Raw genomic sequence first — 144,179 nt, 5'->3', positions numbered from 1 at the left:
ACGTACTGTCAAGAGACTAATCATTCCGACAAGAAATATATTTGATCAAGATATAGAAATGATTTGACAGTCGCAGTCAATGATAACAGTCCAAGGTAAAAGAATAGTGAATTAGTGATGCCAAAGGTTTTGAGATCATTAGAGAAGATCAAAGGTCAGGGCGAGTAAAAAGTCAGCCTAATTAATCGGATCGGGTCAGATCGGATCAAGATTTGGGTCAAAATAATACTTGTTGGGAAATGATTTTGGCACACCCCCAATTGATTTTGGCACACCCCTATGTGAGAGCACAGTTTTCTATGCTCTTCTCACATAGGGGTGTGCCAAAATCAATAAAGGGTGTGCCAAAATCAATTCCCCTTGTTGAAACTCGTAAATGGATTGGGTTTTTGGCCTTTTGTAGGGCCAAAAAATAGCTTAAAATTTTTGTTAGTGACATGTATGAAAATAAAAAAAAATAATTCATGTCGGGCCGGATTTTGGGCTTGTTTGGTAAATGACTTTTCACTAGCTTTTTGATAGGATTTTGGCTTTTTCATTTGGTCAAACATCCAATATTTATGTTTGGTAAATGGCTTTTTCAGCTAGCTACAAAGCTAGCTTTTAAGCCAAAATGAAAAAGCTACTTTTGCTTTTGACTTTTGGCTACCTAATTTACTAATAACAACCAATTTTACCAAATATGTTTTTAGACTAATTAAAAAGTCAATACAAACTGCTAGTTAAACCAGCCAATCAAACCACTGACAGCCAACAACCAGCATCCAATTGCCAAACAAGGCCTTTATGTCTATAGCTCACTCAAAATCATGTTGGGGTCATCTTGACCACCTCTAAGGGCCTGTTCTGATTTACTAAACTAATTTGAATAAAGATGAAATAAATTGTTTATGAGAGAAAAGAATTAGAAAATGAACTAAACTAGTTGGAGCTGAAATGAAATGAACTGAATTGAAATTAAGCTGAACAGAACATGCTCTAAGATAATTGAGAGAGGGGGAGTAATTGTTGAGTGTACATGGCGGGTCGACATCATAGCCAATTAGGTACATCAAGAAAATTTAGGTCCAAAACCAAGCCATCATAAGTCCGACATAACCCGAGAGCAAGGCACGCCAGTGGGCTATTGCTTGTCGGTTGCATAATTAAAATCTTTATTTATGTTTGGCACGAGCTCTACATGAGTACAATGGGCGAGTTTGCTTACCATCGTGTTTTTTTTTTTTTTTGATTTACATACGATAAATTTACTCCGTAATTCATAAAATTTTTGTAGGGGCCGGGCTCGTTGGTAGCCGAAGTGCCTAACACAACACTTCACTAGGACTTTGTTACAAAAAGACTTGCACGTGCTTGTGAATTTGGTTAAGTAATTCGATCCAGAAGGAATATTCATGGATAGTAGTTTCATACACCCGGGTGTACGGTACACCTAAGGGTATTAGTTTGTTCATTCGATGACAGATGAGTTTTCTTTAGCAAGTAATAGTTGATATGTTAAGATTTATACGTGCTTAATGTTAATTACTTTTGTTCAATAAAAGTTGAAATGTTCGTTGAATCTGAAAGTTTGTTGCATTCTAGAACTAAATAACATAAGGATTAGTTCGTATCTCCTAAACTAAAAGTTATATTATCCATCTTCTTCTCCAATGTAGGAAACGCACAACACGCATTTTCTACGCACAACACGCATTTTCTTATGAGGCCAGCTCACGCAAGTCAATATCAATCCACATTATTATCTTCTTAGCAAATCAGCCAAAAAAGTAGTCTTTCATACTTTACTGTTAAGCTTGTAATAATACCAGAATTCATTGCTGTATAAATATAAATAAATTTAAAAAAAAAAAAAAAAAATAGTATTGCCATCGTTAATAATTTACGTACATATTTATTTTCTGATTTTTCCTGCAAATTATTGTAAATGGGTAGTCAAATTTGTCTCTTTATAAAAAAAAGAGTGGACAATAACACGGTAAATTGCCGGTTGTTGGGTTGGGCTGGCAGACTGACCAAGACAAACACCGCCACATCCCTAAGACTATACTTGTATAATATGCTTCTTGCTTCTATGATCCAAAATTAGCCTACTAGATATTACCAACAAGTTTGACCATTAATCAAAAGGAAAATTTGCCAATAATAATACCACCTTTCGCTGATCTTCCAATAATAGAACCACCTTTGGATTATCTCAAAATAACACGACCTTTGACACAAATCAGCTCAAAATAGAACGTGACCTGTTGGTAACCTGTATAATAGGTTACTTGTGACACGTGTCACAATGTGATTGGCCATTTTTTTAAAAAAATCAATTTTCTTTTTTTAAAGCCCCCTCAACCACCAGCGTATTATTTCCGGCAACCGGCCCCCTGTCTCGTCCTCGTCCCCATCCCTGTTTCTGGCCCCCTCTCCTCCCCGTCCTCGATTTTGTCCCCCCTCCCTACCCCGTCCCCGATTTCGACCCCCCTCCCTTCCCCATCCCAGATTTCGGCACCTCCCTTCCCCTTCACGCAAGCTTTCTCTTTCTTTTCAGGTTGGTAGGGGATAGGGTTTCAATCTCTCTCTTTTTCGGCAGGTGGTGGAAAGGGTTTTGATCTATCTCTCTATTTTCCGGCAAGTGAGGAAAATGGTTTTGGAGGCGATTTCGAGGGCGGGGCGATGGTTTTGGGGCTGTTTCGACAGCAGGTCAGTGATTTTGAGGCGGTTTCGAGAGCAGGTCTGTGATTTTGAGGCGGTTTCGAGGGCGGAGTGCTGAGGCGGTTTCGAGGGTGGTGGGTGGGGATACGTGGCTGTTCAACTGGTTCGAGTGTGGGGGTGAGAGGGTGGGCGGTTTCGAGAGTAGTGATGGGGAGGGGGGTTGTTTCCAGTGAGTGGTTGGCTGACAGGGGAGGATCTGGACGGGGAGGGGGAGGTGGAGGTGGAGGTGGAGGGGGGCTGCTGAATGGGAAGAGTTTTTTTTTTTAAATTTATAAAAACAATAAAAAATTAACAAATTACAACGCGACACGTGTCCAATATAACCTCTAAAACAGGTTACCGGTTTTTTGTTCTATTTATAGAAGATGTGTGTTAAAGGTCGTGTTATTTTGAGATAATCCAAAGGTGGTTCTATTATTGGAAGACCGATGAAAGGTGGTATTATTCTTGGCAAATTTTCCTAATCAAAATTCTCCCATGTTTTGGTAGCCATTCATATTACTAAAAAAAAAAAAAAAAAAAAAAAAAAAAAAAAAAAAAAAAAAACGGAGGAACTATTTTGCGAAATATCAGTGCACTTACTCTTTTTTTTTTATTATTGGATTAATCGCATCACCAGGTGTTATACTAAGCTTGAAATGAGATAGTCTGTGTACCAAAAGTTAAAATTTTAAACAATTAATATTTTGTGAAGAGAGTAAAATTTCATACCGTCATAAGAATCAATTCAACCAAAATTTTAAGTTTATGATGTTGGAGTCTTAAGATTGATTTTAAATTCTACTATGTATCATACTTTTAAAGTATCAATTCAATCAAAAGCCTAAATTGATGGTTTTGGATTCCTAAGACTAGTTCTAAATTATGTTATAAAAGAATATATAAAATTAATCGTGTAACTCCAGCCATCAACTTTAGCTATTAGTTGAGTGGGTTCTTGACACTTTCTCAATCATCATTCCATATTATATTCTCTAGAATTGCATCCAAATATTTGATTATTCAAGCGAAAACAAACAATTTACTACTTTTGAGCTTTTAATTTTATTTAATCATAGATAGATGACCTTCCAATCTTAGCTAGCTTCCATACACCTCGAACATGTGAGGGTCGTATATTCATGCACATTACGACATACAACCAAGTTGTGTAATCAGAACTTGTGATTAACATATATATGTTCCTTCGCCAATTAAGTGTATGACCAATTATTGTACAAAGTATATATACACTCATATGTTTTAAAATTTTAAGTCGTCTTATATTAGAGACAAGATCAAGATAGGATCGATAGAGGACTAAAAATAGACATGGCCAAGTTTTTTTTATAAAATTTGCTTATTTTGAGCTTAGTATATATAATCATAAATGGAAGACCTTCCAAACTCATCTTAGCTTCAATTCCACATATACTCTTCCAACATGTGACTGTCGTATATTCATTTACATAGAGACCACATACAAGTATACAACTCGTGCAAGATCGAGCGAGCTTTTGATTAACATATATATGTTCCTCTACCAATCAAGGGCTTGTGTTTAATTGACCGATCTGAGCTGAATTGGACTGAAATGAACTGAACCGAATATTTTATGAGAGAAGGAAATTAAGAACTGAAATGAACTGAACTTATTGAAACTGAAGTGAACTGAAAATAATCTGAAAACAATAGGCCCTAAGTGTGTCTTCCTTTAAGGCCGCCGGATACACCAATACACAAGTATATCATTTCTTCATTCTACATTCATATGCTTTAAAATCGATCTTAAAGTCTTCTATTATTAGAGACAAGATCAATTGTAGATCTTTAATTTCTTCTCATACCAAAATGTATGGTCATAGAGCTAATAAATAAACATGGCCAAGTTTAATATAAACCAAGTGATGAATACAATTGTATAAACATTGTCTCAATTAATTACTTAGGTTTGCACCAATAAAAATAAACATTTTGGTCCACAAAAATACACTTATTTGTGGCTCCTAGCTTCATAGACAATCTTAAGTATCTTGCCTATTAATTAAGGAGGTTGACCCAAATTTATAAGCTTTGTTGGAAGCTAGGTTGTATAATGGATATGATACAAACATTGCCTTTCCTACTTGCAAATGTAGATGGCCAATTATCAGCCATGAATAATTATATTTGTGACACTATATATGTGAGGTTGTTGGTCTTATAGAGTACCCTAGGTTTTTTATTTGGTACCACCAGATCACGTCATAGCTAAGAGCTTGTTCGTTATTATTGTGAGTTAACGTTTGTAATACTTCGTATATTTTTTAGTTAGAAAACCGATTTGAAAAAAAAAAATCAAATATCTATGACTAATTTGATATATTATGTAATGACTAATTTTTAAGTTTATCTTGTGATTTGTGTTAAATGTCTTAAAGCCAAATGTTTTAAGTTATTAATATGCTTCTTTCGGATACATTTGTTATTAAGGTTTATTACAACTTCTAAATAAAAGAGATTAATCTTATTTTAGATCTGTAAAGACACTTTTATAAAAGATCCAATCATAAATTACCACTTTCTTCTTAATTCATTCAATCTCAAAGCATTAAAGTTGCACCAATAATATAACGTTATTGATTAAATTAACTTCGATTCTTCAATTCACCTTTATAAAAGTAATAAAAAATGCAAATTAGAACATTCTATCACAAGGTGTTAACTAGAGATAAGATCAAAATCCTAAAGTATGTAACTAATTCATGCATGTCATCATATAAAGGAGAAAAAGAAAGGCCACAAAACAAACATAAAATAAAAAGATTATAAAAAAAAAAACTTAAAGAAAAATTTGAAAGATACAACTCAAGTCATCATACACCTGAAAGTTATATAACATAACACAACACAACAATCACGTACTTCCATCGTAACAACTCTAACCAATAATTAAACTTACCACCAAGCTTTGCTTGATAGCTAGGTTGGTGGGGAATTTACCTTGTGATTCTGAGGTCACGAGTTTGAGCCTCACTAATTACAAAATGCTTGGGAGTAGGGGGATTCCCTTACCTACCCCTCTACTCTCAAGCGATGACCTACGGAATTGGGCTGACTAACCCTGTGAAAGTTGTCAGCTCGATAAGGTCATTCATCTTACCTTTTTAAAAAATAAACGTACCATAAAAGTTACAGTATTAAACTGTTTTGTTGATTCCAGAGCAGAGATCAACTATGAGTTGCTTCATATAAAGATGCCCCCTTCAAAGAAGTGTTTGCGGCCACAAGCTTCTCAAGGGCCTCAGTAGACAAATCACCAGGCTGTGGAACTTCTTGATGAGGAAGACCATGTATAGGTTCACCAATTTGTTTCATAGAATTATTGGTTGTAAACATTGGTACTTCTTCATTTTTACCCCTTATTACTTCATTATTTTTGTTTTCCACCTTTTTCTCCTTGTTGCTCATCCTAAATTAATTGCAAATAATGAATTTAATTTGATTTATTCGATTATTTTCCTCTTAATTTCTTCCTTTCTATGAAAATATGGATGAATTTCTTTGCATACTGTTGTTAATCTTGTTATGTTTATTTATTTTGTTCATAGTAAGAGGTGGCACTTAACTATGAAACTTGAGATTTGTTTCCTTGCGTGCGTGTATAATTGTTGAGGAATGAGGATAAGCCGGTCGATAAGGTCTTGAAATTAGGAACATACGGAGTAGTATTTTTTATTTGTTGAATTTTGGACGTAAATACGGGAAGTTGAATTTTCTAGGAAGTAGATGGATGTATGTGTGCGGTGTGCCCTTATTTGATCATTAGCGGACATGAGAAATGAAACTTTATTGAAAATTTTAAATTTCATAAATTGAAGATCCTGGTAAGTGAAAATTCTCTTTCTATATAAGTAAAATGTTTCATAAAATTAGACATTTCTACATTTAAGTATCTAACCAAACAAATCTTAACTTCTGTAAAGATAATTTGACACAGGCATTGGGAGCTTCGATCCTAAAAAAAAAACTTGTAAGTCCTACATTAACCAAATAACCAGTGAACCATCAAACAAAAGATGGAATTAAATTCAAAGTGTGTTTATAAAGATAGGTTAACTAATGAAATTGAATCTCATATTACTAGACTTAATACAACGACTAGGAGAATATATATGAACTTCCCTAAAGAGAATAATAATAAAAAAAAATATAAATAACTAATTATGGTTAAATATTTAAGTTGTGCATTGTGAAACGTAATGAACTAAACAAGTCAACTTATAAAGAATGGAGGAAATACAACAATTGTATGTGTAGCCTTTATCCTCATATGAAGTACGAAGTATTTCATTTGTTTTAGGGATATTAAACACTCCATATTATGTTGCATGTTACTTATGGGCTTAGCCTTACTCTGGCTAGCTAGATCGGCCCAAATGTAGTTCATTATATATGGGCTATTGGGCAGTCAAAATCTCTAGAAATCATGGGCCTTCAAGCCCTTTAGCTCTATAAAAGAGGCCTAAGTAATCATTATTACGCATTATGTTCAAAAGGCAACAAAAGATTGAGTACATCATAAAAAATTAATCCCTTGAATGATACGGTCCAAATATCATCACAACATCCTATAAAACCCTATGATTATACGTCCTTCGTTTTTTAATACCGAGAAACTTCAAATGAAAATCAAACCAAAAGAGAGATGGAAGCACCAATCAATGCTCCATAGCCTAATTCTCGTTTCTAAATTACTTAACACAAATAAATAAACACGTAAAATATACTATCATCCAAATAATACAAGTATCAAATGCTTTATAAATATTAAATGGCAAAAGCTAATGAGCGCCCCCGGGGCGTTAGATAAGAGAATTAAAGTGCAAATATTAGACTAAAATTAACATTAATTACACCGAACGACGCGTGATTTTGTCATGAATTCCTAACTTAATACCATTTCAACCAATATAATTTATCCTTAACTAACGCCCCGGGGCGCTCGTTAGCAAGATCGATATTAAATACCACTTCATTTATTCATTTAAGGCACTCATCCAAAACTTAAGGATGTATTGAAAATTTGGGAGTATTTATTAACCATTTCATATTTTCATGTACCAAATGACCATGAATTATAGCATAAAGTCATATTATTACGTACTCATTTATATCACGAGCCATGCATGAGGTTTAATGGTTTATGTACTATGGCTCAAGTGAAGGCATTCCTTACTCTTTCAAATTTTTGAGGTCTAAAGTCCATAACTACCAGATTGCCAGCCGAAGGAATTTTTGATATTTATAAAGGAAATCATGGTTGTACCTCTACTTGTTTTTCCGTTTACATTCGTTTTTTGTAAGTTCGACTCACTTTTACTTTATTTCTTTTCTGATAACATTATTTAATTTTTATCTTCAACACTATCCTACATTTTGAAACCAATATTGTATACTTTTTCCGTTTCAAATTAAATGACATCATTTTGACTTGGTGCACTGTTCACATAATATGTCATCTAATAAAACGAAGGAAGTAATAAATCTCACACTACTCTATATTTCTCCTCATTAAGTAAAAATGCTCACATAGGTACGTAGAATTCCCACTTTTACTTCTCTTTGATTTTTGTTGCGAAAACTAAGTTGACCTCGTTACAATGGACAATAAGCTCGAACTTATGACAACAAAGTCACAATGTGAATTCAACACTAACATCTCCATCAAGCATGCATGCTTGGTTAAGAATGCCTTAATTGGTTACTTTATTATGATTAACATTTCGTCCTTCATCTAAGTATGTTATATTATTTTTTATAACTTTAGTAAAAGAATATAAATTACGCTAGCAAAGTTCAAGATTCTTGGTTCATCACATAAAAGTAATTTAATGATGATTAGATTGGGCAACAAAAGCTTTCATTATTAGGATACAGTTGGATTTATCTGGCTTAATTATTTATAATTATCTGTGGTTATCCAAAATATGCAAGAAATTTTGCACCAAACTAGCTAGTGTTAATAACAATACTAATTAGTTAGGAACATGTGACAACCATTAAACGATGTAGCATATAGATTCACAAAATCGGCCAAACTATTAAAAGAATATAAAATAATTAAAGTTAGGAATTATGATTTAATTAGTAACTTTATAATATAAAATGTATAATCATAATTATTTGTATAATATCGTGTTAAATTTTAATTAGTTAATTGGGTGGTTACAAGAATCCAATCAAAACCTAAGCTAGCTAAGTATAATATATTATCATGCAGCTGGTTAGTCATAGGATGATACAGTCAAGTAAGTTGGTGATGTGCCTAGTCATGCTATCTACTCAAGACATTAGGGGTGAGCATGGGACGGGTACCCGTACCGTTAGTACTAACGGTTCGGGTACCCGATAACCAAAATCACTAAAAGTGATACCCATAACCGGAACCGATAAGTTCGGGTACCCGGACTTCGGGTACCCGGATTTTCGGATCGGTTATCGGGTACCCAATAAGATATCCAATAATGATAATTATACTTAATTATGTAGTTACTATGATATAATTTACAACTAATTAACAACAATACCATATGATCTTGACTAAATTATTAATAATATTACTAATCATTGATATAATAAAGTGATTATGAAGTAAAGTGAAAATTTAGATTTATATTAATAGATTTAAGTAGGGACAACAAGCAAAAAAAATGTTTATCGGATCGGATCGGGTAACCGTTAATTTTAAAATGATACCCATAACCATACCCGATAACAAATTATCGGAACGGGTACCCGAACCGTTATGGTTATTGGATCGGGTACCCTAATTTTCGGAACGGTTACGGATCGGTTTTTCGGGTTTTCGGTTTTTCGGGTAGTTTTGCTCAGCCCTACAAGACATGGTATAATTTGGCATACTTAAGATAATGTCAAACTACTTTATTGGTAGTTGGTTAATTATGTGGGGAAAAATTGTTATTATATCATAAAACAGTTTTTTAGACATTCCTAATCATAATTCATACGTCACATAACATTCTTTTTCTACAACACTAAATATAATGAAGTAAGAATGTTCAGTGGTCGTTAAGGATGTACAAACTTGATCATGAGTGCTTAAATTCCTTACAACTTGTTCTCTTCATCTTAAATTCAGTTCAGCTCAGTTTCTAATTTTCTTCTCTCATAAACAATTCAGTTCAGTAAATCAGAACAGATCCTTAGTGCATAAAGTATAACTATTATAATTGCTTTTCATGAGTATCATTTTATTTGGGGTACTAAATCGTATGTGCGTAATTATGATTTTTCATGATTTTTCTTTACGTGTATAATTCTGAATTTACTAGGTTTATTAATATCATGCTTCATTTTGTGAAATAAATAAAGGGAAAATACAAGTTTATCTGCCAGATAAACGAATTTCTGTTAATCTGGTGGCATTTCTGTAAATATATTGAAAAAGTTTGGTCATTTATTCAGTACTTTCGGCGAGTTGTCCAATTACTGTTTGCAACTTACTTTTACTGTTTGGTAAGGAAATTACACATGTACCCTCAATTATTACATAAAAAGACGCATGTACCCCTCAACTAATACTTAAAAAGACGATTATACCACCAAATAAACAAATTTTGTTTATTTAGAGGAATTAACTGGGCAACTGTCAAACATTCTCACACAAATATGAGTATAAATTGTATAATGGAATGAAGCAATGGTCAACTTTGGCCTTTGGGGTTGTCTCCCACTTGAAAACATAATTGGCACGGAATGAAAGGGTATTTTCAAAATCTTTATTTAAACATTGGCTGCAGATTCTTTATGAATCAGCAAGCAACATAGCCTAAACAAAAATCTAAATAAAAACATCAAAAGCAATCTTTAAAGTCATTCTTATCCTATCTAATCCATTAAATTGCTTAGCCTTGCATCACATTTGAGACTTGGACAAAATCAATCCAAGAGATGTAGATTTTGCACGATTGATGATTTACCTATTTGTGGTATTTCAATTATTAATGCAAGTTTTTTGGAATAATATTAAATTCATTTACCAAATTGGTGTTTTTTTTCCCTTTGAAACTAAATATTCAAGAGAGCGAATGTATTAGATAAAACACTAGTAGTGTTACTAAAGTAGCATATTTACCCATTATTAGCGGTTTGATTAATATAGAAAATCGATAGCGTAACACATTCCATCTCTTTATTACGATATAGATGATTTTTGGTGCAACTTTATTACCCTGTATAATAATTTGACAATACATATAGACTAATTGTAATAGAAAATCAGTATATTTACTTTTATTTTTTGTAGTAATTTTACTTAATAACCCGATGCTTAAGCTAATGATTAATTTGTTATTTTGTTTACTCTCTTAGGGCCTGTTCACTTTAGCTTAATTTCAGTTCACTTCAGTTTAGCTCCAATCAGTTCAGTTCAATTTAATTCAGCTCCAATAAGTTCTGTTCAGTTCAACTCTTAATTTCCTTCTCATAAAATATTCATTTCAGTTCAATTCAGTTTAGCTACAATTAGTTCAGTTCAAATCCAATCAGTTCAGTTCAGCTCATTTCATTAAATGTGAACAAACCCTTAATACACGTAAGGATTATTATTATTATTTTATTTTTATTTTTGGTTTTTGGATGAAGCCTAAGGATATACACTATGTGTAACTTTAAAAACAATTGATATAATTTGTAAAATCCCATCGAACAAACACGTCGCGTAGAAAACCTATTTAAAAAAGTCACAAACACTCTATGTTTTCAAACCAATTTATTTAAGGCAAAAGCTAATGAGCGCCCCGGGGACATTAGATAAGAGAATTAAAATGCAAATATTAGAGTAAAATTAACATTAATTACACCGAACGACGCGTGATTTTGTCATGAATTCCTAACTTAATACCATTTCAACCAATATAATTTATCCTTATCTAACGTCCCGGGGCGCTTGTTAGCAAGATCGTTTATTTAAACTTATATTAACTTGAACTTATGTACTTAGATCGCCAAAATTCTGAACTTATTCTTAATCTATGTTTAGACATAATGTTTCTTTTTTTTTTCGCATACTTTTTATTATTTATTTATTTATTTATAGTAGCATTCCCACACTTACTACGGAGTAGTTAATGGTGTATTCATTTGACCATTTATATTTTTATTTTACAGAGTATAATTTAAATTTATTTTTTTTAAATTTAAAGATAGGTACGGACTAAATATTAAATTGAAGGTGGACTTTTGAAAAAATACAAATACAAATCAAACTAGAGCCAGAAAGACAGTACATCCTTGAGAAAATCCAGGTGTTAAAATTGGAATAATTCAAAATTCCTCTGTTTTTCCTTTTCCACTCTCTCCTTCTTCATCACTTTCCTCCTTAAACCCCCCTATTTCTCTTTCAACACTCTTTCTTTTTTCTCTCTCTTCCCCACCAAATCTCCATTATCAAACTCCCATTTCTTCAAAGCAAAGCATCGAATTTTCCCACTCATTCATCGATTTCCAATCAACCCAGAAAAATTCAATCCAAAATAAGAAACCCCATTTCAATTAACCCAATTTCACTACCAAAAATCCCACAAAATAGAAAGATAAATTAATGGTAAATGAAATGGAAATTCTCTGGAGTCCAATTGGAGAATTGGGTGCTGGAATTACACAATCGGAGCTCCGAGAAACTGCGTATGAGATCTTAATCGGAGCTTGTCGGAGCTCTACTGGGTCAAAGCCCTTGACTTATATCCCTCAATCGGAGCGAAGTTCGTCAACGGAGAGAGATAGGAGTACGTCATCGTTGACGTCATCGCCGTCGTTGCAACGGTCACTGACGTCAGCTGCGGCGAGTAAAGTGAAGAAGGCACTTGGGATAAGTAGTAGCAGTAGTGGTAAGAAAAGAGGAGAGAGAAAATCTGGGGGAACTGTTGGAGAGTTGATTAGGGTTCAAATGAAGGTTTCTGAGCAGACTGATTCTAGGGTTCGTAGGGCTTTTCTTAGAATTGCTGCTGGTCAGGTATATTAATTAATTTGGAAACTTTGAATTTTGTTTTTTTTGTTATTGAATTTTTTTGATGGAATTTGAATTATGGTAGTGAGTTGTTTTAGATGTAGGGATGTTAATGAGTCGAGTTAAGTCGAGTATTAGTCTGTTCGAGTTAAGCTTGATAAGAATTGTTCGAGTTTGGGTTTACTATGATCAGAGTTTTGAAATATTTGCATTTAATTGTTTGTTTATTGGATTACACTATATTTGTAAAGAATTAATGTTTGAGATAATGTGTGAAAGTAGTAATATTTAGTTGAGTTATAGTAGTATAGTGTGCTGATTAGTGATGCAGTGACTGATTAGGTGTTTAATTATGATTTTCTCTCTTGGTATTGTTAATTGTATTGATCAGCTAGGAAGACGGTTAGAGTCAATTGTGGTGCCATTGGAGCTATTGCAGCAATTGAAACCGTCTGATTTTCCGAATCAGCAAGAGTTTGAGACATTTCAGAAGAGAAACTTGAAGTTACTTGAAGCCGGGCTTCTTCTGCATCCTTATGTTCCCTTGGATAAGTCAGACACTTCTGCACAGCGGCTGAGGCAGATAATCAGAGGGGCCTCGGAGAAGCCTTTAGAAACAGGAAAGAATAGCGAGTTTATGCAGGTACTTCGAAATGTTGTAATGACTCTTGCATGCAGATCCTTTGATGATCAGGCTTCAAATATGTGCCATTGGGCAGATGGATTTCCGTTGAATCTTCAGATATATCAGGTGCTTTTAGAGGCTTGTTTTGATGTAGATGATGAGACTTCTATTATTGAAGATGTAGACGAGGTTTTGGAACTGATCAAGAAGACTTGGGTGATTCTTGGCATGAATCAAGAGCTGCATAACATTTGCTTTTTGTGGGTTCTGTTTCATCGCTATGTGGAGACAGGTGAAATTGAGGATGACCTCTTGTTTGCGGCGAGCAATCTTTTAATAGAAGTTGAAAATGATGCCAAGAGTATGAAAGATCTCGACTATTCCAAGGTTTTGAGTTCTTCATTAAGTGCGATTTTGGGTTGGGCAGAGAAGCAGTTGCTGACTTACCATGATACTTTTGGAAGTAATAACATTGAGTTGATGCAAAGTGTTGCTACTTTGGCGGTAATTTCAGCTAAAATACTGGTAGAGGATATCTCTCATGAGTATCGCAAGAAGAAGAAGAAAGAAGTTAATGTGGCTCGTGATAGGGTTGAAACATACATCAGATCATCTATTCGGACTGCTTTCGCTCAGGTTAACCCTTAGAACTTTTTATATATATCTGACATAAAGTCAGCTTATCTGCATAAATTCTTGCCTGACCTAGTCAATTGCCGCCAACCAATAAGTCTGAGATATTGAGTTGTTGGGAAGCCTGGGCTTAAATTTAAACTGAACTATGTAAGTGAACATTTGTGATTACAATTTTTGAAGATGTAATTGTCTGCAGAAAAAATTCAACTTAATTTGTTTATTTTGCATCTCTCATCTGTTGGTGGTCTAAGTAATGAATTTCTCCTATGGTTTTTGTCTCGCATCAGGCGAGTCTTACCCTGTAGCTACCGGTACATTAAATACTTAAATCTTGCCATGTTTTAGGCTAGGTCTTTTAACTCTTCTATTTCTTTTCTTTATATATTTGCATTCCATTACACTCATAGAGTGTGTTATTCTGTGACACAGAAAATGGAGAAGATCAACTTGAGCAAGCAGTCATCTAAGAAAAACCAGCAAAATCCAATACCTGTTCTTTCACTCCTTGCACAAGAAGTCACTGATTTGGCACTAAATGAAAAGGAGATTTACAGCCCTATATTTAAAAGATGGAACCCTCTTTCAGCTGGTATAGCTGTTGCAACTCTTCATGGTTGCTTTGCCAATGAGCTAAAGCAATTTGTTGCTCGTATCAATGAGTTAACACCTGATGCTGTTCAAGTTCTCTTAGCTGCTGATAGGCTGGAAAAGCAACTTGTACAAGTTGCAGTGGAAGATGCTGTGGAAAGTGACGATGGTGGGAAGTCAATAATAAAGGAAATGCCTCCCTACGACACGGAAGCTGTTATAGGGACATTGGTTAAATCATGGATAAGGACCAGAGTTGACCGGCTGAAAGAATGGGTTGACAACTATCTTAAACAGGAGGTACATGACCCCCCCCCCCCCCCCTCTCTCTCTTTTTTTTTCTCCAAAAGTTCTCATTTTCAAATTCTCGTGTTAAATTGACCTTATTGGCTTATTCTTTTCTATAGGTGTGGAATGTACAAGCAAATAAGGATCGAGTTGCCCCCTCTGTTATTGAAGTTCTCCGTATTGTGGATGAAACTTTGGAAGCATTCTTCCTGTTACCCATACCTATGCAGCCTGCCCTGATTACTGACCTGACTATTAGTCTGGACAGATGCCTACAGCATTATATACTGAAGACCAAATCTGGTTGTGGTAAGTCATAAAGAATTATAGTCCTCTTATGCTTGTGTAGTGATCATTTTTATAACTATCTGCAACCCAGACTTCTTATTTCCATTTTCACCTGCAGGGACTCGGAAAAATTTCATGCCTACCTTGCCTGGCTTAACGAGGTGTTCAGCTGGTTCTAAGTTTTTCAAGAAGAAGGAAAAGTCCCAAATTTCCATGAGAAGAGCACAGGTTGGTAGTACAGATGTGGGAGATCTTTGTGGGGTATCACAGTTATGTGTCCGCATCAACTCAATGCAGTGTATCCGCTCTGGAGTTGATGCTTTGGAGAAAAAGACCATTACTTATCTAAAAAATTCAGGATCTACTGACTATAAAGGGTTAGGGACAAAGTTTGAACTTTCCATCGCTGCTTCTTTTGAAGCGATCCATCAGCTTTGCGAAATAACCAGCTACAAAATTGTTTTCCATGAGCTGAACCATGTTTTGTGGGACAGTTTATATGCTGGTGAGGCTTCATCTTCTAGAATCGAGCCTTTCCTTCAGGAACTCGAGCAGTACTTAGAAACTATTGCAACAACGGTGCATGATAGAGTAAGAACCCGTCTCATCACCGAGGTTATGAAAGCTTCATATGAAGGATTTTTGTTGGTTTTGCTTGCTGGAGGACCTTCTCGCGCTTTCACTCTACAAGACTCCGCCATAATTGAAGAGGATTTCAAGTCCCTCCGTGATTTGTTTTGGTCCAATGGGGATGGTTTGCCTTCTGAAGTGATCGACAGGTTTGCAACAACCTTGAAAACTACCCTTCCTCTCCTCCGCATGGACACTGAGTCCTTGATTGAGCAATTCAAGCAAGCAGTTGCAGAGACCTATGGCCCTTCTGCCAAATCCAGACTACCTATGCCCCCAACTACTGGGGAATGGGATGTAAGCGAGCCGAATACACTTCTAAGAATACTTTGTCACCGAGATGATGAAGTGGCAGCAAAGTTTCTCAAGAAAACCTATGGTTTGCCCACAAAACTGAGTTAAAGCGCTAATGACTGCAGAATCTGGGTTTGCCTTGTATATTTTTTCTATCGTTATGGGCAGAAGCTTAATTCTTACATTATACAAGTGATCCTGCATTGCTAATCAGAGCTTACAGTAAGTTGCCGAGGATACACAGTTGAGATAATTTTGTGCTAATAATGTTTGTTGATTATTTATTTTATTATTTATTGACACATGTAAATAATTATAGCTCTATTTTTTTCTTAAGTGGGGTGGCTTAAAATAAATGTTTGTATTCATGTATTTTTTTCCTGAAGATATTTGTTCAAGTGTAGTTTATGACATGATATATATACAAATTGTCATTTTTTGAGTTCCACTGCTTGAATAAATTGTTTCGATTCCCAGAGGTGAAACTAGAGTTGTCAATTCGGGTGAACGGGTTGGGTTTGGGTCGGGTAAACGGGCCGGGTCAGCTCGGGTCGGGTCAATTCAGGTTAATTCCATAACCTATGCGGGTCGAGTTTGGGATGGGTCATGCTTGTGTCGGGTCACGTCGGATCATACTTCTTATTGGGTTTGAATCGGGTTACATTCGGGTCGGGTGAACAATAGGTTGGGTTTAATACGGGTTTTCACGGGTTAAAATGGGCTAGGGTAATTCTCGGGTTCGAGTCGGGTTCGGTTCAAGTCAATAATTTGCGGGTTAGAATCAGGTCGGGTCATTCTTGGGTTTGAGTCGGGTTCAGTTTAAGTCAATAATTTGCGGGTTATAATCAGGTTGGGTCATTTTCAAGTCGGGTCATTCTCGGGTTCAAGTCGGGTTCGATTCAAGTCAATAATTTGCGGGTTATAATCAGGTTGGATCATTTCCAATTCGGGTCATTCTTGGATTCAAGTCGGGTTATGTTCAAATCAATAATTTGCTGGTTACAATCAGGTCGAGCCATTTCCAAGTCAGTTCATATTCGGTTCAACTAACTATAAATAAATAATTATCATTTTTATCAAGCTAATTATTTTCTTTGACTATAATATATATGATGGCAATATACTAGGGAACTATAGTCTGTAATTTAGGAAGATAATTATCTCCTTTGACCATACAACAAATATATACTATATTTAACTCTTAAATTTGTGGATGATGCTCCTTTTTTTTTGCTGGCCTGGACCGACTTGGTCTCCCTAGACAAAACGCTTTGATCAACAATAATAAGGTGGTCTAAATTACATTTAAGGTGATTTGAAATCGGGTCAGGAACAATTCGGGTTGAATTTAGGTCAGGTCAATAACAAGTCGTGTTAATTTTGAGTCGGGTTAGTAACAGATCGGGTTGAATTTTTGGGTTGGGTAAGTAATAGGTATGGTAAAATTCGGGTCGGGTCAATAACAAGTCGGGTTGAATTTGGGTCAGGTCAATAACAAGTCGGGTTAATCTCGGGTCGGGTTTGTAACAGGTTGGGTTAAATTCGGGTTGGGTTAGGAACAAGTTGGATTGAATTCAAGTCAGGTTAGTAACAAATCGGGTTAAATTCAGATTTTGACAGGTTAAAACGGGTTTAGGTCAATTTCAGTTCAAGTCGGGTTTGGTGCAAGTTAATTAAATTGGTCGTTGTAAACCGGTAAATCGGTGAAAGTTGTAAACCGGTAAATTGACCTTTAAAAGCAAATTGAATGGTTCCACACACCCAATTGGACTCCTGGAGGGTATTAGGGACCATGGTAAACATTTCGACAGTTTTTAATTCCGGGCGAAAATAAGTCAAAAAAATTTCAAAATTGAAGGCTAATATCCACGCTTTTTGAGAAATTTTGGAGGTTTCGGAGCCCGATGTCGAAAAGTCTTGAAATTCTATGGGATACATCTTGGGGTCATATAATGCCGTTTGGAACCATATATGATTATTATTTGTTGTCATAAATGTTCGTGGTAGACTTGAATTAATGAAATCGATGCAAGTTGTAAACCGGTAAATTGGTCGTTTAAAGGCAAATTGGATGGTTCCACCCACTCAATTGGACTCCTGAAGGGAATTAGGGACCATTGAAAACATTTCGGCAATTTTTAGTTCCGGACGAAAAAAAGTCAAAAAAATTCCAAAATGAAAGGCTAATATCCACGTTTTTTGAGAAATTTTGAGGGTTTCGGGGTCTGGTGTAGAAAAGTATTAATGTTTCAGGGGATACATCTCGGGGTCATATAATTCCGTTTGGAACTATATAAGATCATTATATGTTGTCATAAATGTTCGTAATAGGCTTGAGTTAATGAAATCCGTGCAAGTTGTAAACTGGTAATTAAATTGATCGTTTAAAGACAAATAGGATGGTTCTACCAACCCAATTGGACTCCTAGGGAATATTAGGGACCATGGTAAACATTTCGCCAATTTTTATTTCCGGGATAAAAAAAGTCAAAAAAATTCCAAAATTGAAGGCTAATATCCACGCTTTTGGAGAAATTTTAGAGGATTCGAGGTCCGGTGGAGAAAAGTCTTGAAATTATGAGGGATACATCTCGGGGTCATTTAATGCCGTTTGGAACCATATATGATCATTATTGTTTGTCATAAATGTTCGTGGTAGGCTCGAGTTAATGAAATCGGTGCAAGTTATAAATAGGCTGTTTAAAGGCAAATTGGATGATTCAACCCACCCAATTTGACTCCAGAAGGATATTAGGGACCGTGGTAAACATTTCGGAAATTTTTTATTTTCCGGCGAAAAAAAGTTGAAAATTTCCAAAATTGAAGGCTACACGTTTTTTAAGAAATTTTTGAAGTTTCGGGGCCTAATGTCGCAAAGTCTTGAGAATTTAGGGAATACATCTGGAGATTCATATAATGCCGTTGTGAACCATATATGATCGTTATATGTTGTCATAAATGTTAGTGGTAGGCTTGAGTTAATGAAATCGGTGCAAGTTGTAAACTAGTAAATTGGCTGTTTAAAGGCAAATTGGATGGTTCTACCCACCTAATTGGACTATCGGAGGGTATTAGGTACCATGGTAAACATTTCGGTAAATTTTATTTTCGAGCGAAAAAAGTCAAAAAATTCCAAAATCCATGCTTTTGGAGAAATTTTGGAGGTTTCGAGGCCCGGTGTCGAAAAGCCATGAATATTTAGGGGATACATGTCGGGGGTCATATAATGCCGTTTAAAACTATATATGATCATTATAATGTTGTCATAAATGTTTGTGGTAGGCTTGATTTAATGAAATCGGTGCAAGTTGTAAACCGGTAAATTGGTTGTTTAAATGCAAATTGGATGGATACACTCTCCCAATTGGACTCTCGGAGGGTATTAGGGAACTTGACAAAAATTTCGGCAATTTTTTTTTTCGGGCGAAAAAAAGTAAAAAAATTTCCAAAATTGAAGGTTTCGAGACTGGGTGTCGAAAAGTCTTGAAATTACAGAAAATACATCTTGGTGTCATGTAATGCCGTTTGGAACCATATATGATTATTATATGTTGTCATAAATGTTCGTGGTAGGCTTGAGTTAATGAAATCGGTGCAAGTTGTAAATCGGTAAATTTGTCGTTTAAAGACAAATTGGAAGATTCTACCACCCCAATGGGACTCCCGTAAGGTATTAGGGACAATGGTAAATATTTCGTCAATTTTTATTTCCAGGCGAAAAAAGTAAAAAAATTCCAAAATTAAAGGCTAATATCCACGCTTTTTGAGAAATTTTAGAAGTTTCAGGACCCATTGTCGTAAAGCCTTAAGACTTTAGGGGATACATTTCGGGGTCATATAATGCCGTTTGGAACCATATATGATCATTATATGTTGTCATAAATGTTCGTGGTAGGCTTAAGTTATTGAAATCGGTGCAAGTTGTAAATCAGTAAATTGTTCGTTTAAAGGCAAATTGGATGATTCCACCCACCCAATTGGACTCCCGGAGGGTATTTGATACCATGGTAAAAATTTCGGCAATTTTTATTTTCGGGCGAAAAAAGTAAAAAAATTCCAAAATTGAAGTGTAATATCCACGGTTTTTGAGAAATTATAGAGGTTTCACGGCCCGGTGTCGAAAAATTTGAAATTTTAGGGAATACATTTTGGGTTCATATAATGTCGTTTGGAACCATATATGATGATCATATTGGTGTCTTAAATGTTCGTTGTAGGGGAATAAATTTACCTGTTCGGTGTCGAACAGTTTTGAGATTTAGGGGATATATCTCAGGGTCATATAATTCCGGTTGGAACCATATAAGATCATTATATGTTGGCATAAATGTTTGTAGTAGACTTGAGTTAATTAAATTGGTGCAAAGTAAATCGGTAAATTGGCCGTTTAAAGGCGATTATGATGGTTCCACCCTCCCAATTGGTCTTCGAGAGGGTAATAGGGAACATGGTAAACATCTTGGCAATTTTTATTTCCGGGCGAAAAAAAGTAAAAAAATTGAAGGCTGCTATCCACGTTTTTTGAGAAATTTTGGAAGTTTCGGGTAGAGCTCTCAATTCGGTAACGGGTCATGTTTGGGTCGGTAAGAGTGGGTCGGGTCAACTCGGGTCGGGTCAATTCGGATTAATTCTATAACCTATGCGGGTCGGGTTAGAGTTGGGTCATGCTTGAGTCAGGCACGTCGGGTCATACTTCTTATCGAGTTTGGGTCGGGTTACATTCGGATCGGGTGAACAACAGGTCGGGTTTAATTCGGGTTTTCACTTGTTAAAACCGGTTAGGGTAATTCTCGGGTTCGAGTCGGGTTCGGTTAAAGTTAATAATTGGCGGGTTAGAATCAGGTTGGGTCATTCTCGGGTTTGATTCGGGTTCGGTTTAAATCAATAATTTGCAGGTTATAATCAGGTCGGGTCATTTCAAGTCGGGTTCGGTTCAAGTCAATAATTTGGGGGTTATAATCAGGTTGAGTCATTTCCAAGTCGGGTCATTCTCGGAGTCAAGTCGGGTTATGTTCAAGTCAATAATTTACAGGTAACAATCAGGTTGGGTCATTTGCAAGTCAGGTCATATTCGGGTTCAACTAAATATAATTAGATAATTATCATTTTTATCAAGCTAATTATTTTCTTTGACTATAATATATATGGCAATATACTAGGGAACTATAGTCTATAATTTAGGAAGATAATTATCTACTTTGACCATACAACAAATATATACTATATTTAACTCTTAAATTTGAGGATTATGCTCCTTTCTTTTGCTCGCCTGGACCGACTTGGTCTCCCTAGACAAAATGCTTTGATCAACAATAATAAGGTGGTCTAAATTGCATTTAAGGTGATTCGAAATCGGGTCAGGAACAATATGGGTTGAATTTAGGTAAAGTCAATAACAAGTCGTGTTAATTTCGAGTCGGGTTAGTAACAGATCGGGTTGAATTTTTGGGTCAAGTAAGTAATAGGTCTGGTAAAATTAGGGTCGTGTCAATAATAAGTCGGGTTGAATTTAGGTCAGGTCAATAACAAGTCGGGTTGATTTCGGGTTAGGTTTGTAACAGGTTTTGACGTGTTAAAAAGGGTTTGGGTCAATTTCGATTCAAGTCGGGTTCGGTTCAGGTCAATAATTTACGGGTTACATTCGGATTGGGTCATCTCCATGTCAGTTCATGTTCGGGTTCGGGACTCACATACTCGGGTCAACTCGGGTCTAAGGTTGGTTTCAGGTCGAGTCAGGTCAGGTCGGGTTTGGGTCACCATTTTTTCGGAATCAGACGGGTCAGTTGATAATCGGATTTAAGTCGATATTTCGAGTCGGGTCAATTTTTGACAGCTCTAGGTGAAACACAGCATTAGACTTAACCACACCATTGTTTCTGTAAAATGTGAAAATTTAAGTCAGATTGGACTATAATATGGGATAAAGTTTATCGTATTAGAATTGCAGTTTCTGAAATTCACTTTTGTACCATGGTTCTACAACTAAAATATACCCAAACAGCCTGACCGGATGCAAGTAAGTGGGTGAAGTTAAGGGAAATTAAGGACTCCAAGCCTTATCAATCTCGAATTTGATTTATTCAGCTGAAGCTCTGTAACTTGAAATAGAATAGAATTCTTGTCCTGCGTCAATGAGCTCATACAAAAGAGTGAAAATTAGCTGTGCAGCTGAAATTCAAAATTGGAGAATCATTTTGGCTGCAAAAAACAACTCTGTGTAAATTACTTAGAATATCTCTCAATGGTCTAATATTTAGTACAGGCTTACACATTTCCATTAACATGCCAAAAACACCACAATCACGCAACCAGAGTAGAAAATTGGAGCAGCCTTCTCTCCCCATGAAGTAAATAACTAACTGGTAAAAGTGAGGGGGGAGGACTAAGCGTCGTAGGTAACTATTTCTTTGATTCAATCAATGCTCTATGATTTCTCTCTAGAAGCCCTATGGGTTACAATTGAGTGACCTAAGACTTCCCTACTCTATAAATATGCAACAAGGAATGGAAGAAGAAGTTACTGCCATGGATTCCTTTTCACAGTGCTGCTTCTTTTTGAGCTAGCTGAGCTTGTTTTCTGACAAAAGCAAGAATACCGTTAGTGAGAACTAAATATTGGTTGGCCAGCAAGGTAAAAAGAAAGTAATGGTTGAATGAAATTACCGATTTTGATTTCTTGATCTTTCCTCTTAATCTGTTCTTTGGAGGCTTCAATTTATAAATCCTTACCATCCAGTGATGAGATGTAAATGCCTAGAGGACACAAAAAATACCCAGACAACATCCTCAGTTTTGAAGGATTGGACAATCAGAAATAATCGATAATATGGCCAGAAAAATCTGTTTTTATTGTATAATTCTTAATCTGTTTCTATTATGTAGCTTTTGTGGTTATGCGAGGGGGTAAGGGGCTATTTGGTACCCTAGTCACTGAATTACAGTAGTCCATAATATATACGATGTACAATAGCATAAGATTACAGTACCTCCTCAAAATGAGTAAGCTTGAAATGCTTCTTTCCAATTTCAGTCCTCCTAACTCTGTCATATCCTTTTCCATCTGTTTCTACAAATCTGAATCAGGCAAAATAAGTTTTAAGATTGTAGAAATGATATAGAAAAGGTTAGAGGCAACAGAGATATCAGAAAATTATTCCATATCAACTTCACCCTAACCTGTAGTATGAAAGCTTGTACATTAAACTATTAAGCATCGTTGGTGTTGCCTGAGAGTCAATCCGATACTGACCATCTCTCTGTACAGCAGCACAATTTATATATTTAGCGAGATGAGAAATGTTAATGACAAAAAAAGTAAGCAACAGCGAACAATAGAGCATCTGCATCTTACTCAGATAACAAGGATGGATGAATTACCCAAAAAGAGAGATCATCGTATAGAAGACAATATAGAGTTAAAGACTAGCTAGGTTAAACTTACTAATTGCTAGAAGTAATGTAAAGTTCTTACCAGATAATCAGGTTCCTTAATATGAGGAAATACACCACCTCCTATTCGAACCATCCACAAGAATTTATTGATATCGTCACTGGGGTAGCCCACAAGACCTATGCACAATAAAATCTCACTTCTACGTCCCACATTCTATTTTCAATGACCGAAAAAATATCATTAAAGAAACAGCAGTAAGTGGCAAACTAACCTCCAAATACAACGAGGACATATTTAACATCCAGAGAGTTATAAATTTCCCATGCTGCCTTTTCTGGAGAAGACATAGCTGTTCCAACGGTGGCAATGTGAGTATTATTCCAGGTGTTATTATCAACAATGACAGTACGGTTGGCCATGGCTGTTGTTTGGTATCCATAGTCCCACCAAGATGCCACCTGCAGAGAAATTTTTGTTAGGATTTTGTTTCTTCTAACAATTGGAATCCAAGATATGATATAATTTACATACTTCCCTCGTTAAATATTAATCAACTACAGAAGAGGAGGGATCATACATATGAGCAAACACAATCTCACAAATTTTGCTAACAAAATTCATGAAGTCTTCCAAGCACTACTGCAATCAATTTGAAACGTGTGAATAACAAACAATTGGTTGTGAATAATTGAGGGGTCGATAAGGATATGTCTATTAGGATTTTATCCCCATATCTAGAAAATGTACATGGGATTATTGAAATAACTAAAATACAGCAATGAATGGCCTCTCTTATATTTTAGTGATTACCAGCATTTGATTCAGATAAAAGACATTTGCATAAACTACTATTCATCTTCCACCAAAGGCTGACAAACTACTTGGAATATGTATGATGTAGGTTTCTAAGATAGTATTGTTTTGATCAAAGCTTAAAGTTATGAAGTAATAGACCACAGGAAGCTGATAAGAGACCATAAATCAATAACATCAGTATACCAAACTTTAACAAGCACATGCAAAAGATCAAACCAAATATCACATAGATCATATATGTTATAATAATTGAATTCCTTTCCATACAACACGAGTTTACAAGTGTAGAAGATGAAGGTAAAATCATAGTGATCAAAGATCATATGGATACAATACACCACTCACTTTATCATCCACCTCAGTGTTGTGGCTTAACCAAGCATATGCCTCCCTGAAATCATCAAAAACATGCAGACCATCATGTGTATGAGATGTCAAAACAATAGATGGCGCCGAGTATGCCTCTGCTGCTGCCCAAACACAGTGTACCTACAAAGCACTCAAACATTTAATCAGCAATACACTAGACCAACCCAAACAGATCAAAACAAAACAGAAAGATGCTGGAGAATGGGTAAAAATAATCATGATAAAGTCATCAGAGGTTGGTAAACGGAATAAAACTGAAATGCAATGCAGCAGATGCATCCATGACCATATGAGCCCATTTTTAAATTCCACAAACCTATTTGCAATGTCTGGTTCAGAATACAAAAGAATTTCATGCTAAACATCTCTCGTTCTGGAGACTCTCTAAAAAATTGCCTAAAAGCTAAAGCTAAACTCCCTAAATAAAAATTTACTGTAAGTTATGTGATGTGTTAAACTAATTTTCAGTTTTTCACAGCCACCAAAAAGTAATCAATAATTTTTATTATGGCAAGAGTTAGGGGAAAAGAAATAAGGTTCCTTTTATTAAGAATTCACTTGGATGGAAGGGTAATGATGAAACCCAAAATATAAGATTACCAAATGTGTCATTAATTTAGGTAATGAAGTCAGTGACACAAGTTGCAAACATATTTTCTGGCAGTAAAAAGAATTGTGATGAAGGTGCAGATGATAATCAATAGCATGGATAAGGAAAGTAACCATACCACATAAAAACCACCCAGCAAGACAGTTAAGAACAAGGCAATTAGAGATGCTTCAAAGGGTAAAACAAGAAGCCTTCTCCCAACACGGGACCTCACGGGAGCCCTCTCAGGAACTTCCTTTTCTTTTTCCTTTTCCTTTTCCTTCTTCTTTCCCTTTTTCGAAGGCCGCTCTTTTATGGCATCTTCATTTTTATCAGTTTTTGCCACAATTTTTTGTATCTCAGCATTGCCAGAACTCACTTCTCCTGCCTTGACAGTTAACACAAAACAATTAAGTTTAGCCTGCAGATGAATAAAAAGTAATTCAAATGGTTTGAATGTTTTAAAATTCTCATAGCCACCTCATCAGGGGGAGTTTCTAACAATGAGGGCAACTGAAATTTGATAGACCGAGCAAAAACATCAAAAGCTTCCGACAGAGCAATTCCAGACATTATGCACGCTGCCGGAGCAAGTACTAGCATAAGCCGCACCTATATCCAGATAAAAAATGTGAGCAATCAGGGATTAAACACAATTACCAATGAAAAAGCAGAGTCAAACTTCTTGCTAATTTTCTCACCATAACACCTGAAAAGTATACTGACATCACAATGTAGAGGACTACAAACGAGCTTGCATCAGACAGTGGTGAAAAACAAGCCTACAAGAAACATAGACCATTACAGAAAAGTGGATGATTTCACAATGATGAGTGAGAGAGAGAGCTAAAGGGGATCACTAAGAATTAACTGCAGAAAAAAAATAATACAAATACAACTTACGATAATTCCAGCGGGAACCAAGAATGCCAATACATTGATGTCCATGAAGTATGATGGCCATGTAGGCGGTTGATGTTCACTAACACTAGCAATGATCGGTATGTATTTGCTTGCGTAAGTTCTGTAGTATTCCGCCCAACCCCCAAGAACAAAGCAAAAACAGAAGGAATGTCATAATCAGCATTCATAACCAGAAAACTTAGAGAGAAGAAGCATTAAGTGAACAACTGTCTATGCTCAGAAGAAAATCTGGACTCCATTAAATGGAAACATCACAACATTAAAAAGCAATAGGCCATATTTGAGAGTGTCCAATATCTAAATACTTCATATGACATGTGGGTTCCACAGGTCATATATACTTCTTGTGATGTATATATTACCAATCATAAACGACAAATGATCATCCATAGAGCCATCATATGACAAGTATGTGGCCAATGTGGGTACAGGTTCATTCTATTATACGAGGAGAAGTGATAGAGCCATCATCCTAAGAGAATGATCATGCATAGATATGACTGACAAGAGTTAGTTCTCCACACTAAAAAAGACTTCAGACTTATGGAGGATTTAAAAGTGAAAAGATTTTTTATGGAAAGCTTCCTGATTTAATCCCTTGGGTGTATATATTACCAATCATAAAAGACAAAGGGTTTCCCTCCCTCCACTCCAGCAGTCTAGCATGTATAACTACCACACCATTAGGGGTTCAAGCTTCAGTGCAGACGTCATGTTAAAAGTTCAGCAGGAATAAGGCACTTTTTTAATATACAGGTTCAAGGATGGAGGAAAAGAGAAGAAGAATGTATCCCACAAATTAGTCCAAAATATCCTAAATCCATTATTATCCTTTTCATATTTAGGATGAAGAAACACGTCAAGAAAAGATACTCAATTTACCTACACACTCCTTTTTTTCATCCTTGTTTAGAACCTCTCTTTCTTTTATTTTTTTTTCCTTCACTAGCCCCCATTTAATTAATATTTTCTTCAGTTATTGGCTAATTACACAAACCATAACAAAAAGGTAGCAGAGAGAAAAACATCTGCATATAATGTTCAAGGAACTATCAGTTAAACTATAAAAGAATATAGCAGGGATAGTTGCATACGGATCAAGGAGACTAAGACTTCGCCCACTCCATCCCATCGTTGGGCTAGAAGCCACGAGCGCAATAAGTATAGCTGCTACAGCAAAACAAACTGCCCTGAAACAGCAAATAAACTTGTTCAATCAGTTAAAAGATAAAACAAAATAGCATAACGGGTTGAAAGTTTTATTAAAATGGGAAAAATATGCGTTACTTGGTACAATGACACCATCTGCGGGGCTTCCGTGTTACAGATGCAGGATGATGAGTGGAAAAGTATACTACTACTTGGTCATTAGAACATGCAAGGTTGTCACTAGCAATTTAGCACGTATTACATGTTGATACTAAAATAACTACCAGCTAATCTGTTCGTGTATATGAAGTGGTGGTTTGGTTTTCAAGTAATTACAGTGATGGGTAAACAAAGCTAAACAGGTCTACTCACTCTTTTACAACAAGCTTGACAAGTAGTTCAATCAATGCCAAGAAACGTTTTTTTTATTCAACAGTAAAGCTTGATCTTCCTGGGTAGCGCACAGGCCAAAGCTCCTACTGAATACATGAGGCGGGCCAACCCCCAAGAATACCCAATTTAATGCTGGCCAACTCCCTAAAATACCAGAGTTAAGGCTTAGTTGTTCCTAGAGAATATCGTGGTTGCTAGTGGTATATAAACTTATAATCATGGAATCGACTCGATCAACAGATTCTAAATTATAATTTCATAACTCTAGCCAATTCTCATTTGAGGCAGAACTGATCTACTAATTCTCTAATTCCAGTTGGTAAGAGGGATCTTGAACTAAGAAATAGACTCAAGAAGCTTAAAAAAAGGGTATATAATGATTATAATCGGATTCATTGAGGGGTTCCCTAGCTAGAGAGGGAGGAAAAATACACAAAGCAAGAACACCAGCAATTCAGCATGAATTTTTCGTGATTCAATCTAGAAGATTATGAAAAAAGAGGGTAATGGTTTCCCCTTAAGAAACCAACTAAAAAGAATTAACATAGCAGAGCTGAAACTTTATTGTGTCAGATCCCCTCTTTTCTGTGACTAAAACAAGTGTTCAAGGAAGCTCATAATTTAAGTTTATAACTTGGTGAACATAACAAGAAGCATAAAAAAAAAAAAAAAAGGATTGCTTACAGGCCACCAGTTACTACAAGAGTTACAGCAACTTTGAACATCTGAGGAGAAAGGATTCCCTTGATGTAATACACAAGTGCGACCACATGGATAATAATGAACACCTGCAGTCATCTTTCATGAATCAGACATCCCAAAAGAAAGTGGAGGCATGAGTCTAGAAGACTGGTTTTCTATGATAAATAAGCCTATGAATAACATCTCAACCCATACAGTCATACATATCAATTTTTTTTACCACTTCATACAATAATCTTAGATAATTGATGATTGATGCGTATGCATTAGAAATTATTGATAGCAAGAAATATCCTAGTTTCAACTTCATAGGAAATTAGGAACAATAATGCTTAATACTCAACCACTTAATGTCCTGTTTAGGTGAGACCTGTACTGAATTTGCATACAACTCAAACATCTCACATCCTGCTTAGGTGAGACCTGTACTAGGCGATATTGTCTTTTTTTTTTCTCCAATACCAAACTATATTAATAGTTATTCTAATTGACTGCTGTAGGTAGTACTTAGTTGTGCAATTTTCTTCATAGTTGGCAGTTCAAACTAAACGCGTCACAAGATAGAGCCTTGGGGTAGTTGCCTAGTTGGGTTCTGACTTCTGAGTAAGTCCTCACCTGCCCAACCATTATTCAAGTGGGTTCGACACAGGGGGAGTTTGTCAACATCGATAGGCAAAAGGAAGTCCCCAAAAATATAAACGAAAACCATATCACTTTCTGAAAGAAATAATTCATATAAACATCTGCTAATTGCTTGAAGTAATTATAGACCTGATGGAACTTCACTTGGTATGCTGTGCTGTATACCAGAAAAAGAAACAACAGAATAAGCATCAATATAAAGCTTACCAAAAATGATGCAAAATGTTCTGATGTCAAGACGGCATTGAAACCAACAACAGGAACCAATGCAGCTAACAATGTGCCCAACACAACCTGTATTCATGATGATTCAAACAACCAATTTAATCTAAAATAATACACACGAACAAAATTTAAGATAAAAAATGCAACATCAACCAAATGACTCAAAAGAGGCTCCCATCTTAATGAATTAAAGGGGTTAAATATACACAGCCTTAAAGGCTATTTCTAACTCACCCTTACTATGATATTAACAAGAATCTGCTACTTCACAACAAATTAAAAGCGCAGTCCTTTAAATAAGCTATTTTAATTAAGTTCATTTCATGGTCAAAATGTAGAGAATCATTTGCTCTGTTGGAGATGGACTTAAATTTAGACAGTAAGGAAATCTAATAAAATGGTTTTAGAGTATAAACTGATTGGCTTGGTTGATATGCTACTTGATGCTAAAAGAAAATTCAAGTTCTTCTCAGTTGTTTGTCACATGATTTGTGCAAAATAAATTATTTATGCAATTTTACAAGAACAACAAATAAAGAGTAATTAAATGCAAGTATACAGACAGAAACACAGTATGAACAAAACAAATGTCAGTCTATTAGCAAAGAAATGTAAATAGATAGAAGCAGCCTTCCTTATCCGTACAATGATGTTACAAGTCTTTTTCTTTCTACTCAAGTACCTTCTTCAATTCTCAGCAGGACCATAATAATACTTCATACAAAATCAACATTATTTCTTTTCACACAAAACAGAATAAAAAATTCAGCACATCATTCCATCAGAAAACAGTTGCAAACTGGCAACTTTTAAACTTTGCAAGTTAAACTGTAGGTATTACATAAACAAAAGCAACAATGTTAGAGATGCTTACCAGAGGAGCATATGCAATATACAGTCTGTTAGAATATCGACCAGTAACAATGCAAAGGAGCACGTGCATGGGAATAAGATTAATTATGAAGGTGTATCCTCCCCACGAGCAAACCTAAAGAAACAGAGTATAACTTACATCAAAGAGCTCGATTGAAAAAATAAACGATCAAGACAGGTCACAGGAAACCTACCATATAGAAGTATGCTATGGCATTCAAAGTTGCATAAAACAGAGAGCCGGTGTTCAAAGTCTGCACTCAAAAAGTTGGCCAATGTTAACCCAATAATAAAAAAATAAAAAATAAAAAATAAACATACAGAGATTGCCAAGCTAGATGAGTTTGAAGCCTTAACTAATTAAAGAAGAGAAAACCAGATAGAATTAAAAAAAAAAAAATCACGAGCAGAAGTTGGGCTCAAAACTTACTTTGACATAAAGATAGAAGGTAAAAATCAATGCAAAAATAGCTACGGCTTCATTGTCATAGCTGCCAGCCACAGATCGAGATATATAGGATGGAACCTGCAAAAGAACAGAGTGAATAAGGATTTAACAGAAACAGAAGTAGCAATGAAAAAACAACAATTGAAATTCATCATATGCTTGGACATGTGTAAGGCACAAAGAAACTTAGGAATAGTTAAACAAATATACATTTCATACAGGACAATGCAGCCTCGAGCTAAACCTGTACCTTTCTGTTCTGGGTTTTCTAGGCTAGAAACTATAATTCATTTTTTGGTTACGAGTAATTGAATAAATCAACATAAGATGAACAAGGGTTTCCTCTATATTTCTACACATTACCTACTTAAAACTCTGCCCTTAAGAAATGAAAAGAATGTATCCAATTCTTCCAGTAGTCTGAGCTAGAATTCCTGATTTCAAAGAAGTAAATTGTCTGAACTCTTAACAAAGACAGGGTATTCTAAAAGTTTTAATTCCTGGGAGCAACTTTATGTTGAAACCTACCTTTTGAGTTTTGAAGACTAAAACATTGTAGTTCCAATCAGTCTTACTTAGCAAAATTGACATAAAAATATAGTAGTTCCAATCAGTCTAATCGATAAAGAAACCAGGTGAAAAGAACAAAGCCTTAGAGTCTCTCTTTCAGACACCTATGGTTTCACGAAGTTTTCTCAAAACATAAAAACATAAAGAATTCATAAGTGCTGATTACAAATCAATAACAGAAAAATATATATTTTCACCAAAATGGTTTCTCAATGTATAAATCAAGAGGGGCCTATGCCATTTACATATTCATAGTTCATTGCATTGTCCTAAGCAATTCTGAATTTGGTTATACCAATATTGGGTTCACCTTTTTGAGAATTTGAAGAAAGTTTCCCATTACCAACTAAGCAAAATTAGGAACATTGAACAAAAACATGAACTTTCAAAAAAAATAAAGAAATAACAGTTGCTTTATGAATTTTATGCATATTAAGAGTCCGTATGTTGGAGCTATTCAAATTCCTTAAACAAAATCAAATGGTGAACAACATACTAATATGCACATAAGAATGATACAAGTATGCTAATTAGTTTCAGAAAAATGTACAAAAATAAGAAAGCAATAGATGAAGTAGATATAATTGCCATATGAAAAAAAATTAGACATAAAAATCCTAGGCTTACCATGCCCAATAGTAATGCAGCTGTTAAACCTGCACCCGGGCCCTTCACTTCCTGAAATATCACATTATTCAATGTTAACCAGTTAAATAAATAAAAAGGTCCTCTCACTTATATTAGGGTAGAAGGAGGAGGCACAACAGTATATATATTAGTTAAGGATAATAAAAAAAAACTGACCTTTGTGAGAAAATAGGTAGCCCATGATGCAAAAGCAGAAAATACTGGTGCAGTGAACACACAGACAGTCTCCACAGACAAAGGGATGTTCACAGAATGCAGCAACCTATCAACACAAAACAATGTTATTTCCTTTTCTCTCAGGTCAAGAACTAAAAAAAAATTACTAGAAAAGGAAATAGTAGAATATAAACAGAGATTACATGAATCAGTGAAGCACACAATAAGACACAGACCAGAGTTGGGAAAAATCAGTTTGATTAAAGTATGGAAAACTTACCACCACATGGTACCTGCCGTCAGTGTTAATCCAGGATAAACGGTTCCACCAATCACACGACCCAGTGGGTACCTGAAAAGGGGATAATCACATTAAATATTTTAAAACATCCAGTACAAATCCAAAAGGAAAAGGCAACTAAATAAATGAATTAATATATATTGGTTAGCCAATTGTAACAGCAATTACCAGGTTCTATCGTCAAACCAGTTCCAAAAGTCATATATGCCATTCTTTGTGAGAAACTGAAAATTTTCCATTCATTGACAGTGTAAGACATCAGCTTTCAGCCATTCACAATATCACATACAATAAAAGATTGTAAAGAAAAAGGACACTATATGAGAGGTCTAGAGCATATTGATTAACAAACAAGGTGTAGACTACAGTGATATTGCACTACCTTAGACAAAAAAGGTTAAGTTGATAGAACTGAAATGCATTATCAGAAAATGAACTATCCTTTGACAATTAGATTCACACTCTCCCATTCTGCTTTCATTCAATTGAATAAATCAGTGATCATTATCAATTAAAACATTGTCCCATCTCCTCATGCTTTTCATAAACATATGATTAGTTAATTTCTCACAACCCACAAACAACACAAAGGTTTTAATAACTTAAAATAAATGAGCAACCACAGGTAAAAAAAGTCGCTAAGATATATAAGCCAAGTACCCCCAAAGTCAAATCTAACATATTGGAATTAAATAAAATGTACAAATAACAACAAAACAAAATTCATATATAGCACTATATGTCTGTATATAAGTGTCCACATAATAGATTTCAAGAGAGACAAATGCTCTTCTACTCAATAAAACATTTAAAGTTCACAAATTATAAAACTGTTGGATATTTTATTTGTCATTGTTATAGTCCTTCCAAAATGTAAGTTTGTAGGTTGCTGAGACTTGGAACAATTAAGTATATCATGTCATACATATTTCTAACCTCAGTTAATGAGTCTTTCATCACACACACTGGAGCTTTGCAGTTTAGATCGAATCCTTTACTTCATTGCTTCGGTTAACAGGGGAGCTTGGCAAATATCACGACCAGAGAAACAAAGATTGTGTATTAACTAAAACTTAAGTTGAATTATGATAAATTATAAATTAACTTATAGCTCCTCCAGTGACTATTTAGATATCTTATCAACTAAATCTGTAATTTGACAGCTAAGACTCTGTTTTGTTCTAGCTTACTTTGTCTGAAATTAAATTAATAGAACTTATCTGAATATATATGAGCTTATCTTTAACTTTTCAGAACTTATCGTCAACTTACCTAAACTTATAGTATCTTGAGTTCTTGACAGAACTTATATTATTAACCTGTAGCAGCACTAACTTATTTTGTTTAAACTAAACTTATTTGAACTTAGTTTATCTAATATAAGTCAAAATAAGTTATAATAAGTTAAAACAAATGGACCTTTAAGATAGTAATCAATATGAGCAAGACCTAAAAGTTTATCTATAGAGGATATCATGATATTCCTGAGAGCACTAAAGCTTGGCAGCCAATTTGTATTTCAAATAACCTATACTAGTCAAGAAAAAAAAAGGTAGACAAATAACGTCCGCCCTAAAAGCAACTACAGCAACAAAATCTGCTGCAGAGCAAGATGATGAGGAATTCAGTATCCACATTGATAACATGAAGAATCTCAGTCATGTAAGCACTTAGAATAATAGTTTCTGTAAAGGCTCAACCCTCAGCAAGAAAGAATCACAATTTAGCATTACTAATGCCTAGCTTCCACCAAGGCATTACTATTAACCTATTAGTCGCGTAAATGCATAATACGGAGTACAATTTTTAATTGCTATCAGCGGTAAATCTGGTCATCTAGTCTAGTAACCTAACTTGCAAAATTCAGCATTGATTAAAACACAATTTGTATAATTACTACAGCCTTATTCCCACTAATCATCTCAATAAAATGTCAAATACTCCCTGAACTGATATATTTTAGAAGCACGCATGCATTATACACTTCCTAATAGCTATCTGCGAAAAATCGAGCAACGAATGACCTAAATTGCATAATTTAAGCCTCTTCAATGATTCATTGAGCTTATAAATGCATAAACCAAGAGAGATTCAACAAGTCGCATATCCAATTCAAAAAATACCACTAAAAAAATGTCAGAAATCTACAAAAACATTAAAATGCCATGAAAATCAACACAAAAGAAAGATAAAAAACCTGAGTAACTCGATAATTGAAATAAGGATCAAACTCATGAATGACGCTTTCATATTTGATAACCTGCAATACACATAAACACATTATACCAAATTGCATTTGAGATTAACATAGAATGAAATTAAACCAGAAATTACCAAATCTATGATTGAAAAAAAGCGAATTAGAATGACCTAAATTATGGATTAGATCTAAATAGAGGAAGAAGAAATTACAGAGAAAAGACGGATCGAGAAAGCGAGAACTCCGATCAAGATGAGGATGAAGACAGCAAGCACATTTCCGAAGGCGTTTCGTAGAGAAGATCCATTGGCGGTTTCAGTGTCCGCCATTGGAGAGAGGAGTGAAGGTCGAGAGAGGGATTTTGCGCAGGGGTTTTGGGTGACTCACTACAGACTAGTAGTTGATGATTTTCATCGGAAGACTCGATGAGTAGACTTCAAGACCTCCAAATAAAACCCCAAATAAGGCCGGTTCACTTCACGTTAAAAAAAATAAATAAAAATTACCGTACACAAAATTATCACATCTCGTCATAAATAACTATTATGGATCAATAAGAATATGACAAATGGCATAAGAACACAAAGTTAACAAAAATTAGTGTGTGTTCCGGGCGATGCCCCGCCCAAATTGCTAGTTTGTACTTCTTTAACTTGATAATTATGTTAAAGTGTTGTATAGCTAGTGTGTGATTTGGGCGTTGTCCCGGACGTTACGGTTTTTTTTTACTACATATGTATTTATTTTCTAATCTTGTGAAAAATAAATAAATTAAATAAACTCTAATTTAAAAGGAATATATAATGTTAAATATGCGAAATTTAAAACACAAATAAAAGTTGGTGGAGATGGTAAGTGTATAGCACTTATTTGTGTGATGTTGAGGGTTATTAAAAAATAAAATTGTTTAAAGGGAAAAAAATACTCCGTATACACCCCCGAAAAAAAAAAAAAAAAACTAATTCGTTTATATTTGCCCCGATTTGAATTTTTTGTTCACTTTCTGCGCTGCTCTCTCTCCTCCATTGAAGCGGGCTCTGTATTCTTCGTTTTCCTCCTCCATTGGTGCAGCTTCCAACGTAAGATATTTCTTTTAATCATTGAATATTTTTCAATATTTAGGGCTTATTTCCGCACTTCGGTTAATTTAATTGTCGGTATAGTTTTATTAGGGTTCGGATTATTCAACTTTTTTAGGTTATAAATACTTTTATTTTTGGAAAGAATTTAGGTTATAAATACTCGAACACTTTAACGAGCATACATTGATAATTAAGTCATATTTTCTTTTATAATTTGGTGATTCTGATTCATTCATATTTTCTTTTATAATTCGGTGTTTCATTCATTAGATTGATTATCTTTCGTTTTTGTTGATTGGCAGTGAATTTCTTGGAATCTAGACATAAATCTGAAGTTTTCTGGAGTTTTTTCTTTGTTTGATTGATTGATTGAAAAATGCCGCCATACGATCACACTAATGATCCGTGGTTCAAGAACCGATTTAGTGCTCAAGAGGGTGAAAAGGTTTTGGCTGATAAGGGATATAATGTGCCTCCCTATTTAAATCGGGCCGGGTTTAAACCTCGAAAACCCGAAGATTTTGGTGATGGTGGGGCGTTCCCTGAGATTTATGTTGTTCAATATCCTTTGGGAATGGGAATGGGCAAGGATAAGACACCAATTTGTAGGATATTGCCTGTTACTGTGGATAGTAAAGGGAATGTGGCATTTGATAATGTAGTGAAGCAGAATGAAAATGCGTCGAAAATTGTTTATTCGCAATATAGGGATCTTGTGCCGAAAATTTTGAGGGGGGAGGAGTCTGATTCGAAGGAAGAATTGGAAGAGCTGCAAAAGGAGATTGAAGAGACTACTGAAGCTACTAAAGCTGCGATTGAGAGGATAGTTAGTGTGAGGTTGAGTGCTGCTCAGCCCAAGAATGTGCCTAAGCATTCATCTGATTCGAAATTTATTAAGTATAAGCCGTTGCAGCAAGCTCAGGCTTTTAATTCTGGTGCGAAAGAGAGAGTTATTAGGTTGGTAGAGATGCCGGTGGACCCTCTTGAACCTCCCAAGTTCAAGCATAAGAGGGTTCCTAGGGCCTCGGGGTCACCTCCTGTGACGGTCATGCATTCACCACCTCGTCCTGTGACTGTGAAAGATCAGCAGGATTGGAAGATTCCACCTTGCATTTCGAACTGGAAGAATCCTAAGGGGTTTGCCATTCCATTGGATAAGCGGCTTGCAGCTGATGGAAGGGGTCTTCAAGATGTTCAGATCAGTGACGATTTTTCAAAGCTTACTGAATCCCTATATGTTGCAGAGGAGAAGGCGAGAGAAGCTTTGGCAATGAGATCAAAGGTGCTAAAGGAGATGAAGATGAAGGAAAATGAAAAGAGGGAGCTGGAGTACTGTGCTTTGGCTGCTAAAGCACGTTCTGAGAGGAGTAGTATTGCAGCTCCTGTGGCTGCACCTGCTAGAAATATGGATATGGATGAGGATGACATGAGATCTGATTATGTTGGTAGAGGAGATAGAGAAGTTACAAGGGAGGCAAAAGAGGAGAGGGAAGCGAGGTTGGGGCGTGATAAAATTCGTGAGGAGAGGCGACAAGAGAGGGAGAGGGAGAGAAGGTTGGAGGCCAAAGATGCTGCTACGGGAAAGAGGAGTAAGATTACAAGAGATAGGGATCGTGATATTAGTGAGAAGGTTGCTCTTGGTATGGCGTCTGTTGGGTCTGGAAGAGGTGAAGTCATGTATGATCAGCGATTGTTCAACCAAGAGAAGGGGATGGAATCTGGTTTTGCTGCTGATGACCAGTACAATGTATATGACAAAGGCTTATTCACCGCCCAAGCTACACTTTCCACTCTATACCAGCCGAAGAAAGATATGGATAATGACATGTATGGCGGAGCTGATGAACAGCTTGAGAAGATTAGGAACACCAAGAGGTTCAAACCCGACAAGGGATTCACTGGAACTGCAGAGAAGAGTAATAAGAGAGAGAGGCCTGTTGAGTTTGAGCAAGTTGCTGAGAAGGCTGATTTATTCGGTTTGGATCAGTTTTTCACTGAAGTGAAGAAGGGTAAGAAAGCCATGGAAATTGGTGGGGGAGGTACAATGAAAGCAAGCGCTGGGTCTACACGAAAAGGCTATGATGGTGGCTTCAAGAGGAGCAGGATTGACTTTGACAAGGGGTGTAAATTCTGCATTTGTATATTTTTTTTTTCTATTAGCTGATCCTGTTAAAAGTCACTTTGTTAATTGTGTTTGTGTTCATTTTAGAGCACTTAAAGGTATATTTTAAGAAGCTAAAAGTTAATCTAGAAAACTTTCGTAGCTTTGTCTTTCGTTAGCAATAGCGATGTGATCACCCACAAGCTTATCGCTGTGAAAGAAGCCACTTAATAAATACCTTTGTGTTATGACTGTTATTAGTCTGAGTGATAAAGCAGTGCTGGATGCTTAAGCTAGAGCTCGAAGGTGTGCATAAAGGTAGATCTTGTACTCGAGTTTCTTTATGTTGCTGAAGTTCTCTAAATGTTGCTGAAAGGTAGATCTTTGGGTTTTGATTATTACAGGCCGTGCTGAGGTTGATTTTGGGAACAATCATTTGATTGTTTTTTTTTGTGATGCTATTGTTGGTGCTAGGCCTTGTAAATTCTCATATATTTAGTGTTAGATCAACCATGGTGATGGTATATTTTGGTGTTAACCTTGGACTTGACTTCCATAATAATAACTTATAGAATGTGGGAGATGCAACTCTTTCCCTTGTAAATGTTTTTATATTCTACTTCTAATAATTACCGCTAATAGTTGAATTATTCGTAGTAGACTTGTAGTTGATAACTTGGGGGGATCTGATTTCCTCTGATTAGGGGTGAGCACGGATCGGATATCCGATCCGACATTCATTTTCGGATCGGATATCCGTATCCGAAAATTCAAATATTTGATATCCGTATCCGATCCGAAATTTTCGGATATCCGATAAATCGAATATCCGAAATATTCGGATCGGATAGTTCGGATATCCAATATCCGATGAATTTGATAATATTGTTCAAATTTTAATTATTTTTTGGTTTTTAAAGGAAAATTGATTTATTGAACTTAAAGAGTCCTTTCATCTTTGTCAAGTATCTTAACATTCATGACTACAAAAACAAACTCGTATATAATTCTTCAAATTTTTTGAATCTAAATATCCCACAAATTCCAAAATCTAAATGATTAAAACCCAAATAAAAAAAATTAAAAAAAAAAAAACAAATCAGAATCGAAATCAAAGTACTCGGAAAAATATGAGTCATATACAAAGAAATCGTGAAAAACGAAATTAATTTATATGAATAATCTGTAAATAAACGTAGATGTCTATTCTCCGTTCACACGATTCTCATAACAGTAGAACGAACGGTGAAAATGAAACCAAAAAGTCGCTTGAATGAACGGTGAGAACAAGCGAAACCGCAAAGCCGCCTGAACAAGTGAGTGAAGCACTAAAGCCGCAAAGGTGCCTAACTGAAGGAATGAAACTGCTAAGGTACTAAAAACTACTAAACTAGCTATTAATAAGATCTGAGATATTGAGATTTAAATTTCAGAAAATGGAAGGAGAGAGAAAGTTAGAGAGAGAGAGAGAGATGAGGAAGGGAGAGAGAGAGTTAGAGAGATGGTGAGAAAAGAGGCGGTAGGGGCTGGGGGGAGCTTTTGAGGGAATTAGGGTTAGTTGGTTTGGGCCTTGGGCCTTTGAGGGAAGCATTTCTTCACCAAAACATAGTGCGTAACAATAAGTGATTTTTTGGATTTCGGATATCGGATATCCGAAATCTAAAATTTGGATATCCGATATCCGATCCGATATCCGATTTTTTCGGATCGGATATCCGATTTGAAATCTATTTCGGATCGGATATCCGATTTGAAATCTATTTCGGATCGGGTATCCATATTTTTCGGATCGAATACGGATCGGATCATCGGATTTTCGGATTTTCAGATAGTTTTGCTCAGCCCTACCTCTGATTAGCATGCTTTTAATTCCTAAGACAGATTTAGTAAGATGAAGAGGGCTCGTAGTTTCATTAAAATTTCCCTGTTATTTTGCTAATTTCATTGAATTAATGGATGCATTCGAACATAAAGCAGAGAATCATGACCAGGGAGCGTGGTGGTTTTAGGCTGTGGTGTGAGCCGTGTGACCACACCACTTCTGCTTTTTAAGAGGAATATAAGTCGAACACGGTATGTTTTCTCAGTTCATCTTGTTCCTTGAAAATTAGAAAAGGATTGCCAAAGATGTAAGATAATGGATCCTTGAGTCCATACTTTGTATCAGTTCATCTTGTTCCTTGGAAACTACCAAAGGATTACCATAATGGATCCTTGAGACCAAAGTCACCAAACTTTGTATTACACTCGTTGAAGGTGTGCATGACTAAGTGTGTAATGCACGGTACAGTGGTTCCAAGTCCATATGGTGTCAAATTGTCAATATGGTACAATACTAATACGAGTAATACTCCGTACAGTGTGGTTCCATGTCCGTATGGTGTCAAACTGTCAACATGGTACAACACCACAAGATGCAATGATGCACCATCTCAGTCAAATTATCATATGCACTTAAATCATTCTTCATTCATGAGTAGATTGTCGAAAGCTAGTCATTAGTCATGTTGTCTGAATATGTAGTGAGCGACTGGTTCGATTGTTAGATACAAACTGCCCCTGAAAATAGTACTACCACTTCCCAACAGGCATCACATCCCAACACTGAATTATCAAACTCAGGGTTTAGTGTTCAGAACTTCAGAGTTCAGACCCCAAATGCCATTGCATTAAAATTCAATACATGAGCGGCTTAGCTAATCACATAACACCAATGTAGACAAAGTTATTGAGAATACAAATGGTACTACAATATGGAAAAGTGTGTTTAAGAGCCTAATAATAGATCACAAGGCATACGCATACCCCATAAAAGACTTAATTAGGAAAAAGTATATAAATATTACAATTACAACCCTCAAAAATCTTGATCTTGAGTTAGTACATCGTTAAAAAATTGAGCATACATAATGTTATGATTCAAGTCAAATCCACATGCTTTTGTTCAAATACTTCTTTAAAATGACACCTTGAAGGACTGTAGCTGAAGTACCTTGTCACAAGAAAAAGCCTCATGGAAAAGGTCATCACAAAAATAAAAGCTACTAGATTGTCATCGTCTCGGTAATTATAGTGGATATGCACTCTGGTCCTATGCTGTACTCAATCTACATTTCGTCTTCATAATTTGTCCCAGGATAATCAGACCTGTAATTTCTGGAACTTTCATAAAAAGTATACACTCTTAGGTGATCAAAACTGTCTTAATAAACAAAAACTTGAGAATCAATCTGCTGGATTTTTGAGAAGATTTGTCTCAAGGTGTCCGTGTAGTTGGGAGATTTTACCTGACAGGTAACAGAATGAAGATTAGTTAGGCAATTACTGCAGCAAGATAATATCATTGAAACAAACAAAATAAAGTCACATAGAGCAGATTAAGAGCACAAATAACCTTGAGTTTATCACAAGTAGATGCCACTTTTGGTCAAGGTCCAATCAGAAGCATTGTGCTACGTAACCCATAATTTGTATCAAGATTCATATTCGTTTCATTTTAAACTGCAACAATTAATCTAAACGAGGGGCTAGCACATTTACTAGTCAATCATAGTGGATCACAACCACCCCCTTGTCAAATTTCTAATGTCAATTCAGACATTCTTTGTCAACAACTCTGAACCAATTAATTAAACTCCCATTTGCTCTAGAGGGCAATAAGGCTCAATAAGATATCTAGTAAGGTTGTAAGGAGCGCAGAAGTTACCCAACAACATACAAAACCACCCAGCAAAGAGGCTCATTCAGGTGAAAGGATGCTAAAGTAATTAAAAACATACGTAGTATAACACCCACTCAATTCTTAACTGATCTCCCTGCTAGTCTTCAGAACGGAGATTCAGGAAAATAGTAGGGGCAGGCCCTCAGGAATGTAGATAATAATAAATAATTGTAAGGGGATAAAGAGGAAAAATAGTAAGATAAAAGTGCTTGAAGCCTTGAATTATGAGAGTAAAAAATGATTGATGTGATGAAGAGGAAAAAACAGTATATAGAGAACCTCAGCTCTAAATACAGAAAGGAGGGAGGGGTATTTTACATCTTAATTGATAGGAAGAAATTTTGGGACGGATAAGGCACATTAGTACACTACTCTAGAAGTTTTCCTTCTTAACCCATTTAAAATCAAATACTACCTCCGATTTTTTTTAGTTGTAACTTCGGAATATTTTATATCTCTCAAATAATACCCCAAAGTTGCAACTAAAAATAATTGGAGGTAGTACAAGAAAAAAACTCTCTATTACTGATGTATTTCTTCCTTTCCCCCATTCATGGAAATCATGGGTTAAAGGGAGTAGCTTGGGGTGGCCGTTAGAGCTGTCAAAAGTTGACCCGACCCGAAATATCGACTCAAACCTGATTATTAACCGAAACATCTGAATCCGAAAAAATGGTGACCCAAACCCGACCTGACCCGCCTGAAACCAACTCTAGACCCGAGTTGATCCGAGTATGTGAGACCCAAAACCCGAACATGAACTGACCTGAAAATGACCCGACCCGAATGTAACCCGTAAATTATTGACCTGAACCAAACCCGACTTGAACCGAAATTGACCCAAACCCGTTTTAACCCGTTAAAACCCAAATTTGACCCGACTTGTTACTAACCTAACCTGAATTCAACCCAACCCGTTCCTAACCTGACTGAATTTAACCCAACCTGAAATCAACACGACCTGAAATCAACCCGACTTGTTATTAACCTGACCCAAATTCAACCCAACTTGTTATTGACCCGACCCAAATTTTACAAGACCTATTACTAACCTGACCAAAAAATTCAACCTGATGTGTTACTAACCCGACTCGAAATCAATATGACTTGTTATTGACCCGACCTAAATTCAACCCAAATTATTCCTAACCCGATTTCAAATCACCTTAAATGCAATTTAGACCACCTTATTATTGTTGATCAAAGCATTTTGTCTAGGGAGACCAAGTCGGTCCAGCCAGCAAAAGAAAGGAGCATCACCCTCAAATTTAAGAGTTATATATAATATATATTTGTTGTATGGTCAAAAGAGATAATTATCTTCCTAAATTATAGAGTATAGACTATAGTTCCCTAGTATATTGCCATATATATTATAGTCATAGGAAATAATTAGCTTGACAAAAATGATAATTACCAATTAATACTTAGTTGAACCCAAATATGACCTGACTTGGAAATGACCCGACCTGATTGTAACCTGCAAATTATTGACTTGAACATAACCCGACTTGAATCCGAAAATGACCCAACCCGATAATGACCTGCAAATTATTGACTTGAACCGAACCAGACTTGAACCCGAGAATGACCCGACTTGAAAATGGTCTGACCTGATTATAACCCGCAAATTATTGATTTGAACCGAACCCAACTCAAACCCGAGAATGACCCGACCTAATTCTAACCCGCAAATTATTGACTTGAACAGAACCCGACTCAAACACGAGAATTACCCTAACCCGTTATAACCCATGAAAACCCGGATTAAACCCGACCTATTGTTCACCCGACCCGAATGTAACCCAACATGATATTAACCCGACCTTAACCCGACCCAAACCCGATAAGTTGTATGGGGCACCGTGACCCAACTCAAGCATGACCCAAGGGCCCGCATAGGTTATGGAATTAATCCGAATTGACCCGACCCAAGTTGACCCAACCCACTCTTACCGACCCAAACTCGACTCGTTTACCCGAATTGACAGATCTACCTAAAACCTCAAAATTTCTTAAAAACCGTGGATATTAGCCTTTAATTTTAGAATTTTTGACTTTTTCTAAAACGGAAATAAAATATCCAAAATGTTTACCATGGTCCCTAATAACCTCCGGGAGTTCAACTGATTGGGTGGAACCATCCAATTTGCCTTTCAACGACCAATTTACCAGTTTACAACTTGCACCGATTTCATTACTCAAGCCTACCACGCACATTTATGACAACATATAAAGATCAAATATGGTTCCAGACGACATTATATGACCCTAGATGTATCCCCTAAAATCTCAATGCTTTTGGACACCAGGCCCCCCAAACATTCGAAATTTCTCAAAAAGCATGGATATTAGCCTAAAATTTTGAAATTTTTGACTTTTTTTCGCCGGGAGTCGGATTAGGTGGGAGGAACCATCCAATTTGTCTTTCAATAGCGAATTTACCGATTTACAACTTGCACCGATTTCATTAACTCAAGCCTACCACGAACATTTATGACAACAAATAATGATCACTTATGGTTTAAAACAGTATTATATGACCCCGAGATGTATCCCCTAAAACTCAAAGCTTTTCGACACTGGGCCCCGAAATCTCAAAAATTTCTCAAATAGCGTAGATATTAAACTTCAATTTTGGAATTTTTTTACTATTTTTCGCCCGAAATAAAAATTGTCGAAATGTTTACCATGGTACCTAATACTCTCCGGTAGTCCAATTTGCCTTTAAATGGCCAATTTACTGGTTTACAACTTGCACCGATTTCATCAACTCAATCCTACCACGAACATTTATGACCACAAATAGTTATCATATATGATTCCAAATGACATTATATAATCCCAAGATGTATTCCCTAAAATTTCAAGACTTTTCAACACCGGGCCCCGAAACCTCTTACATTTCTCAAAAAACGTGGGGATATTAGCCTTCAATTTCTGAATTTTTCGACTTTTTTTCGCATGGAAATAAAAATTGCCGAAATGTTTACCATGATCCTTAATACCCTCTAGAAGTCCAATTGGGTGGGTGGAACTATCCAATTTGCCTTTAAATGGCCAATTTACCAATTTACAACTTGAACTGATTTCATTAACTCATGCCTACCACAAACATTTATGACAACATATAATGGTCATTTATGGTCTCAAACAGCATTATATGACCCCAAGATGTATCCCCTAAAATCTCATTTCTTTTCAACATCGGGCTCCGAAACCTCAAAAATTTCTCAAAAAGCGTGGATATTAGCCTTCAATTTTTGAATTTTTCGACTTATTTTCGTCTGGAAAAAAAATTACCAAAATTTTTACCATGGTCCCTAACACCCTCCGGGAGTCCAATTGGATGGGTGGAACTATCCAATTTGTCTTTAAATGACCAATTTATCGGTTTACAAATTGCACCGATTTCATTAATTCAAGCCTACCACGAACATTTATGACAACATATAATGATCATATATTGTTCTAAACGGCATTATATGACCCCGAGATGTATCCCCTAAATACTCATTGCTTTTCGACACTCGACCCCGAAACCTTCGAAATGTTTAAAAAAAAGTGGATATTAGCCTTTAATTTTGGAAATTTTTTTACTTTTTGTCACCAGGAAATAAAAATTGCCGAAATGTTTACCATGGTTCCTAATACCCTCCGGGAGTCCAATTGGGTGGGTTGAACTATCCAATTTGCCTTTAAACGGCCAATTAATCAAATTACAAATTGCACAGATTTCATTAACTCAATCCTATCACGAACATTTATGACAATATATAATGATTATAAGTGGTTCCAAACGGCATTATATGACCGCGAGATGTATCCCCTCAAATTTTAAAACTATTTGACACCGAATCCAGAAACCTCTAAAATTTCGCAAAATGCGTGGATTTAATTTAGAAATCTTTTGAGTTTTTTTTTTTCGCTCGGAAATGAAAATAGCTGAAATGTTTATCATGGTCCCTAATACCCTCCGGGAGTCCATTTGGATGGGTGGAACCATCCAATTTGCCTTTAAACGACCAATTTACCAGTTTACAACTTGCATCTATTTCATTAACTCAAGCCTACCACGAACACTTATGACAACAAATAATGATCATGTATGGTTCCAAATGACACTACATGATCTCGAGATGTATTCCCTAAAATTTCAAGAGTTTTCAACACCGGGCCCGAAACCTCCAAAATTTCTCAAAAATCGTGGATATTAGCCTTTTGTTTACCATGGTCCCTAATATGGTGGGTGGAACTATTCAATTTGCCTTTAAACGGCCAATTTACCGGTTTACAGCTTGCACCGATTTCATTAACTCAAGCCTACCACGAACATTTATGACTAAAATAGTTATCATATATGATTCCAAATGACATTATATAATCCCAAGATGTATTCCCCAAAATTTCAAGACTTTTCAACACCGGGCCCCGAAACCTCCAACATTTCTAAAAAAACGTGGATATTAGCCTTCAATTTTTTATTTTTTTTTTACTTTTTTCGCCTGGAAATAAAAATTGTCAAAATGTTTACCATGGTCCTTAATACCCTCTGGGAGTCCAATTGGGTGGGTTGAACTATTCAATTTGCCTTTAAACGGCCAATTTACCAATTTACGACTTGAACTGATTTCATTAACTCAAGCCTACCACGAACATTTATGACAACATATAATGGTCATTTATGGTCTCAAACGGCATTATATGACCCCAAGATGTATCCCCTAAAATCTCATTTCTTTTCGTCACCAGGCCCCGAAACCTCCGAAATGTCTAAAAAAAACGTGGACATTAGCCTTCAATTTTGGAATTTTTTTACTTTTTTTCGCCCGGAAATAAAAATTGCTGAAATGTTTACTATGGTCCCTAATACCCTCTGGGAGTCCAACTAGGTGGGTGGAACTGTCTAATTTGCCTTTAAACGGCCAATTTACCGATTTACAACTTGCACCGATTTAATTAATTCAAGCCTACCACGAACATTTATGACAACATATAATGATCATATATGGTTCTAAACGGCATTATATGACCCCGAGATGTATCCCCTAAAATCTCATTGCTTTTCGACACTCGATCCCGAAACCTTCGAAATGTCTAAAAAAAACATGGATATTAGGCCTTTAATTTAAGAAAATTTTGACTTTTTTTGCCGGGAAATAAAAATTGCCGAAATGTTTACCATGGTCCCTAATACCTTCTGGGAGTCCAATTGGGTGGGTTGAACCATTCAATTTGCCTTTAAACGGCCAATTTACCGATTTACAACTTGCACCGGTTTTATTAACTCAAGCCTACCGAAAACATTTATGACAACATATAATGATCATAAATGGTTCCAAACGACATTATATGACCCCGAGATGTATCCCATAACATTTCCAGGCTTTTCAACACCTGGCCTCGAAACTTTCAAAATTTCTCAAAAAGCGTGGATCTTAGCCTTTAATTTTGGAATTTTTTGACTTTTTATCACCCGAAAATAAAAATTACCGAAATGTTGACCATGGTCCCCGGGCATCCAATTGGGTGGGTGGAACCCTCCAATTTGCCTTTAAACGGCTAATTTACCGGTTTACAACTTACACCGATTTCATTAACTCAAGCCTACCACGAACATCTATGACAACATATAATGATCATCTATGGTTCCAAACGGCATTATATGACCCCCAGATGTATTCCCTAAAATCTCAAGACTTTGCGACACTTGGCCCCGAAATCTCCAAAATTTCTCAAAAAGCGTGGACATTAGCCTTCAATTTTGGAAATTTTTTACTTTTTTTGGTCCAAAATAAAAATTGCCGAAATTTTTATCATGGTCTCTAATATCCTCCGGAAGTCTAATTGGGTATCTGGAACCATCCAATTTTCCTTTAAACGGCCAATTTACAGGTTTACAACGGCCAATTTAATTAACTTGCACCGAACCCGACTTAGAACCGAAATTGACCCAAACCCGTTTTAACCCGTCAAAACCCAAATTTAACACAACTTGTTACTTACCTGACTTGAATTCAAACCGACCCATTCCTAACCCGGCCCGAATTTAACCCAACCTATTACAAACCCGACTCGAAATCAACCCGACTTGTTATTGACCTGACCCGAATTAAGCCCGACGTGTTATTGACCCGACCCAAAAATTCAACCCAATGTGTTACACGGCTTGTTATTTACCCGACCTAAATTCAACCCAAATTATTCCTCACCCGATTTCAAATCACCTTAAATGCAATTTAGACCACCTTATTATTGTTGATGACTCGTGGTTCACGTCTTTCGAAGAACTATCGCTCTGGCGAATTCCAAGTCCGGATCAACGCGTTTACACGCTTGTCTTTTTCCGGGCACCAACCTTTTCACAGGGCGCAAGGGTAAAAAGCTGTCTATCCCGATTGGTTTGTTCCAATTCTGATAGGTGCACCTGACATGGCATTTCCCATCAAACCTCTCTTGTTCGAAAAAATCAAAACACATCAAAGCATTTTGTCTAGGGAGACCAAGTCGGTCAAGGCCAACAAAAGAAAGGAGCATCATCCTCAAATTTAAGAGTTAAATATAGTATATATTTGTTGTATGGTCAAAGGAGATAATTATCTTCCTAAATTATAGACTATAGTTCCCTAGTATATTGCCATATATATTATAGTCAAAGGAAATAATTAGCTTGATAAAAATGATAATTATCTATTTAGTTAATTGAACCGGAATGTGACCTGACTTGGAAATGATCCGACCTAATTGTAACTTGCAAATTATTGACTTGAACATAACCCGACTTGAATCCGAGAATGATCCGACTTATAAATGACCCAACCTAATTATAACCCGCAAATTATTGACTTGAACCGAACCTGACTTGAACCCGAGAATGATCCGACTTGAAAATGACCCGACCTGATTATCATCAGCAAATTATTGACTTGAACCGAACCCGACTCAAACCCGAGAATGACCCGACCTGATTCTAACCCGTAAATTATTGACTTGAACCGAACCCGAGAATTACCCTAACCCTTTTTAACCCGTGAAAACCCGAATCAAACCCGGCCTATTGTTCACCCGACCCGAATGTTACCCGACTTGTTATTAACCCGACCTAAACCCAACCCAAACCCGACAAGAAGTATGACTCGACGTGACCCGACTCAAGCATGACCCAACCCAAACTCGACCCGCTTAGGTTATGGATTAATCCGAAATGACCCGCCCCGAGTTGACCTGACCAAATCTTACCCGACCCAAACCTGACTTGTTTACCCGAATTGACAGCTCTAGTGGCTGTCCTCTATCTTTATACCGGAGAGAGCAACAACAGATCAAAGATATGTTTCAGATTTTTTATTTTTATTTATTAATATTTTTTTTTTGACAAGGCTAACAAAACGAATGAAGTTGGGTTGCAAGACTAGAACTTGGGACCTTTGCAAACAATAACTTAATCACTACCGTTAGGAACAGACCTCACTGAGTTTCCAAGTTTGGATGATAATTATTCAAATAATGACATATCACAGAGATTATGCACCTCTCAAAAGGATGGGTAGCAAGAATTAGCTGCCTTGAAGTCCAACTTCTTTTATGGATGATTTCCAAGTCACAATGTACGAAATTGAAAGATAATTACATACATAATGTACAAGGGAGCTGAATTAAAAAGCAAACAATCATGCCAATAATTTATCATCCAAACTAATGACAACTTTTTAGTCTTATCACAGTCTACTTTTTCCACCAGCCAGGGGTCACAAAGATGAGCAGCACACAGTCAGGAGTCTATAACAATATTCCGGCCATAGATGATTTGAATTGCAAGCTTAGTAGTTGTACTAAGTACTTATTTAAACAAGATTTTCAAAGACACATGAAAAAGAGAATTGACATCAAGAGGGCAATTAATAAAAGATTAAGAGCCATATATGCTGCCTACTCTCTGGGGCTGAATTCTCCAGCCCCCTCATCTTCCTACCCCTCTATCAATGAAACCACATAACAGTGCCTAATATGAGAACAATCTTTGTTGTTCATATTCTAGCACACAAAATAGGAGAGCAAGGTTAAGACAAGGCACATACACATGGATTATGTTCAAGATAGATAGTGGTAAGTGTCTCCCTCGAACCAGCAACCGCCTCAGCCATACCATCCAGAGAGGCAATCTGGTTATCATTCAGCCACAGATCTTCCAACCTGAAAACAATTGACAAATTAATATTTATGTAGTGGCCAGATGGCCAACCACCAGTTTCATGTATAGTGCTTGGTACTTAGTACTTAAGATAATCAACGTACCTTGTCAACTTTTCAATGTCCTCTATTGATGTTAACTTATTTGATGCAATATCCAAGACACGGAGGTTTGCCAACGTTGATAGCCCTTCCATTTTTGTAATTCCATTATGGCTCAAGTATAATTCTTCAAGGGCTACACATTCCTACAAATTTTGTTTTCGCAACAGAAAAAACATGAAAAGCGAGAATCTCAAAAAGGGACAAAGTGCAATCTACTAATCTTACAAAGATTAGGGGTAAAAAAGCATACCTCAAATCCTTTCATTGATGTCAAGCGGTTGCTCTGCAAACTAAGTTTTTTAATGCATTTTAATCCACATAAGTTGACAGTTTTGATCCGATTTCGACCAAGCCATAACTCTTGCAGGTCAATCAAAGTTTCTAGATTCTCCATCACCTGGGAAATGAAGCTATAGTTACAGAAGTTGGGGGCAAATTAACAACTGTTAGAAAACCTCAATCCTCACTCCCTCACATCAATCTGAGGAGGCAAGTTGTGATTCACATATAGTAAATATCTGCAAACAGTCTAGAATTCTCTGCAGTAATTGCACAGCTATTAGCTGATAAAATGGTTAGGATACATACCCGCAACCTATTGGAGCCAAGTTCGAGAATTTGCAGCTCATGAAAATGCTCAATTTCCTCTATCTTAGTGACTTCATTTTTGGACACATAAAGTTCTCTGAGAGTGTTTGAGACCTTTGACAACCCACTTGCAGAGGGTATTTCATTGAAAGATACATCAAACACCAGAAGATTCTTAAATATGCTTACATCAGGTATCTTTGTAAGTTTGTTGTCTCTAAGTACCAGCTCCTACATACACGAAAATAACAGAAAAGGCTGAATTGCAGTTGCAAATAGTGAAAATACAGTGAGTGTTATATTATCTTATACTACCTCCGGATCGTATTATATGCAACTTTGGGGTATTATTTGTGAGATGTAAAAAATTCCAAAGTTGCATATAATATGATCCGGAGGTAGTATGTAAATTCAAACGTATCAATATGCTCAACAAAGTTAACAAAGAATCATAACAGCTGATGTGACACCAGTCAAAATCAGAAGTTGTGACATATTATAAAACACACATGATGGAATGACAAGATGGAATTCCATAACAATATCCTCAAAATAGAAAAGAATACAAAAAATTTCATTACTAAGAAAATCCTCCTCTAAATCACCCCCATCATAATTAATAGTCTATACTAAGTAGCAAAGGGTCAACTGACAGTCATCAGCCGCCTTAATATGAGGGGTCACACGGCCAAGCCAATCCATTGGTGTTGCTAAGATCTCATTGTCTCGTGGCCATATACTACTCTAAGTAGGGACTGGAAATCATACGATCATAGTAGCATCAATTCTGGCTCCTATAGTCCTATAACTCCTAATTGTACAAGATGCTTATAGTCTTTTACTCCCAATTGATAATTACCTTATACCCTCTATATTAAAAATTTATTAACTTTAGAGACATACCTAATAAAAATTGACAATGTACAGTTGTATACTAATCACCAAGTCAACATAACATGTATTATGACTTGATATAAATCCCGAAATTGAAATAAAGTAAAAACACACTACTAATAAATGGTTGCTACTTGCTATTATAATAGTAAAGAATGGGGAAAAAGAATGCCTTCCAAATAGAAAGAAGAGGCAATGCTTTAACAACAACGCTTTAACAACAGTGAACGCTAAAACATAAAGCTAAAGTCTTTATATATATAGAAGGGGTAAGGTTTATCATCTAACAACAGTTAAACCAAGCAACAAGATATTATGATTTCTTCATAGAGGTAGTAATCAGCATTTGTCAAATATGGAGTGTAAACTAATTCTCTACACTGTGCCTTACTCCTTCAACAAAACTTAAATCAATAAATCTCTCATTTTCTCTCCAATGCACTTGCCTCACATCGCGACAGAAGATGGAAAATCCGAGTTTCTTCTAATTGTAATACTACTAATACGCAGCACTAAACAATCCTAGCTATTACAATCCACTGACCCTAGAATTTGAGGTTTTCCCAAATCATCCAAATTAAGCACAAATTAATGGGGCTTAAGGCTTAACACAAAGGCAAACAAATTTTAAAAATGCTACACAAATTATACTTGATCAACAAAATTCATACCCAAAAAAGGGGGGAAATTCATAAATTCAAAAATTTACACAAACAAATCAAAAATCGATAAATTGATTATCAACAAAGAAAAACAGACATTGACATAAAAACAGAGTATTGAGATATTATCATATATTTAGAATATTTAGATTGATTTCCATATGTTTATCATATTCTATTTTAGTTAATTTCCTAAGATCCTACGTTATCTTGTCATACGAGGACTAGGAGTTGTATTGCTTATATATTCCCAATTGCGATTAATGAGAACGGAGGTGATTATCTTTCTAATTCTTCATGGTATCAAGAGCAGGATATTTTTCTTGATTTTTTTTTTTTTCTATAACTCACCATGCCCGGTGATGATGGTGTACCACCGCCACCGCCACCACCTCCGATCAAAATTGAACCAAATTCCCCTTATTATCTAGGTCCTCAAGACAGACCTGGAGATTACATTACTCCTACTCGACTCAAAGGCGACAATTTCGATGAATGGGCGGCCGATATTCAGACAGCCTTGGAAGCCCGACGTAAATTCGAGTTCCTTGATGGAACAATTACGGCGCCCCAACCCCCCTGCACAAAATCGGATTGGACAGCCTTGAATGCTATGCTAATTTCTTGGCTATCAAACACTATTGCTCCTGATATTAAGTCATCTCTGTCGAAATTCAGAGAAGTAAAACCGTTTTGGGATCATCTTCAACAACGATTTGCACAGACCAATGGCCCCCGGATTCAACAACTCCGATCATCCCTTGCAAAGTGTGAACAGAGCAAAACAATGGCTGTTTCGATTTACTATGGGCAATTGCACGCCCTTTGGCTCGAATTAGATCATCATGAGCCTATAATTTCTTGCTCGTGTTGCTCTGCTTGTACAGCAGGTCGCCTTCATGAGCAGCGCCGAGATCAGTCTCGTTTGCACGACTTTCTCATGGGCTTGTATCCAGATTATTACTCTTCTCTTCGTTCTTATATTTTATCCCAAGACCCCTTACCGAGTCTTGACAGGGCATATCAACTTGTTGTTCAAGAAGAACGAGTTCGAAACACTCGGAAGGTGGCTGCCGCACCACCGACCGAGGCTGTTGGTTTCGCTTTACGGGCTGCTTCAGGTGGAGGTCGTGGTTCTGTCTGTTCCCACTGCAAGAAACCAGGCCATGACTTCTCCAATTGTTGGTTCAAATCCCCCTGTCCACATTGCAAGAAGAGGGGGCACGACCCAAATAATTGTTTTGAAATTATTGGGTATCCCGAAGGTTGGACAGCAAGGCCAAAGGCTAGTTCGGCTGGTCCAAGTAAGGGGGGGCCCCGTGCCAATGTAGCAGCAGCAGATTCTCCATCCAACACATCTTCTTCCTCGTCTCAAGTTTTCACTGCCGAACAATGGAAGGCTCTTTCCGGGTTTATTGGTAATACCACTATTCCTGAAAATCGTCTACATGGTAAGTTTGATGACTCTTGTTGGATTATTGATACCGGAGCGACTCATCACGTTACCGGTAATAAATCTTGGTTATTTGACACTCGGTATATTGAATGCCCCGTTGGTTTGCCTAATGGTGATTGCGTACTTGCTACTTTGGAAGGATCGGTCAAGTTATCTGATCAAATTACCGTTACTGGAGTTCTTTATGTGCCAAATCTTAATTGCAATTTGCTTTCTGTAACCCAACTTAGCGATGAATTAAATGTTGTTGTCCAATTTAACTCATATATGTGTGCTATACAGGACCGACTGAAGCAGCTGATTGGAACGGGACTTAGAAGGGACGGACTATATTATTTCTATGGCAAACCGAATGTGGTGCAACGGGTGTCTGTGGTTGAGGCAATATCAGATTTGGAGCTTTGGCATAGAAGAATGGGTCATCCTTCGGAAAGAGTGGTTAAGTTACTTCCTCCTATTAGCAATAATAAAGGTAGCTTAGATAAAAGTTGTGAAGTATGTTTTCGTGCTAAACATCATAGAGATAAATTTCCCTTGAGTGAAAATAAATCTTCTAGAATTTTTGAGAAAATACATTGTGATTTATGGGGTCCATATAGACATGTTTCGTCATGTGGGGCTCGTTATTTTTTGACAATAGTTGATGATTATTCTAGAGCTGTTTGGATTTATTTATTGATTGATAAAACCGAAGTTTTTCAGATGTTTATGGCTTTTGTTGCTATGGTTGAAAGGCAATTTAATCAGACAATTAAAATTGTTCAAAGTGATAATGGAACCGAATTTAATTGCTTGATTGATTTTTTTATTGCAACTGGCATAATTTTCCAAACCTCTTGTGTGGGAACCCCTCAACAAAATGGTAGAGTAGAACGAAAACACAAACATATTCTTAATGTCGGGAGAGCCTTGAGATTCCAAGCTAAATTGCCTATTTATTTTTGGGGCGAATGTGTTTTGGCTGCTGCACACTTAATAAACCGAACTCCAACACCTCTTCTCCAAAACAAAACTCCATTTGAAATACTCTTCAATAAACCCCCTTCCTTTGATGCTATTCGTACTTTTGGCTGTTTATGTTTTGCTCATAACCAAAAGACTAAGGGGGATAAGTTTGCTAGTCGGAGTCGAAAGTGTGTATTTTTGGGGTATCCGTTTGGGAAAAAGGGGTGGAGATTGTATGATCTTGAAACAAAAGAATTTTTTGTGTCTCGTGATGTTAAATTTGTGGAAGAAATTTTTCCGTTTGGTTGTCCGGATGATATCAATATTGATGTGAGTATGCATGATATGGGGGACGATGTTCATAATGATTTTTCGGAAATTTTTGAGCCCGTTGACGCTTGTGATACTTCCGCGACAGCCCACCCCGCAACCCCCTTGCGGCATGATGCTGCTGGCCGCAAGGAGGCTGCGGAGTCCACTGCCCTGGAGCAGCAGCAGGCCACTGACCAGCAGCAGCCTGCTGCCGAAACTGCTGGACAGCAGCCAGCAGCCACTGCCAGCACTAACCAGCAGCAGCCTGCTGCCGAAGCTGCTGGACAGCAACCAGCAGCCACTGCCAACGCTGCTGAGCAGCAGCAGTTGCTAGTTGGGTCACCACAACAGCACGCCACAGAGCAGCAGCATAGTGACCCACAGCAGCCTGTTCCTAGCACCACATCTCCCGCAGCCCAACAATCCAATATGGGGCGCGGATTTCGAGAAAAATACTCGTCTGTTTTGCTTCGTGATTTTGTTACTCACTCGGTTTTTGCCAATAGTCCGTCTCCGTCTTCCAATCAGTCTTCAGGTACTCCTTATCCTTTAGCACACTATATACATTGTGACAAATTTTCTGTGAATTATCGGAAGTTTATTTCAGCTGTTGTTCAAACTAAAGATCCGACATCTTTCAAAGAAGCTATGCAACATGAAGGGTGGCGTAAATCCATGAATGAAGAAATTCGAGCTTTAGAGAACAATGGTACTTGGATTTTGGAGCCTCTTCCTCCAGGTAAAAAGGCTCTAGGGAGTCAATGGGTCTATAAGACCAAGTTTCTTGCCAACGGTGAAGTTGAGCGACTTAAATCTCGTTTGGTGGTATATGGGAACCATCAGAAGGAAGGTGTCGATTATGATGAGACTTTTGCTCCGGTTGTTAAAATGACGACGGTTCGTACTGTTCTTGCTATTGCGGCCGCCAAGAATTGGGAAATTCATCAGATGGACGTTCACAATGCATTTCTTCATGGTGACTTGGATGAAGAAGTTTACATGAAATTACCACCAGGCTTTCAGTGTTCCGATCCCTCTTTGGTTTGCAGATTAAAGAAGTCACTCTATGGTTTGAAGCAAGCACCTCGATGTTGGTTTGCTAAACTCACCACTGCCTTAAAACAGTATGGTTTCAAACAATCTTACTCTGACTATTCTTTATTCACTCTTACTACTCGTGATACTCAGATTACAGTTTTAGTGTATGTTGATGATTTGATTATTTCTGGGAACGATTCCGCTGCATTGAATGTTTTTAAGGCATATTTGTGTGACTGTTTTAAGATGAAGGATCTAGGTCCTTTAAAATATTTTTTGGGGATCGAAGTGGCTCGTAGCTCTGCAGGTTTATTTTTATGTCAACGGAAATATACTCTGGATATTATTTCTGAGACAGGTTTACTAGGCGCGAAGCCTAGTGGTTTTCCCATGGAGCAGAATCACAAGTTGGGGTTGGCAACTGGTGATTTTCTTTCTGATCCAGAGTCTTATCGACGGCTTGTTGGTCGTCTGATTTATCTTACCGTTACACGTCCTGATTTGGCGTATTCAGTTCATATTTTGTCTCAGTTTATGCAGCAACCTCGTAGTGACCATTGGGATGCTGCAATGAGGGTGGTTCGTTACTTGAAAGGAACTCCCGGTCAAGGTATTTTGTTGAGCTCTGATTGTGATTTGAATCTGCAGGGTTGGTGTGATTCAGATTGGGCTGCTTGCCCATTGACTCGTCGTTCTTTAACTGGTTGGCTAGTTTTTCTTGGAAAATCTCCAATTTCATGGAAAACTAAGAAGCAACCAACTGTTTCTTTCTCTTCTTCAGAGGCCGAGTATAGGTCCATGTCTTCGTGCTCAAAAGAGCTAAAATGGGTGAAGGCTTTATTGTTGAGTTTTGGAGTCCAACATCCAAAAGCGATTAAGCTATTTTGTGACAATGAAGCGGCTCTGCATATTGCAAAGAATCCGGTTTTCTTCACAGAGAAAATGCAAAATTTACCTCGAGCCCAGAAATGGCATGAGAATTAGAGAGAGGTTCAATGCCAGCATCATCAAAGAGATTCTGACGAAGAGAGAGCTTTTTGAGGTGAGAGAGAAGAGTAATTCGAGGATCCAATTGAGAGAGACGATTAGCAGTCAAGTCTAACTCGACAAGACTCGGAGGAAACTCGACTGAGTCGAGGTCATGGAGCTGGTAACTCGTTAGATCGAGTGAGGTGATCGTCTCCTCCTCTTCGCCGTCGTCGGAGGCGGTGGCGGAGGTGGCATTTACCGAGCGGTGATCGTCGGAAGATTCTGGAGGTTGAATTAGGGTTTGGTGATCTTCCATGGAAGAAAGCTTGGAGGAGAGAGAAAGATGGAGTGTTGTTTGTTGTAATAAACCTGGAAAAAGGAAGAAATGGTTGAAGAAATGGTAAGGAATTAGATTGCGGATTAACGAAGCATATGCTTATTCCTTATGCGATTTTACTATGTATGTTCCGAAGGGCGTACTATATGACCCGTTAGAAATGGGCGTATTATTTTAGGATGAAGGGAATACTATATAGTCCTCGTATGTCAATTTTGTTGTTCTTTCTAGTTGAATTACAGTTTCAAATTATTTGTTAGGTCGTTGCTAGTTGCATTTGAGGTAACTGTTTTGCAAGGAATTTGGTTGTATTTAAGCTTCGCTAAAGCTAGAGCTTAATGAATGACTATATTGACAATGACAATGATTATAGCTCTAAGCCTAACACTAGATTGTCTAGCAATAACCCAATAACTTTAGGGCTTGTTTGGCATTGTTTTTTGTTTTTAGTTTTCTGTTTTTTTTAAAACTAAAAACCAAAAACAGGAAACAAGAAAAAGGTGTTTCCACTTTTTGGTTGTCAGTTTTCAAAATTATCATAATTTTAATAAATTTGACTAATTTTTTTATTCATTACATGATATATATCATATGATTTTAAAAAACAAAAAACCAAAAAACAGAAAACCACAGTGCCAAACGAACCCTAATTTACACTCTCATAGTCATAATTACGGATCATAAAACATGTACGGATCACAAAACATGTATTGTAGTCGTCTACTTGAATACAATTAAACCAAAACTCTAAGTTCATGCCTTAAAAAACAATTACATATCAAGCGAATAAGCGATTTTTAATATTGTACTTATTTCTATATAATAAAAAAAATAAGAAGAAAAAAAAAAAATCATCTCATCTGCCAAACAACAAAAATAACTTTTCATAATTGACAATACCCACAGTATCTGTATATCCTTGTAACATTAGCTGAGTTTCTGCATACAATGCTAAAGATACAATCTTGGGGAGCCTCAGCCCTCAGTAATGTTCTTATTCAGTCTTTCTTTGCACGGGCGGCCATTGCTGCTGCAGGCTTTGTACACACTTGAAAGAAGATAGATGCTGTACACTAGGATGATCTTCATGTCGCCTGCTTTAACAACTGGCTATTTGGTGCACAAGATTGACATTCTCAACGTACAGTTTCAGTTTCCAGAAACATTCTGAACACATTAGACAGTTCTAAACCAAAAGCACAGCCTTATCAGCAGCAAGCCAGCATAATAGAAACATGAAAATCCTGTAGTTCAACAACCTGGCAACCCAGTAAAATAAATTACTTTTAAATCATCTGGATATGATGTAACTTACATCATGTAAGTGTCTGCTATTTGGCATGTAGGTCAAGAGTATAGAGGGAGAGAATAAAACTACTCTAGCAGGAATGTAGACGAGAATATGTATAGTAAGCCCTCATTTTCTGCTCCGATTCTTAGTATAGCACACTGCAAATTACTAACAACCTATAGCCTACAGTATAGGGTAACAAACCTCCTCAAAGTTATACTAATTGGCTTTAGTGTCTATTAAATTAAATAAAAAGGTATTGAAGTTTTAATGGCACAAAAAGAAGCAGGCAAAAGATAACAGTCACTTGTAAAACATATACAGAGTAAATCTTCAACAGAATCTTGGACAAATGACACTCCTGATTTACATGCAAGCAGCCATAGAGGATTTTGCAGGATAGGGGTCATCCTATATGCTCCAAATAAGCACATAAATAGACTAAATGCATGAAGTAGCTATTAACTCGACACAGTCAGAGTGAAATTGGTGATATGCACAAGTGATGATTGCTTATCAATGCTGACTGCATATGCATAAACAGATTAAAGGAAACTATGATACATTCAAATTGGCCAAGTAGATGATCAAAAGCAACCCCAGCACCTAATGGTTGGTCTAAAACTGACCTATGTCTCCCAACCACATCCAAGAATACTTCCGCCCACTAAAATAAATAGATAAAAAAAATATATAAGATTACAACTGCCCTTAGTCTTCTATTATTTTTTGGAATTATAATGTAGAGGATGAACAAATTAACCTTGATATCCATGGGAGAATCAAATACCTTGAATATCTGAAGGATGTTTGACATGTACTACACTTTATGGAATCATGTTCACCAGCTACAGATCTCTGTTAGCAGTCATCATTTTCAACAACTTAGTAAGATCATACGCCTTGAAGTCTTTTCCATAAGCTATGCTCAGATCCAAAGGTGTCCTTCCATCCTATAATACAATTGAGTACAGGCAGATCCATTAGTATTAAATTAGATCAAAATGCAAATGATACCGGCTTTAAAATTCAAAAACACATACAACAACTATATTAAAAGAGTACATAAAAAGTAAAGGCATTTGAGGTTTTTTATGTGGACAATAAACTCCCCATGAGTTAGCTTAGTATAGTAGAGAAGAGTAAATGAAGGTTAAGGTCATTTTAGGTGGACATCAATCTCTTCAAAATGCAGAATATACAGACACATGGAAGTTCAATGAATCCAAGAATGTGGATCACATCATACGTGTCAAGCTATTAGATTTTTAAATGATACAATGTCAATAGATTTACCTTATTTTTCCTCATTTTATCTGCACCATTTACTAACAAGATTTTTGCAATGTCTCTGTTTCTACTTTGCATGGCAACATGTAAGGGGGTCCACCCTTCCTGTTATTGGGAATTGGAAACAAAGTTAATGAGCTCGGTTAAGATGCAAAACAATGCAGGACAAGAAACAAATTCATACTCACATCATCGGAGGCATTCACATCTACATTGTACTTCATAAGTAATTTCACAGTCTGTATGGCACCAACTTGAACTGCATAGTGAAGAGTGGTGACACCATTCTGTAGCAAATAGCATATAGTTATTTCTGCAAGTTAAAGAGTCTACAGACAGACATTCAAGGGAAGATTTACCTTATCCTTAATATGAGGATTGGCACCTTTTCTTATGAGATGACTAATAACAGCTTCTTTCTTACCAATAATGCTGACATGTAGAGCAGTCAGACCATCCTGCTCATAAAATCTTTGATAATTTAATCCATGAAAGAGCTACTCTAGCCAGAGATAATGTTACATGTTAAATTAAGCTGACCTTGTCTGGAAGATCAATCTTGACACCATTTTCAAGTAGCTGGTCAAGAAAATGAATTTGTCCTGACAATGCTAGGCTGTGAAGAGGACTCCATTTTGCCTACACAGTATTTAAAAATTCAGAAAATCTTGAACTAATCTACAATCCAGGAAGCAAACAGATTCAAAGAACAACATAGGGATAGCTTTGGATACTTCCAAATACTTACAGTTGATATTTTCTCAAGATTTGGAGCTGCATTTTGTTGCAAAATTAGCCACTCCTCTGGTTCCAAGAGATGCTCAATCTCTGAAGACCAGTCATTGTCAATGTTTACAACACAAGAAGAATTCTGGGTGATGTTAAACATGAAAAAATACTCAAATAAATCAAACATATAAAGCTGCTTCAAAATCTCAAACAATGAGTAACATTGCAAAGATGGAGGTTCATATATACCTAAACCTATTTCCTTAAGCATACCATCTACAAAGATAAATGGGACTTGTTTATCCTAATTGTTTTGAATACAAGAACACGAACACATAAGATGTTTGACATCATGAAACATTATTGAATCAGCCACATACATTTTTTTTAACTAGGTCTCAAAATATATATACATAATATGCTACAAGCCTACAAGATACTTTCAGGAATGTGCAAGGTCTACCCACATTATACAAGCATACTTGCTTCTCTTAAATGAGCAGGAATGCTACAAACAAATAGAAAGAGTTGATTCCTTGTAATTATTAGTGCACTCATTTAACAGCAGCAAAAAGTTTAAATCCACGACAATTTGGTGCATGAGACCAACAAAAAATGCAGTATGGATACCTACAATGGTTGGAAAGATCCAAACGTGTTTTAGGCTAACCTTGTGTAGAGTAGGGATTAGAAAAAGTACCATATAAATAGATTGATTAATAACAACCAAAATTATTAAATCGATTGTTAAGTTCTACTGCCTCAAATTTCATGCATGATGGTTCATGTCAGATGTTTCTAATCTTACTTCACAAACCGAATAAGCCATTATTGACTATTCCGCAGCAACAACAGAAATGATGGTTTATAAATCCACTTTAGTTTCAATATAATTTGTCTCACATGAGTTACTAACTGATTGTAATTCTGGTGGCAAAGCTCAATTGTAATGAACTCATTATAATTTAATATGTACCATAAATTATTCATATGTTCTGGTTAACTTCATACACATAGATCATATCCTTTGTGACCCACATACTTATTTTATTTACTCTGTAACATGCAATAACATCAGTAATGAAAGTTGCACATATCATGATATCCCTTAATACAAACAAAACTTTCCAACTTGTTTAAATTGTGAAATGTTTACTTGATGAGTGCTTAAGTTTTTCCAACTTACTGTCATATATTCTTTCTTCTATCTCTCCTTATTACATCCTGTATTACACAGAATCTCAGTGGGGTACTAGAATTGAATTAAAACATATACATTCAGCATTCCCTACAAGTATGCACCATATTGTTCTTGAGAATATGCCCTAAAAAATGCTTCATTTCCTTTAAAGTCATCATGTACTCCCATTGCTTTACTCTTTCATCAGCATGTTACATGTGGTCCTAGTGCTTTGCTTTTAGGGACGGGGCTAGTTACAGAAAAACAAAACAAAAGGAGCAAAGATTTATAACCTTTTGCGAGTTCAACCTCATACTTCATTTCTTCATCTTTTCCAGTAATTGTCTCAACTGAAGAGTCTTTATCTTCTTCCCAGTCACTCTCAAAATCCAAATCATTTTCCTCCGCTTCCTGCTCTTCATCATCATAGTCACTCTCACTTCCGTCCTCAGGATCTTCCCATACCTCAACTTTTGAATTGCCAGGAGTCTGCCTTGAGCCAACCACGCTGGCTCTTCCATTTGAGTACTTTAGAGTCACATAAGGACGGACAATTCCATTTCTTCTAAGATTTAAAGGTTTAAGGTAGCCTGTCGTGCAGCATGAAGTACCTCCTGTTGTTCTAGAAGAAACGACAGGTAACAAAGAAAGCTCTTTAAGAGGCAAGGTTGCTGTAGCCCAAGATGCCATACACTCAGCTTCAACTTGTTCTCGACTTTCGATAACTTGATGCAATCCACTACAAAATATACACATAGAGACTTCACTAAAAAAAACTCAACCCAAGGGGTGAAAAGATTACATGTTTATGCAATTATGCATATCCTCAAATGCAAGGTAATTCATGGTCAATTGGTTATGCAACCCACTCCATAATTTATGAATTAGGCTTCGATGTTGTTGTTGTTGTTGTACAAAGCAGGCTTGTCCCTGAACAAAGGACGGAGGGGCAGCCGCCCTGGCCAGGGAGAAAGGCCCATTTCCGTAGTTTTTCCATTTTTAACATGAAAGGGCTATAAACAAACGCCTACGAAATTAGGCTAAATGGTTGAAGTGGTTCAATGGTAGTGACTCTAGTGAAGCCTAGTTAATCATCAAACCTCTTAAGAGGAGAGTTAAACCTTTAAGCCAAGTCCAAATAGGACTAGGCTCGGCTCGAGCTCAATAGCCTCAATATGATTAAGGCTGGAAGAAAAACCTTGTAGACTAGATTAGGCTAAAAAATGCAACACATTAGCAACCAATTTGGATTGAATTATCAAATTAGGCTCTAAAAATGTAACACATTATCAACCAATTTGGATTGAATTATCAAATTAGGCTCTAAAAATGCAACACATTATCAACCAATTTGGATTCAATTATCAAATTAGGCTCTAAAAATGCAACACATTAGCAACCAATTTGGATTCGATTTTCAAATTAGGCTCTAAAAATGCAACACATTAGCAACCAAATTGGACTCAAATATCAAATTAGGCTCGAAAAAATCACATAAAAATCTTCTCGCTTAAGCATACCAACGTAATTGCACTTTCCAAATTTTGAGTAAATATAACCAATAGTTCAAAAGTGCACCTTAGAAGAACCCTAAATCGACTATACTGAACTATTATATCAACGATAATGTGAAGCTAAATTCGTTGATTGAAAAAAGTTATATATTACCTCAGGAACTGCTTCAATGGAGGAAATAAAGCTCAGCTTCAATAAAGAACTCAGGGTAGCTTCAATGGAGGAAAGCAAGCTCAGAGCACGCTTTAATGGAGGAGAGCAAGCTCAGAGAGAGAGGAGGGAAGGGGGTACAGCGTAATAGTGGAAACTGAAAAGTGGATAAAAAAATAAAAATAAAAAAAAAACCGATAACATAAAAAGCAAGAGTGCACGAGCGAGCTAACCGTGCAAGTCCATGTACAATAAAGGTCGTGTTGTATCATGTTGAGCTTTTGTCCTATATAAAAGAGCTCATGTATAGCTCCGAGCCTCGAACGACTGGTATTGTGGTGTTATGTGACTTATGTCAACAATCCATTTGATGATTCATAATTTTTTGCAATTTGGTAAAAAATAAACAGACCAACACATAAATCGATCATTAAACTCATGCCAGACTTGGCAAAAAAAGATCCGAACTTGAGTCAAACTCGAACCGTTTTAATACTTGTGCTTGATCGACCAAAGTGCTAGCTCGTCCCATGCCCAGCTCTATTGGGGCATACAACACTACTACTACCCAAAGTTCACAAAATTACATGCCACTTTGACGCATGATCTCTTTCCCTCTCTTACCGCTAAGGCTCCACAAATTGCCACAGCCAAAATCCACCATATTTCTTCACATTGCAGCAGCAACTTCATCTGAATCAATTGACCAATTTCCAATCAATCAAACATTTTTACAAGAACCCCAACAAAACCCAGCTGAGAAAATTCAAAACTTGTTATCAAATTGCACAAATTTACTTCAGCTTCATCAAATTCATGCTCAAGTAATTAGAACCCAATACTTAGAATTAAACAATGCCCCATTTTATTGGAACAGTTTCATAAGATTATACACTAGATTAAACTCTCCATGTTATGCTTTTCATGTTTACTTGTCTATGTCTAGAGCAGGGGTCTTACCTGATCATTATACCCTGCCCATCACCATTAAAGCTGTTGGACAAGCTTACTCCTTGAAAACAAGCCAGCAACTTCATGGGGTTGCAATTGTTCATGGAATTGAATGTGATGAGTTTGTTCAAAGTGGGTTGGTTAATATGTATGTGAAAGTAGGTGAGTTTGGGGATGCATACAAGGTGTTTGATGAAAGTCCTGAGAGAAAGATAGGTTCTTGGAATGCCATTATTGCTGGGTTAGCCCAAAGTGGGCGTTCTAGAGATGCTTTAGATGTGTTTTTGAGGATGAGGAGAAGTGGGTTTGAGCCGGATGGTGTGACAATGATTAGTGTTGTTTCGGCATGTGGAGGGTTAGGGGATTTTAAGCTAGCACTACAATTGCATAAATGTGTTTTTCAAGTGAAATGGAAAGGCAAAGAAAATGTTTTGATGATGAATTCAGTCATTGATATGTATGGGAAATGTGGGAGGATGGACTTGGCTTATGAGGTGTTCTCGAAAATGGATGAACGAAATGTGTCGTCGTGGACTTCCATGATAGTAGGTTATGCCACACATGGCCTTGCCAATGAAGCTATGGAGTTCTTTCATGCAATGGTAGAAGCTGGTGTGATGCCTAATCATGTGACTTTTGTTGGGGTGTTGAGTGCATGTGTTCATGGTGGGATGGTCGATGAAGGAAAACGTTGCTTTCATATGATGAAGAACGTTTATGGGATCAAGCCTAACGTGCAGCATTATGGATGTATGGCGGACTTACTTGGTCGAGCAGGATTGCTAGAGGAGGCAAGAGATATGGTGGAATCCATGCCCATGAAGCCAAATGTTGTGATTTGGGGGTGTTTGTTGGCAGCAAGTGAGAAATATAATGATGCTAAAATGGGAGAATGGGTAACAAAGCATTTTCTCGAGCTGGAGCCATGGAATGATGGGGTTTACGTGGTTTTATCAAACATCTATGCTAGTAGAGATATGTGGGAGGAGGTTGAAAAGATGAGGGAAATTATGAAACAGAGAAGATTAGCTAAGCTTCAAGGTTTTAGTTCTGTGACCATTAGTATCAATTGAAAGAGTTACCATTTTCTTCTGAACTCATTTTACACTATAAATTGATTGTCGTTTGACATTTCACAAAAATTTCAAATGGGAAGGGATGTGTTCTTTGGATATATACAGTTATTGTCTTCCAATATTGCAGTAAGTAATATGAGATCGACTTGAACCATCTTCAATGCCGTGATTGTTGTTTTTATTCCAAGTAATATTTGTAGTACATAGATCAAACGACGATTAAAACAAAACAAAGACGACAATTACAACGCTAGGAACAAAATAAAACACCATAATTAACTAATTGCTAGAGTTAATCCACTAGTTTATAACACCAGCTTTGAGAGCTTCTTCCATCCGTTTGGCCATAACTTTCAAGCCTTTACCAATAAACTCATCCAAATTCTCGGGTTTCCACCCTTCCACAGGCTCAACCTCGTAACCCCATTCAATAGCACACCCATCGTCCTGCCTTATCACTCTCACCTTAGACACATATGAGTTGAACCCGACATTCCCATCAATGATCGAGTAGCTAAAGGTCATGCTATCTGGATCAATGGACAGCAGTTTTTGCTTAGTCCAGTTCACATGGTTCTCATCGGCATGATCTATGTGGGTCTTAAACCCAGCACAGTAACGGACACAGCCAGGCTGACCTTCAACACCCTCTACTCTAATACACTTGCTCAGAGTCGGAAACCACTTGTTCAGGCCACTAAAGTCTGCCAAGAAAGGCCAGACTTCTTCAGCCTTAGCACCGGCTAGCTCTGCCTGTGCCTTTCCTTCCCATTTTGGTTGATTACTAACAGTTTCCATAACATAACACCTTCTTACTTCTTTTGTTAAAAAGACTGAGTTTGAAGCTGAAGGTGAGCCTGCTGATTGTGCTGGAGTATCTATATATAACCAGCTCAAAGAGTTTGAGATATCCTGAATCTGAGGCAAGTTATTCATAAAGGGTGTGTTTGATTTAATGAAAAAAAAACGTGTTTCCAAATTTCCCTCATTTTCCTTTGTTTGGTTGCAAATAATCATGTTTGGTTCATATAGCCGACCCCGCTTATGGGATTAAGGCTTTAGATTGATTGGTTGCGAAGGGGTGGTAAGGTGGAAATTAAATTATTTTCCAATTTACCCCCTTTTTACTTTCTTCGCACCCATCCTCACCTTTCCGCTCCTATTTTTAATTTCACTTAAACAATTCATGTAAGGAACCCAACAAAGGAAACTAATTTGCAAAATGGTTTTCCATGATTTTTCATTGAAAATGTTTTACGTCAAATCAAACAGAGCTAGAAGCAATGTACCCCGTGATTATTTCTAGTATGGAATGAGTCAATCATCCATGTGATGATGTTGATACCTCATTGGACCTCGTCAATGCTCATTGAAGAATCTTTCAATTCGATGGTGCATATGAAGCAACACATCATGGTATGGCACTGATATGAGGAAGACAAAGATTAAACATGTGTAAAACGAGTACGTCAACATCCTGCTGTTACCCTACTTCCAACTAGATACCAATATATGTTGTCTGATATTGTTGCTGTTTGATACCTACTTGCACGGAAAATGCATATAGATACTAATTTTGTTGTTCTTTGTTAGATTAGAATGTGTAATGAGTGGACTCAAAGAACTGACAGCCCATTTACCTTGCCTGATATTGAATGGAGCCAGTATTTTTGATATGTATCTCTAAGAATGGCTTAAATCAAATTGCACTAAAACATTCAAAATTGGACTAGTTTTTTTCGAATAAGCAATTATTTGCAATTAGTGATTCTGGTTCACAAGGTAAAACTGTAATTGCCAATTTGGCTCACCAAACTACACAAAAGAATGCTGATTGTCTAAGCAAAGTGAAACGCGAATACAAAAATGGTATTACTTCTTCTATACACACAACTCTAGTTGAGATAATACGAAACCATACTCTTGTAGTCTTGTATAGTTGTATGGAAAAGTTATTACATTATATAGACTGTGAAGCAGGATGACTGTCACTGAGCTACCTTTCTCTCTGAAGCAGTTCTCGCATGCTTCCTAGTCCTTTATCAGCAACTACTGTCAAGTGACTCGAGTCTGTCATCTCTTCATGATCAGATGTCTTCCTGTCATACTTATTCAACCTTTGTTTTTCAGTACTATTCTGTAGAGAAATTTTCTGGCATGATTCAATTCCATTGCTCGGATTTTTCAACCTTAAAACGTTCCCCTTAATCGAACCCTCAACCTGGATATTGATCCTCCTAGATGGTGCAGAATCATGTTTTGGCGGTCCAGTCTCATCATTAAACCGAAAAACTTCATAATTGTTATCATCTTTTTTCAAGATCACAGCACCAAGATTGACTAGAGACACAACCTCAGCTCTATTTCTACCTTTAACTATCCCATCTTTCTCTGATATCAGTGTTCTACTCGCGTTCCTGGTTGAATTGACCGCCTTTTTCTCCTGTATCCCCTCCCGGATTTCACCCTCTTTAGCTGAAATTTCTCCTAACTCATTCAAGTCTAAGGTCTCATTAGCATCCATTTGAGATGACTCATCATTTTCTTCATCAGTTACTTGAGAAAAATCAAGAACATTTCTCTCTTCATCATCGTCTGCTACATGTTTTATCCTCTCAGCTTCTCCAATCAAGTCCATTCCATACAACTCAATCCCCTCAGCATTCTGAGATAATTCGAGACCTCCTTTACGCCCCAAAAACTTCCAACCGCGGTCAATTTTGAGATTCTTCCCTATGTCATAGTCCACTGCATACAACTTTATCCCCTCAGCATTGTCAGATGGCCTGAGACCCCCCTTGCGCCCGAAAAGCTTTACTATCCGCTGGTTTCGTACCTTCTTATCGACATCTTCGTAACCATAGTCTTCCCTTACATGAAGTAAGTGGTAAATCTGGTACAGCAACCAGAAGCAAACAACAAAGAAGATTGTAAACTGCACAATCTGCTTAATATGTAACCCTTCACCCCTCTCTTTTCGGATAACATGTTGATGATTCAGTCCAGTTTCTTTCATTGCTTACTGCAAAAATAATCCAGCAATTAAACACAACATCAGAAAAAATCAATCAGAATAATTGCTCAAGAAAGTGACATTTTCACAGAAATGCAAGTAAACAATAATGAAGATACAGCCCCAATAATCGTACCACCGGAGTCGAAATAGAATGATGAAAATTGCTGTAGAGTGTGATTCAGGGAAATTAGGTAGAAAAGTCTTGGGAAATTATATGATTTATGATCAAATTTGGGTGATGATCAAATGGCAGGAACATATTTTTCATCCATGATCAAATTTCTACCAAAATTTCTTGAAATGTATAACATATATACGAAATATTTAATCAAATGTCAGAAATTTCATCAAAAATGTGAAATTGCTACCAAGAAAAGGGTAAAAACAGAACAACATAAGAAAGAAAACTCCCACAAAATTCATCCAAATTCAAATGAAATTACAACCCATTTTCCATAATCTAAAACCCTTTTCAGAAACAGTTAAAAATCATCAATATTTTTAATTTAAAAAGATTTTCAATGCGAATTAAGAGAAAAAATTACAGAGAATAAGAGATTACCCTGTTTGATTGACTTCTTAATCAGAATATTCTGCAAACTTATCTCCAAGCCAAGCAAAAATCAACGAAATACCAAGTTGTATAATCTTTTTTCTTTAATTTCTTGCTTTGATTTTGTACGGAAATGAGATTGTGAAGAAGAGAATTTGAATTTCTGGGTTTCTTGGAGGTTTAAGCGTTGAATGGGAGAGAAAACTAGCGGTTATATTTGAAATGGTAATCTCGAAAATAGGTTGTTAGTTTTTACTTTTTAGTTGTTAGACGATAAAAATATGGGAATTGGGCTTGAAAGAGGATTTGTTGGGCTTTAAAAAATTGAAAACATAGATGGAAAAATTTGCACCTAGGGGTGAGCCAAGCCCAAACTACTTAAAGTATGGTGCTTTAGTTTTTCGAACTCGAGCCGAGCTTAAATCTTGTGAGTCGAGTTTTGACTAAGCATTGACTGAGAAGATATCCAATTGTTCACGAACAAGCTTGACTTATTATCCTTCGTTTATTTGTTTTCTTTTTAAGATGTTTAATTTTACGAGTTTAATTTCTTATACAGTATATAATGAAATTAGTAACTTATTATGAAGAATTTGTTTATCAAGGTGATAAGTTTGCTTGTATTTTCTCAGTTAACTACTGTTGTTAGGACGCAAATAATAACTTTATATTCCTCATTCACTCAAAAGTCATCTTAGAAATATTTATGGTGGTCTTTGAATTATACATGATTGTTAGTTCATTCGGAAGTTAATTTTTCATGCGTTACCCTAATTTTCCCAAACTATATCAATTTTACAATTAAAGCAACAATTATTTGTATAGCTTTTTGCCAACTTCTATTTATCAACTAACCTTATATATTGTCCTAATTAAAAGATACCTTATTCATATTCTTAATTATGAACTATTCCGTATAAAAAATTCAAACACTTTATACCCTTAAGAGCGCTTACTAACAAATTTTATGTGTTTTCTACAACTACTTGGCACTTGCATAAGTTGCATTGATCCAAAAAATGTTACAGTACCATATAATGGGACACTTTAAATAATGAGTACATTGTATGTAATATCAAGAATTAAGTATGTACTCCACGTGTGATTAAAATTTTCTAGCTAGATTGTACTATTAGAGTTTGGTTTGTTATTGTTGAAGTTCATCAGTTGAACTTCATTCTGAAAGAATTTTCCAGAAAATGTAAGAAGAGAGAAGAGAGAAAAACTTGTAAGAGAAGGAAGATAGAATTTTATTATTTCTAAAATAATGAAAAATACAGCTTGATGTTTATATTTATACAAGAGTTAGTTACAGAATCTCTAACAAACTCATAACAAACTCCTAACAAACTTATGCTGAGCTGGAGCTAACTGATTGTGCTGCTGCTGGCATTGCTGACTCTGCTTCCTTATGCTGCCCTGGGCCATGTATTCCAACACCCCCCCTCAAACTTGGCAGGGGTGACTTGACCATGCCAAGTTTGGATAGCAAAACTTCCTGCTGAGAAAGAGAAAGTTGTTTGGTGAAAACATCAGCAAGCTGCTTGCCAGTAGGAATGTAAGTAAGTTCAATGAGACCTTCAAGAACTTTATCCCTTGTAAAATGACAATCAACTTCAATATGCTTAGTTCTCTCATGAAAAACCGGATTTTTAGCAATATGAATTGCTGATTGACTGTCACAGAACAACTGAACAGGCTTTAAATTTCCCAATCCCAATTCATCAAGAATCCTAACAAGCCAAGCAACTTCACTAGCAGCATGAGCCATTGCCCTGTACTCAGCTTCAGCTGAGCTTTTAGAAGTGGTGCTTTGTTTCTTGGATTTCCATGAAATAGGAGAGTTACCAAGAAGCATAACATAACCAGTTACAGATCTCCTTGAACTAGGACAAGCTGCCCAATCAGAGTCACAAAAAGCCTGTAGAGTGAGCTGATCAGTGGCTCTTAACAGAATTCCTTGGCCAATAGTAGAAGCAACATATCTTAATGTATGTTGCAGAGCAAGAACATGTGGGATTCTAGGAGAGTGCATAAACTGGCTTAGAGTTTGAACAGCAAAAGCAAGATCAGGCCTAGTGTTAGTTAGGAAATTCAATTTCCCAACATAACATCTGTATAGTGCAGGATTGTCATAAAGGATTCCTTGATCAGAAAATAACTTCATATGAGATGGAAAAGGAGTATTAGCAGGCTTTGAAATATCCAACTCACAATCTTCCAAAAGCTCTTTAGTAAACTTTCTTTGAGACAAAACATAGCCATCCTGACATTTACTCACTTCAATGCCAAGAAAAAAACTCAGGTGACCCAAATCTTTTATGCTGAAAATATGATGCAAATGAGCTTTTAAAGCAGAAATTAGAGCATCATTAGAACCAGTGATGATTATATCATCAACATAAACTGCAATAACAGTGGTATCAATGCCATCTTTCCTCAAGAAAAGAGAGTAGTCATTTTTTGACTGTTTGAAACCTTGAAACTGCAACTCCTCAACTAATCTGGCAAACCATTGTCTGGAAGCCTGTTTTAGGCCATATAAGGACTTTTTAAGTCTGCAAACATGCCCTGCAGGAGCAGAAACACCCTCTGGAATCTTCATATAGACTTCTTCATGAAGAGTTCCATGAAGAAAAGCATTGTTGATGTCTAACTGAAACAAAATCCAACCATTCTGAGCAGCAAGAGATATCAAACATCTTATGGTTGACATTTTTACAACTGGAGAAAAAGTTTCCTCATAATCAATCCCATATTTCTGAGTGAATCCTTTGGCAACAAGTCTAGCCTTGTACCTTTCAACACTCCCATCAGCATTCTTTTTGATTCTATATACCCACTTACAACCAATGGCTTTCTTCCCTGGGGGTAACATAACAATATCCCATGTATTGTTCTTGTTAAGAGCAGAAATCTCTTTATGCATAGCATCTACCCAGGAAGATTGCTGAGCTGCTTCTTTATAACTTGTTGGTTCAATAAGAGCTTGATGAACACAAATATCTAGCTGTTGTTTCTCAGGAAGGGAGTCAAAAGAGACCAAATTACACCAGTGATCAGTGACAGCATAACAATGATAATCAGAGAAATGAGTTGGAAGTTTAGATATTCTGGAAGATTGTCTAACTGTATCAGAATTAGGTGCTGTAACTGAAGATTCTGGTAAAATAGGAGAAGAAATATTGTTCTGAGGAATAGAATTGAGTAAGACAGAAAGATCAGAATTAGATGCTATATTTGAATCAGAATTTTCACTTAAGATAGAGAAGATTTCAGGAATATCAGAGTGAGGTTGTGAAATTGGTGTTTGAATAGGTAAGAAAAATTTATTGGCATAAGATTTGTGAGGAGTAGATGAAAAATGAAAAGGAAAATGTTTTTCAAAGAAAATAACATCCCTAGAAACTGATATTTTATTTGTGGCAAGGTTAAGAACTTTGTAAGCTTTTTGGTTTGGGGGGTATCCTAGAAACACACATGGTGTTGCTCTAGGGTCTAATTTGTTTCTGTGTGTTTTTGAAGTTGAAATGTAACAAAGACAACCAAAAATCTTCATGTGAGACAGATCAGGAACAGAACCATGCAATTTTTCATAAGGTGTTACAAAACCAACAGATTTGAGTGGCATTCTGTTGATTATATAAGCTGCTGCCATAATACAATCTCCCCAGAATCTGGCTGGTACTTTGGATTGAAAGAACAAAGCCCTACCAGTCTCCAAAAGGTGCTTGTGTTTTCTTTCAACTACCCCATTTTGTTGAGGTGTGTCAGGACAAGATTTTTGCTGTAAAATGCCATGCTGAGATAACAGCAATTTCATATTTCCTTCTGTAAGATCAGGAGCATTATCTGATCTTACAGCTAAGACTTTTGAAGAAAATTGAGTCTGAACATAGCTAAGAAACTGAGACATCAAAGAAACGGAATCACTCTTATTTTTCATGAAATGAACCCAAGTCATTCTGGTATAGTCATCTACAATTGTAAGGAACTGATTACAACCAGTATGAGTAACATGAGTATAAGGACCCCAAACATCTATATGGATGAGTTCAAAGGGTTTACAAGACTTTATTGAACTATTAGGAAAAGAGAACCTAGACTGTTTAGCTAAAGGACAGATTTGACACAAATTTTCAGCTAAACAACCATGAACATCAGTGCCCTTAATAGACTTTATTTTGTCAAAAGACATATGTCCTAAACGAAGGTGCCATAATTTGGCTTCTTCAACAGCCACTGAACTGTGATTTTCAAGAACAACAGCATTATTTGCACTCAAGCATTCTTCATTAAGACTGTACAATCCCTTGTCCAATCTACCAAGCACAATTGGACTGATCAAAGAAGGGCCCTGAAGTAAACATGTATCATTAGTAAATGATACTGATCCTGAAACATCTTTGCATAGCTTTGATATAGACACCAAATTAAACTGAAAACCAGGAACATGCAGTACATTATTAAGAGTAATGCCTGTTTTAAGCAAGATTGTTCCTATATGTTCAACCTTCAATTTCTTTCCATCTGGTATTGTTATAAGTCTTTCATCAAGGACTTTTGAGTATGTTTTAAACATTGAAATGTCAGCACACATGTGATCAGAGGCTCCACTATCAAGAATCCATGTAGGAAGCATAGAAGAAGCAAGACAGAAATTACCTGCCAAGTGAGAGGTCACTGCTAAGCCAAGGGAACTTGAACCTCCAGAAAGTTCACCTTGCTCAGCAGATTGTTGTTTGTCAAGATATTGCATAATATGTTTGTGCTGCTCTTGAGTAACTGACAAATTTACCAAGTCTGCTGATTCTGAAATAGCAGAATTATCCAGTTGAACTGATGCTGCTACTCTCTTAGGTCTATTTTTGAAATCAGAAGGATATCCATGTAGCTTCCAACACTTCTCTTTTGTGTGATTTTTCATCTTACAATGATCACAGTACAAGTTATTTCTGGTGTAAACAAAATTTCTTGTACTTGAGCCTGTAGGAATATTATCAAACACTTGTCCTGCACCTCCAGTAGAATTATAGCTTCTATTGTTACTGAAATGAGTTCTGGTTTCGTTGAACTTCTTAGCATAAAATGCTGCAGATTCCACATTCTGCTGATTCTTGATGTTGTTTAGATTCATATGAGTTTGCTCTTGAAGCAACAAACTATATGCCTTAGTAACAGTTGGCAAAGGATTCATCATCAAAATAGTACTCTTAGTATGAGAAAATTTTTCATGCACTTTCATCAGAAAATGAATTAATCTCTGGCTTTGTTGAGACTTAAACAACTGCTGTGTTAGACTACAGTTGCAACCAGTACAAACACAAGCAGGTAAAGGATCCAATCCATCCAACTGATCCCATAATTGCTTAATTCGAGTATAAAATTCAGGAATACCTTCAGATTCTCCTTGAGATATGTCTGCTAATTGTTGTTGTATTGAAAACAACTGAGGTCCAGAAGATTGACTAAACCTTTCTTCCAGATCTAGCCAAATTGATCTTGCTGTCTTCAGATAAAGAACACTTCGAGCAATTGAAGGTTCAAGAGAGTTTAGGATCCATGAAATCACCAAATTGTTACATCTATTCCAGATTCTGAGATTTGGTGAATTGTTTGAAGGTTGATTCAAACCTCCATCAACAAAACACGATTTGTTTCTTGCTGATAATGCGATCATCATAGAACGCTTCCAATCATTGTAACTTGTTCCATCAAATACTATATTCACCAATTTTGATGTAGCAAGATCAGAATTACTCAGAAAGTAAACAAAATTTGGATTCTGTGTTGAATCAACATCTGTATTTGTTTCAGAATTAGAATTTCCTGAATTATTAGCAGAATTTCGAGGTGCCATTGCTAAATTTCAATCAAACCGAAGAACAGCAAAAATATGAAGCAATTGAGCTTCAAGAAATTGAAGAAAAAATGCAGAAATTAGATCAGAATCGAGCTAAAAATGCTCTGATACCATGTTGAAGTTCATCAGTTGAACTTCATTCTGAAAGAATTTTCCAGAAAATGTAAGAAGAGAGAAGAGAGAAAAACTTGTAAGAGAAGGAAGATAGAATTTTATTATTTCTAAAATAATGAAAAATACAGCTTGATGTTTATATTTATACAAGAGTTAGTTACAGAATCTCTAACAAACTCATAACAAACTCCTAACAAACTTATGCTGAGCTGGAGCTAACTGATTGTGCTGCTGCTGGCATTGCTGACTCTGCTTCCTTATGCTGCCCTGGGCCATGTATTCCAACAGTTATATATGTTAATATTGTATTATTGGAGAGTTTATCTTGTTAGGAGTTTTAGGCAAGTTAGGTATTCTATTGTATTGGGTATATATTTGTGATTAATAGAATACAAAGGCTAAGCCGTTTTCTCCACAATATTCTTGAGTTTAACATGGTATCAGGCTTCTCTAATTTCTTAACATGTACTATATATATATATATATATATATATATATATATATATATATATATATATATATATATATATATATATATATATATATATATATATATATATATAAAGAACATTATTAATGATAAAAGACGAGGTTTAATTTATCTCAAACATTTGTAATACTCCCTAGCTAGAAGAAACATCATGATATGGTACGTACTCCAATCTACCATCGAACATCAAATCTATATCTTTACATGTTAGCTAGTGTATGGTGCTTTGAATATTAGGTTTAGCCGCCAACTATTCCAAGACACATAGCAAGGTATTTATTGCGCGGATTCAAAATGATGTTATCTTCGTATCTACTATATAGTATATACTAAAGCAAAGACCACTAGATCACGTTTCCTTTCCTAATTACATTAATAAAATACATTATTAATTACTTTGTATGTTATAAGAATCATGGATGGATAATTTGAGCATTTAATCTATTGATTGATGTTTTGAAAAAGGTTACATACATTAATAAATGCTTATTATATATCTTTCATACAGTATATACAGTACATTAGGGCCTGTTCTGATTTACTGAACTGAGCTGAATTAAACAGAATTGAGCTATTTATGAGAGAAGGAAATTAGGAATTGATTTGAACTGAAGTGAAGTGAAGTGAGCTGAACAAAACTGAATTGAAGTTAAGCTGAAAAGAACAGGCCCTCATCAATCTACTAAAAATTAAGTATGGTTTGAACTTTGAAGATTACCTAATCATAGTTGGAGCGAGAATTGTTATACAAATCAGCAATTCCAATTAATAATAATAATCGCATAGAAAAATAATTTCATAGACAACGAAATACTTATGGATTTGTGGTAATCTTATATATATCTTACAAAAGATGATTAAATGACCTGTTGGATCGATTATATATTACAAAAATAGATTGACGATAAATGTATTTGGTTTATACTACTTTGTTTGGAATGTCTTGTATCAATGTTCGTCACACATTAGATTGTACATAAGAGCCAAAATAATTAAATTGTTATGATTTCAAGGGTTATTTTGGCCTTTAACTAGGTCTAAACATCTCATACGTACATGAATTAAGTAATAATTACCACTAACATATATACCATTAGATAATAAATTAAAGTATATTTCATTGTGTCAATTAAATGTCTATTATATTGTAATAAATCTCCATCACCATCCTTTAAAATTTTAATGGATGGAATGAAATTTACGAAGAAATCCTATGACATAGGTGGGGTGGTTAAACATCACCATGGACATATTGGCAATTTAGCTTGACATCTTAGGAAAACCAAATTTATTAATTTGCTTGTCTTTTGTAGGTGTAATAACTACAAAAATGGTGTCAACTTCATTTATTTTCAAATCGGTTAGGCCATCAACGAGAAGGAGATCGAGTGTGGACTACTTTACAATCCCATTGAAAGAAATTTGATGCAACCCGAAATTAATTCACAATATAAACTTCTCAAATTAACTTATAACTAAGTGATTATGATGTTTTTTTCTTCTTGATCATTTATCTATTGTATATGTGATGGTATATAAGTCATGTGGGTTATTGATGGGATATCAACTAATATGATAAGATAATCGCGGTTTAGGTAATAAATTAGAATAGGTCTACGTGATTGATGATCACTTGAAAGCTCCCGTGCCCTTTCATGTACGTAAATATGTTATGTGTGTAGGAGGTTGATCTATGCATGGATTATCGAATTTAAACGTAAATTTGTCCATATATTACTCATGGTCATGAATTACTCGCAAAGGGCTCGGGCATGCATGTCACCACTAAACAAATACAATAAAACATGAAAGTAACAGCTTAAAATTGTACTTCCTATATGTTTCTCTTAAGGACTATGGAATGTAACAGTGTAATCTTCAATATCTATCAACTCATCATAATGTGGATTAATCATGCATGAATAAATATTATAGATCTTTATGTCTTTTTTTTTTTTTTTTTTTTACCTTATTAAAAAAAAAATAGGAAGAACGTATAAATTTGAGAATTTATAACAAAATTATACATACATAAACCTGTATGATTAGTTAACACTTTTTTTTTTGAAGGATGGGAAATAAATTATTGGCTATCTAGCATTTTAATTACAAAACACTAATTTAATTATATATTTATTTGAAATAAAAACACTAGTCAAAATAAGTGAGAGAGTGAGCAATGAGCCAATGACTATTACATTTGAATGAAGAGACAATTTAGAATGATGAGATGTAGGTCTTACAAAACCTTGTCCAATAAGTAAAACCCCACAAAACCAATATAATTATAAGAATCTAAGACGACAAAGTCCACCCAATTAGGTAATTAGTGTACTTTGGTAGGCTTAACTTGGTACCCATTTTAAAGTACGTCTTCCATATAAAAAGTGACGTTTGTTGAATTATTAAAAAATATTAAATTTCATTATAAAAAAAATTAGTAATAATTATGCCATTAAACCAACAAAGGTTTGCATTTGCCTTCGAAAATTAATCAACGTATTATATCACTATCATGTAGGGTTGAGCTTATACACATTCGTTAATTTTTTTTTTGGGATAATCACTTTTTGCTAGGCTCCCTTGACCTCAACAAATTTTTACATAAATTAGACATACTATTTTTGCTATAAAAAAAAAAATTAAATAAAAAAAAAATCCTACTGAGAATGAGGATTCAAATATAAGTCTATAAAACTTGGGGAATCAATTGACCTATACTAAAAGCGAACCTAAAGTGACACTTGTCATGATGTCATTAAAAAATTTCCCGCCTTTTTTTTCTTTATTTATTGCCAAATTTGAATGACTTCCAATTTTTAACATACAATAATACTTATTTCCATTTTGACAACACATTTAATCCAATCATACTCAATTAATTTTTTTATTATTATTTTTGTAATATATATTTTATATACTAGGAATCTTTTAGTTACAAATATAGCAACATAGATTAAAATTAAGGTATTGAAATACTTCGTATATCATTATCCAAGATTATTATAATATTATCAATTTTTTTCCTCCAACTTAAAATTTATTTTCATTAAAAATAGAAAAAAATATTTTGATAGCATACTTTGTATAAATCTTAAAATTATGCATAATGTTTGTAAGAACAACCAAACAAAATTATTTTATTATATTATACTGCTCTGTTTTTTTATATGTTATAGTTGGATTTGCACATTTGTCGAGACATAACTTTAACCATCAATATCCTTAAGTATTATTTTGTTACAAATATTTTTTTAACATCATTCTGTATAATTTTTGTTATAAAGTTTAATTATTACCGTGCATAGCACGGGAGTTAACCTAGTAATATAATATATTCAAAGATATAACCTAGCGAAATGATATATAGATAAATCGAATGGAAATCATTGTACTTATAAGTTATAACTAATGAGGATAAGGATTTCAAGATTGAATTGTATGCATTGTCATAATTTAAGAAAATACGATAATATAATTAAAGTAATTCAATTATTAATTTGGGGGTAGGACATATAATTTGGAACAACGTTCATACAAATTCTAAGCTTTATCAATGAAGTCACATACCAACTTTGAAGCATTCATTAGGGTTAATCCATAATAGTAATATGAAGTATGTACGTATGTAGTTCCAATATGCATTAATAAAGTCATAAAAGAACCATATAATAAAACAAATATAAAACCTACAAAAGCGTATTTTATTATGCTAAAATGTGTATTAATTAATATACACATTATATTTATTAATTAAATTAAATTTAATTAATTATCCTCCCAAACTAGAGCAAGTACCTTTAGAAAAGCTACCACTCCACACATGGATTTATTTAACAAAAAGTGAGCTGTATTGTATGTTAATGCCCAACCTGCTGTTTTTGGGGCCTTAATTGCTTTTTCTCTTTTTCTCTTTTTTTTTTGGCACTTTAAACCTAGAAAAGCTGATACTGTATGTTGTTAATGGAGATCAACGTATTCCATATTGCCATTGATCTTTTGTTTGGTACAGTATTTGTATGTATATGAGTGTGCGTCTATCTGTATTTAAAAAATGTTACATGTAGACAGGTAGTCATGTAGGTACATAGCCCTAAGTACTATATACTACGAAACTACGAAAGTTTATGAAGTATTAGGCATTTAACTTAATTGATTGAATTTGATCGTGTTACATACAATTTCAATTAAAAATTATAGGGTTAAATTGTTTTTGAATTATGAAAGCCTAGGAATATGTACCTAAGCTCCATACTATTTTCACCGGACTATACGTGTTAATTAACCTCACTATATCAAACGATGAACCAAAACAATAGCTAGCGAGCAAAGTTGCAAGGTGAATTATAATTATGACTAAACCTCAAGGGTTCAAGTGACAACGTGAGTATGTGACATGATCATGCTTATGCATGTTATACTCTTATAATAGACACTGTTTCCAACATATCTTGCATCTATCCAACATACGTAGTACAATCACCACAAATTGCAAAGAAGCTATAGAAATAAAAGATGACTGAGACATTGCACTCGATCAATCTCCCAACTAATTATAAATTATATAATCATAATTATTTCAACTAGACCCAAATTAAAAGCTTAATTAGTATACTAATCCACAATAGTTAGGAATTAGGATGCTTTAGGTGGGAATTAGTACTGTACATTATATTTCATAATTAAACAATGTAATTATTGTACAATCAATCTATTGGCCGCATACATGCAGTCAAAATCAGCAAACGAGGACTAGCTAGTTTACAAATTAGAATGTAGTTTTGACTTAAATGACTTTACTTAGCTTTAGTTAAAAGTTACTCCACTCATCATAACACGCATTGACAGAAGTAGCATCAATATTTCTTTTTTCAACATTATGTATCTATAAATAATTCAACTTTATTATAAAAATCCACTTGTAAATAAAATACAAAAAAATTAAATTCCAAATATATTTATGGATAAAGTACTAATAATTGGGCTAGCCAAATTTGATTGTGTGGACAAATTAAAGAGTCACAAACCCTTTTGAGGGGTCACTAACATACTTAATCAAAGTCATTAAAGGTGAAACTTAGATCAATGGGGTTTGGAACTTTGGATTATGGAATTTGTTTTTTTTTTTTTCTTTTTTTTTTATTTCCTTATTATGTGGTATATCCCTTTACAAATAAAGAAGCTAATGCATGACACATATATTAAATTAAAAGTATACTTGAAAATCATATTTTAGAAAAACAAATGAGATACTTGCATATCATAACGAGCATTATTATCTTCTAAAAATTCATTGATTCACCGTACGATTTTAATCTGTATACGAACCAACAGAAAAGAAAAAAAAATCCCATTAGAAATAATAGTCATATCTCTTAATTAAATATAAATGGGATGGGTTTCTTCAAACATGGATATGTATCTCTTATACTCTTATTACTAGTTATTTGACAATTACAACGTAGTAATTTTTGGTGTAATTGTTGAGTGATTCACTTGACCTGTTTGACTAGTTAAGAAGTATTTTTGCAATTGAAGAAGTAATAAAATGGGTGTCAAAAGGCCTAAATCCATAAAAATTGCTTATTCAAAAACACATTAATTAGTTGGGTAGCAACTTATTAGTATCAAGGTCTGATCTCAAAAGGCAATTTAATAGGTAATTATTAATCTAGCTAGATTGTTGATTAAAATAGGCTAGGCTTGCTTCATTACCAAGAAATTATATAATGAGAATGCAATAGCCTATGCTTTTATCATTTCATCAACAAACAAAAGCAGTATGATAATTATCAACAATAACAAATTGCTTTTATGGGAGAGAAAAACAAACATAACATAATTAACATAATTTTGTTTTTTACAAAGAAAACTTAACTAATTACACTTGTTCGTTGTTGAGACTTTTGAAAGGTCAATTATCAGATCACATCATGTCTAATAAAGTTGCAAATTTTTCTTGGTTAGCAATTGTTTTCAACCAAAATGTCAATTTTGGTATTATAATTATCAACTACTTTTGACAAATGTGAATATGTGATGCTTTGATTGCTTTCATAATTTTATGAAGAAATAATTAATTAAATTCATAGGAAAACTTGGATATAACAATTTTTTGGATAAAATCATCATAAATAATCGAATTCTATCCAATGTGTATACATAACTCCATATATGTAGTTAATACTAGGGGCTTGCTCTGTATTGTTCATCTTATTTTCCCTTAATTCAGATTTAATAAGTACAGATAAGTAGTTAAGCTCAAATAAATTAAGTTAATTTAAGGGTCTATTCACATTTATTTAATTTCAGTTCAGTTCAATTCAACTCCTAGTTTCCCTCTCTCATAAAATATTCATTTCAGCTCAGTTCGGTTCAGCTCCAATCAGTTCATTTTAGTTCAGTTAAGCTCCAATCAGTTCAGTTTAGTTCAATTCAGCTCCAATCAGTTCAGTTCAGTTCAGTTCAGTTCATCTCAATTCAGTAAATGTGAACAAGCCCTAAGTTCTGATAAAATCAATTAAATACAGATAAATAAAAATCAGGTGAATATAACACACCCTTATTACGATCTTGTTAGATTACATGTGATTTATTTTCATACACTACATTTTTTTCATGTCATATATAGTTTTAAAATATTTATTTATTTAAAAGATATTAAGGAATAAGTTATATATATATATATATATATAAAAAAAAACCAATGATGTACTATACGTAGTATATATAATTAAGTATAAAGTTAACTTTTACAAGTTTATTTTTTCACTTTACTAAGGAGTATTAGCACAGGAATCTGGGAAAAGATAGTCTCAACTTATAAAGTTATAAGTAACAATTGGAGTAAAAAACTTTAGCCAAGAATCAGGTTAAGGAAAGCATCATTTTAGTGAAGTCCATTGAGAATTTTGAGGCTCCTCCTTTCTCTGCTTTTCATAATGTACTACGTAAATGTAAAGGCTTTTGGTGTACAAAAGTTTATTCAACTCGGCTTAATTGATTCCAGATTTTCAACTACACTTCAAGTCTCACATGGTATACGAATCACCAACTTTATTTTTATTTTCTTTTAGATAACATATATAATTTGAGGTACAAGTATTACAATGCAACTTGATACGGAGTAGTTACTACTTACGTAGTACGGAGTACTAGTTTACCAATAAAATGATAGCGGATTTATAAAGTGTAATCCCCGTCTTCTAGGAAGCTTGGGTTGAATTTATCATCGCATTCATTAATTTTAGTCTTGTACAAATATCTATAATGCATCAAAAAGTTGCCTAAAAATATGAATCACCTAGCCACCAATACATGCATGCGTAGTCGATTGATTCTTCAAAGGTTTACCTAATATGTATTCAGTTGTTCGTCTCATAAATAAATAACACTTTTCGTTTCAAACTATTTCATAAACTTTCTATTTAAAACAAAAAACAAAAATAGTAAAAAAAAAATCAAGGGTTAGAAACATTAAAATATACTTCTTAATAAGATACTTTTTCATAATACTACACGTGTTTACGATAAAATCACGTATCAATCATTGATACTCCACTCCATAGTATGTAACCCACAAAATTATGTATCTCTTATGATCTCTGTGTAAAAGAATAAAAGATGATATATACTCTATGATTAAGGACAAGATGTACAGCAACAGTACAAATAGTGGTAGAAAGAGGGAGACAGAATCTTTAATTAAAATGTGAGACATTATTAAAATTAATCAACGGCAAAGATGCTATAATAGAATCACATTGTCCAATCAAATTTCATAGAAGATCAAGTGTACGGCTTATAAGATATGTAGTTGATCATATGATTGCCACGAATAATGGAGTTAGGTGATGTTATTCAATCATGCTTAACTCTTCTTAAGCTGGCTCAACCCACACAACATACGCCCAATTTCAATCTCACCACGAATGGGGGTGGGACCATTATTCGATGTGGTTCGCACTATGAATTACTTCCCTCCCCTCCTATTAATTAATAGAGAACGATTTTCATAGATAATGCTACGAACCATGAATTATCCTCCCCTTCTGACTGTCTCCCTCATTAATTAATAGAGAACGATTTCCACATATAATGCTATGAACTGTGAATTACCCCTCCTCCATCATTAATTAATAGAGAGCAATTTTCTTATTACATAATGCTTTGAACTTGGACGAATTTTTTCACACTCTATTGTGCAACATGCTGTACTGGAGGCCAGGAGGTTTGATGATCAAATAAGATAGAGATCATGAATAGTGAATTCATAGATATAAGAAGAATTCATGATCAAATAAGATAGAGATGTAGATCATGAATAGTGAATTGATATAACAAGAAGGATTCATACTCCGTATTTGATGTACTTTTTAAGTCACGTAACTAAAAAAAAAACTTAAATATAGAGCGAGTTTTAATAAGAATTTTTATTGTTGCTATACTTTGTTTAATCATAGAAAATGAAGGAGGTGTTCATGACCTTAATGCTACTTTGAATAATTGTACATACGAGTATGTTATTGTATGATACGAAGTATTATTGATGTATTTATATTCGATAAATATTTATTTTTTCTTCATAATTAACTCAAAAAAAAAAAATTATTCTCTAATAAAATGTTTAAAGATAACATTTGTCAAAGATTATTAGTTTTAAAAATTGTACCACATATCCATATATATATATACTACGGACTTACGGAGTACCATGCAATGTTTTATTAATATATATATATATAATATACAAAGTACGTAGTATTTGAAGTTAATTTTACACATCGACACAATCAATAGTAAAACTTAAAAGTTCAAAATAATTTTCTTAATTAAAAGGTATATTTTCAATCTCCACCTACATGAAAAATTAATTAATCTACCTTATTAAAAAAAAATTAAAAATAATGAACAACATAGTCCTACAAATGTTGGGGCCACACACCAACTTTTCTTAGTTATTGACAGATATAATTCATATACTCTATAGTCTATACCATATAATTTTATTTTATTTTTTAAAATTTTAATTTTAATTTTTTTGTGGTTGGCTCCTTCTTCCTTTATATACCTCACATACCTCTACCCTCATTTCGTTCCATATCAACCCAAAAGAAAATCCTACACTCCTCACTCTCTCTTCTTACTCCCAAACCCCTTCAAAAAAACAAACACCCATAAATAAATAAAAAAAACCTACCCAGTACATTTTATATTTTTTTAAAAAATGGAAATAGAACCAAGCAATAAAAAAATCATTGGTAAAAAATTATGGAGCATTCTTCGAATAGTGTTGATGATGGTAAAGAAAGGCATTTCAAAGAGCAAATTAATCTTAGACCTTAATTTGCTCTTTAAGAGAGGTAATGAATTAGCTGGTAAGGCCATTAATGGTCTTATAATCCACCACAATTCCCTTATTTGTAAGCCTAACAACCCTAACTACCACTTTACTTCTCCTAATAAGGGTTATGAGTTTAGTTGTAGCAACACACCCGAGTCGGGCCCATTTCAACTCATGATGATGGCTAACCAAAAGAGGTCTAAGTCCAAGCATGGCCACCGCCGCCACAACTACCAACTCGAGGACCCTGCAACCATGGCGGCTGTCCAAAGGGTCCTCGAGATGTTTAATACCCATGAGGGGCCTACGGCATCCCCCTTGGGAATGGGGATGGGGATGGGAATTGGCGGGCAGGGACAGAATGTTGCCCTGCCCGGATTTGGATATGAAAAAAGTCCGTTGGTTAGACAATTAAGAGTAACGGATTCTCCTTTCCCGTTGAAAGACGGGAAAGGGAATAAGGAAGAGGAGGAGGAGGATGTTAAGGTTAATAAGGCCGCGGACGAGTTTATTAAAAAGTTTTATAAGAATTTGATGATGCAAAAATCTTTGGAATCCCCTTGTCACGTATATGCTCGTTGATTGATGATGTTCTATCAATTAAGGGATGATTTCATAAAGGGTGTACCATATGATTATATTGGATTTATTTTTAGAAAGGATACTACAAGGTATATTATATATATATCCTCAAATTAGATCCATAAAGATGATCCAATATATGTTGTTGCAATATTTGATGGTATATTAATTTGAGGTAGGTGTTTTGAAATTGTACTTTTGTTTTTTTTTTTTTTTTTTTATTAAAGAAATTAAAGTGGTTGGTTGCTATTCTTGTTAAGAAGTATAGAGGGACCAAGAAATTGACAATTTGACATGTACTTTTATTTTTGGCCTTAGCTGTTTATTTGTTTTTTTAGGGGGTGGATGAGTGAATTAAATACCAAATTATATTACCAACCATTTTATTTTATTTTTGGGTTCAGCTTGAAATTTTAAATTGCATAATTTAATTTACAAGTTAAAAATAAAAAGAAGACAACTTTGGTGGACTTTGCACTTTCTTCTCCTCGAATTCATTAAAAGCAGTTGATAAGTTCATAAAATTAGGTGTATTATGTTATGGGTGAGTATGACAAACCAAGAATATCAATCGAATAAATTTTTAATTGAACTATGCAATGACCCCAAAGTCTAAGAAGAAAAATGAGAAATTGACATAATTATTTATTATTAATTAATTAGCTCATTTCTCTTAGATAATTCTTGACTATCTAGTGGATCATTGGACTAATTGACATATACATGTAGAGTGTAGACAAATGATGTGTTTTTATTTCTAACATAAAACTAAAATAATTAATTCAAGGAATTATTATGAAAAGTAATACGAATTATTGCTTATAACACCATTACACTACATTATCAAATAGACAAAAGATTGAGTTATAAATTTATTTGGGAATTTAATTTCGTCTAAACTTATGTGTATTAAGTATGTGATACAAATATCCTCCGATACTTGTCAACTCAAACATTCGGTATTTTATAGTATTGGATCAATAAAGAATATAAAAGCCAAGCATGCATATTGCACGCATTAAGACTAATCACAATTTTACAATACGGAATGCGTACATGGTTAATTATAGAAATTATTACCAAATGTGATTATTAAAATAATACTATCTTACATTTGATATCCTTAGCTTTATTTCTTGTAATGAATATATGTCTTTTTAATAATAAGATGAGGAATATCGAAAATGTGGATACTTAGCTTTTAGAAGTTAGTGAGCTGGTAAATTTGGATTTATTAGGGTATTTCAAGATATTGTCAATTATTCATTCATTCTTGTGATTGGGCAATTGTTAATTAAGGGTATTTATTTCGTGGCTTTTAGTGCCATTGTTTAACTAAATTGAGGAAAAAGAAAAAAGAAATGTACGAGTAATAGGCTGCCATGCATGAGGGGGAAAGCACGAGGAAGTTGGAATCACTTTACATGTAGTTTGTTTTTGCTTTACCAAAAAGCCATTCCAATAATAATTAGAGGGATTACACTAAGATGTCACCATTCATACATAATTATTTAAAAAAATGAGTTTATGAAAGGTATTATGGTTTTTAAATCGAAAAAAATATATACGTAGTACATGTAATAGAGAGGGAAACAGAGTTGCAGACTAAGATACTGTCAATTTTAGAAGAGGATGGATCGTGTTGTAGAAGGGACATTTCCACATATTATGAAAACAATCTAGCTTATTCCGTAGCGATTTTAATTTAGTTGATTTTTGGAAATTGTAGCCAATATTTAGCTCAAATTTTATAATGTGCATTTACGATTATTTCTACCTATCATATACATTTTCATTAAATGCATCATTTTGATATCTAGAGAAACTCCAATGGTTGTAACTAGAAACCTGCTTGCAATTTAGAAATCCCCAAGCTATTAATTAGCTCGCTTGACCATAGGAGCTTAAAAATTAAATTAGATTGTTCAAGCAAATTAGTGCTTGTGAAAAACTTGCCAAAAAGATAGGTTAAAATATTAATAAAATTAAATGTAAAAAGCTAATTAACAAATTAAGGCTAAATTAAATCATCACAAGCTAGTAGTTAACCATTGAAGTGCAAATCACTAACTACAAAATAGATTATTCGTTTAAAATCTCATGTGGCATAACAATCTGTAATTTGCTAACCAGCTTACCGTTGGAGTTGCTCTTATAACTTTAAATACATAACAAAAAATTAAAATTTATACACATCCAATTTTATATTATTTATTTATTTATTTATTAATGTTTACACTGGGATGATTATATATAATGATGAATTCTAGCTATAAAACTTGATCAAATTTAGTATAATAGTGTAAATATAATGGTAAAGTTATACATATATTGTAAAACAAAAGAAGAACTTTAATTTATACATAGTTATTCTACAAATATTGTCGTGTATTGTATGTCAAAAGAGAAAATATCATCAAATATCGCACAAAGTGTTACGGAGTACTAAACAATAGCTAATCTTTCACTAACTAAAATATCTTTGCCTGCTTAATAATGCTGTTGTTTATGCATAGAATCTGGGTCGTGATTCACCTGGATATGCTCGATCACTCCACATGTTTTCTTGATTATAGAAACATGCATTCCTTTTTAAAAAAACACAAATTTATTTTTATACAATTGTTTTTTTTTTAACTTTAAAGTCACTTTACTACGTATGTTAGAGGACCAACTCAACCAAAAGTTTAAACTGATGATTGAGGCCCAGAAATATGTTTTATACTCTATCACTCCCCCTCACACGAGAGCCCGTTTGGGCTCGTGTGAGGGCCCGTTTGGGCTAGAAAGCGCTTAATATTCCACTTGAAAGTGGGGGTGGATGAGATTTGAACCCGTGACCTTTGTGTCACGCTGGCTCCGATACCATGTTAGAGGACCAAATCAACCAAAAGCTTAAACTGATGGTTGAGGCCCAGGAATATGTTTTATACTCTATCAACGTATTAAGTTGATTGTTAGGTAAAGAAAATGTACAGGAGGTCATTCCAAGCACTTGAGCTTTGGTTTAAATCAGCTTTTTGCAAAGTTGGCATATCATCCCCTAATTTAATAGCTAGCTTTATTGCTCATGAATTGCGTTTAAACAATCATCACATGCAAATTGTGGTACTATAGTAATATACTTTAAATTATGGGAATGAATGATACTTATTTATGGTGCAAAGAAGGGTCCCGTAGGGCCGAAATCATCGTAACTTTGTAACTCATCAATTACATATTGTAACTCATTTTGATTATGATTTAATTTACCAGAATAAGTTGAAAGCGTTAAATGTATGTTAGGGTCTGTTCACATTTGCTGAACTGAACCGATCGAATAGAGATGAAATAAATATTTTATGAGAAAAGAAAATTAGTAACTGAACTGAACTGTAATCAAGCTGAAGTGAACAGACTCTTAATACTTAACTTATTACTACATTGTTGGTTGACACATATTCTTGTGCAAGATAGCTCTATGTATATCTCAAATTCATTACAAAAACGCTCCTACAACCAATCAAAGTTTTTTTTTTGGGAAGAATACGTCCAATCAAAGTTACATGTACCATATATCTTATGGTCTTACCTAAGTATAAAAGAAGTAAAAAAAAAAAATATATATCTATATCAAATATACTTTCTCCGTTTTCTTTTACTTACAACACAATCTTTAGATAAGCAATTTTAGGAGGTGATTAGCGAAGGTAAATAGACTTTGTTTTCATAATAATTTTAACACTAGGATAAGAGAAGGGTTAGCTATCCTATCACGTGCAAATATAATTTTGATAGACTTAGTCGCTTACATTATATAATCTTGATCTCAAAAACTATGTTGGAAGTACTTAAAAACGGAAAAAGTACATGACAATATCAAGAGCAGCCCGATCCAAAAGACACATAGATTTGGATTTAAATTTTCCACCCCATTATTAATAGTTAGATTTTGGATGGTCTAAAACAGAAATTTTGGTTATATCATCCAGACCCATATATTGGCCCATTCTATCCAACCCGATATACCCAAGACAAGCCTAATACATTAGCCCAAAAATAACAAAATGAGCCATATTTTTACAAATTCTTCTATGGATCCTAGTCCATCTAAAATAGCTAGACCCTTATTAAAACACAACCTTATATAAATGAAACACAACTTCATTCTCTTCTTCTTCTTCCCACCATCTTTACAAAATTTTGTTTCCCTTTTTACAGAAACACACTCTCTCTCTTTCTTTTTTTTTTTTCTTTTTTTTTTTTAAATCTAATCTCTTTTTATTTCTTTATTGAATTTACTTCATTTTTTTTTTCAAATTCTTATTTTCTTACTTCTCTGTTCTTTGTTTTTTTTCCATTAAATTTCTGCATTTAACGTGATGGAACAATTTTAAATACCCAAAGATATCAATCCAGATTTGTTATTATGAACTCATCGTGATCAATTTTATTTTATTTTATTTTTTTTTGAGATGAATTTGTGGATGAAATAATTGTTTTAATATCAATTAATTTGTGAAAGCTAATTTGATTGATTTCAATTCGTAATCGATTACCTAATTGTTTTTACTGTTCTCATTAATTTGTATGTATTTTTATTTTGAGATGAATTTGTAGATGAAATAATTGTTCTAATATCAATTGAATTTGTTGAAATTAATTCGATCGATCAATTCGTATCTATTATGATCGATTACCTGATACTTTTGAACATTTAGTAAACAAAATCTGAACAATTGCAAATTTTGAACATTTAAAAAAAATCTGAACATCAAAATATTTGAACATTTAGTGAAAATATATGAACAATCGCAATGTACCACGCTTATACTTTTGAACATTCGGTAAAAAGATATGAACAATTACAAATTTTGAACATTTAGTAAAAATATCTGAACAATCGCAATGACCACGCCTATACTTTTGAACATTTAGTAAAAAAAAATATGGACAATTGCAAAATTTGAACATTAAGTAAAAAAATATGAACCTCGCAAATTTTGAACATTTAGTAAAAATATCTGAACAATCCCAATGTATGCCTATACTTTTAAACATTTCGTTAAAAAAATATGAACAATTGCAAATTTTGAACATTTTGTATAAAAATCCGAACACTGCACCACATCCATACTTTTGAACATTTGGTTATAAAATCTGAACAATTGCCCGTGGTCCAGCTATCCTAGATGGACCAGGGTGCACAATAGACTTATTGCCATATTTTTAACCAAAGCCCGGCCCATAATCACTTCTCACCCAGCCCAAAGGCCCAAATCCACTCTCAACTAACATCTGGTTGTATGGTTCGCTGCCCAAAACAGAAATAGAAAGGCAAATTTTAACTAACGTCTGCCTGTTTTGTGCGCTTCCCAGAAGCTGAATTTCTTGACAAAATCGATATACTCTAAATATTCTCAATTTTTTTTTTTTTTGTTGTATAATTTGCTAATCATACAACAAATTTAATTTAATTGCTCTTTAACTGAACAAATTTCTTGGAATTCAGAAATTTAATCCCATTTTATTTCATCACTTTGATCGCTCAAGTCAATCAATGGATTCCTGGCTCAAGCGTGCTGAAGGTCTTTTTCTCTCTCCTCTCTCTTTTTATTTTTTCATTGTAATGAATTTATCGATTTTGTGTTTGCAATGTTGATGAAATTGCTTCGAAATTCCGTGATTATTGATATAATTTGTGGGTTGATTTTATATTTTCTCAATTGGATCTATCTGCATTGAATAGTTCATTTTAATTTAGCACCGACACCCTGAAAAAAAACAAAAAATTTGATGGGTAATTTTTGTTGTTGTTAGTTGTGGCTTAATTGCATGGAATTTCAGTTGATTGACTTTAGTTAAGCAAATGGGGATTTGGGGTATTGTACATTTGTAATGATTTAAGTGGGTGTTAACAAGGATGGAAGGAGGGAGATTATATTGTGGAGCAGAAACCTTGTTGTAGTTTTACATTTTGCTATGGGAAGCACTCTTACTATGTGGCGGGGCGAGGTTCGGGTGTACACTAGTGGAGAGGAAGCATTGTTAATTTTAAGGTGGAGGACTACTTAGAATTGTTGAGGATAGTACTTAATGTTAGAGGGTTGAACATGGAGATATGGAGTAATTGGGGACTTGGGTTTGGAACAGAGAGACTATTAGTGATGTTAGTAAGAATGAAATATGATACAGACTCTTGAGAGAAGTGTTATTGTATTTATGAGCATGGTAAGTAAACATTCGCCAACTTTATGGTGTCTATTTGAACTTTATCTGCCATTTTGGTAAGTTAACGGTGGAATTGGTGGTGATGTTTGCACAGTTTGGGTCGTTTTTAACAGTTAGTGTATGCTAGTGTTTTTAGTCTTCTAGAACAAAATTAGTCCTTTTAGTACTATATCAACTTTTTCAGGGGACTATGGTAAAAGATTTTACTATTTTGGATTATGTTGGAACCTTCTTTTCTTAAGCCATACTGGAGCCTGTGATAGAAATCTGAAACCTTTCTATAAATGCATGGTTCATTTGTTTGATTATATTCTTCCAGATAGGACTCATATGAGGGTTTGTGCATGTTCCTGGGCTGTCTATACTATGTCAAAGTCATAGCCGATAAGCTTTATGAGATTCAGCATGTGCTATTCTAGTTGTTCATACCTTTATTACTTAATAACCCCCCTCCCTGAAAGTGCATTCTACGGGTGAATCCGTAAATGTCTCCTTAAAGCTTTATGAGATTCAGCATGTGCTATTCTAGTTGTTTGTACTTTTATTACTTAATAACCCTCTTCCCTGAAAGTGCATTCTACGGGTGAATCCTTAAATGTCTCCTTAAAGCTGTATGAGATTCAGCATGTGCTTCATACTTTTATTACTTAATAACCCCCTCCCTGAAAGTGCATTCTACGGGTGAATCCGTAAATGTCTCCTTAAAGTCCTCTCTCTTTTGTGCTGCCTCTAACATCCAGCGTATGTATACCTCCATTGTCGTTTGAACCTGGATTCACGCTCTGTAATTGCATTGCTATATAGCTGTTTGTGCAATAAGATCTTAAAATCAGGAATTTGCTATACTTTCATGTTTGAGCCATAATATTTGCTTGCATTCCGTAGAGCACAGGGGTGTTGATTTAAAAACATACCCAAATGGTTCCCTTATGTTTTTCAAGTAGTAATTTATACCCTTTTTTGGATCACGCTTTCATGTTTTTTCAATGACTGAGGCTATTTTTGAACTTGGAATGGTGACATCATCTTTGCCTGCATTGCCATCATTATCTTTTTGCTCGACTTTTTTCGTAAAATGAGCCATAGCTGTTGTATTCTGTGTGGGTGTACCTTTGGTTCCAATTTTACTCTATTTATATATCTATTGTTCTGCGGATCAGGCTTGTTTGAAGTTGTTGATCGTAGGGCAAAGCTTGTTGCAAATGAGCTTTCAGATGAGCAGTCCAATGTACCCCAACCAGGTATTGATCTCAACTTCCATTCAAAATTTCTAAGAAGTCATCTATGCTGCTATTTATAAAGAATTCATTTTTCTTACTACTACTACAACTACTATGACAATTGTACTCTTTTAAAATATTTTTAACAATTTTTATTCTGGTATAGTAATTCATTTTATATGGGTGGTTTGGACACAACCTTTCTAGTTGAGTTTCAATAGTTACTATAAGGCTGTGTAAATGTGGACACCCCAAGATTTCCTTAAAAAGGTCATGGCTGGGTGGTTATTTCTTAATTGGTTCTGTCATGATTTTTGCTCTTTATTTTATTCCAGCTTCCAATGGAAAAGGTCCTCAGGGTAAAAGGTCAAAGGCAAAGGCAAAGGTGATACCTTGTAATTACAGACTTTAGTTTCCGGTTTTACTTTTATTAGATGATGATCCAATTTATACATTCATCTCACAATTACATCCTTTCTTTTCTTAGAGGAGAGCTTCTATGGAGGAGCGTGTGAGAAAAGGTGAAAGTGCACAGGAAGAAAGTAGCATACAGCCATCAGTATTAGATTTGAAATCCGATAAGACAGGGACCTCCACAACAGTTGAAAATAACGGACTGACCCTTGGAAATTCAACTGCCCAAATTAAAATTGAGATGGAAGACAATATTGATAATGATTTTCATGTAAATGCTGCTATATCTGATGCATCATCAAATGAAGTGAGCAATAATGATGGGCAGGGCAAGGCTGCTACCAGTGATGAATTAGTCACTTCATCTTTGAATGTGGAGATTGGTAGTGACAATATTCCTTCTACAGCATGTGCTGCTGCAAGCACTGAGGCAAGCCTTAACAGTAATCATTCGATTGATTCTGGCCAAAGTATTGGTGTGAAAGATGCAGATGACTCTGTGAAAAAACCTGAGGAAGAGAAGTTCCAATCCACAATTGATATTACACCAATCCCAGTGAATGCTGATACAAAAAAGGTAAACACTGTTGATGTCACACCTGAACCTGTTTCCACTTCCTTTAAACAGGAGGATGAAAAGGCAAGAACATCTCCGAACAAAGTACAAGAGCAACTTGAAGAGGTAAAATATATTAAGATTGCTACCGTACTGATTACTCTGTAATGCATTGTGTGGAGGAATTCATTTACCGACCTCTTATCCCTGTCTGATATCCAGGCTCAAGGTCTGCTCCAATCAACGAATACTACTGGTCAATCAAAAGAGGCCAGGTTAGCTCGGGTATAGTCAAACACTCATCAGAACTTATGAACCTTGTTGTTTGGTAATATTTCTCTTGTTCGTTGCTGTACAATGTGGTTGGTACAATATTTTTAGTGTTATTTGTTCTGTATTTTTGTGCAAATTGCGAAATCATCATTCTTTTAATACACATTGAGGAATGTGACAGTGTTCAATACTTCAATATAACAATGTGCGTTTGACTTGTACATGTTTGCATGATATAATTAACTCATCAGAGAGGTAGTAGATCATGTCTTGTCTTTATTAATGCTTGTTGCCTCAAATCTCTCTATGAAATTTGTTAAATAATTTTGTAAATATCATCTTTTATGTTGATGCAATTAAGAGCTTGAAGCTTGGGTATTACTGTTAGGCCTTATTATTTTCCCGTGTAAATAACGCGTTTCAAGAAAGATAGGCTCATATAAGGGTCAATAAGTTCAGGACCTGTGAAACCATTCATACATACGAAGTATGTTATTTCCTGATATTATTGTACTGTATTCACTTGCAAGCTGAAATTTCTTCTCTGGCTTATTTTTGTGGTTCAAAAATCCTACATCCACGCTTCATTAAACTTTGGTTATATTTCTCTCCAGGTTTGTGCTGGACTTTCATCCCGTCTTCAAGAATACAAGTCTGAAAATGCTCAGTTAGAGGAACTTTTAACTTCTGAAGTAAACCCTCTCTCTTGCCTCCTAGATTTAGGTTTGTTTGGCTTCAACATAATCTTATATTTGAATTCATCGTATGATGCACTCTTTTATGTTCCATGGCAGAGGGAGCTCAGTAAATTTTCTGAGAGTCGCATAAAACAACTGCAGCAGGAGTTATCTGCTGCCAAAACAGAAGTAAACAGAGTTGAGTCAAACATGGCTGAAGCATTAGCTGCAAAAAATTCTGAAATTGAGACACTTGTCAGTTCTGTTGAAGCTCTGAAGAAGCAGGCTGCTTTGTCTGAAGGGAATTTGGCATCTTTGCAGGTCTGATTTATTCTAAGGATCTTTGGGGGGGGGGGGGGTGTCCCTCTTTTACTTTCTACATCAGAATATTACTAAGTGACGTTTAATTGACATCAAATCACACAGGAAGTACAAATTCCTCGAAGTTGGAAAACTGGGGAATTATTTGGTTGACAAAGACAATTGCACAACTTGGAAATTCTACTTTCCAAAATAATGGGGGAATATACTTATGCATTCCCCTCCCCCCACACCCCACCCCCACCCCCCTTCCGTCCCCAACTAATAGACCCTCCTGTCTGTGGAAAACTTTTGTATACACCCGGTTTTCAGTAATTTACTGTACATCGGGTACACTTTTGTCAGATTTAGTGTCACTTTTGTCAAATTTAGTGTCACTTTTGTCAAATTTATCAATAAAGCATAAATAACTCTTATATATGTCACGGTAACTTTTGTGCGTTTTAGTGTAACTTTTTCACATTTTATTGTCACTTTATAACGGATGTTCAGTAATTTACTGAACATCCGTTTTATTTAAAAGTTTGTGCCTGTCTGTAGTCAACCATACAGTTTTCTTCATTTCCTCCATGGGAAATGTAAAGTCTTGAGAAGTGTATCTCTTGTAAACAACCAAACAATCACTGAGTAGTTTTTGCATCTGTCCATTTTAATATGTAAAAAAACTGCTCCTGCATATTTGATTTTGTAAAGCTGTGCTATAAAAATCATCTTTGCTAGGAAGCAAGTTTTTCTGGTTTAGATTTTTCTTCGGACTTTCCTGACTCAACGCACTTCTTATCAGGCAAATATGGAAACTTTAATGAGAAACAGGGAGCTTACAGAAACACGGATGATGCAAGTAAGTTTGCTGGCAAATTGATATTCATAACGAATCCCTTTCTGATAGCATGAAGTCAAGATATGTATGCTATCACATGTAAGAAAGGATTTGTCATTTCCATGTACTCATTAACAGAAATCTCCATGCAAATGAATCAGGCCCTAAAGGAGGAGCTTGCCTTGGCTGAACGGCGGGCAGAAGAAGAGCGTGCCGCTCATAATGCCACCAAAAAGGTCTGTTAATTGCTTATGTAGGTTGTGTATTTTCCTATATCCTTCATCTCTCCCTTGGGTTATTTCTGTTAGCATAATGCTATTCATGTGAATTAACAGGCTGCAATGGAGAGGGAAGTAGAGTTGGAACACCGAGCTGTTGACGCGTCTACTGGCCTTGCTAGACTGCAGGTATGGTGAGAACTATGATGCTTTATTCATGAGCAATTGAAACTTGACAATTTGAAGAACTTTTGTAGTGATAGTTTAATGTATGAACTCAACTAGTTTAGTTTCCGTGCGATGCACGATTTTAAACAAACACATTGTGAGATTTGTTTATAATACGGAGAAAGAAAGTGTTGTACTCCGTAAATTTTTGTTGTATACATGGTTAGTAATTTTCACAGTAGCATATTATGGAGTACTTGAAAAATATACCCAAAAAAAATCACACTGAACACTTTTGAACGTTGAAATATTTACATACTTGTAAAAAAGAAGGATTCGGTAGGGCAAAGGGTAAAGCATATGAAAGGTTTATTAGGTAAAAAGCAAAGGTAAAAGTTTAAAAAATAATATAAAAAATAAAGCTAATGACATCATCATAGCAAATTGGTGGGAAAAAAATTTATGTGAGAGTGATATGTGTACAATTTGGAGAAAGGGTGATTTCAGCATGTTTTGTTTTAATATTAGTTAATAGATTTAGGCAAGACCTTGTTATATCTAAGCATTTAATGTCTTATGGAACTAGGTAATTTTAATACAAGTCAGAAGCAGACAGTGCGCGGTGACTATTTAACTAAGATATAGGCTTTTGTATTAAACATCCTATATTCTCATGCTTCATGGCATCATGGCTCCTGTGCTAGAAGCCTGGAATAGCGCCGTGACAAGCTCCTGTCGAGAAATCTTGTGCTGAAACAATTAGAACAAGCAGATTGTTACTTAAAGTGTTTTTTTATTTTATTTTATTTTTATTTTTATTTATTTACTTTTTTTTTCTTGGGCTTCATGGATCATGTCCAAAAATAAGCTGAATTTCCAAAATCGTTCATTTTATGGTTTAGGAGATTAGCATATTCAACTTCACGGTTTGCATGGTTCTTAAAGAATGATATAATTATTTTAAGACATTTGAAGATGTATAAAACTATTAAATGCGTTGAAATCTTAGTGAGGTACAACGTCTAATTTCATAAGCTTCATCAATCTTGAGTTCTTGACTTTGAGTAATGTCATCACCATCAAGCACTGAAGCCAAAAGCACGTCTGTTTCGTAAATATATTTTTTCAAGAGAACTGTTCACAATGTTCAATACTTTTCGGAAGATGTAAAATTCTAGACTGTCTAGTTGAAGCAGTAATTCAATTGTTATTATTTATGCACAGAGATGTTCTTTCCTTTCTGTTTTCAGCTTTTTTCCATATGTTGTTTTCCTTATTGTTGGTCATGAAACAAAAATATTGATCAGTATTGGAGATTACATATTAGTGTAAAGTAGTTGGTTAATTGTATTCCTTGGCTAATGTAATTAGTAGTATAAATATACACAAATAGTATGATGTAATAGTATCTTAGTATTATTCTAAGATTTTCATTCTGAAATAATACACTACTCCCTTTTTCTCTCTCCTCTCTTTCTCTCTTCCTTCCACGATATACTGATTGAAGCAAGCTACTTCCATGGCTTCTCTTCACTTCCTCCATGACTTTCTTCCACCATAAACGTGTATTTCAACATGGTATCAGAGCGGGAACGATCCTAGCTCCATTTTTCGCACAATTTTGTTCAATTAAAATCCCCAAATTTCTAGGGTTCTTCCAATTTTTCACTCTTTATTGTTCGAATTTGAACAATTAGCCACAAATTGTATAAGGGATGCTTGTTCGACCTTCTGTATTTGTGAAATTTCGACCAATTTCTGGAAAATTTGATCAATTTTTGGTGGTTTTATGGATGTTTCGTTCTTGAAGTTTTTTGATCGAATTACGGGTTTGCAAGTTTAGGTTATTAGAACTTCGTTCTGATTGGTTTGAAGAATTTAGATCGCTCAGATTTCGCTCAAATTTCTGGGTTTCATATTCTGGGTTTAGAAATTGGATTGAAGTCTCTGGGTTTTTGTCGCCCAAATTACAGTGAAGCAATCAGTGAAGTTGGTTTCTGGGTTCTTCGTTCTCATTGTTGGGTTTTTCGATTTTCTTCGGTGGTGATTGAAGGAAGTTGGGTGTGTTCTGGTTCAATATTTCTTCCCATATTCTTGATTGACTTGAGGATTTCTGCTTAATTCTAGTATATTTCTTATATTTTCAATCCTTGTTTGGTGATTGGTATACTGTTTCTTGGTGTATATTGATTGATTGGAGGTGTAGTAAAATTTTGTTGATGTTATTGTGGATATTCTTGTTACTATTGGATTTGAGTTGTTCTTGATTGAATGTTGACTTGAAGTGTGTATTGTGTTGTTGGATGTTGATGATGAATATTGGTTAGTTGAAGTCTGTTGGATTTTTGGGTTAATTTTTGGTTGAGTTATGAATTGAAGTTTGGGTTGTATTGGTGATTGATATATTTTATGATGTTGATATTGTGCTGATAGTTGATGGGTGATGTTGAGAGTTCTTTGGTTGTTTCCTTCCCAAACACATTCTTTCGTCTCTTTCTTTTTCCCCTTCTTCCTCAAATTGTAAAGTTTGTTCTTCTTGGATTATTAATCAAATTGCCGAGGTTAAATTTCCAGAGAGTTTGATTGATATCCATTCTTTTCTAGCCTATGATCCTTAGTGATCTATTTTGACCCATAGTGGTCCTTTTTTTGCCCATAGTGGCTTGTTGATTGCCCATAGAGGCTTTGATATTCAGACCCATAGTTGGTCATTTGCCCATAGTGGCTTGTTGATTGCCCATAGTGGCTTATTTGATGATCCATTGAGATCAGTTTTTTTTTTTTTTCAGACCCATAGTTGGTCATTTTGCCCATAGAGGCTTTGTTTTTCCAGACCCATAGTTGGTCATTTTGATTTGCCCATAGTGGCTTTCTTTTGTGATCCATAGTGATCAAATTTTATGACCCATAGAGGTCTTTTCTCAAGATCCATAGTGATTATTTTCTATCTCAAATTGGAGTTGTGGTGTATGAGTGTTATTGGTGGTTGGTCTTTGTTGATGGTGCTTCTCAATGGAATGGAAAGTTGGATTGTTGAAGATTGGTTTAGTTGTTTGGTGACCATATGGTGGTTATGAAGTGTTATGTTGGGCTGGCAATCTGGCATAGCATGGCAGCAGTGGTTTGGTATTACTAAGGTGCTAAATTCTGGCAGTGAGTTCTCTAGTGGGTAGTCCAAGACTCATCAGTTGATAGATGCTTATTAGTTGTTGATGGAAGGATTAACAATTGCTCAATGTTGGTCTTGATGGTGTTTAACGTCAAGTTGTTGTTCTGGAAGTGCATCATTTGCAGCAGGAAGTCTACAACTCGAGTTCAAATCTTTGCTACAATGATTGGTTCAAACTGGAAATGTGTTTCACACATTTCCAGTTTGAGGGGGGGTATTGGAGATTACATATTAGTGTAAAGTAGTTGGTTAATTGTATTCCTTGGCTAATGTAATTAGTAGTATAAATATACACAAATAGTATGATGTAATAGTATCTTAGTATTATTCTAAGATTTTCATTCTGAAATAATACACTACTCCCTTTTTCTCTCTCCTCTCTTTCTCTCTTCCTTCCACGATATACTGATTGAAGCAAGCTACTTCCATGGCTTCTCTTCACTTCCTCCATGACTTTCTTCCACCATAAACGTGTATTTCAACAATCAGAAAAGTTAGTTTTACATCCATTTTTCTAAATGATCCATAGTTTGAAATCTGTACTCAGATTTTTTTCTAAAATTATTGAATTTTGTTTCACCTTTTCCAAGCTTTTAAATATTTGTGTATTCATCTTCCTGTTTCCAAGTCATTCAACATAGCTGGAGTGAAACATTTGTTTGAGATTAAGATTTATAATGACTTGAGAAAATTACAAAAGAAAAGTATCTAGCTTTCTTTGATAATAATTGGGATTAGCCAATTCATACATGTTTCTTATTTAGCAGCCACGATTCATTTATGATTTTGGCACAGAGTCCTAAACATATAGCTGCAAAATTCAGACTTGGAAAACCTGCTTGTTGTTCATACGATTCTAATTCATGCTTCTAAATGCTGTATGCCATAGAGAATGGCAGATGAGAGGACAGCAAAAGCAGGTGAGCTTGAACAAAAGGTGGCATTACTTGAGGTATGGCTAAATTCATCCATGGAAGAATTTATATCACCCTTTTTAACAAAGAAATTTTAGTTATGTCTGTTTTCTTCTCTGACAGGCTGAATGTGCATCTTTGAATCAAGAATTGCAAGACATGGAGAGTCGTTTACGTCGTGAGCAAAAGAAGTCTCCTGAGGACCCAAGTCAATTGATTCAGGTTTGGAATTAAAAAAACCCAAAGGGAACTCCACACTATTTACCATTTTGTTTCGTAAAAGCCTTAATATGTTAATGTTTCCGATCATATAAATAAAAAAAATAAAAAAAAAAAAACCTTAATTTTGGCTATTGATGAAGAGGCTATTGTTTAAAAACTGTGGAAGATGAATTTCCAGAGTTTTTAGATGGTTCAAGTAGTAGCTTCCCAGGTTCCCCTCTCCTCCCCGCTCCCCAACCCCCAAACTGTTATAGTTTCATTTCTGAATTTGGCATGGATACAAGTGTCTGGAACTTTGGATAATATATTGCGAGATTCTTGTTGCTATAGATTCTAGTAAACATCTGTAATTTGGAATATTTTTAGTTATGTTGTTGTGATCAACCATACAACGTGTAGGTGAGAGTAGACACAGCTCTTTAAAGATTTACTAATTATTTGAAAAGAACTTTCTATAATTCCCCGTTAAACTCTCAATTTTTTTTTCCCATCTCTCTGTCCCTTTTGTCTGTTTTGATCTAGCTCTTCTTTGTTGGTTTTATCCTAACTAGTACTTGGTTTTTTAAAATAAAGTTTTGGTTTTTTTAGCCTCATGTACTTAGGTGTCTTTTTTATGCATGAAAATAAGTTACTATTTAAGTAGTCTGACGAATGTGTTTTTAGTGATGTTTATCGTGAATATAGATCAGACATTCAAATTAATTGTAAACTTTTCAATTATTTAACTTTTGAATATGGTAATACTTTCTTCAATAATGAATTATGATAATATATGCTAGCATAGAATGTCAATGCTCTATAATCACTTGGATCCATTGATTTTCAATGGCTTTATTGATTAAACACCTTTCCTGCGTATTGATTTACTGAGTTTAAAATGAAGATACAGACATGGCAACAGGAAGTGGAACGTGCACGTCAGGGTCAAAGAGATGCTGAAATCAAGCTTTCTTCTCTTGATGTGAGTCAAAACTCAGAGTATTACATGTTGCACTTATTTAGTCTTGTGTTAACAGTCTTCACTTTCTGAATAATTCTTGTCTAAGTGTCTTTTAATACGTTGAAAGTTTTACCTGAATCTCAATCTCATTTGTCAAAGGCTGAATTACAAAAGATGAGAGTTGAAATGGCTGCCATGAAGAGAGATGCTGAGCATTATTCACGTCAGGTCAGCTATATCTGACTTTTGCTGATGCTTGATTTGGATCAGAAGCTTTGATATGCTAAATGTCGTAAGGCACATAATATTAAGTAGCCAATTAATACTTTGTATGATATCACTATTTTAGCTCTGACACTCGTGCGTTGATCTCCTTGTATATGTAATGAACCCCCTAATCCTCTATCCAAAATAATTCAACTTCAACATTACATAGTCTATCTTGATCAATCAGTCATCTCTCACAGAATTAGCTTAGCATATTCTTTTGGGGCTCTAATCCATTGGATTTAAAGCTTCTCAAGATATTATTCACACCAGTAATTCATAGCTGACAGGGTATAATATTAACATGACCAAGTTTTTCTAAAGAGTCACCCATTACAGTGTATATGTATAAAATTATTCCAGCGTACTCCAATGGAAACAGAGGTTTTATCTTGTTGATCCTTGATCTAAACACAACAACCTTTTGCTACTACACTATAAGAAACAAGTGTGCATAGTTTATTGAGTCAAATTTGGTTTAGTCCATTTATTTGTTGTCAAAGAGTGGTAAAATTTTCAGCTTAATTAGAAATGGACAAACTTCATAGCTAACAAAACTGAGACATAACCTTGATTTATAGTTTCCCTGCTGCAATGTTGGTACTTGACTCGACAGAAGCACTCAAATATGTATGTAACCACCTTCAGAACATTAGTTATTATTGACGTGTTGAACTCAATGTTCATCATGAGTAAAGAAGAAATCTCTTGCCTCTCTGAAGTAGATCATTCTACACGAATTGAGTCTCAACATGTTTTCATCAATAGTTTGAGTACTGGCTAATTAAAAGCTCGAGTCAAAGATTAGATCAAATTTAATGGGTGCCTGTTCAAATTGTCTGTATTATGGTTTGCAACAACAGCTCTCATATTCTAATGTTGAACATATTGTAACATACAGCAACGACCAAAATATTCTTTACATTTGACCACCTAATCTTGTTATGAGAACTATGACACTATTTATGACTCTGGTGGTAGCTGAAATTAAAGGATTGTCAGGCATAGCCGCATAAGCAACAAAGTTGATACCATTTTCTTATTACCAACTCTGACTTTTAACTCATTTTCTGTTTTGATTTTTCTTAGCTGGACATCATGAACTTTAATTTGTGTTTGATGATTTCAGGAGCACATGGAACTTGAAAAGCGATACCGTGAATTAACCGATTTATTGGTATATAATATTAACATCTTGTGCACATTCTGACTTATTCAATCAGGGTAGATAAAACTGACATGCTTGTTAAACCACCTTGTGTCAGTACTATAAGCAAACACAGCTTGAAACAATGGCAAGTGAAAAAGCTGCTGCGGAGTTTCAGTTAGAGAAGGAGATCAAACGTCTTCAGGAAGTACAGGTCTGTTCTTACACTTCTATTTGTTTCTCACAGCTATCAGCCTTTACTTGTTATCTGGATTTCACATTTGTTTATCTGACTTCCTGGTTTTGCATCTGACAATGCTTCTTTGTCTGTAGGCGGAAGCAGAGAGAAACAAGATTTCCCGTCGGGCATCTACAACTTGGGATGAAGAAACAGACATGAGAGAACTCGAGTATGTCCTCCCTAGTTTTACCTGTATCCACAATTTTCTGTCTTAATAAACAGGCTATTTTATGTTGAGATATAGTCACTTGCCCCCAACTCAGCCTAGAGAAGTTAGATCTAGAAAATGAATTAGCCAGTGTATCACTTAGGATAAGTCAGTGTTTCCTTGCTTGGATTAGATGATATTGAGCACGATAAGTACATTGTGTTTTGCATCTTTCTGTTGGAAAATTTTTATTATCATGTGGTGTATTTCGTCCTTATTATTGCCATGATAAGAACCTTATTTCTACCATAAGTATTACTTCGTATTTTCATTAAAAAAAAAAACAAACATGTTTTCTAATAATGGACATAGGGGAAGGAACTTCAAACACATCTCGTGATTCTTATTATTCAATCACATAGATGCCTGGGTTGCTCTGTAATTTTGATACTTTAGGAGATACTGTTATCTACCTTTTGGCTTGCTGATCTTGAAAATGCTGACGCAGTGGTGTCTAAATCATCATAAGAACTAATAGGCTAATACATCATAGATTTATCATAGAAAAGTTTTGAAGCCAGAGGCATATGTACTTATTTGTGTACGAGTTTATTTTCTCCATAATAAAGCATTAACCTTTGCACAAATGAGGATTATTCTTACAAAGCTGAATTTCAGGCCTCTCCCACTACATCAACGTCACTTGGTTGGGGCTAGCATGCAGGTATTTTGTATTTTGCATTATAGCGCTCTTGTTTTGTGCCAGTATTTTTGTTATATTCTTGAACAGTCTCTTGTTTCATTCTAATAAATCCCCCCTGAATCTTCACATTGCAGTTGCGAAAGGCGGCAAAACTTTTAGATTCTGGTGCTGTCAGTGCTACAAGGATTCTATGGCGGCACCCTAGAGCTCGAGTTGGTCTGCTATGTTATCTAGTAAGACTGGCTAAATCTCCCACTTCCATTTATGATGTTGCATTTTTCTAACTCGGGGCCAATTTTCTTTTTTCAGGTTTTTGTACATATGTTCTTGATGTACCTGTTGCATCGCCTTCAGGTATGGCCAAATACATGTAGCAACTACTAAATAATTGATATCTATGTTTTAACTTTATTTCATACCTCTCCATTTGTTTCCTTTTCATCTTTAAAAAAAATGCTGTCATGTAAGCCTAGATATGTGTGGGGTGATCAGCTGATTACCATACCGAATCAAGATCTTCTTATAGAAAGGTGTTGTTGGGTGGGTGGGTGGGTGGGGGGTGGGGGGGCTGGGTGGGAGGATCTAGATGAATTGATGAAGGCTTCATGTTCTGTTTTATCTGACTACCTACTACAGTACTACCTAGTGTCTGGGGTCAGGACTCAGGAAAAGGCTACTTTCCATGATGAATCTATGCTAATTTTTAGCATATAACATGGTTAGCTTTTTTTTTCTTCAATTTATTTTTATTCATAACCTTGAAGAGTTGAAGTTACCTCAAACTTCATTTGCCTCCCGTTTTTAAGTAATGATTCATGATTCTCATGTTCTGTTTTACTTTTATCTGACCAACTAGTATTAGGGGTTACGACATTAATATTGCCAATGTAGGCTAGTTTCTGCATGAGAAATGGATTATTACTGCTATTATATACCCTGGAAGCATGAGAGTTGCCTCAAACTTCGTCTTGCTCTAATGTTGTGTATTGTCAAGATCTATATCTCTCCTGAAGGAAACTTTTGGGTTATTTGAGATTTGGCACAAACCTATTCAACAGGGGGAATTGTAAATATGTCATCACTTCCTTAGAATTCTGATAGGGCTAATAAAATAGACATCTTTTTAACATTTTACTATGCTTAGGCTCAAGCTGATGATTTTGCCACTCAAGATGTTGCTCGGTCGATGGGACTTTCTCAACCCAATTTACCATGACCAATATGCTTTCAAGTGCAGGAAGCCCTTCTACCTCCACCACATGTGGAAAAATACTGATTACTTTTCGGTAGCTAGTGTTATGTTTGGCATTTGTTCAGAAACCTTGGAGAGTGATGGAAGTTGCGCACTATTATTCGCATTCCTCCTGTTGACGCACCTCTACCAACTAACAGCAACTCTTATAAAGTTATAGTAACTTCTCCAGACACTACAGTGACAGAGTGCAAAGTTCAGTTGTCGATTGTATACATTTGTCTGTTTAAAGCTGTAAGACTGATGTGCTTTCTTGGAGATACAAGGCGATGAAGATTGCATATATGTAGTCATAAAACACACAAATATACGAAGTATTTCTTAAAATCAAAATTGATAGAATTGCATTTGTTTTAGATTGGTGTTTCTTCTATCTGATAATACGTATGTAAAGATGGCCAAACAATTTTCTGAACTTGTGTAAATTCTTCAGGTAGTTGAATTGGCTAAATTTCCTGATTTTTTTTTTTTTTTTTTTTTTTGTTAAGAAATTGGAGGTGTTTTTTACTTGGCTTTAGTTTGAATGTGTGCAGCGATAGCCATGATATTTTATTTCAATGAATTATAAAATCATTGAGATTATATTTTCTGTACAGTATGAATTTATGATAGATCTCCCCTCCTCTAGTCGTCTACCATAATCTGTTACCTCCTCTTCCTCTTGAAAGTGTTTTCAGTACACCGTGTCACCGTATATGGTGATCGTTCCTTTATTTTACAGTAGCGCGATGTTGGCTAAAGTGGTCTAGCATTTCACAAGGGTAAAAAAATAAATGTTGAATGTTGTTTGTGGTGAAGAAGGTGACTGGCAGTTTTGTGGCATCTTGAATTTTAAAGACAAGATTTTATTGATTCAAATTAAGGCTCCGTTTATTTCAACAAAAAAAACTTTTAAAATAATTTACAAAAGAAAAAAAATTGTTTTCCTTGCAAAAAAAAAAAAAAAACCTTGTAGGAAGGGTGGGATGTAAGGAGAAAAATGTGAAAATTGTTTTCCATCCCACCAATTGGGGTTAGACACTTTGAGAGTAAGCGAAGAATAGTAAGGGATTCTCGCTCTTGAATTATTTCTAGTGAAAATTACCTCGGTCTTAAGGTTGAAAGGTACAAACCTTACCGTTTAAATCAAGCTATTCATGAATAGCTTATCAAAGAAGATTGATCAAACGAGCGGGAAATTAAAAAAAAAAAATAAGTGAACGTACATAAAAAAAACTTATTGAAGAAGCAAAAGATTATGTGATCAAAGTAGCGGGAAATTAAATTAAACTTTATTTACTCATCAGTCATCACTGATCAGTGATCAAACTTCCTTGTTGTCACAAAATTCTCTCTCCTCATTTTGTTCATCATCATTCATCAATGGCTGTTTCACCGTCGGACCTCCCGCGGCTGCCGGCGGCGGTGGTGGAGCAGCTGCATGCAATTTACGACGAGAAATCGCAGCCACCGGCGAGCGCCGTCGCGATTAGATATTTATCTGATATCGGCGAACAAGAATCGTTGAGAATTCTTGATACTATTCGTAATTATTCAAAAACTATACGAAATTTAAGTGGATTTATTGTTCATTTGGCTAAGAAGAACAATTCTCGCTTCACTCCTCCTTCTCCGCAATCTCCGCTTCCGCCTTCTCCTGCTGTTACTCCTCAAGGTACTCTCTCATCATCAATGTCTTTTTCCTTGCATGTTTGAATTTTGTTTGAAATATTGCTGTAATAATTATTTTTTTAACTGAAATTTAATTATTACTATTGAAGTTAGATCATTTGTACTCTTTCCGTCCCCAAAAATTTCGACAATTTTTGCTTAATTTTAGTCTCAAAATGATCGACTCGTTAAATTAAATTATATACTAATTTATAAAAATTTTTGTGCAAAATTAGCTTCCTTGTTTAAAATTTTGTTTTTATTTTTTATTTTTTATCACTCTATTTTTTTACAAATCCCATGTAAATTTATCTTCCTAACATGTTTTTATTTATTTTATCTTCCTAACATGTTTTTATTTATTTATATTTAAGTTTCTTAATAACTGAAAAGTCAGCCTAAAAGTGGGGACAGAGGGAGTACTAATTAGGTGTGTTTCATTTATCTAAATTTATTTTATTTTATCTGATTTACTTAAAACTTTTTTAGTTGTAATTTGTACTTGAATATCCTTATCCGAACTTAAACTTATTTTTTTTATTTGAACTTAAGTTAACTTATTTGAACTTATTACATTACACTTAAAATACTTCGTAAGTGAAAATAAGGTAAACCGAACCATCCTTTCATTTAAAACATTTTTTTTTATTGGTTTGGTTATTTATCGGTTACGGATTTTACTAACATTTACTCATTTTGTATTATTATGAATGTAAGGTTAAAGAACATGACTTAAGTAGTACTCCGTAGTACTATTAGTTTGTTGAATTGCACATGATAAATTAGAAAACTTGATTTGTTCAGCTAGTTTCTATGTTACTCGGACTCTTTTATTTACCTCACGTGTCCGTGTCAACACGACTTGTGTCGGACACCAACACCGACACTTGGACACTCCATTTTTAACTAAAAAAAAACTTTTTTCAAGAAAATGGGCGAGTCCGATACTTGGACACCTGTGTCTAATTTGACACTTCATCCGAGTCCAAGTAACATAGGCTAGTTTAAATTTACATCTATGTAGCATGCTATTGTTGCTACATATGCTCTTCATTTCATATTTTTGTCGGATCCTTGTAACATAGCATGTTAATAGTGTTTAATGTAAAATACTGAGTTACTGACTTTATATAACACTTGAATTTTCCAGGGAATAAATCAAGTGAGAATAAACGGAAGAGGGAATCAGATCATCCTGGTATGTTATATCTGAGAATATTGATCAAGAGTTGTGTTACAAGTTACAAACCCTCTCTGATATTGATTGTTTCCTTAGGTGGTGTAAGTACTGCAAGGCGGGTGTGTGACTTTAACTCGCCGGCTAAGGGTGAAGGGGAGCCTAATGTACCCAATAGCAGAAGAGGGATTGTGTTAGACGCGTTTGAAAAACTTGAATTCCAAAAGGCTTTCTTAATTTTGAACTACATTGGGAGGTAATGTTAAAATCTATGACTCTTGTTGATTTGATTTGATTTACGATTTCAGAAATTAAGGGTATTTTTTTGTGCAGATTGAAGCTGGAGGATGTTGTTTCTGCTGATCAAATTATGAGTTATCAAAGGCTTTCTATGAGAGACTTTGAGGTTGAGATATGGAATGATTTTGGTAGAAGCATTTGCCAGGAAAAAGAGCGAGTTCTTAAGGTCATTGTGCTTACTATTTCACATCTATTTTATTGTGTCATGCTCAAGTAGGTATAACCGTGTAATTGTGATGGAGATAACTGCTAGTAAAATGCACACAAAAAGTTTTGTTTATGGACATTATTATTGGTAGGTCATGGTACCATCGGAAAGTAAAGTATGTCTACACACCTCCACATAGAATCTTAGCTGAATCGATTTGATCATTTTTGGTGATGCTACATATTCACATTTCATGAGAAACTGTGTTTAGTGTTCAGTTGATTGCCGTAGCATATAGTCTTAATGTTAGTGAAACATCGGCCTTTGCTGACGAGTACACGTAAGACTATTATTGACTAATTGCGGTGATTAACCTTTGTGCTGCTTTGCAACTTTTTAGCTATATTCAGGGGATGGTGCATGGTAGTATGTGACTACCTTGTTTTCTTCACACTTCAAGGGTTTTATTACTTTACAGTATGATAGCTTGCTCTGTATCTCATCTCTTTCTTGCACTTTTTCGGGTGTTACAGATGAACTGGGAAACTAGAGAAAGGTACAACTACCATTGTCATGTTGATGCACAAGGAAACTGTCGCTTCAAGGTTCATACTTCTTGCTTCCTGTTAGTTCTTGTGTAGAAATTTTTATGCATGCCTTTCTTACCTTGGGTGCTCATCATGTACACCATTGATTGTTTGCATGAGTAAATTTATTGGTAAATTCTTCTTTGTTTGTTCTCTTTAACTTCTTGAACAATTCAATTATTACTGTTCTTGTTTCATTTGTTCATGAGTTTACATTGCCTAGCAGCTAATCCTTTTTGAAAGCTTTGATACTGTCATATTCTTCTTTTAAACTACTTGTACTTAGAAATTGCTGAGTCTATACTGTGCGATGCTGATGCAGGGTCCATACCCGAACAAGGCAGCTACACTCTTACAGAAAGTTGTAGGAGATGAAAATGTACTAATAGTGAAGTTGATGGAGCAAGAAACAGAGAGCCTAGGAACAGAGGCTAAGATGCGAAGTTCGGTTTTTAATAAGATATCTGAAGGAATTTTCATTGGTAAAAAGTGTTACCAGTTTTTTGGTGAGTTTTGTTTTTTCTTTTCTTCTTTTTTTTTAAATAATTGTTTTGATATTTCTGAGGATGCACTAGCGTGAGGTTAATTTAACAACTAGAAGATGATGGGTTGCATCAAGATCGAAAAGCTTTGCAAATTATTTCATCTTGAACTTTATGAGGTTCTTGGGTTTGGCTCAAAAATTTGCAATGATGTGAAGCATTAAATTTATACTATTACAAACATGTAGCTAGCAGTTGCTGCATGCACATTGGTATTTAGTTAATTACTTAACCAAGAATTTCAAATATCCCTTATTAGAACTCCTTTGTTCTTTCAATGTTGTAACTTTATCTTGCAGCTGTCCGTTGTTTGAATATCTGAAGTTATAAAAAGTGATCTAGTAACTTGTAGGGGTGATGGGGTTATATAAATCCGGTCCTATATTTAAATGCAGGGTTGCCCTAATTTTCTGGATTTGGTTCTAGGATGACAACTATGACTATATTGGCTGCCCTACACCTCGGGCAGCAATTGTGTGTTTGATAGGGAGCTTCTGCAAATTGCAGAACTCTTATTAGAATCATTCTAACATAATACTTAGGTTGAAAATCAAATACTAGGATAGAAATGAAAACATGCAAATCTTAAATAGTTGGAGTTTTTCCATCAACCCTCAGAAATGTCCCATTCAAGCATTTGATTTACATTCATTTCTTATGTAAATTCTCCCATTTACTCTGTATTTGTTTAGCTTGGTTTGTCGAGAGTGCTATAAGGTACAAGACTTTAACAAGATGAAGGATATAATAATTACATAACTTAAGAAAAGTTTTGCTAGGTTCTTAATATTTCAAAATTTTATTTTTGATGAGATCGCATAAATACAGGTAAAATAAATAGACCATAAGATTCCTTCCTTTCTCTCAACTTACTAAGGTCGTCAAAGATTTGTTAGTCATGTGTGGCAGTTGTTGAAATCCATTTGTGTGAAAGTGTGATGCATTAAGAATAGAATTTGGGGGTACAATTTCTATTTTCTTAAAACTAATTATTTTGGTATAAGTTTTTTTGAACGTGGCGTGACTTTATAATTTATTCCTTGATGAGCTTGATCATACCTTGAAATTAAATGTCTTTTTTTTTTTTTGTCCATAATCAGTTTATAAGGATGGCGGAAAAGAGGAAAAGATGAAAGATCCGACTTCTAGTCCCGTAAAGTGCTATTTTGTTTGTATGGAGGGGTTTGCAACAGTATTAAGGAAACCACCTCAACTTTTGAAGATATCAGTCCAGGATGCAAGATGCTTATTCATGCACATACATAAGGCTACCAATCCGTCGAATTATATGGCAAGGTACTGTAAAATGTAAAAACTTATACCAGTCATCTATGTGTACATACACAATGCTATCCAGTCTGTTGCCAGAGTAAGAACTTATATTAGTCCATTAGCTCAGCTATGGATCTTTGTTCTCATTGGTTGGTGTTCATGCTGGCAGGTTTTCTCTTATACTGTCAAAAACCATAACCTTGGAGCTAAATTTTGATGATTTGTGTGTTGAAATCACTGAAGATGTACCTTGTCGGGTAAAGCATCTGTTATCTTTATGTATCTAATATTGCTGGTCATTTTGTGGTCCTTTGTTGATATGTTGTATGTTGTTGACAGGATGGAAATGGTGATATTATCTATGGTACAGATAATAAAGCCTTGATATTTACAGATGGAACTGGTTTCATCTCTGAAGATCTTGCTTTAAGGTGTCCTCATAACTGTTTTAATGGTTACGTGAACAATGAAGAGAATGATCAGGTCTGTTGTATTGTACAGGCTCAAGTTTACTTGCTCTAAGCATTTACTTAATCAACAACTTTGTCTGAACCCTGCTGCTAAAATTATAAGAATGTCTTGATTCTTACTTAAGGTAAAAATACAGACAGAGGGCTCTGTGGGATAAACCTTAAGGAGTAAAGGGACATATTAATATTGGACTATTGGTAGTATAGTAAAAGCATATTAAATGGATTAAGTCAGGGTGGCTTAAATGGAGAGCGGCCACGGGAGTGTTATGCGACCGCAGCATTCCCTTAAAGTTGAAGGGAAAATTCTACAGGACTGCCATAAGACCAGTGTTGCTCTATGGTACAGAATGTTGGGCTTCTAAGAAAGAGCATATTAAAAAGATGGAGGTTACGGAAATGCGCATGTTAAGGTGGATGTGTGGAAACACTTTAAGAGATAGAATCAGAAATGAGGTTATTCGCAAGAAAGTAGGTGTGGCGGGCATTGTAGATAAATTAAGGGAAAATCGTCTGCGTTGGTTTGGACATGTAAGACGGAGACCCGAGGGTGCACCGGTGCGAAGAGTGGAAGAGTGGGACCATGGAGGGATTAAACGAGGAAGAGGGAGACCAAAGATGACTTGGTTGGAAGGAGTGAGGAAGGATATGAAGTGCATGGATTTACGTGAGGATGAAGTTTTGGATCGTAAGGGATGGAGGAGAAAGATTTATGTTGATGACTACACGGAATAATCAAATTTGGTTCATGTTAGCCGACCCCACTTTTGGGATTAAGGCTTTGATTGATTGATTGATTGATTGATTGGTAGTATAGTAAAAGCCAACACCATATTGCATGGGAATATTTGGGTAAGTCGATGATGTAGTGGGACTAGAATGCAGTTAAAGAAACAGGGGGAATGAATTGGTTCTAATCCAAAATCCTCTAGTGTACCTCAAGCGTTGTCTGCCTTATAAACAGGCCAAAAGCAATTCATTTCAATAACCAAAAAAAAAAAAGGAGAATCTATTAAGTTGCACACTTGATAGAGGGACTTATTTCAATAAAAACATCATGCTAGTGGATACTGTAGCAATAAAGAGAGGAAACACCATAATTTTATCATAAAGGCCACAGTCGTGCGAGACTACTTATGTTGTGTGTAAATTTTTGTTCCATTTTTATGAGTTTCATGGCTGATTTTAGCAATCCACTATATATTTGTTGGGGAATATCAGCAATTCACTATACTACAATGGTTGACCTTCAAGTTTCAACCCACTATATATTTGTTGGGGAATATCAGCTTGGTAAAAGTAGACAGTGACCACATGTATTTTCATTTACAATCATGCATGTTATCTGTAGTTGGTAAATTTGTAGAGAACTTGCTTTTTTATAAAGATAACTGCCTAAATTGTGTTCTATATAGAGTGATGTTGCTAGAATGCTAGCTTCCAATGTGTTTTATTCACACCATACTGCAGTAGGTCGATATTGCTTAAGGTTTTGTTAAGAAGTATTACAATAAATCTGCTAAATAGAACAAAATTGTTAATTGATGTCAACCCTTCCGTAAACTTCAGAGCTTTAAAGTCTCTCCCTACTTCTACCATCTGACTACTGACTGTTAGTTTAAAAAGACAAAATATGGGGTTATAGTCTTATAGACTTATAGTCACCCCCTTATTATTTTTTTTTTTTTGTCCCTGAACGGATCTAGGTTGCTTGCCTCCTAAGCAAAATCAATAATTTGGTAACAGATCAGTATGCAATTATGCAATATAATGATGAAAACAATGCTATTGTGGCTATTTGTAACAAGTTTGATTCGATGCAGTACTTTTTGTCCATCACTTAACTGCAATTATGCCTTCCATTTGCTTTGTATTAAAAGGGACATAGTTTTACCTGCAATTCTGTATGTTTGAATAATGTTGTTTTACATCTCAGGGCCTGCATGGATCTTTAGAAGCATTTCAATTTCCTGACAACTATTCTGGATTAACAGAGTTGAGATCACTTCCGAGTGTGCCGGTATGTCCATTTACAACAATCTTGCTATCTATGGTTTTAATGTTTTAAGACATTTATTGTCTGTGTCGCTGCATCCTTCTGCATGAAATTGATATATTTTTTCCTGTTGTCTCCTACTTTCAGCCTTTGCTGATACAGTTTCGTATGTTCCACAAAGGTAAAGCTATAAAGGGAACTGTTCTCGTGAACAGAAAGGTAAATTATCCACTCTTCTATACTGTACTTTATTTTTGGGGGTGGCAAGCAGGGTGATTGGGTTATGTATATTGTTCAAATTTTATTTATTTATTTTTTTTTATTATTTCCAGTTGTATCATATAACTTGCTATCTCGCCATGTTATATAGTAGATCGTCTTTTGGACTCTCTTGAAATACCTAATCTAATTGAACTCATTCCTCTTTTGCATTTTATATAAGCAGTTTATATTCCTTCCTTTTTCCTCCAGCTTCCTCCTAATACCATTCAAGTTCGAAAGTCGATGTTAAAAATTAAATCTGATGAAAAACTTTCAGATGCTCCATCCGTAAATTCGTTTGAGGTTGTAGCAACCAAGTAAACCACTGAAAATTTACTTAGTTTGCTACATTTCAAAGTGCCTAGTTACTGTTGTATATTCCTAAATCCTTATTCTCTCATTGTCCAAATTCAAGCTTTACATGAATATTTGGGCCTAAAGATCTTATACTCATGTTTTTGAACCAAGCTAACTCAAAAATATGATGGTGGTACTGCACTTCAAATTTTTACATTTAACTAGTGAGAGTCATTTTTCAAGCTTCATTAATCGCCTTAATAGAAGTATACTTCCATAAGCATGGTTACAAAGCAACTCAATGGTACCTTCATCCAAGCTGGGCCACACATGATGGCCGTATTCGTGTTTCATAGTTGAAAACCATTTTCTTTACACTGTCTCTCCTCCTCCTCATTTATCATACTAGTTTACTGCCTTGTTGTGTAATCATAACATATAATGTTCGTAATTGTTGTTACTATCTGTCATTTTCTAGCAATAAACCAAAGGATGCTGCTCTATCAAAGAACCTGATTGCACTGCTTAGCTATGGAGGGGTGCCAAAAGATGTGTTTTTGGCTATGCTGTGGGAGGCTCTTTCCAAACCTTGGTCTGTTTTGTACAGAACTAAAGCAGCAACAAGAGGTAATGTTGCTGAGTTTTATTTCTTTGCCTAATCAGGATTCTGTACCCATCCCTTCTATTTCTTCTTTATTGAAAAATTGTTTAGTAGGCCAATTACTTAAATTGAAGTAATATATCAAGACCATCCCCATTTGTGTTTAATTTTGGTCAATTTCTGATTTCCTAGACCAGTTTTATGGAAATATTCTAATTTCTTTCATTCTTTCCTGGTCTTTTTGATAATATATGCAGTCGCTGTTAATTGGGATTTCACTGATGAGTTTATTGTTGCACGGATGATTGCATCTGGAATTCCTCTGGATGAGCCATTTCTTCGACATCGTTTATCTGATATAGCAAAGGAAGAAATGAAAAGTCTCAAAGGAGGGAAACTTCCAGTTAGTGACAGTTTCTATTTAATGGGAACAGCAGATCCCACTGAAACATTGAATGCTGGTGAAGTTTGCATAATTCTGTATGTATTTATCTCTATCTTATTACCTGGCATATGTTCCTTGATGTCATGTCAGTAAAATCATTCTATAGACAACTTTTTTTTTTTTTTGTTCTTTAGGCTTGAGTTTGAATTGACCCTTTAAAATTTTGAGTATACCAAATGCATAAATTGTATCCTCTCACTCAATTTTGTTCTCTGTTCATGTAGGGATCAGGGACAAATTTCTGGACCAGTATTAGTCTATAGAAATCCAGGCACTCACCCCGGCGATATTCATATTTTGACTGCAAAATATGTTGAGGGTTTGAAGGAATATGTAGGAAACGCTAAATATGGAATATTTTTTCCTTCCAAGGGGCTAAGGTCCATGGCTGATGAAATCGCTGGTGGTGATTATGATGGAGACATGTACTGGGTCTCCAGGAATTCTGAGGTCTGCACCTGTGTTCTGTTCATGTTCATCTTTTATAGTCTCTTTGCCATCATACTCAACAAATAATATAATACAATAACTATTGAGTATTTCAGAAAATTATCTTTTGATTTAGTGTATTTCAACTTGTTTTCTGAACCTTTGGTTACAGTTCTTGCAATATATTTTCTTAGTACGGAGTACATACTAGTATAATGAATTCTTCGCACCCTTTCAAGTTATCTCACCTTGCCTTGCATGTTTCAAGCAAAAATTCAGAGTTATCCTTTGATGAGCGTCCCATGGTAAATATTTTTACCGGAATTAAAATGACATTGCAAATCAATGTAGTTCAACCTCAGACTCTAACCCTTCAGAATCCAGCTTTTAGTCCGGATTTAAAACTAGACAAATAATATTAAAATCTTTTGGGAGGTTAAGATGATTGTTTTGTACCCGTAGCAAGTAATTGGTTCAGTTTTTCCATGGTCAAAATTTGAAGCTCATATTAGTAGCAGTATTTAGACAAATCTTTTTACTTTTCATTGATGACAAAATATTCTGTTTAATCATTGCTTCCTCATCTTTTGAAATAACTGATTTAACTGTGTTTGAAATAACTGATTTAACTGTGAGCTCTTACATTTTCATCTGTTTTATACTTTGTACTTGATTTGGTATGTAGATTATTATAATGCAACATAATTCAATTGCTAATGCAAAGTTTTTAGCTTCTTTTATAGTAGCTTGAATATCACTGCACTCCATTACGTACCCCTACAACTACCATTTAAAATACTAAGGAAATTAGTCGATTATTACTTTACTGCTAGAATGTGTGTGAAATTGTGGGGGTGCTTATGTCCTCCCGTTAATGCTTTACAAGCTTTTAATGTGGTTTTGTGTCTGCTTTACAAGCTTTTAATGTGGTTTTGTGTCTGTACTTTACACGTAAAACTGTTTTGTTATGTTGGACCTCAAAAAACATTTGTGCCATACTTTTGCCCAAGCAACACCAGTTATGTCAACACACTAGCAGCACTTCTCTGTAGCTTGATCATCTATTGGATATGGATGATCGAGCTTCGGTTTTATCTGACCCTTGCTAGTATTGCTACTCACTACTCAGTTTGAAGTGGCGAAATTTTTTAACTGTGTTTTTTGGTTTTTTTTTCTCCAGTTAGGAAGCTAGAGTGCTTTGAAGCTGATATTCCGGAAATGTATATTGTGTTGTGGAAAAATCACTACGACAAGTACACATTCGAGATGCAGAAGGCACTAAATGAATCAAAAAATGCAGATTTTGTTTATCAGAAATACCGAAAGGTAATATTAACCAGTATGTGTGCATGTCTTTTGCTTTGGAACTCTGTTATGGTCTGGTATTTATTCTAATATGTCTGTTTGAATCATTACTAGGAACTTTATGGTGGTGTTGATACATATGATTCGGACACGATTGAAAAAGCTTGGAAAGAGATTCGTCTTGAAGCCTTGGCTATATATCGTGTTTGCTATAACTATGCAATTGATAATAAGGACCCAAAAAAATGTGGCTTTGCATGGAAAGTTGCTGGAGATGCCTTGTGGAAGATATATCTGAAGAGTACGGGTGAAAAACCTATATTGTTTGCGCCATCAGTTCTCCGCCAGATGATGCGTTAAGATGCATTGTTATTGTTATACACTTGCAATGTGTCAATGTATGTATTACAATGTAAATCTAACTAATAGGTTTAGATTTCGGCAGACTGCTAGGTCTATTTGAGCGTGATCAGTTGCTCTCTTAACTAAATTCGACTGCAATTATCCTGTAATGGCTGTAATATATTAACTTATCGGTTGTTGTAGTTGGCCTTGTGTTTTCTCCAAACAGTACTTCATTGCTGGGTATGTTACTATGTTCCTAGTTGATGTTTATAATTAATTGGCTTAGGCTTAGTAAATAGTGTTTATTTTCAAATAAGCATTGCGGTTTCCTTGTCTTAATTTTGAAAGGTATGGTATTTATCAAGTCTAGCAGGTTTCTTGGCAACTTACTTGGATTTAACCAAACGGGCAATAAAGTAACCCAGCCACTCCAAATGTAGCTGATGTCAAATTATGTCATGCGTATAAATGTATAAAAATAAAATAAAATACATTGTCATGTACGGATGTACCCTTTATATTAGTATGTATCCTTTTTCTTTTTTACGTGATTATCATTTATCAATATTTTTAAAAGTATTAACTCACACTATATGACCAATCAAGCAATAACAATAATCATTTAAGTAATCAAATAATTCTAATTAAATTCTTGAATATCTAGTGAACTCGCATAAATTTATTCGTGAAATCCTTTTAATTACCCTCCTTTTGAGCACCTTAATGCTTATAGCATGTATAATAACCTCATCATTTTTAATAACCTCATAATAAGAGCAAGTTTAGCCCCAAGTCTTAAGACTTGGGGTGACATCATCATTTTAAGTCTTAAGACTTATGTTTAAGACTTTTTCCATTTTTCTTCAAAAATCTCAAGCAAGTCTCAAGTTGAGTCTTGAAATTTCAAGACTCAACTTAAGACTTGAGATTGGGACCCACTACTCTCACCTCACTTTTTTTTTTATTATTCTTTTTTTTTTCTTACACTTTTTTACATATAATATGTCAAATATTTAAATCTTAGGGCTAAAGTGATAAATATGTGTAAGTCTTAGCGAGTCTTAACAAGAATTTGATAACATCATTTTCAATAGGGACCACAAAAAATGATGTCACATTCAACTTGCTCTCAGTGCCAGCAAATTAAAGAAACTTTTGGTATGGTTGTTATGATGAAGGATATGGGAAAGGGTCACATCATCACCTTTTAGGGTCACCATCACCTCTAAGGGTCATCATCACCATAGGGGCCTAGTCTTTGAGGTTTGCTTTTGTAGAGATATTGCAAATCTTATTAATTTACTACTTTGCCATCATCATTGCTAATTTGATAGTGATAGTCTATTGCTTTTGTAGAGATATTGTAGTCATATTTACTATTTGAATGACATCATTGCTCCATTTTCCTATGAGTTATAATAATAATAATAATAATAATAATAATAATAATATTTACTCAATTTACTATTTGTAGAGATATTGCGTTGTTGAAGCGGGTTCAGGCGTTTGCTAAGATTCAAGATATTGGTGCTCGAGCGGCAGCTCACATCTTCAGCAGGATCGGGTTCGCTATAGCTAGAGGGGTGGGGGCCCAGATTGTATCTCGGCTCCCCACTAATTTCTTGTAAATTGATTGAATTTGTAGGTTTTTTTTTCTGATATAATAATAATAATAATAATAATAATAATAATAATAATAATAATAATAATAATAATAATAATAATAATAATAATAATAATAATAATAATAATAATAATATTGATTGATATATTTAGAGTCTGTTATGATTGATTGAAATGAGCTGAACTAAACTGAATATTTTATTAGAAAAGAAAATTAAGATAAGAACTAAATTGAACTTAACCGAATTAAATTTATTGGAGCTGAATTGAACTGAACTAAAAAATAAGCTGAAGAGAACAGACTCTTAATACATAAATCGCTTAGGTAGATGTTTTAGTACATAAATTGGCACGACAATCCTTGCTGAGAGCGTTTAAATTGGCATGTAGTTAAAAGCAAAATCCAAGAAAAACAAAAGCAACCAAAGCAAAACCCAACTATCTTAGGGCCTGTTCTCAATTGATTGTACCAGCTGAACTGAACTGAACTAAACTAAACTGAACTGAACTAAACTAAACTAAACTAAACTAAACTGAATTGAACTAAACTGAACTGAATATTTTATAAGAGAAGGAAATTAGGAGTTGAAATGAACTGAGCTGAGCTCAACTGAACTGAAATGAACTGAACTGAACTGAATTTCAACGTATGAGAACAGACCCTTAGACCCTGGCCTCTCCAATGGTGAAACTCAAGTGAGTATTTTTAGAAGAGAGAGAATATTTTTTGCAATATATACCAATAATTTGGTATCTAAACTTACCAACTCCAAAAGAAAGCTGCTAAGTTTAGATACTCAACTTTGAGTCTCATTTGACATAAAGTGTGGGCCCTTGTTAATATTCTAATATATTTTGTAATTTATTTTAAGTTTTACTTTTTTTTTTTTAATCTCACAACAATTGATGGGTCATAAATTAAAAGTGACATTTGTATATTTTAGAGAGTATCACCATTGAGAATTTAGACTTTATATGAGTTGCTAAATTGAGAAGTGGCTATAGTATCACTATTGGAGGTAAAAAAACAACTCATTTTGTATTTTAATATTCAAACTCGAGTCTCACCATTGGAGATGGTCTTAATTCTCAAATACGAAACCAAATAGCACCGAATAAATTTCCAAACAAATTGAGTTTATTATATTGATTTTGACATTAAGGGGTATCAACTTAATTAATTTTAATGATTAATTGAATTAAGAAGATAAAAATTAGGGCCAAATACGTGATGTACGTGGTGGTCTGGTGGAGATAGAGGAGATTGTCGTGATTTTTTAATATTTTTTTATTTTAATGAGAGGACAGAGTAGTTTGTTGTTGGGTGGAGCCGTGCCCGTGAGTATTAAGGAAAACTGCTACTTTGAATAGCTATCTGAACTCTGAAGTAGCGGTTTGGCTTTTTAAAAAAAATTAAATATACCAAAACGTATTTCTGATCCTATGTGAACAATAATTTTATAAATAGGTTTAGTACTCCGTACCATAAAAAAACTTTATCCACACTACTTTAGAAATACTTATCAAAATTTAGGCAAACAAAATTGTACTTACAACACCATCAAATCAAAGAAAAGAAAAAACACACGTACACTTGACTTCCAACAAAATTGAACAAACAGTGAACTAGTGAATTAGCTAAAGCTTATTAACGAAGATTGATTTAAAACTCAAAAGATTCTTACTGAAGAAGCTAAAGATTTATTGAAAAGATAAACTGATAACCTCAGAGCATTAGTCAGCCCTGAATGGTTAAATCACTCACCAAGCTACTTAACTACAGCCCTAGGCTCTAGTAGTAATTACTACGTACGATATTTATAAAATGGACTCACTCACTCACGTCTTCTCTTTTCTAGCTATGGATAACTCTCACTGTAATGGTCATGTTCAAAGTCGCGTGTCATGAACTCATATTGACCCATTTTACTGATCGTTTAAATCAAGCTAAGCTATGAGTTGGAACAAATAGTATAATTCACCTTCATAACAATATTAAAGGTAACACACTCACATAAGTACGTTAAAATTATGATCAATATGTTCAGTACAATGTTATTTGGGCGCGTTTGGTCCCTCCAATTTGTAACAATATTTGTGTAAATTTAAGGAAAAATTGATATTTACTACCACCGAAAGCACAATGTATCAGATTTACTACCCATTTAAAAAAATATTTTATTTTGCTGCCAGACAAATCCCTAAAATATATATTTCACTACCAAAGACTAAGACCGTTACTGTTTCAGTTAGATGGGTTTAGCCACTATTCAACCACCTTACAACCACCCCTCCACTTCACTGCCACCCGTCCCCTCAACAGCCACCCCCTCCCCCTATCGGCGCTGGCGCGACCCCACCCCTCCCCCCAAGCCGACGCGACCCCACCCCCTCCCTTTCCCCACTTGCGCAACCAACCCCCTCCCTTTTCCCGTACTTGTTGCCCCGACCCCTCCATTCACATCGTCACCCACAACGCCAAACCACCACAACTCTGATCCCCTACTTTCTCCAACATCACCAAGTTCAGCCCACACTTCAACCCCCATTGATCCACAAAACCACCAGCAGCCCTGTACCACAATCAATTGAAGCTGAATACGACACGTCGCTGCTATTGATACAAGATGAATGCCCCCATTGATGCAAGATAATTCTTGGACTCCATCTCCGTCAACCGTAAACCACCATCGCCGCTCAAAAATTTCCCCCATTTTCAAAACCCTAATTGCTTCAATTGTGATTTAATTTCAATCAAAATCTTCTATCAAATCACTTCAATGGCTCTTCGATCCATTTTCGACGCTTCAATGTTAGGAACCGAGGTCGAAAACGCCATAATTAATTGAAGTAATTCAATTTGGGGTGGGGGTCGGGGCAGCGAGAACGGGGAAAGGGAAGGGGGGTTCGTTGGCTGCGTAGGGGTGGGGGAGAGGGTTCGCGCCGGCGCTGGCAGGGAGGGGGACAGAAGGGGTGGCAGTGAAGGTGAAATGAGAAAAGTGAAAGGGGGATGCGAATCGAGTTAGGAATGAGAAATGTGAGGAAATAGGGAGGAAAGGGAAAGAATGAGCCCAAAATGACGTCATGTGGTAGTTGGGAGACAAGAAGGTGGTAACTTTTGATGTTTTTTATAATAGAAGGTGGTAATTTTCAAAAAAAAAATATAGAAGGTGATAATTGCTAAAATGGACTAAACAGAAGGTGGTAATTGTCAAAATTTCCAAATTAAAATTTACATGAATAAATGTAATGTGAATATGAAATGACAAAAATTGCATAAAAATTCAAATTATAGGGTTGACTAGAGCTTAAACAAATCAATTTAGAGTTGAGCATTTTGATTCAAAAAGTTAAACTAATGAGGGTCAAGTTGAGGTTTTCGACTCAAAATATTAATTAAATACAAACTTGACTTGACCTAATCTTATTTAGTTGTACTTGTACTCCTTATTTGCTATTTTGACACTACATATTCTTTATATTCATAAAACATTTTACTTTTGTCATTTTAATCGTTATTCTTAACACAATTCAAATATTACTTAAATTATTTATACAAAATGCTACGTATATTTTTTAGTTTTTTTACCCAATTATTCTTTATCAATTCGATTTGGGTGATACCAAGCTAAACTTGGGTTTAGTGGTAAAATTGTCGCTAGAGACATTAGAGACACTTTGAGGGTGGGGATCCTTTACCCTTCCCATCACTCTCAAAGTGTATGAGCTGCAAATTCGGACAAAAAATCGTATGGGTTAAGGTACGGTCAAGGTCTTTCTCTTTTTTTAAAAATAAAGTAGTAAAATAATTTGGGTAATAGCTTATCAAAGAAGTTTTGACATCCCTTAAAAAATAAAAATCAAATAAATGCAAAGAAGTCTTCTCAAAGAAGCATAAGATTACAAGATACGGAGTACTCCGTATTTCAATAGCAGTAACAACTGAAATGTTACTTTTACAACACGTGTTTCCAATATAGCGGGAATAACTTAATTTAAAATAAAATAAACCAAAAAAAAAAAAAAAAAAAAAAAAAACATTTTTCAGTATAAATTAAATGAAATTCGTCATTTCATCATCTTCTTCCTCCGTTTAAACTCTCTCTTTGATCTAAATTTTCTCTCTTGCTCTTATCTCTAATTTGTCGTCAACAATGGCGGCAGTACCAGTAGAACTCCCGCCATTGTCGGAGGCGGTGGAATTGCAGTTTGAAGCGATCTGCCGTGAGAAAAAGCAGCCACCGCCCGACGCCGTGGCGAGACGACATTTATCGGAAATCGGTGAGCAAGAATCATTGAAAATTCTGAAGATTATTCGAAATTCAGTTGAAATTAGGAATTTCAGTCGTTTTATTGTTCATTTGGCGAATAAGAAGAATTCTAATTCTCCTCCTTCGTCCCTCACTAAGTCTGCTCAAGGTTTTTACTCTCTCTCGTATTAGAACTTTGAATTTAAAGGGTTTAATTGTGAAAATTTTATGGGTTAATTTATTTATTTTTTTATTATAAAAACATTTTGGGAACATTTAAATGAATTTATTTATTTATTTTTTTTTTTTTTGTAGATTATAATTTTGCAGTCAAAATTATCTGAATGGCTTAGGGTTTACAATATGATACTCGTATTATTTTAGGGCATGAAAATTTCTTTCAAAATTCGTTAAGAGTTAGCAATGCAAAGTAGAAGAAAATGTTTGTAAAGTTTATGATAGTAGCTGTACAATTCCTGGTACTGAATCATGAAATTAAAGTTTTGATGAAGAAGTTGTAAATATAGGAAAATTTATATCAAGCTTATTTATCTTTTGAATTGAATGGAGGTGAATTGAACTTCTGATTAGTTGAAATGAAGTGAAATGGACTTGATGGGAGTGAATTTAATGGAATTGAATGATTGTTCAAAAAAAGAAAAAAAATGGAATTGAATGAATTTTCTACAGTTGAATTAAACTAATATTCCGGGAAAATAAGTCCAAAAGACCTGATCCTTAATATTTTACATGCTTGATTTGCGTGCTATTAATATTTGTGTTAAAGTTTTGATCAATCAAACCCTTGAATTCTACAGGGAATACATCTTCCGGGACGAAACGAAAGACCGAGTCGGACTCTCCTGGTATGTGATATTTGAGGGTATTAATAAAGTGTTTTGTTGTTAGCTTGATTTCCCCTATTTTCTTTTATTATTGAGAGAAGAATTTGATTATTTCCCTAGGTGATGTAAGTTCTGGAAAGCCGGTGTGTAATGTTAGCTCACCAATGAAGATTGAAGAGGAGCCGGTTGTGCCAAAGAGTAAAAGAGAGATTGTTTTTGAAGCACTTGAGACACTTGAATTTCGGAAGACTTTCTTACTTTTGAATTATGTTGGGTGGTAATATCTTATCTTATATTCTTATCTATTGTGCTGAGTTGAACTACGAGTTTGAATACTGAACAGTGCTTTTTGTATAGGGACAAGCTGGAGGATGTTTCTGTTGATCAAATTCTGAGTTATCGAAGTCTTGGTATGAGGGAGTTTGAGATTGATATTTGGAATAAATTTGGCAGACCCTCTGGTAAAAAAGAGCGAGTTAATAAGGTCAAATATTGCTTCCAATTTTGTATGCTTGCTTTTTGTTAGTGTTTGAGTAAATATGGGCGGAGCTGTGATGTTTGCTAGTAAATTAAGTTCAAAAGTGATCACTTTAACACTATGGGAAACTAAAGTTTGTATATCTCCCCCATTGATCTACATGCATTAAGGATGATTGCATAAAACATTTCATATGAAAAGTTGTTATGCACTCAGCAAATTGCCAAAGCACATAAACAGGAAAACCTTCGAATCTCGGATGTCTTTAATGATTGGCTATAGTTTTCTATTTGTTTAATACAAGTGAGTAGTGATAAACCTTTGTGCGCATGTATGACAATTCTCTTTAGTAAAGCAAGAGGAATGGTGTGCAGGTCCATACCTTTGTTCATTATTCTAAGCTCATAACCTGCTTTGATATCACTTCACCGTTTTTTAATACTTTTTGAATCTTACAGATGAACTGGGAAACTGGAGAAAGATACAATTACCATTGTCATATTGATTCCAGAGGAAACTGTTGCTTCAAGGTTTGTACTTTTCAAGTTTGTTGTTTGTTGGGGAGATAATTGATGTATGCCTCTACTTCCAAGAGTTGTTTTCATAAAGTCATTTTTTGTCTATTCCCTTCAACTTCATTTATAATAATGTTATTATAATTGTGTAAACTGTCATCCTTACCAAGTTTGAATGATAAGTACTCCGTAATTTAGTACTATCATTAGTACACACTAACTTTGATAACCTTGGACTGCTGTGAATTGATAGGAATAATTTAATAGTATCATTTATAATAATGCTTATGATCGATTTTATGATGTAGATTCACTTAAGAAGAGCTATATGATAGTCTTACGTTGCTTAGCAAGTTAATCCATTTCAGATATTTTCTTCAAATGATTGTCATGCCATTATCTTCTTTTGACTCTTTTCACTTTATGATGCAGGGTCCTTATCTGAACAAGGCAGCTACACTCTTGCAGAAAACTGTTGATGATGAAAATGTAATGATAATGAAGTTTATGGAGGAAGAAACAGAAAACCTAGGAGCAGTTTCTATGATGCATAATCCGATTTTTAATGAGATTGCTGAAAAAGGAATTTTTATTGGTAGAAAACGTTATCGGTACTTTGGTAAGTTCTTATTCTCCTTTTATTTTTGGGTTTCACTATAGAATCGCAGGGTTTACGAAGACTGAGAAGCCTTGCAAATAAGCATTTGTGACACATTAAATCTAGATTGTATCTGGCAATTGCTGCATGAGCTTTGTCATTAAGAGACAATAATTTAAAACATCTCTGATGTTCTCTTTATTCGTCCAATGGTTTAATCTTGTATCTGGTTGTAACTGACTAGCTGCCCTACCTGTCTGGTACCTGTCGTAGTTGAACTAGGTCCGGGTTAGCGGGCTAGATACTTTGAGAGTGGAGGTCAAGGATTGGGGATCCCCGCCTAACGCCTTCAAAGTGTCCCTGTGGGGATTGAACCTCCAACCTCATGGGCAAAGGCGGACCTTTGAAGGGGCGGGCAAGGGCTTGGCCCCCCCTCAAAATTTGGCCCAAATATGTTTTCATATTTAATGTCTAGTAAAAAACCCAAAAATTCCTAAAGAAGTTTGTATTAGGCTATTAGCGTCCAAGCTCGCTTACGTCATACCAGTATATGACTTATACATTCTATTTTAATTACGCACAAATCCCAAAGCAAGTGAAACACACGTGATTTCACTACTTGCTGCAAATTAAACTACACAAATCAAAATACAATACTACCCTTTTAGAGTTTTAGTATCTCCTTTTTTTATTCTTGTTTTAAAAGACACTTTATCAATTATGGATTATTTCTATCCAAATGCCTTGAATTATTATTTCGTCTTTAATATTTTGGTTGTGCAAGAATTGAGTCTTAGCTATTGAACTTAGCTATTACTCGTATTTGATTTTTATTTATTAAGGTTTGTTCTCATAACCTAAACTGAGCTGAACTGTTTACGAGAGAAAGAAATTAGGAATCGAACTGAACTAAACTAAAATTAAGTTGAATAGAACAAACCCTTAGTCATAAAATCATAATAATTACTCCTATAGTTCCTTTATCCAGCCTTTGAAGTTATATATATATACATATATGTATATTATGGTATTTGTATAATTAATACTCGTAATATTAAAGTAATTTGGCCCCCGTAAAAAAAACTGTCAAGGTTCGCCACTGCTCATGGGGAAGCTGACGGTCCTTCTCTTACCACTAGGGCAATAATTTGTTTGAAAGGGATTACGAACGTGCTAGCTAAGTTTGCGATTAACGACAATTAACAACAACGAAGACGGAAAAACAAGTAATAAACGAGACAAGGAGAATTTACCGTGGGAAACCCGAGAACCGGGAGAAAAACCCACCAATCCACTATGGAGTAACAATTTGATGAAAAACAATGTAGATTACAAGCTTCAATCACCATTAAAGCTCCCACCCCAAGCTCACCCTCTCAAACCCTAAGTGTTTGGGTTTACATGAGGCTTTCTCTCTCTACATCTTTCCCTTCATCTCATTCTTTCTCTACAATGACAATACATGAGTATAAATATAGTGCTAGGCTAAATAAAACAATCCTACGGTCTTAAATAAGCCACATCGCTTAAGTCGCAAAACCGTAGAAAACAGGGCATACACGAGGTTCGACCGAACCTACCCCATGTTCGACCGAACCAAGGGTGGTTCGGTGAAACCTCCAGAGGTTCGTTCGAACTTCGAGTCAGTAACTTTTGCAAATGAAAATCTACAACAGGTTCGACCGAACCTTTCAGAAGTTCGGTCGAACTCCCGCACTGCTCAGACAGGTCTTCGTAAAATGGCCATAACTCCCTCGATTCTTAACCAAATCGAGCTTATGACCAGGCGTTGGAAAGCTCTTGAGACGAGCTATCACCTCCAACTTGAATCATCTCAATATCGCTTCTAGATCTTGAGATATGCCCATTTGAAGTCAGCCTTTTGACATCCACCATTGCTTTACACCAAGCAATAGCCCATAGCTTAATCTCCTAAGCTATGCACCCCCTTAGCCTTCTTGAAACCGTTCTCCACACTCTCAAACCCAACATTGTTGTTGGTTTATCTGATTGTTGTATGATTGAGTTTTCTGTGCTACAAATACTCTCACAAGTTGTAGCTTAAAGTATCGTGATTGTTTCAACACTCAGATTCTGTCTTATATGGTGATTTTTTTGTCATCTAACTATAGGAGGAAAATATCGCGAGAGCTTGATTACGGACAACTCTGATACTAGCATATATTTTCCATATTTGCGTATATTTTCAAGTGTCAACAGAGGGTATAAATGCTAAAAGTTAAAAACTTTAAAGTTTATCGACATTATGTATATAGTTCAAGAGATAGAGGTAAAACAAACTGTAACATTTTTTTCCATTTTTTTTGGTCTTAGTAAGCATAATTAAAGATTACTTAGCCATGTGTGGTAGTATTTGCTAGTTTGTTTGGATGTGGGATTCAGAAGAAAATGAATGTTATAGCATTCAATATATTATCAAATTATTGTAAGCAATTGTTCTTAGTACATGAATGTATATAAAAATTTGTGAGCTCAACAGTTCTACCTCAATGTTTTTATTTTTTTAAAATTCAGTTCATAAAGATGGTGGCAAGGAGGTAAAGAAGAAAGGTTCTGTTTCCAGCTCAGTTAAATGCTACTTTGTTTGTACGGAGGGCTTTGCTCGTGTTCTAAATAAGCATCCTCTTCAGTTGAGTGATATGCCAATCCCAGATGCTAGGGCCGTATTCATGCACATACATACAGTATCCAATCCAACCATTTATAATATCAGATTATTACTTATATTATCGAAAGCCATTACCCTGGATATAAATTACAATGATTTGCGCGTTGAAATCCTTGAAGATATACCCTGTGTGGTAAATACCTCTGGTTTATTTGAGAATCTTATTTTCCAGTCATTTTGTGGGTTAGCTGTTATGAGTTTAACATGTTGTCTTGCATCATACTTGTGTTTGACAGAACGAAGATGGCAGCATTTCCAAAGATAATGATGGGAAAGATATGATTCTTACTGACGGTACTGGTTTTATCTCTGAAGATCTTGCGTTGAGGTGCCCACATAATTGTACTAATGGGTGTGTGAATAGTGAAGACGACGATCAGGTTTGAGTTTCTGCTCAAGTTCGCTGTTGAGATAGTTTGCTTTTGATGAAGATTTGGCACATGAAAGACTTACCAAGTTCCATTTTCTTCCACATGCCTTGTGGTCTTCGGAAACTCGCTTGAATTGTTTGTGAATTTCATGGGTGTTTTTAGGTTTGAGTTGAATTATTGAACTGACCAAGTTGTACAGTCTTCATACGATCATCTATAAGTGTGGGGACTAGAAGGTCCAGAAGGCACCACAGCCAGGTTAAAGTATATGGCTGCTTTGACCTGATATAGTGGTGATATATTTTGCTGAAAAACATGTACATGTCCGTAATGTTTAGGAAAGTTAAGGGAAACAATTGGGTAGTTGTCACTTTTGTATAGGTCCGTGTGCTCCCTCCACGTCATCCTTTTAAAATTTATTCACATTGCCCAACTAGCCTAGTGCATCGTCATATTGTATATGTCATGGCAAGTTATTTCTGCGTATAGCTCTCATTTACTCCTCGATATGTATGTCGGTACGTGATAATACTCTTTTTGGACTCAATAATATAGAAAGATTCTTCATGGCTTGATTTGTTTTTTTTTAAAAAAAAGTTTTAATTTTATATTGTGTTAAATTACCTTTTCAAATTCTGGATTCCCCCCTCCTATTTATATTTTTCTTTTTTCAAAAAATATTCTTGCTTGCATTGTGAAAAGATATTAGAAGTACAGATTTAACTCATTACGTTAGGGGACATATCACATTGTTACGGTCCATTGCAGGGCATGGGACTTGAGTCCCACATCATATGGGGGGGCTAATGTGGGGCTTATATATAATATAGGAATAGGACCATGAGCTCTCTTGAGCTAGCTTTTGGGGATGGCTCTTCTATTGTCTTGTATAAATGGTATTAGAGCTAATTACCGCTCCTTGGTGTCCACATTTGACTGATGGAGGTGCCACCGGTGCTTGTCCGGGGTTAGGAACCTTCTCTCTCTTCTCTTCTCCCTCATTCTACCTAGCGCAAAGCCTACCACATGAGGGCATGTGGCCTGTGAAGAGGGGGTGGTATGTTATGGGTCCATTGCAAGGTATGAGACTTGAGTCCCACATCGGTCATATGGGGTTTGACGTGGAACATGTTACGGATAAGCTCATGTGGTAATCCATTTGATGATTGTGCCGTGTGCTTTTTAATATAATCTTGGCTAACAGTTGTAGGGGTTTTGTTCAAATGTTTTTGTATGAATCTTAAAATTAGGCTTTGGCACAAGAGTTAATTTTTCAGTAGTTTAGGGGCCAGCTGACAATTTTGCTATGTGATTGAGCCAACATTAACATGTTTATGCAATTCTCTGTGATTTTTTTTTTTTTTTTTTTTTTTTTTTTTTTTTTTTTTTTTTAAAAAAAAAAAAAAACGAACTATCCGTGATTTTTTGAATGTGCTTTTGATTTTAGGAAAAAAATAGTCTTGTTTGCCTGTGCTTTTATATGTGAACATGAGCTAAATTGATACTTACGACCTGCAGGGATCTTTAGAAGCTATTCAATTTCCACACAACTTTTCTGTATTAAATGAGTATAAGTCTCCTGGTGTACCGGTAATTGTATCCCTTATCGCCATGGAATACTTGACTTTGACATTTTGTTACCATTACTACATTCTATCACATATGCAATTGATTTATCTTGTTTCCTAAATCTTCTAGCCTTTGCTGATTCAATTTCGCTTGTTCCATCAAGGCCGGGCCATCAAGGGAACTGTACTTGTCAACAAAAAGGTGTAGTAATCTGCTCCCATCCTCTTCATTACTGATGCTTCTTGGGTCAGGATGGGATTAAAATTCTGTTGTACTTTTTGGGTTTCAATGGTGTCATGTGTGTAATTGGAGCTCTTGTTTATTTTTGTTCTCACTATTTTGAAGGATATCTCAAGATCTCGCTCTTGGATCTCCTGTTCTGACTAAGGCCCTCTTGAACTTGTCTTTCATGCAGACTTTGGAATTTCCTAATTTTGAAAAATCATCTCCCTTGGCTTTGTCTTGATTGCTAGCTGCTCTACTGTGCTGCTCCCCCCCCCCCCCCCCCCGCCCCTCTCTCTCTCTCTTTCTGTCCTCTCTTTGTGGATTTTCCTGGATCTGTACCCTGGCTTTTGGTACTGGATTGGCTTAGATTTTGCATTTTAGGTTTTTGGGGTCACCAGTCGACTTATTTAACTGGAGGTTGGAGAATAAATAGTTAACAAATGCACCAAACTTGGTTCCTTATGATAGGTTAATATTAGTGTATTGTTATTATTAAAGTGATGGTGAGTGGATTGTGAAGATTTGTACTTTGGGGGCTTGCCCAGGTTTATCTTAATGAATTTCGTTTTCAAGTGGTAGATTTGTTATACTTTTGGGTAAAACACTAACAATATAAGCGCTTTTGGGGTAAAATATTGCAAAATTATGCTATTTAATTACAAGCTTGCCACTTGAATAATGTATACATGATAAACAATAAAATTTTATTGAGGAGATATTGTATTTTCTCGTTCTTTTAGTCTATGGGACTGACCTTTTATACTATTTTATCCTGGAGCTAAACAACAAGCTGTTCTTTTTGTTATCATTTTTCAGTCTATAATTGTTGTTTCCTTGTTTACCTTTTCCAGCTTCCTCCCAATACAATTCAAGTTCGACGGTCGATGTTGAAAGTTGATAGAGATGATAAGATTCCTATAAATACTCCATGTGTGAATTCTTTTGAAGTTGTGGCAACCAGGTAATTTTGTTGTTGATATACTATGATTTCATGACAGCTATAGATTTTATATGTCAAACCACAGTCACATTAACTCCCCTAGGTCTCAGCTCCTATGGCCACATTATTTTATCTCCATGCCAACCAATCTATTTGGAAGGATCATGAATAACCTTCGTAGCATAATGAATTGTGTTGTCTGGCATTAGAAGATCCTTTGTTAATGGCATCATAAGGTTATGTAGAGTTTTCCATGACCTCTTTGATCCTTAATAAGATGCTTTTGCCAACATGCTTTGTTAATATAATGATATAATCTGAGTTGGAATTTAACGCTTCTGAGCATCACAGGTTTGTACTTTATTTCGTATTAACCTTTTTTGTCTTGATGGTCCTAACAAAATTGTAAGTCAAGCATAGAAGTAAACATGGTAAGAGGTTCAGCTGTTCAACATGATTGTAATTGTTATACTCCAATGATAGTGATTGCTTGCTAGTAAAGCTTTCATTTTTAGTTGGATGTGTAGTAATATACTTCCTCTGTTCTTTTTTACTTGACCCGCTTTGACTTTTACACTATTCACTACTCATCCTTTAACCGTTTTTTGTGAATAATATGTAAGGAAAAACATATACTTGAGAGATCTTTTTGAATTCGTCTCAATAAATACTATCATAATATATAGCTTTTATGATTTTTACTTATGGAGAATTGAAGCTATTGATCGTTAAAGTTTTGCATTGGTAAGTGTGAAAAAAGAAACAGGTCAAGTAAAAAAGAACAGAAGAAGTATGATCTTAATCTCTGTTTTAATCTATCTTTGTTTTAACTTTGTCTAGCAATAAGCCAAAGGTAGCTGGTCTATCAAAGACTTTGATTGCACTTCTTCATCATGGAGGGGTGCCAAGGGCATTTTTTTTGGCTCTGCTGTCAGAGGCTCTTAAAAAACTAGTGGTTTTTCATAAACCTAAACCAGCCTTGAGAGGTAGCGTTCCTGTTGCTTTTCGATTTTTCAGTGCAGAATCAAAATTTATTTCTCTTTTCCGTTAATGTTTCTTTTATACAGATTGTAGATCAGTATCAGATATTTGTTAATGCTCCAGAGTTAGTTTTGTTAAGAATATTTTAAAATGAAGAAGTCTACTTGACCAGGAATTAGCTATCTACTATTATCAAAATGATAAAATTACAATTCTGTCAAGTAACTTTCAGTTGAGACTGCATTATCTTGATAAGAGGTGCATTTATTCTTTTTATTGAGAGCAAGATGACTTATTATATGGTTAACTCAAGAGTTGTTTTTATCTAATTTTATTGTTCTCTTCTCTGCTGTCTTTCATGTCCAGTTGCTGTAAATTGGGATTTCAGTGGTGATTTTGTACCTGCTAAGATGGTGGCGTCTGGAATTCCTCTAGATGAACCTTTCTTACTTGACCGTTTAACTGATATCGCGAAGGAGGAGATGAAGAGCCTTAAAGGAGGGAAATTCTCTGTTAAAGGCAGTTGCTATGTAATGGGAACAGTTGACCCTACAGGGACTTTGAATAGAGGCGAAGTTTGTGTAATTCTGTACGTCTTTTGTATTCATATTACTCCGTAAACATACCATTTGTATGTTACTTCTGTGCTATATTTATAGTCAACCTATTTCTTTTTTGTCACTTCATTTGAATACTTGAGTTTGATCTGATCCGGGCACTTTTTAAGTTCTGTTGTCTTAGATATTAGAAGCGTAGTTTTGTGATTTGCCTGTAGCTTACATTACTCATTTTCTGACTTGGTACTAGCAACATGGTTGACGTTGTAGTTACATGCTCACCTCAGTCGCAGTATTGCACATAAATTCTATTTTTAACATATTGTATATCCTTGTGTAGGGTCATAGTTCTATTGTCTGAGTTACTTACCTTTTTCTAAAGCAAAAATCAATTTCATGTTTAATGTTTCTATTTGCTCAATGCTCTTTCTCTGCTTATGTAGGGAGGAAGGACAGCTTTCTGGTCCAGTATTAGTCTATAGAAATCCAGGCACTCATACAGGGGATATACATGTTGTGACTGCAAGATACACTGAGGGCATAAAGGACGTTGTGGGAAATGCAAAATATGGAATTTTCTTCCCTTGCAAGGGGCCAAGGTCAATGGCGGATGAAATTGCTGGTGGTGATTATGATGGAGATATGTATTGGGTGTCCACAAATACTGAGGTTTGCACTTGTGTTGTTTTCATCTGTTGGTAATACTTGCTACAAAGTAATTATTTGGTATCTCCTCTGTTTCAAAGTAGTTGCTTCTCTTCATAACATTTGACCCTAAAATTTCTCCAATATATTATAAAAATCAGTCATGTGGGATCTTGTCGCAGTGTATTTTCTAGGCAATACCTTTTTATAATTCTTACTAAAAATCAAATATATATCAAATGGTCAGTGACCAGTGTAGTGCATTGGAGACAACTGATTAGTAAACATGTCGCAGTTTTGAGAAATTACTTAGAAGATTATCATTTGTTTTAATTGTGTTTGTCTACATTATTTAATCTTAGCCATGCATGCTTCAAGCTTAATTTAGGCTTCATGTTTGACCCAAACACATGGATTCTATGTGGAGTTTGATGAATGTGGAAGTTGTTGATGTGCCCTTGATACTTAATAGTGTCTATAAACTTATTAAATGGTGCTGTACAAATATCTACCAATTCATGATATCTCAAATAAGATTTAGCTATATCTCTGGCTTCATTTTATCTAAACTTTTAAAGATAGGAAATATTTTTAAAAAAATAAAAAATAGCTCTATCCCCCCATGTTTATAAGCTGGGATTAATTGGTGTCAAATAATATTATACTAGATGTAAGCCCGTGCGATGCACGGTTCTAGTAAATTATTTTATTTAATACTAGTTTTGTGCCCGTGCGATGCCCGGGTTGTTTATTGAATTTTAAGATAATTTTTAATCTATATGTCAAATTTTAAAATATATCGTTGATACAAAATTAGTTAGGAATTGATGTGTTTTTGTGACAATTTAAAATATGTAGTAGACATGTAATGATAAATAATAATAATAATATTGGTGAAAAATATTTCTTGACCCGTAACCTAAAAATAATGACCCTGCTTGAAATGACTTGTGACCAAATCAGATTCACAATGACTGGTCTACACACAGTAATAAAATTATATTAGATTGTGAAGTATATATTATTTAAATTGATTAAAATATATTATAAATAATGGATGTGGTGCATTTTGAACTAATTCCTTCTCTCTAAAAAATATTTTGATACAAAAAATAAATTTATAATAAATTTATATGATAATTTATGAGAGTTATAATCTAATTATTTTTTCAATAAAATTATAATTCAATTTGTACTTTATTAAAAAATAAATTTCTATGATAAAAATATTGGTACTTTATCAAAAATAAAACTCTAAATTAACAATTTTATCCTAAAATTCTATCTAAATTTGATTGAAATAAAATTCTAAACTAACTTATTTATCCTACAAATTGAGTTTTATATAACTCTATCCTACGTGGCACGACACTTGGCGAAAAGTCGGAACGCCAAGTGTCACTGCTTCGTTGCCTGGCTAAAAGTTTAGCTTTATATATTAGTTATATGATAAGATTTTGTACATTTATGAAATATTTGGATAAAATTCCTAATATCATTAGATTTTTTTTTTTTGTTAATTTAACACTAAAGATATATATTTCGTTATTTTATTTATTTTACGTGGTGCTTAAATTTAAAATCCCAAATATGTAATTAAATATACATTAAATAATAAATTTATTGTACATGCCATTAATATTGCTTTAGGTGACAATTTAAAATTTTCATTCAAAAATAAGGGTATGTTCATATTTACTGAACTGAGTTAATAGAGCTGAAATGAATAATTTATGAGAGATGGAAATTAAGAGCTGAACTGAATTGAACTGATTGAAGATGAACTAAACTGAACTGAAATTAAGCTGAAGTGATCAGGCCCTAAATGACTAATCTTTTTTTATTGGTTAAAATAAGCCCTTTGTTTATGCGTATTTTTATATACTTGTTTTGTTTCAAAATGTTAGTCTCGGATCTTTTAATTATTAAAAATTAGGGAGAATTTTCTAAATTTCTCTCTCTATATAAGGACAAACATAGTCCTATGAGATTTAGTTTTATTCATCTCGATGAGTTCATTATTAATATCTAATGTTTGTAATATTTGCTAGGGAGCGATTAAATATATTTGCGATCAAAGATTTACATTGATATATGTAAAAAAGATAATTATTAGTTTTTTTTAATAGTTTTAATTTTAATTATTTACTGTTCGTTGTTTGTACATATGTAGCAAAATTCTAAAATCTTATTCGTCACTTTTTCTTAGGTGGCGAGTGAATTTTTTAATTCTAAAATAAATTATTAATCTAATTTTTCATAGGTCAAAATAATACCCTTTCTTATGTGGCGCGCCAAATTCTCTCCAAAAATGCCTACTTTATTTATATATATTAGATTCTGTTATGATACCAACAATTCTTTTGGGGGAAATTGCCTCATAATTAATTATGGACATTGCTAGGATAAGTTTTTGTCCATCTTTGTTTATAATATTTCGTATACAGTGAATTAGTGAAAGTGATTTACGAATGGCTACAATATCCTTTCGTCCTTCTGCATTGTGTTCTTTGGGTTTGTGATTTGTAATAATGACTGGGCATACATCTTTTTATCTTCTTCTTGTTTGTAATGGTCATATAGGCTATTCATCCACTCCTTTTCATCTTTTCAGCTTTTACAGCATTTCAGACCAAGTGAGCCTTGGAAATGTGCAACTTCTTCCCCAAATGTCAACAATGTAGCAAGTCTGCCTTCTGGTGAGGCATTAGAGCAAAAACTGTTCCGTTTATACTTGACTGCTAGGTTCCAGCCGAGGTCTGTACATTGTACTTTAACTGTTAGATTCACTTTTCATTTTCTGACACTTTTGCGTTTGATCCTTGCATTTTCAAAAAAAAAAATAAAAAAAGGACTTTTCTTATTACGAAGGTTAGAGAAGTGTTTCGGCTTGGACATGACCGAATAAAGTGACTATCCACCATTTTCTGCATTTTTTTTTTTTTTTTTTTTGGAGCTGAAGCCTAAAGTATGGCTTTTAGTTTGGCACATACATATGGGTCCCCTTTTGTATGGCACATTGGCACGCACTTATGGGTCTCCTAATGAAGAACAATCCTGTTTCAGTAAGGCAATGGGTACAGCAGCAGATAGTTGGGTAGTGTATATGGATCGAGTGTTGACACTAGGAGATGACTGCGCAGATGAGAAATCTTTTTTAAGGAGAAAAATGAATGAATTAGTTGACATATACTATGATGCACTGGACGCGCCGAAAAAGGGGAAAAAGGTCAGTTCTCTCAGCATTTGATTCAGGTTTTTGGGGGCATTACTATTGTTTAAGTTTTAAACATCCAAGATGTTAATTTTTTGCTTTCTGAAACTAATTTCAGTTTACAATCTTTACATGCTTGCTCTTCGACTTCTGCTTACTTATATTATATTTATGTGAAACATTGTCTGAATATTCTTTCTACTTCCTTGTACTGTGGAAATGGACTTTTACAGGCTAATAGATGTGTTTGTTTGGAGAGTCAATAATTAAATGCTGAAGGCAGCTGCATTGTCCTATACCTTAACTTGCGTTTGGCTGTTTAGTTAGTTCATAGGTTCATTAATTCCCGTTGCTTTTATTTTGCCTTGTTTTCGTATCTCTTCATGGTCCCGTAAGAGATAGTCTTGCTGTTTCAACCATATAGTAAGCATTGTTTTCATGGTAAGAAGATAGACTTCGAATTACATAAGAGTGCAAAATATTTCTGACTTTCCAATGATGAAGATTGAATGAGTTAATATCTTGACTAATGAAGTTGTTAGAGATAATATCGGAAAATATATGTATGATATATTTTCCGTAAATATCATTCAGAGAATAATATATTTAGTATTATCTTATGTTAAGATATTATTTAGAGAATATATCATTAGGTTATATGGTATATCTTTTAGGAAGATTATTTCCTATCTTATGAATTTAGGTTTTGTATAAATACTCAACCTATTGATTAATAATAATCAAGCAATACAAAACCCATTCTATTCTATATTTCTCTCTAATTTGTCATGGTATCAAGAGCAGGTTAAATCTTGGGACCGCTCAAAAAAATTTCCCCCCCGGCGGGATTCATAAATTTTACCGAAAAAATTCCGCTGTGCAAATTTATTTTTTTGTGAGTTGATTCGAGCATGATTTTGCTCTTTTGGATATGAGTTTGGTTTTACTCTAAAAGACCAATAAGAGAATTGAGTGTGGTTTACTCCGAAAAACCAATAAAAGATTTGAGTGTGGTTTACTCTGAAAAACCAATAAAAGATTTGAGGGTGGTTTACTCTTGAAAAACCAATATTTGATTGGAGCTCGGTTTTGCTCTAGAAAAACCTAAAATTGTTATATTTACAGGTTCGAAAAGAATGACGTTCCTGTTTGATTGAAGACTGATGAGTTCGAAAAGATTAACGTTCTCATAGTTGAAAAAGAAGAAAAAAAAAAAAGAAAAATTGAAGGCGACATCACAAGAGTGTGCATCTCGGCTTCAACAATTTGAACAATTTTCAATCGCAACGTTCGTGTTACTGCCGTTACGATTGCGGGAGGGTGTTAGAGATAATATCGGAAAATATATGTATGATATATTTTCCTTAAATATCATTTAGAGAATAATATATTTAGTATTATCTTATGTTAAGATATTATTTAGAGAATATATCATTAGGTTATATGGTATATCTTTTAGGAAGATTATTTCCTATCTTATGAGTTTAGGTTTTGTATAAATACTCAACCTATTGATTAATAATAATCAAGCAATACAAAACCCATTCTATTCTATATTTCTCTCTAATTTGTCAGAAGTTGATTGGTATTATAGTTTGGTGGATTTGTGCTAAACTTTCATGTGGACCTGGAAGTAATAAAGATTGTTTAGTCACCTGATCTTTGATGAATTCTTCTGATCCAATCTTGAATTCTTGACTTTAGAGGGTATATTGATCTATGAGATAACCTGTTTGCTTTTCTGTAAATATTATGCACCCTAATTGCTTCTATCTGTTTTATTTGTCGATTTGTGACTCTATTGGAGGGCAGCTATGTAGTGGTGCTTCTTGTGGGTATTGCAATATGAACCTACTTGAAGTTAAAGGGTTAAATTGTCTGTAGATAATACCTTCAAATATAAGGGTACTGGCTTCAGTGTAGTTCTGGTCAAGTGGTTTTTTTTTTTTTTTTTTTTCTTTTTCTTTTTGTTGGGGGGCTCTGACATCAGCTTTGCTTGCAAGTTTAACGATCTAGTCTGCAGGTTGTGGTTCCTGAACGGCTGATACCGGAAAAATATCCTCATTATATGGGAAGAGGAGAGCATTGCACTTATAAATCCAAGTCTGTTTTGGGTGAAATTTATGACATAGTTGATCAATTCACTACTCCAATTACAAGTGAGCCTCTGTTTGTAGCTTCTCTTCTGCACCCTATGGCAATTTATTGAAAATGCATTGCAATTCATTTGCTTATCATATTTTTTGGTTACACAACAATTGGATGGATCTAAGTTGTTTTTTCCAGTAGAGAACAGATATACAGATCCCTCAATCTGCATTTAAGTCTCCATACAAAGTAACAGTGCACCTTACGAAGCAATGCTCATGTAATATAAAATATAGAGGAAAATAGTTGATTTGATGGCGCAAATAGTATTTCCGTGAGCTTTATACTAATTTACTGCTATTGTTTAGTTGTACTCCCATTTATATGCCTACAAGCTTCTAGTATTTTGGGTTTACTATAATGCCTAAACGTCTTTGTTATACTGAACTTTATAAACATTAGCAGCACTGCTGTAGTGGTAAAACTTGTATCCGAAAAAGGGGGCTGAGGGGGCTGATCTCGAACCTTGGTTTTATCTGACTCTTGCTATTCATCTTTAAGAAGTGACAAACCAACTGTGGTGTATGTTTATTAATTCTCCAGTCCTTGATTTGAAAGTCATTTCTGATATGCATATATTTTTTTTATACTAATTTACTGCTGTAGTTATATACTAATTTACTGCTGTAGTTATATATTTTTTTTGCCAGTTTGGAAACTGAAATGCTTCGACGTTGAAATTCCGGACATTCACCGAAGATTTTGGACTGATCATTACTCAAGTTACAGATCTGATATGCAGAGGGCTCTGAATGAATGTGGAAACACAGCTGCAGTTTATCAGCATTACCGAAAGGTAATCTGTCAACACATATTTTATAAATTATGCATATGTTTTCTCTTTCAGGCCACGTATGTTCTACTGCATGATAATTTTAATCGTTTCTAGGTACTATATGGCGGTGTTGATGATTTGGAGTCAAGTGAAAAAGAGTGGGAAGAGATTCGAATTGAGGCTTTGGCAATATATAATGTTTGCTATGACTATGCAATAATTAAAGAAGACCCAAAAAAATGTGGATTTGCTTGGAAAGTTGCTGGAGATGCCTTGTGGAAGATACATTTGCAGGATAAAGAAGAAAAGCCATTGCTGTTTGCTCCTTCAGTTATTCGCCAGATGATGAGCTAGTATTATCGAATGCATTGCTACTCATTGTAAAGTATTTGTAAGTAGGTTTAGACGGAAGGTCAAGGATGCCAACGCTACTTATGGTGCGAGGTCTTTTGGGCATGATCTGTTAGTCTCCTTAGTTGCATCACACAGCTCATGCTTAATTTAGGCTTAACTTAGCTCTATTATCTTTTGTTGCTTGCAGCCCCGGTTTTTTCAACTGGCCTTTTGTTGATAGGTATGTTTCGAGCTAGGGTTATTATCGGGCTCTCTAACTTCAGCTAGTATAAGTACTCTTTAAGTTTTTTATCAAGCAATGTTGTTATTTTTCTAAGTTATGGTAATGTATTTACTAACTAAAATTATCAACTTAAGCTAATGAGTTTGGCTTTCAACAAGTATTCTACTCAGTACTCACAATATAATTTGTTGCTGTGACGTGTATGAGCTTAACATATCCACTATTTTTTTAATTTATTTTTTGCCGTCTTTTTTTACTAACTTAATATTTACTTGTTTTCATTTACTTTCTCCTACTTTATCTACATTTTTTCTTATATTATATCCACTTACCGACCTTCCATACAAACACTCTCTTTCTTACTTTGTTCGTTTTTTTTTTTTTTTTTTTTTTTTTTTTTTTTTTTTTTACATCCACTGGTTTTTTACACTATTTTCCCATTTGCTTTAACTCGGTACGTATATTATATAGTATATACTCCCTTTATTTTTATTTGCATTACTTTAACCAGCATATTTAACGTAACATAGTTTTTTATTTAATTATCTATTGGTAAAAATCGTTTTAAAAAAAATGAAATTATAAAAATAGAGATTGGAACTAATCGAATGATATATTACATAATACTACATCATTCTAATATAAATAAAAATGCATTAGTTAAATTTTACACCATTCACATGTTATTTTGATCTAGTTTTACGAAAATAATTATGTAAAAATATATAAAAATGCATGTACCATATATACTATATAGGAGTATAGGATCTATTTGAGGTTAATCTACCCATTTTCTATTTTAATCACTCATATACTCATATCCTCTTAATTTTCCAGTTTCCTATATGGTCATATCACCCTTATTTTAATAGTCCCAATCCAAAATTTTAGTGGTCTCAATAAAAAAAAGATGTTTCCAAATCCAATGTACTTTAGTGATCCCAATATACTTTATTTCTAAAAACAGATGGTCTTATGTAGTTTAATAATTTCAATTTACAATACTTTATTTTATGAATCTCTCATATCCTTAATTTACATAAATCATTCTAATTGGGTAGAACACGTGAAATAAAATGTAGGTAAAATGGTTCACTCAAAATTTTCCAACAAAAAACACGTTAAACTTCATTACATAGTAGTGGTAGTACATTATATAGATACTCCCTCTGTCCCTAATTGTTTGCTCCACTTTCCTTTTTAAGGAGTCTCCAAAAGATTGCCCCATACTATTTTTGGCATGTTTTCCCACTTGCACTCTTTCTATCTCTCTCCTCTCCTCATTGATATATGTGTCAACCCATATGCACCATTTTTTGCCCAAAGCCGGGAGTAATACATAGACATATAATATAAACGGGAGAGTCTACAGTACATGACAAATATTGATATGTATTGTAAATGTTATGTACTGCTATGTATTATTAAATTATATATATATATAGACAAATAAATTTGAAAAAAAAAAAAAAACAGTTAACCCCTTTAATTTTATTTTTCTCACGTTTTTTCAGTTTCCATTGTTCCCTGCTCTCTCATTCAAACCTCTGTCAAATTAACACCCAATTGAGGATTCAATTGAAAATCTGAGTTCGAAATTGCCCAAAATATCAAATTAGGAATAACTTGCAGAAAATTATATCCCATGATTACAAACTTTTTGTATATATGGTCATGTGCATAATTGCTCAAAAAAATAAATAAATAAATAAATTATACGACAAATTAATTGTATTATATTCTCTAATACAATTGATGGTGATTTAAAAAAAAAAAAAAAAATCAATCATAGATTTTCATGACTAGTGATGAATTGCAGCATGGAGTCGGTAGCCGGTGACTAAGAGCTAGCAGAGCAATGTGGAGATTAGAGATGGCGGTTAGGCTTTTTTCTAGGGCTGTGTGTTTTTGATTTTTTGATTTGGCTATAGCTTTTTTTTTCTCTATTTTTTAAAAAAAAATAATTTTTGTAAAAAAGTTTAAGGTGTATGTGTGCCAATGATTTAAAACACCACCAAAACTAATTTTGCCAACGAATTTGAAGATTGTACAAATTTTGGTGGAAATTACATTAGATCAATAAATAACTAGATTTGAGAATTAAACTAAAAAAAAAAAAGTAAGATGTGAGTCAGGTATAAAAATATACTTCGTAATAAGAAAATATGATGAAGTTCATAGTTTATCGAAAAATAAAACATGTAAAATGACACAATTACTAGTCTCAGTAAAAGAACTCAAATTTAGACCACTCGCTAGTCATAACTATGTAAGAAAAAACATGTTTGTGTGTGGTCTTAACAAGAGTAACGTTGTATAAATTTTACAATACGAAATTAAAGATACGGATGATTAAAAAAAAGTGCAATTGATTAGTGAGAAAAGATAAATGAGTACCAAAAAAAACATAGGAAGTAATTTTTTTAATCTTTTATAAGTCAAGGCAAAGATCTCCATAAAATATACTTCGTAGTAACCTATTCAAAGAAACAAATAGGGATCAAGGGATGTCTATTAAACAAAGCACTCCTTAAACAACTCATTCAAAACCCGTTTGTTAGTTGATAAACAAAAATTCAAGTTATTTAATAAACAAGCTCATCTAGAACAACTTGGTATTCGATTTTCTTAGGCTCACAAACATCAATTCTTTCGTGATTGTTTATAAGCCCATTAGTTTGTGTTTTTTATTGGCTCATTTAAAATTGTTTAAAACTCAAATTTTAGAGAAGTCTATATTTAAAATATTTTGTCGCTATTTAGCAATAATTTATAATTTTGTTGCCAAACTTTGTTGCTAAAATGCTCTCGTTTTTGTAGTGAATAATAACTTTGGTGGATCTAATATAGTGAGAAGGATTTAAAATTGATAAGAATTTTAAAATATAAGTAGTCCTACGAATAATCTACATAGGTTGTATGATGTAAAATAAATCAAACAAGTATTTGATATTGCTTTTTGAAGGTAATTAGAGAGGAAAAAATGGATCTAATAAATTGCAAAGGATTCGAAATTGATAAGTTTATAATTAATATAGTCCAACGAGTAATTTAAAAAGGTTGTATGATGTAAAATAAATCAAATATGTATTTTATATTTCTTTTTGAATGTGGTCTAGAGGGAAAAAATTTAAAAATATGAGAAGGGAAAAAATTTAAAAATATGAGAAGGGACTACATTAATTATATAGTTATCAATTTTCAAAAAAAATATATGAGAAGGGACTGCATTAATTATATAGTTATCAATTTTGGAAAAAAATATGTGAGAAGGGAAAAAAAATATATATATGGTGAGCACAAAGATTTGATCCTTAAACCACTAATCAAAACAATAATGCAATTCACCATTTTAGCTAGAGTCAAACTATGATAAAGAGATACAAAAAATATATAATAAATTTAATTAAATTTAATAGTGGTACATTGTGGTACATTACTTTAGTGGTACATAGCGGTACGCGTCATTTACTGTAGAATTTTCGAATATAAACAAATCCGAGTTCTCAAAATAACCAATCGTTACAGCCGTGTTACACACTAATCTAATATATAATTGTAGAGTTTTTTTTTCCAACTTTCATTCACAGCACTCCAAAATTTCATCCCTGCAATTCTAGCCATCCTATTTTTTAATTTTTTTTTTTTTTTTTTGTTTTTGAAAAAAAATAATCAATAACCACTATTGTTACTCATAACTACTCATATCACTCAATTAAAATCTAGCGCTCTATTAAAAAAAAAAAAAACAAAAAAAAAACAAAATAATAACCACCCTTTAATAACTATCACTTCTAATATTTTTTTTCTCATAATATATATACTACATATATCCCGTGTATGAGCACGGATACACCCTAGTTTGAAACAACTTCAAATCGTGTCCAATAGGATTGATAATAATCAAACTAATTTCTTCTACCGTTCTGACAGGCGGGAACCAGTGGAAAAAAATCAAGAGAGAGAGAAAAAAAAAAAAAAAAAAAAAAAAAAAAAAAAAAAACTGCACACTCTCTTCCTCACTATCAAAGTCTCTCTGCAAAAATGTCACTTCCTATTTCCTACTACTACTAGTCTTCTTCATCCCTCAATCCCCTAAAAAAGCTTCCTTAACAAGTTTTTCATTTTAAATTTCAAATTTTTATTCAATTTATCAAAAACCCATTTCAATTTTTCCTCAATTCTGCCAAAATTCCTCAAATTTTCATCTAAAAATGGCGGATTTTTTGAAAGAATGCCCGCTTCCTTCATCAGTAGAGGAGTTAATTAGGGTGATTTGCGAGGAGCAATCACAACCATCCCCTGGTTTGAATTCAAGAAGAGTGCTCGCATCATTGGGGGAAGATGATTCGATTAAGTTGCTTAATTATATTCGTAAAACAAAAATTACTAAATCTTTTGATGGGTTCATAGTTTATTTGGCTAATAATTATTATAATAAGACTTCAAACACTTCTTCTAAAATGCCAACCAAATTTGATTCTCATAGC

General features: G+C 34.7%; 10 protein-coding genes and 2 pseudogenes across 12 annotated transcripts in view; 8 read left to right on the top strand and 4 right to left on the bottom strand.

Annotated features, from left to right (window-relative positions):
• Window positions 1-12,011: 12,011 nt before the first annotated feature.
• On the top strand, window positions 12,012-16,491 carry LOC145635543 (protein unc-13 homolog). The gene is made up of 5 exons (XM_081686849.1): window positions 12,012-12,700; window positions 13,086-13,955; window positions 14,385-14,843; window positions 14,951-15,140; window positions 15,238-16,491. The coding sequence occupies exons 1-5, from the start codon at window positions 12,290-12,292 to the stop codon at window positions 16,149-16,151; spliced, it is 2,844 nt and encodes a 947-aa protein (XP_081542975.1). The 5' UTR covers window positions 12,012-12,289; the 3' UTR covers window positions 16,152-16,491.
• A 5,751-nt stretch (window positions 16,492-22,242) lies between these two features.
• Window positions 22,243-34,873, bottom strand: LOC145635542 (dolichyl-diphosphooligosaccharide--protein glycosyltransferase subunit STT3A). The gene is made up of 23 exons (XM_081686848.1): window positions 34,654-34,873; window positions 34,439-34,501; window positions 32,410-32,465; window positions 32,221-32,292; window positions 31,941-32,046; window positions 31,764-31,814; window positions 30,549-30,644; window positions 30,313-30,372; window positions 30,120-30,233; window positions 29,228-29,314; window positions 28,361-28,464; window positions 27,229-27,324; window positions 26,114-26,234; window positions 25,912-25,992; window positions 25,691-25,822; window positions 25,350-25,598; window positions 24,598-24,741; window positions 23,708-23,894; window positions 23,515-23,612; window positions 23,220-23,299; window positions 23,030-23,117; window positions 22,707-22,796; window positions 22,243-22,620 (listed from the first exon to the last, which is right to left on the bottom strand). The coding sequence occupies exons 1-23, from the start codon at window positions 34,768-34,770 to the stop codon at window positions 22,561-22,563; spliced, it is 2,352 nt and encodes a 783-aa protein (XP_081542974.1). The 5' UTR covers window positions 34,771-34,873; the 3' UTR covers window positions 22,243-22,560.
• Window positions 34,874-35,379: 506 nt separating this feature from the next.
• On the top strand, window positions 35,380-37,817 carry LOC145634242 (SNW/SKI-interacting protein A pseudogene; annotated as a pseudogene). Its single transcript, XR_014113386.1, has 2 exons — window positions 35,380-35,520; window positions 35,826-37,817. The product of XR_014113386.1 is annotated as an SNW/SKI-interacting protein A pseudogene (transcript).
• Window positions 37,818-40,433: 2,616 nt separating this feature from the next.
• On the bottom strand, window positions 40,434-56,907 carry LOC145634240 (protein phosphatase 1 regulatory inhibitor subunit PPP1R7 homolog). The gene is made up of 6 exons (XM_081685662.1): window positions 56,491-56,907; window positions 50,229-50,459; window positions 49,891-50,037; window positions 49,641-49,783; window positions 49,424-49,538; window positions 40,434-40,911 (listed from the first exon to the last, which is right to left on the bottom strand). Exons 1-6 carry the CDS (start codon window positions 56,818-56,820, stop codon window positions 40,828-40,830), a joined length of 1,050 nt encoding a protein of 349 aa, XP_081541788.1. The 5' UTR covers window positions 56,821-56,907; the 3' UTR covers window positions 40,434-40,827.
• Window positions 56,908-57,537: 630 nt separating this feature from the next.
• LOC145634239 (uncharacterized) lies at window positions 57,538-63,177 on the bottom strand. The gene is made up of 9 exons (XM_081685661.1): window positions 63,000-63,177; window positions 61,625-62,070; window positions 60,171-60,250; window positions 59,963-60,061; window positions 59,782-59,880; window positions 59,611-59,709; window positions 59,429-59,527; window positions 58,923-59,085; window positions 57,538-58,100 (listed from the first exon to the last, which is right to left on the bottom strand). Exons 2-8 carry the CDS (start codon window positions 62,019-62,021, stop codon window positions 58,981-58,983), a joined length of 978 nt encoding a protein of 325 aa, XP_081541787.1. The 5' UTR covers window positions 62,022-62,070; window positions 63,000-63,177; the 3' UTR covers window positions 57,538-58,100; window positions 58,923-58,980.
• A 358-nt stretch (window positions 63,178-63,535) lies between these two features.
• LOC145634238 (pentatricopeptide repeat-containing protein At1g77170, mitochondrial pseudogene) lies at window positions 63,536-65,146 on the top strand (annotated as a pseudogene).
• Window positions 65,147-65,169: 23 nt separating this feature from the next.
• LOC145635541 (lachrymatory-factor synthase-like) lies at window positions 65,170-66,203 on the bottom strand. Its single transcript, XM_081686847.1, has one exon. It carries the CDS (start codon window positions 66,038-66,040, stop codon window positions 65,324-65,326), a length of 717 nt encoding a protein of 238 aa, XP_081542973.1. The 5' UTR covers window positions 66,041-66,203; the 3' UTR covers window positions 65,170-65,323.
• An 18,154-nt stretch (window positions 66,204-84,357) lies between these two features.
• LOC145636180 (uncharacterized) lies at window positions 84,358-84,984 on the top strand. The gene has a single exon (XM_081687664.1). The coding sequence runs from the start codon at window positions 84,358-84,360 to the stop codon at window positions 84,982-84,984; it is 627 nt and encodes a 208-aa protein (XP_081543790.1).
• Window positions 84,985-90,282: 5,298 nt separating this feature from the next.
• Window positions 90,283-105,381, top strand: LOC145635540 (golgin candidate 1-like). Of its 2 annotated transcripts, none has more exons than XM_081686846.1 (21): window positions 90,283-90,551; window positions 92,355-92,435; window positions 92,750-92,799; window positions 92,902-93,510; window positions 93,607-93,669; window positions 94,272-94,349; window positions 94,452-94,655; window positions 95,440-95,496; window positions 95,637-95,711; window positions 95,811-95,882; window positions 99,920-99,982; window positions 100,068-100,166; window positions 101,056-101,127; window positions 101,266-101,334; window positions 102,503-102,550; window positions 102,639-102,734; window positions 102,854-102,930; window positions 103,588-103,633; window positions 103,747-103,845; window positions 103,922-103,966; window positions 104,757-105,381. In XM_081686846.1, exons 1-21 carry the CDS (start codon window positions 90,524-90,526, stop codon window positions 104,826-104,828), a joined length of 2,103 nt encoding a protein of 700 aa, XP_081542972.1. In that variant the 5' UTR covers window positions 90,283-90,523; the 3' UTR covers window positions 104,829-105,381. The 2 variants fall into 2 exon arrangements, with proteins under 2 accessions (XP_081542972.1, XP_081542971.1); XM_081686845.1 differs by having other exon boundaries at window positions 90,284-90,551; window positions 101,050-101,127.
• Window positions 105,382-106,193: 812 nt separating this feature from the next.
• On the top strand, window positions 106,194-116,889 carry LOC145636179 (putative RNA-dependent RNA polymerase 5). Its single transcript, XM_081687663.1, has 17 exons — window positions 106,194-106,518; window positions 107,665-107,947; window positions 108,025-108,157; window positions 108,673-108,744; window positions 109,049-109,232; window positions 110,369-110,564; window positions 110,710-110,797; window positions 110,880-111,023; window positions 112,947-113,030; window positions 113,154-113,225; window positions 113,478-113,584; window positions 114,043-114,191; window positions 114,423-114,645; window positions 114,835-115,060; window positions 115,958-116,087; window positions 116,220-116,365; window positions 116,459-116,889. The coding sequence occupies exons 1-17, from the start codon at window positions 106,227-106,229 to the stop codon at window positions 116,702-116,704; spliced, it is 2,775 nt and encodes a 924-aa protein (XP_081543789.1). The 5' UTR covers window positions 106,194-106,226; the 3' UTR covers window positions 116,705-116,889.
• A 6,682-nt stretch (window positions 116,890-123,571) lies between these two features.
• On the top strand, window positions 123,572-140,306 carry LOC145636172 (putative RNA-dependent RNA polymerase 3). The gene is made up of 17 exons (XM_081687646.1): window positions 123,572-123,684; window positions 123,765-123,891; window positions 124,344-124,415; window positions 124,833-125,019; window positions 127,534-127,820; window positions 127,924-128,067; window positions 129,556-129,648; window positions 129,757-129,828; window positions 130,704-130,813; window positions 131,633-131,778; window positions 132,140-132,362; window positions 132,774-132,999; window positions 135,590-135,732; window positions 136,042-136,204; window positions 138,213-138,348; window positions 138,988-139,133; window positions 139,227-140,306. The coding sequence occupies exons 1-17, from the start codon at window positions 123,572-123,574 to the stop codon at window positions 139,464-139,466; spliced, it is 2,628 nt and encodes an 875-aa protein (XP_081543772.1). The 3' UTR covers window positions 139,467-140,306.
• A 3,381-nt stretch (window positions 140,307-143,687) lies between these two features.
• The window catches only part of LOC145636171 (putative RNA-dependent RNA polymerase 3), an 11,355-nt gene continuing 10,863 nt past the window's right edge, over window positions 143,688-144,179 (top strand). Inside the window, exon 1 of the mRNA XM_081687645.1 lies at window positions 143,688-144,179. This exon is cut by the window's right edge and continues 7 nt beyond it. Within this exon, the coding sequence (XP_081543771.1) occupies window positions 143,904-144,179 (276 nt within the window). The 5' untranslated portion in view covers window positions 143,688-143,903.

Source organism: Chenopodium album, chromosome 6 (genome assembly GCF_948465745.1).
Source record: "Chenopodium album chromosome 6, dcCheAlbu1.1, whole genome shotgun sequence".
Lineage (NCBI taxonomy): Eukaryota > Viridiplantae > Streptophyta > Magnoliopsida > Caryophyllales > Amaranthaceae > Chenopodium > Chenopodium album.
This window is presented reverse-complemented; position numbering and strand designations above follow the sequence as displayed.

What these genes read in the sequence shown, in the direction of transcription:
- LOC145636180 (XM_081687664.1), top strand. Translation starts at nt 84,358, where the DNA reads ATGGTAAAGAAAGGCATTTCAAAGAGCAAATTAATCTTAGACCTTAAT.
- LOC145634239 (XM_081685661.1), bottom strand. Translation starts at nt 62,021, where the DNA reads ATGGCATCTTGGGCTACAGCAACCTTGCCTCTTAAAGAGCTTTCTTTG. An exon ending in TGAGGTTGAACTCGCAAAAG is followed by an intron (nt 60,251 to 61,624) that starts GTTATAAATCTT and finishes ACTGGTCTTCAG; the next exon opens with AGATTGAGCATCTCTTGGAA. An exon ending in ATGTGAATGCCTCCGATGAT is followed by an intron (nt 59,528 to 59,610) that starts GTGAGTATGAAT and finishes TCCCAATAACAG; the next exon opens with GAAGGGTGGACCCCCTTACA.
- LOC145634240 (XM_081685662.1), bottom strand. Translation starts at nt 56,820, where the DNA reads ATGGAAGATCACCAAACCCTAATTCAACCTCCAGAATCTTCCGACGAT. An exon ending in TTGGCTCCAATAGGTTGCGG is followed by an intron (nt 50,038 to 50,228) that starts GTATGTATCCTA and finishes TTCATTTCCCAG; the next exon opens with GTGATGGAGAATCTAGAAAC. An exon ending in ATCTTGAACATAATCCATGT is followed by an intron (nt 40,912 to 49,423) that starts GTATGTGCCTTG and finishes GTTACCTGTCAG; the next exon opens with GTAAAATCTCCCAACTACAC.
- LOC145636179 (XM_081687663.1), top strand. Translation starts at nt 106,227, where the DNA reads ATGGCTGTTTCACCGTCGGACCTCCCGCGGCTGCCGGCGGCGGTGGTG. An exon ending in TCCTGCTGTTACTCCTCAAG is followed by an intron (nt 106,519 to 107,664) that starts GTACTCTCTCAT and finishes TGAATTTTCCAG; the next exon opens with GGAATAAATCAAGTGAGAAT. An exon ending in ATTTTGAACTACATTGGGAG is followed by an intron (nt 107,948 to 108,024) that starts GTAATGTTAAAA and finishes TTTTTTGTGCAG; the next exon opens with ATTGAAGCTGGAGGATGTTG.
- LOC145635541 (XM_081686847.1), bottom strand. Translation starts at nt 66,040, where the DNA reads ATGATTATTTGCAACCAAACAAAGGAAAATGAGGGAAATTTGGAAACA.
- LOC145635542 (XM_081686848.1), bottom strand. Translation starts at nt 34,770, where the DNA reads ATGGCGGACACTGAAACCGCCAATGGATCTTCTCTACGAAACGCCTTC. An exon ending in TCAATTATCGAGTTACTCAG is followed by an intron (nt 32,466 to 34,438) that starts GTTTTTTATCTT and finishes GAAAATTTTCAG; the next exon opens with TTTCTCACAAAGAATGGCAT. An exon ending in AGCTTACTCATTTTGAGGAG is followed by an intron (nt 22,797 to 23,029) that starts GTACTGTAATCT and finishes TGTGTCCTCTAG; the next exon opens with GCATTTACATCTCATCACTG.
- LOC145636172 (XM_081687646.1), top strand. Translation starts at nt 123,572, where the DNA reads ATGAAGATTGAAGAGGAGCCGGTTGTGCCAAAGAGTAAAAGAGAGATT. An exon ending in ATAGTGAAGACGACGATCAG is followed by an intron (nt 128,068 to 129,555) that starts GTTTGAGTTTCT and finishes AACATGAGCTAA; the next exon opens with ATTGATACTTACGACCTGCA. An exon ending in TTTGAAGTTGTGGCAACCAG is followed by an intron (nt 130,814 to 131,632) that starts GTAATTTTGTTG and finishes AACTTTGTCTAG; the next exon opens with CAATAAGCCAAAGGTAGCTG.
- LOC145635540 (XM_081686845.1), top strand. Translation starts at nt 90,524, where the DNA reads ATGGATTCCTGGCTCAAGCGTGCTGAAG. An exon ending in GGTCAAAGGCAAAGGCAAAG is followed by an intron (nt 92,800 to 92,901) that starts GTGATACCTTGT and finishes TTCTTTTCTTAG; the next exon opens with AGGAGAGCTTCTATGGAGGA. An exon ending in TGGTTGGGGCTAGCATGCAG is followed by an intron (nt 103,634 to 103,746) that starts GTATTTTGTATT and finishes TTCACATTGCAG; the next exon opens with TTGCGAAAGGCGGCAAAACT.
- LOC145635543 (XM_081686849.1), top strand. Translation starts at nt 12,290, where the DNA reads ATGGTAAATGAAATGGAAATTCTCTGGAGTCCAATTGGAGAATTGGGT. An exon ending in TTCGGACTGCTTTCGCTCAG is followed by an intron (nt 13,956 to 14,384) that starts GTTAACCCTTAG and finishes TCTGTGACACAG; the next exon opens with AAAATGGAGAAGATCAACTT. An exon ending in ACAACTATCTTAAACAGGAG is followed by an intron (nt 14,844 to 14,950) that starts GTACATGACCCC and finishes TCTTTTCTATAG; the next exon opens with GTGTGGAATGTACAAGCAAA.